Source organism: Coptis chinensis, chromosome 6 (assembly GCF_015680905.1).
Source record: "Coptis chinensis isolate HL-2020 chromosome 6, ASM1568090v1, whole genome shotgun sequence".
Lineage (NCBI taxonomy): Eukaryota > Viridiplantae > Streptophyta > Magnoliopsida > Ranunculales > Ranunculaceae > Coptis > Coptis chinensis.
The window spans coordinates 83266888-83411066 of NC_141461.1; the positions used below are offsets into that span (position 1 = coordinate 83266888).

A 144179-nucleotide genomic window follows, 5' to 3' on the forward strand; every position below is an offset into this window, starting at 1 on the left:
TCAATAGAGATCTACTAAAACTAACATATATGAGGTAACGTATATAAACCGAAACTCACTCTTTGCTTGGGTAATAAATAATCTCGCTTAGCAAGTTGTTTACTATTGGTAGGAGAAGAGGCCATTTCTGTTAAGGAAGAAAGAGATGATGAAAGGAGTGAAAGAGAGTGGTGGTTTAGGCTTTTAGCTGAAAGTGGAGAGTGCTAGCTGAAATCTGTAAAAGAGCTGGAAAAAAAAAGTGGTGTAGTGTATTTTGTTTAGAGTCATTTTACCTATTTTGCCACTGGAATGAGGAGTCTGATATCGCTTGGAGGATACGTTAGGTCAAAAAGCAAACCCATTAAACAAGCCCATTGCTTTTTCCTTGAGAGCACTCAGGTTTGCTGATTTAGGGAGTAGGGATTTTTTTTTTTTTTTTGAATGGCAATTTTGGAGTAGGGATTATTGGTTGTGCTAGTACAGTTACTTTAGCTTTTAGGAGAGGTTACACTACTAAAAAAAAAGTGGTTTTATATCGGCTAAAAAGTGATATAAAAGACTTATTATATCGGTTTTTCAATAAATTTCAAACCGATATAAGTACCCTCGATATAACAAATAACTGTAATCGATATAATAAGTGAACCTTTCTAGATCGGTTAAACATGAACTGATGTAATAATCTTATGCATTTATAAAATAAATTCATTAAAAATTGATATTACTAACAGAGAAACCGATATAAAAAAGAGTTGTTATATCAATTTTGATATGGTCTATTATATCGGTTTTGATATTGTCTGTTATATCGGTTTTTGTAAAATTGTTTAATATCGGTTGTTCTGTAACCGAAATATTATTATTATTATTATTATTTTAATATTAAAACCAATGGCAGCACCACAAAATAACCTGCAATCTCACAATATACCAACAACATCCTTGCAGTAACAAAAAAGACTTGCATAAGAAAGCTTGCTATAGACAATTTTCTACTGAAAAAGCATGTGTTACACTTTCATGTACAAAAAGTTAAAACTAAACAAAAAACCCAAAGTAACACAGGATGCCTCCATGTAAAGCTTCCTCGATTAGTTCTCTAACTTCCATTCCATGCATGTACAAAAAAAAAAATTAAAACTAAACAAAAAACCAAAAGTAGCACATGATGTCTCCATGTATAAAGCTTCCCCCATTAGTTCTCCAATGAAAGCTTGACCTATACACAACATAAATCGAGCACTTCATCAATACTTTGCAAGAGAAGCCTGACAAAATAATACCATACATGTACACCAAGCAAATTAAACATATAACTACTCAACTCCAAGAGAAGTCGCCAACCTAACATTGAATATTATTTTACACTATTTCACACATGGCAAATAAGTGTAGTAGAGTAAGTGTAAGTGTTTACTTAAACTTCCTATCAATTGCTTAACCAAATGAGGTATTGAAAGGCTTGAATGGGAAGGTAAGGGACAAACTGATTGTTCCTACCAGGCACTCACTCAAGCTCACCTATGAGTGCCTTCCTGGCTTATGTACTTGTAACGCCCCAAATCTCAAACAATTATATACCTATGATACGTGGCTTTTCTGAAAAAAAAATTAGGCAAAGTCTCCTCTGTATTTTTAATATTTCATAAATATAAAACCTGTCATAACTTGAAAATTTAATAAAAATACATCCAAACCAAATATAAAATCTCATACCTCAGTCGTAAATTCAACTACTAGAAGATATATTGATTCATAGAACCAGCTACTTAACCATCTCGACCAATGACAGTTAAATTAAGTAACCAATCCTCGAATAAAAAAAAACTATAAATATACAAACATCCCAGAAACCCTAATACACGACTTATACAATGCAACTAACATACAATGCAACTAAATGCGGAGGTCTGCTTGTTTTAGGTCATAAAGGGAATAGGTTTCAATCGAACTTGAAGACAAGGAATTGATATCTAACAAAAGATGGATGTCGAACTTGTTTAAGGTCATAAAGGGACATGCCTAACAAAAGATGGATGTCTCCCCGTTTTGGGAGCAGAAAAGAGAGTCAACACCCATCTCCATATACTCATCTTTTGTAATAAATAGTTCGGGACCGATGTTTTAATCGGAGAAATAAAGCATAGGAAATACCTATTCTCCTTGGTTGATAAAATCCAAAATGTATTCAACTAACTCCAAACGAATATCATTAAGCTCCTCGTCTTCAGATGTCATTTTGCTCCCCAAGTTCTTTCAACTTATATTTTGTCGACATGAGAGGATCTTCCATAAGGTGCTTCATAAATTTCATTCCATAAACACCGCATTCCTTATTCCCCGTTTGTTTAGGGCACTACATAGAGACGAAAAAAGTCACACACAGAGGATTAAACTATGTGGTATATCATCAGCACACCTATTCATTCCTCACCTTCACCAATTCCCAAGTCGGATTTCCTTTAGTTCTTTTTCCCATTTCCATAGCTGCCACTTTCATTGCACTTCACACAACGGTACCCATTACGACTTAGTATTCTAAAAATGAAGCCGTGAAAAAGAAAACAAGAAGAATGAACTACTCACTCATTCACTATGAACTTTACGTCCAAGTCAATAACCTTTCGTACCATGGAGTCCAACCAAAACACTTCCATTGATGTCATATCAATGATTAACAAAAGCCAATGACCCCTAAAGCCACAAAAGTGGACAGATTAAATGACAAGTAAGATTTAATTACATACAAGTGGTTAAAATTAAATAACTAGTAAGATACATTGAACACACATGAATATGCAATACGTACACACTTACATGGTAGAGTATGGCACAAAAATCAATTGATCCTTTCTCACAACTTTCATTCTCTTTATCAGGTTGCGTTTCATCTCTTCTCTATCTCCAAAATCATTGAAATGTGAAGGATGGAAGAATCCATATTTTGCTCGAGAACTTTCAAATCGGTCGTAGAGAAACTAAAAAAATAAGTATAGTAAATTAAATGGCAATAACACCCAATGTATAAAAAATTCCTCTTGAGACAAATAGTTTACCTTAGGTATGCAGTCATTGAGTTAACCTCAAGCTTCTTCATGTTACAAATATCTAACAAATCAGATTTTAAGAAATAATTGAATGCTATCTCTTTTTCAAACACCCCGTTCTCAAGTGGAATACTTATTTGACTTGATTTCATCATCTTTTCTATAATCTTGCCAAACTTTTGGAGCTGACTTGCCACTTCACCATTAGCTGCAAAAGAATCATCAACCACATCCTACAATCAAGTAAAAACGTTAAAGTTAGTTACGATAGTTCTAAAAGCATAACTAATAAAATTTGGAAAATATACTTTACCTTATCACCTACTATCACCCACTTTTCAGGCCAAGCCACAAATGAGTTGTGTGCATCTAAAATAGTGGTCAAAACACCACGTACAGGTATAGGGAGAGGGGAGTCAGGACACAATACACAATCAATCGACACTCTTCCTACTCAAGAAGAGAAAATAAGTGAAGAAAATCAATTCTACCATTTCCTTATGCTTCACCCACTAATAGTTGAAATACAAGAAGAGAACAAAAAGGATATATAGGAAATAAGTGAAGCATAAGGAAATGGTCAGCAGAGTAAGCCTAATTTCCTGATAACTAGCTGAACCTAGAACACCGTCAACTGAAAGGGTTTCTTTAACTCCTACTCAGCAGCCACATGCATCTACAAGTACACTTACATCAGTAAATGGAGATGTTCACACAACACCTACACATGCAAACCCAACACTAGGAACGAGCAAAAGAATACAAGACATATAAATCAACCAACACAAAGAAGTTTTGAAGGTTTAAATCCCCAATTCAACTGTGTTTTACAAGATAGAATCCTTAATATCACAAGGAACATTACTACCTCCTTACGCAATGTACATGCAACAAACCACCTGCAGGCACTACGAAAATAAATGCATACGAATATATGAACTCAAATGGAACAGGTCTGGCGGCCTAATTGGAAACCATGCATAATGGTGAGACTATCCTAATGTTTCGTGTAAGCTTAGATGCAAGATGTTGACTATTTTTATGAAATGTTACCCAAGGTTCTATCTTAATTCACTACAAGAAAAGTTACTCATTCGAGAACATTTGCAAACATGGAAATTATGCAAAAGACTAGTCAACAGCCTAAAGCTAACCAGTGATTGGTAGTTTGGTACTACAAGTCTACCAATCTGGTTTCATTGATAAACAAATAATCAATTCTCGTAGTGAATTCATAATACATAAGTGTATTTCCCTTAATTTGTATAAGGACTTCACTATGGACTTATAGAAAATTAAAGAGGATGAAAGTTGCAACCGAGTCCTCCATCTGATCTGCTATATGGAATGTTGTATTTCCCTTGGTATCTATTATGTTGATCAAAGAAGGTTCTGAATTGAGTGTAGGCTCACTAAAAATATTTGTCAAAACCACTTACATTGCTTCAGGTTCACCTATCATTTACAGACATGAAACAAATAAAAAGATAGAATAAGTTATGATCCATAACGAACAAGCAGTGTTAAAACAATGAATCCAAAGAGTCGATCTTTACCTGCCTATGGTTGTTCTCCAATCCCTAATCTTCCTTTGTACAGACACTGAATGTCTTAACCTTATCCTTACACCTTCAAGAACAAAATATGCTTGATAGAAAAACGATATGAAAACAACTAGATGAAGAACAATAACATGCGTACAAACTGTCTCGAGCAATGTTGAAGCCAATAATATTATTGGCAAATTGAAGCCAATAATATGATATTCACTCAAGACAATAAAATTTCCAGAAAACACTTTCACCGAAGGAATTTTAAAGGCGCGACAAGACCTAGGTCGTACGGTCAGAGTGGATGAGGTTTCGATTTCTGTTCAAAAGAGTAAACGGAATTGAAATAAATTTATAGAAAACTCGAAGAGAGAAGAGAGACGTGAATAACCTGCCGAAATTGGATTTGCGAGAAGAGGGTTTTTCTTTTCTTGTTGTTGAATGGGTTCAAAGAATTGAACTTGAGACTTCTTCTCGACTTTGAGCCTAAATTCGCAAATCGAGAGCTGAATTGAAACTCATTTTTGCTCAAAAGTATTCTGAGTTAGAGTTGGAGACTTTTGGTTAGACCGATATGAGATATCAGACGAAATATTATATCGTTTTGGTTTCAATTTTTGGTTATGAATGAAATTTTCTAATATCGCAAAAGCAGAACCGATATATATAAAATGAATTAGTTAGATCGCTGGGAACTTTGTGATATGAAATATTGAAATTTATATATCGGTTACAATAAAACCAATATAAGAATTTAGCAACCGATATAAGAAAACTTAAAGTGATATAAGAAATTTTGGCCGAGGATAAAATAACGGTTATATTAATAACCGATATAAAGCAATTTTGGAACCGATATAAAAAGTCTTTATTTTAGTAGTGTTAAAATAGGACAGATAGAGTGCACATAACGCAGATTAAGTTACACCGATTTGGTATGTTGACTAAAGTCCTGACGGGTTAGACTAGCTGCATAGGCGCCTTGGTGTACGTAGTGGCCTTATTGTCCTATCAATTTTACGTTAACATAATTTGTATGACACAAGAATCTTTCTAGGAATAATGTACTCTTGGTGTTATGCCTTCAGTGTTCTTGCTATGCTGGTCGGTCACACTTCTTATATATATATACACACACACACTAGGTATTGCCCATGTTTTAGATGTTCTTTACCTTCATTGATTTTCATTATTTTAGACATGACATGTAGCAACTGTAAAGATGCATGGTTTGGATTTGGATATGACTAAGATGGATTGTTATTGCATATGATTGACTACTCAGACATAGACATAGTGCCGAATCTTTAGTTGCTTAAAATTTTAATGTTGCAACTTATAATGGAACATGTTAAAGTGTCTAGAGTTTATTTCAAGAGGAAAAGGAGCGGCCACCGGCCTTAAAGATGGAGCAGATTAATTTCATTCCCATAAACCAAATAGTGAGAATTGAAAAAGGATTATGAAGATAGACAAATAGCTAGGTAGCAACTTGAGAACAATTTTTTTTTTTGGAAAAACGACAAATTAAACTACATATACTTGATCAAATGATCAGTATATTCAACTTCAACTACAAAACTATCAACAAAACTATCCTGAAAGCAATCACCATTCTCAGTATCTTATCCTGAGTCAAGAACGCATATGACATACATACTTGTTTTTTGGGTGAAGATACAACATACATACTTGATCAATTCCTTGCCATGATTTCAAATATAACAATTGATCAATTATATTATATAACAACCACACTTTAGTCCCTTTGAATAAATTAGAGTTCGTTTCCGTTGGAATCTTTTCCTCATCCCTAAAACACAGATGTGGAATTACAATTTTTGCCAAATGAGACAAAGATCCAAAAGTAAGAATCAATTGTATGTTGTACACAGATGTGGAATTACAATTTTTGCCAAATGAGACAAAGATCCAAAAGTAAGAATCAATTGTATGTTGTTGTTAGCTGCTGCTGCTGCAGCAGCAGCAGCAGTAGTAGTAGTAGTCTATATCTATTATATAACCCTTTCAATATAATACAATGTCTATGGGTTATATATTTAAAAAAATTTACAAACAAATTTTTGACGCATAACTCACAAATATATCACATATATCATGTTCCTGATCTTCCAAATGTATGTAGTATGCCGACAACTTTCCTGATCTTCCGAATGTATGTATGCCGGCAACTTACAAACTCCGCAAATGCTAAACCATAGGTCCCATGAAAAGCTTCAAGACTTAAAGCATCCCTTTAAAACCTTCCAGGGCTAACCCCTATCATCTAGTAGAGGATAATGACAACAAAAGTATGTTAAGTTGGAGTAAAACGTGGGTGTTGAATTGTATCTTAGGATACAAATAGGAGAGCAACACCCCCACATGGTTTTGGATGTTTCCAATTTCGAATTGGAAAGTTGAGTCGTGACCAAATACAGTTTTGGAATTAGGTTTCAATTAGAAAACTAATTTGGAAAGAGTTTCCTAATTATTTTAGGAAACCCATTGTGGACATTGGGTCTATAAATACTCCATTAGACTTGAAAATTTGTAAGCAAGAGAGGAGAGCCAAAGTTGTAGAAAATTGGTGAGAGCCAAAATTGTTGTGAGGAGAAATTGGTGAGAGAGAATTTGTGAGTTCCATTGGGGCACTTGGGTGTTGGTGAGTATTTGTAGTTTGTTCTCTCTATTGGTAATTGAATCTCCTTTTGTTGGTGGACGTAAGCATTGCCGAACCACATAAAATCTTTGGTCTCTTCTTCTTGTTGGTAAGTAGTTTAATCTTATTACTACTTTTAGTTAGGAGTTTAGTTGTTTGTCGATTCCATACACCGCTATTATTGATTGAACACTTCCACCACACTCGTTGTTTGATTTATCGTTTCCATTGCATTGGTATTGGCGTGCCTCACTCGTTTGCCTGCAGTGAAAGTTTTGTTGAAAATCTAATCTAGGGTTTTATATTGAAAGAAATCTATTTTAGGTTTCATTGGTTGTTTGAATATTGGTAGTGGTTGGAAAAATTCCCTAGAGGATTTCATATATTGTTGTTGTTGGCCTGGGTGTAATTATGATTATTGAGAATATGACTAATATGTCTGATTCCGTTGGTGAGACTCCTATTCTTGTTGTTGATATTGATAGTTTCGATGGAAATATTGATTTTGAATTGTGGAAAAGCAAGGGAATCAATTTGTTGGTCATAAACGATTTGGATGATACTTTTGATAATAAACCAATTAATCAAAAGATATGAAAGAAGAGGGGTGTGAGATATTGACTATGAAAGCTTGTGATGTTGTCCGGTACTATCTCTCAGATGATTGGAAGTATTTTGTCACTTTGGAAACCTTCACAAAAGATATGTTAAAGAAATTGGAAGACAAATACATCGAAAAGACAGTAGAGAGCTGGCTTTATTCGAACATTGGTAGATTGGTTGATTCTCGATCTAAGCCGAGAAGTAAAAGAACTTTTGTAAAGAATGAATGTGCCTATTGTTGTTGTTGGGGACATTAGAAATACAATTGTCCTAAATTGAATAAAAAATTGAACCATGAATATTGTTGTAAAGATGACAACTTAGTTGAAAATTTATCATTGTATGTTACTTCTTCAGTGGTTGAAAACTCCACAACTGAGTGGATCATGGATTCTAGTTGTTCTCAACATATGTGTCCCAATAGAGATTTGTTTACTAGCTTCAAGTAACTGGATAATGGAAACATTATGTTAGATAATGGCCATACTTGCATAACACGTGGAATGGGAATGCTATCAGGTTGAAGATGTTTGATGGAGCAGTTATAGAATTGGTTGATTTCGGTATGTATCAGATTTGTAGAAGAATCTTATCTCATTGAGTGTTTTAGAGCCTAATGGTTTGAAAATTGGTTTGTTTGGTGGAACTCTAGAGGTAGTTATAATTACTGGTGCATGTGTGGTAATGAAAGACACAAGGTGAAAGAATTTGTACTTCCTAATTGGTGGTGTGGTTGGTGCAGGTGGAGATTGCTATCCCTATATGCATGTTGAAAATTCTACTAGGATAAAAGATTGTGGCTCTGGAAAGGAATGAAATACCATTTCATTTAGGCATTTTGAATCGGATGTGGAAAAGATATATCAAAAGGTGGAAACTGATGCTGCTCTTTGTGACAAAAGTTTAGAAGGGTACGCAGCTAATAAAAGATTAGAAGCCACAATTGTTGTAGAAAATGTTCAATCCCATGAGTATATTGTAATTGCGAAGCCACTTGTTGTTGTTAGTTAGGAACATCTCAAAATCCACGAAGATTTCTCATATCCGAGGGTATTGGAACATCTCCAAATCCACGAGGAAGGATCCCAACCGCTGGAACATCTCATAATGGGAGAGCGACCGAGAACTGCCGTGAACCGCCGATAAAGAGGATATAAGGAACTTAGAGGTTGTAATCTCTATACAAGGATGAACTTCTCTAGAATCTTGGAAGTAGAGATGGTATTTGGTAGTTTGAACCCCCATATTGTTGAAATTGGTTGGTGATCCCTTAGGGACTCACACCTTTAGGGGCATTGATGGGCATTGTTGTTGATTGAAGTTAGAAGAACTACGATGGCTTGATTCCTTGGCAGGATACGTAGGTAGCCACTAGCTGGTGCATCCTTTGTTGGTCCTTCAGGACATTGTTGATTGTTGTTTGGCGTTCTCTCATTGGTTGGTTGGATTGTTGTCGGTTGATCGGCTCAAATTTGCTACGAAAATCTTCACTGAGGTGGAGAATTGTTAGAGTAAGACATGGGTGTTGAATTGTATCTTAGGATACAAATAGGAAAGCAACACCTCACACGGTTTTGGATGTTTCCAATTATGAATTGGAAAGTTGAGTCGTGACCAAATACGGTTTTGCAATTACGTTTCAATTAGGAAACCAATTTGGAAAGAGTAGAATTAGGACTTGGAAATTTGTAAAGCAAGAGATGAGAGCCAAAGTTGTAGAAAATTGGTGAGAGCCAAAATTGTTGTGGAAAATGCTCTCCTGAACAAGATTGAGTGTATCGCATTCCAAAGTAATCCTAAAGCTTTGATAAATAATCTATGTAGTAACTCAAAAGTATCATATTTACTATTACTAGAGAAATTTGTGTACACCTCGAAATAATGGTTTAGCAGTCACAACTCACAAGATATGGTCCAACCAAAACTTTGGGCATTGCGATCATTACTATCTAGAAACAACTTTATTACGCTTAGGTTAATGTGGTAAATAATGGATCTTATTTGGATCAAATCCTCAAAGAATTATCAGTTTGGTTTCGTTATGAGGCAAGTTCAGATGATCACAAGGAGATTTAAATTGGATAACCAAAAGAATTAGATTCAACCTTCTATAAATCCACGTACTCCAACCGAACATGAGCACTATTTTTTATAGATATAGAATAAAACGGTAACTAAGAATTGAAGCGCTTTCAACTTAAGAGCTCCACAAACTACACACCCAATTGAATTCTAACATAATTTGGTTTACCCAATAGGCTTGAGATCACAAAGCTCGTTTAATGGAAACGGAGGGTCAAAATAAGAGCCATTTAGAATTGCCAATGTTACAAGTTTGTTTGCAGCTTCAGTTGCATGTATACCATCCCAACTCACATAGTTGTATGGATCACGACATGCTTCTGCTGTGACATTGCTCCCTTTGATCAGCTTGGTGTTTCCACAAAATACTTGTGGATTGAAATTGTAGTCACCACCACCTTGACCACAACAAGCCTTAGGTCCGTATATGAGCCCTACAAAAACAAATATAGAAGTGATTGAGCCTGAAAGAAATAAACATTGGTACAGTTACTGATGGGTTTAAGACCTAAAGGGTCCATATATAACTGCCTGATTTTGTGTGGGGATAATAAGGGAGCTAATATATACCGATTGTACTGTCAACAATCAACATTGATTATATTCTCACTAACCTATCCTCCCAAAAGAAACTTACCATGATTTTTTGGGTGCCTGAAGAGCTCAAGATACACTGAATACGTATCAACATATATGACATATGCATCTGGGAGGGCTTTTCGTGTCTGACCAAGCATGTCTTTCAGCATATTATTGTAGTCCGTCACCGCATTGTTGTAGGATATCATGCAACCATACTCGTCTAAGTCAGAAGTATCGTGGGGAAGCTCCACCAGAAACGATGGGTAACATCCCACAGGTGCGAGGTTGAGTACTAAGAACCCGCGTCCCCCCAAATTATACAGCTCCTATATACGATATATGTAAAGAAAAAAAAAAGGTATTAGATAATTAAACCAAATAAACATTGCAAAATTGATGAGGTTAGCTCAACTGTATATTGTGTTATTGACTCATTGTTGCTATAGCCCCGTACAGTGATGAGGTTTCATCATAATTATACGTATGTTTCCAGCTCACAGAGGGCCGGAGTATTAAGGATACTAACCTGTATAGTCCCAAAAATTTGAGTAGCCACCTGGGGGAGATACTGCTGCACGCCTGATATTCCAATGGCTGCTAAATTGGATGTAAAATCGTTTTGGCCGATATACAGAGTATATAGCGATTTGCCAAAAATGTTCGATGAAGGAAGTTGCTCTAAGACATTTGTTATCAAAACAACTATCAGTCATTCAGAAGTGCAATATGATTTTGTAAAGAAAGAGAACCACTCAGTTATACCTGATGGGCCAAGCTCAAGAACTCTAGCTTTAAATGCCTTCATTTGATTAAGCTGAATGGCCAAAGAAAAAGGGCTAATACCAGTAACAAATAGGGAGGTGTTTGGAAGTAACACTGTCGATGCTGATGTTGCGTAATTTGCACCATTCTTGTAATTGGATCCAATTGATTGTAGATATGGACTTAGAAATGGCAATCCTAGAGCCTGAGCTGTTGCACAGTTAAAAATAGAATTTACTTTAAACAGTTAAAAATGAATTAAAGGACCCATTTAATCTAATTGAATTGACATAGCTTATTCTACTGTCACTGTAATTCCGCAAGTTCTACTGAATTAATGATTTTCAGCAGATCTATCCTACTTTGCAATTGGTTCCTTGTATTTTAGTTATGCTTGCACCATCCCTATCATCAATGATTTAAAGTGTGGACAAAGATCTTTGTCCTTTCGTGGCATGTAGGGTAGATGCTGTCCTCGGGCTGGGTCCTACTATGAATGTATGATATACAGTATGCTCCATCCTCTGAAGGAAAAAATGAAAAAAATAGTAAAAACAACTTCTATGTGATAATTTCTAGCTAATTAGTATTTGTTTGGTGTTATTTCATATATGGCTAATCCATTCGAATTTCAAACATGCATGTAACCCATTGTCACCAACTACGGTACGGGTTTAAAACGGTATACTTGAAAAAAACTTAGTTCGTGTTTTAAACGGAACGTCTCGGGAGAAAAACGGAAAAAAAAGCGTAAAAAAACGTGGGGCATAAAAAACGGGTTTAAAACGGTAAAACGGGTTTAAAACGTATAATACGTATAATACGTAAAAAAACGGTAAAAACCGATGATAAATAATATAATAGATAAGGAGTTTGATTTTCTATAAAAGTGGGAAAAAAAAATATACACATAAAATAAAAAATAATAATAATAAATGAAAAAAATTCAAATATACGAAAGTATCAAATTATCATTACTCATCCAAATACTAGAAGTTTTAGATTCAGTGCCAAAACACTATTCAAAATAAGATACTACTAATTACCAACCATAATGGCATAATTAAGTACTACAAATAAGTTAATAACTTTAAAATTTTTAATTAATTATTAATAGTCTAAAGCAAAATAGAACGGTCTCAATAAGTCAATCTAACGCCCACTCTTCAAAAAGGTAAACTCCAAAACCCTTTTCTTTTCTAGCATTTTCTTTTAAAAAAAAAAAAAAAAAAAAGTTTTAAACGGGAGATTTTCAAAATCTCGGGTTTTAAAACGTTTAAAACGGGTTTAAATCGTTTAAAACGGGTTTAAAACGTTTAAAACGCATTTTGTTGAAAAACCCGGGTTTTAAACTGGAACCAGACGCCTTGGCAATATCTCGGGTTTTAAACGCGTTTTAAACCCGTATTTGGTGACAATGCATGTAACGCGTAAACTAATTTCCGAATAATAATTGTTGCTTGAGAAAACGTACTACAAGCTAGCTAGGCGCCAAAAAGTGGTGGAAGCAGCAACGAAGTGCTTTGGTTAAGTTGAAGGATCTTACCTAAGAAATCGATAATGAGTCTCCCATCAGTAGCCCGACCAGACGGTTTCTTAAAGTAAGTCATTCCATAAGGAGTAGACTGTGCTGGAAATGCAGCCCAGAAACCACCAGTATCAGAATTAGAGTCGCCAAAGTTGAAGATAGCTTTGAACTCACATTTGGCCTCACATTTATAACCCATTGTCAGCACCGACGACAGGGCTAAAACTTGCCCGATGACAGAAAACCAACCACTCATTCTGAAAGAATAGATAAGTGAAGAAGCTGATGGGAAATGAACTTGAAGAGGCCGGTTGCATTAGTTGTTTGTCCATGCACGTGTATCACTTATCACCATCACCATACAAATGTGGATTCCGTATCAACAAGTGGATAGAAAGTTTTCGCTTTAAGGTGGGGCCGTTTTTTCGCATTTTTTCGAATTTCGTTCTGATATCCCGGCATACTGCCCTATGGTAATTTTGTTGAGTAAAATATAATGAATTACTTGAAGAAACCGTGTTTTGTAAAATTGAGAAAACAGAGAGAGAGAGAGAGAGAGATCAGGATGATTAAGATTCCATACACAACAGCGTTAACAACGCTATTCAGCTACGGATTATTATTTGCGTTTGGCCAAATCAGAGATCTTTTCAGAAAGTTTATTGACTTTCTACGCTCTAACAATCTTCATGTACGTACTAGAAAATCTATTCAACAGAACAATTATCAGACGTGTTTTATTAATTAATTGTGATTTTGGCAGGGCTATGCTCCTATTTGTTTAGGACTTGAGGATTTCTACGTTCGCCGTCTTTATCTTCGTATTCAGGTAATCAATTACAGTATTTATTTATTTATGGTTTAAGAACTGCAATATTAATACTAATTATTTATTTCATTAGGACTGTTTCGGACGCCCAATTGCAAGTGCACCTGATGCTTGGTTTGATGTTGTTGAGCGCTTCTCCAATGACAGTAACAAGACGCTCAAGTTAGTATAATTTTCTCTTTTGTTTTCTATATGGAACTAGAAATTGCCCAAACCATATGATTCATCTTTGGCAGCTTTGCCTAGTTCTCCCCTGCATGTCAATGTCAATAAAAAGAATCAATTATGGTTAACAAAGAAATATTTCCTAGAATGACGTTTCAAACGTAATATACTCAACTGACAGGCAGATGGCAAGAATAACAGCGGTTAATACAGTAACGACTCCAATATAATTGTTGTTGGTGATGGGGTGTCTCAAGCTTCTTCATTTGCATCTCCAGGTCTCTGATGTACCCCTCCAAAGCCTTATTCTTTTGCTGCAATCAAACTTAAATTTCAGCAAAGACAATATATTTGACTCCTAAAAAGAAAAATTACCTTCATATTTTCTTTACCCCGTGCCACAGGAACCACACGTTGATTTATTCTGTCCAACACTCTCATTAGCTTATCCACATTTTTTTTGGTCTCCCGATTCCTCCTTTTATCATTCTACCTCCAGTCATTTTAAGTTTCACGTCGTCTTCTATTTTCTCATGTCTGTTCAAAATACCCTTGAGTTGCTTGGGGGTCGCAATTATTATCAGATTTGTCCTCTGCGTCTTTGTACACAAGCTTCTCCAACTGTGCCTGTATAGAAATGCACCGAGAAAAAGTATTAAAATCATCATAATACTAAGAAATATGGTAAGCAACCACAACATAAAACCACTAGGTACCTCATACCTGAATATATGACTTCACCGACCCAAGATTGCCCTGTAATCATTAGCAGCAAAAGGGGTGATCTTCTTGAACAATTGACATATATCTGCGCCAGTCGGCATGATGCAGTCATATTTTATGAGCTACATAACAAGAGCACACGGCATCAGAACAAAATTGCATGCACCATTGCATTGAGTTTTGTCTTACAGATAAAGGACAAAATAACACATCTCAAATTCTGTACTTTTTCTCGCTCTCTCAATTGCTTCTAATATGCATATGTCATCTTGATCCAGATAAATCTGTGAAGTAATATCAATAACTTTTAAAGTGTTAAAATCACACATGCATGTTATGACACTAAAAATCCTGGTTTGCTCCTGAGTGACATCTCCTTGTTGGGCAAGAAGAGATGATATAACATCCAACTCAGACTTATTTTTCCCAGAATCATAATTTTTCTGTACGACGAGCTCTTTCAGCCGCTTCCAAAGGACTTCCTCAAGTCTTTGAGGGACGTATTCAGCACCGCACTTCCTTTTATTCACTTCTTCCAGACAGAGACCCCCAATAGCCTTCAAAGCTTCCTTGTAGCTCTGCTTCTCGTGTTTTGCTGCACATATTTTTTCTAAACTTTGATATGTCTTCTGAAGCATCTGAAGAAGTTTCTTTCCATAACATCTGTTATCTTCTTCGATCTGAACCCACGATTCCAGTTCTTCTTCAATGGATAGACCTGAAAAAATCCATGATAACAAAGCATCGCTACTGGGTCGTCCCCTATCTCTCTGATCACTATCAAGAAAATATGTTACAGAACTGCTTTCGCCTTGAAGTGACTGTTCATCCAAAAGGAGACATAGTGAGTCACCATCAAGGATCATCCTCTCTTTGATTTGATTTGATTTGATTTGATTCACGGGTCTAAGAGAACAACATGCACTTGAGAACTTAAGATATGCAATGCTACATACAGGAAATCTCAATTAACTTTTGTCCAAAGAGGCTAATTCGAACCCAAAAACAACTATTATTGATCAATACCGTCTTACACTCATTAAGTGTTTGTTTTCATCTTTAACACCTAATGAATATTATGTTCTAAATTTTCAGTGTAAATTCAGTAGTTTTTTGTTTCCATCTTAAACACCTAATATTTTTTTTTTTTTTTTATTTGGTGTCCTAAATTTTCAGTTAGAGCCCCTACACAAAACTCGAGAAATTAAATTAGATCTGAGCCTAAAATTAACTTTCTCATATTAAATATGGACCACCACTTAGCTCTTAAATTCCTCGAGATAAGTCTCTTCTATTATGTTAGATTGATAACTGATTTTATTTTATTTTGTTTTGTTTTGTTTTTTTTTTAATTAATTAATTTTTTTTTTTAATGTTTTTCCAGACGGACCACAAATTTGAGTAAATGCCTAAACTTGGGATCATACAATTACCTGGGGTTTGCTTCTTCTGATGAGTACTGCACCCCACGTGTAATTGAGTCATTGAAGAGATTCTCCCCAAGTACATGTAGTACCCGTGTTGATGGTGGTACGTATTTTTACAGAGACAGACACTTATTTGTGCGTACTTGATTCGAGCTATAATGCCTTTATGTAATCAGGAACTACTATATTGCATACCGAATTGGAGCAATGTGTTGCTAAATTTGTGGGGAAGCCAGCATCAATAGTCTTTGGCATGGGCTATGTAACGAACTCTGCAATTCTCCCTGTCCTCGTTGGAAAGGTTTGTCTAGTGCTTTAAGTAAATTTATAAGCACGTTAGATATGAAACCCGAGCCTTTGATTTTAGTGATCTTGCTGTCTCCACTGATTATTGTTTTCTTACTGTGTTGTTACACAGGGTGGGCTGATAGTTAGTGATTCTCTCAACCACAACTCGATTGTGAATGGTGCTAAAGGTTCAGGAGCCACAGTTCGGGTTTTCCAGCATAATAGTAAGTATCCAGCATGTATACTTTGATGGACATTTTAGAGTAAAATTTAGGTGATATGAGCTGGTCCTAAGTCTTTATTACTAATTTAGTGATTCTTTTCAGCACCATCACATTTGGAAGAGGTGCTGAGAGAACAAATTGCCGAGGGGCAACCTAGGACACGCAGACCTTGGAAGAAGATAATTGTTGTTGTGGAAGGAATCTACAGCATGGAAGGAGAGCTTTGCAAACTTCCAGAGATCGTAACAGTTTGCAAGAAATACAAGGTTGTTCCCCTGTAACATCTCTGTTTCACTGATAATCTCTATCCTGATAGTGGACAGTGTTATGTTAAAGATTCATGTCTGAACTTAACAATGTTATAACCTCGGTGAGAGTACAATGACGGATAAACATCATGAGTATGATTATTCCAGTATAAGTAGTAAGAGGTAAAAAGATGAAATATTTATCACGGAGTTTGCTTGTTATTAGGCTTCTTTCATTCAAATCTACTTGACACCTCTAAGTGCTTTGAAGTAAGATTTGTGAAATTCTCTAAACTACAGATCTTTATCTCTTTAAATGGTGCTTCTCATCATTATAAAGTTACCTTGTTAAATGTTGTTACAACATAACTTGTATAAGGTCAGAGATGACCTTAAAGGCATAGGGATATGGGACAATAGTGCTTGGGCACAATAAGACTAATCATAGAAACTTTGTGTCAGACAGCTGGACCTAACAAGAACTAAGGCTGTTAATGTGTTGAGTCCAAACTAAGATGTTAAGACCTCATAGTCAGGGATGTGTGCTAATGGGAGAAAGAACGAAGGAGTGGATGAGGAGACCCCTATACAAGGGAAGACTCCTGCGAGAAGGAAACTCCTTAGGCTATATTCCTCAATTTACTAAGGTGGAGGATGTCGAAGAGAGTATGAGGAGAAGTCTTAAATCTGTTGATTCATGGATCAAGGTCCATTCGTGGAAAGGTTATTAGGAGGAACCACCCTATTGCAATAGGGATGTGGACTGGCTAGATCTTTTTGCTATGAGTTTTTTGAAAGGTGTTGGCGTTCTTTGGGATGGGGAGAAGGCTGTGGTAGTCATTCATACTGGTCGTTCCTTTTTGGTCTCTACTTTTTTCAAATTTGAAGGGAGGATATACCAAAACTTTTTCTGTGTCCATGGTCCAACTAAAAAGAGGGAGTTCAAGGCCTTTTGGTCAGAGCTGGATGATGTCTTTCGTTTTATCAGCGGGCACATGATGTATGGGGGACTTTTCTTTTGAACGTAGAGGGATTTTTTTGTCTTGTTTCTTATCAGGAATTCTAATAACTGTCAGAAGTTACCGAGCAAAACAATAAATTAAAATGGCTGTCAGAATTCGTGAGCTGATTGATCTTCCCCTGAATGGGGAATTTTACTTGGTCCGATAGGCATGAGAAACCTACCCGTTCAGGGTGGACTAGTTTTTAATGAGTTTGGATTGGAAGGGTGGGCAACTCTTACTCAAACAGTGGATCTTAGTTAAACTCAGACCTTACTGCATGTCAAACGTTGTGAATCAGAAAACAAGATTAGTCGCACGATCAGGATTTCAATTTCCAGGTGAATTGTCAACTCTTATGAGATTAGGCGATTCTTTTAGTTTATTCCTTTCTTGCATCTCCTGCTTGAATCCCTTTTTCCGAAATCTGCATTCTGATTGTTGGTCAATCTTGTTCTTAGGCAGCTCTTCGTCAAGTTATGACTTATGATTAGTCTTTATTATCTTTGCTCCTATCTCCTCTTCTTCTTGGATCCTTAACATAAAATTACGTAACAATAAAAAAGCCTAGATCAGAACCATTAGTCTTCTTTAGGACAAGGTGTTAATTTAGTATTAGATCAGATCAAAACAGGTCAGTGACAGGACGTAAGAAACTAAATAAAGAATATGCTTAGCTCTGTGAAATAGAGCAATGAGCTTATCGAAATTAAACATTCGTGTATCTGATTCTTTACTGTGTTTATCCCATTTTGTTTGCACATAGTCCTGAACACCCGTAACAGTATTATATTAAATACAAGTGTACAACTGTCTTTCTTTTTGGCTTAACCAAGGTGCTGCTTTCTTATAACTCGTATGAACATCAGAGACTTTCATGCATGTCATTCATATCATCTTATATAGGTCTTGACACATATGAATTCACGTAGATATAGATAACTTAATAAATTAATGATTTTTTTATTGTAAATTGTTGACATTATAAATGATTATGTTTTAGGAAGATTCAGTGCTCACTCTGTCTGGTTAGAATTTTCACAATTTCATTACAGAATTAAGAGATTCAATGCCTTTCTCATTTGATTCTTTTTCCTTGAAATAGGCATATATATATTTAGATGAAGCACACAGCATCGGAGCAGTTGGTAAAACAGGAAGGGGTGTTTGTGAGCTCCTAGGTGTCGATACTGCTGATGTGGATATCATGATGGGAACTTTTACGAAATCATTTGGTTCGTGTGGTGGTTATATTGCAGGGTCCAAGGTTTTATTCATCTTCTTACTCATCTTTAATAGACAAATATGATAAATATACCTAAAACAGGACCTTCATAATTCACAAAGACACGAGCATGAGTTTTTTGTGTTTTGAATGTTTAAATTATATGGTGGATTTGAAGTCGTACTTCTTTTCTGAACTCTGCATGCATTCCGCTTTCTTATATGAGTGAGGTTTAAGTATTAGTCGTCTCTTGCAAATGGAATTTCTATCTTTTGGCAACAGACTTATGCATTGTTTACAGTTTTCAGACAATGGAAAATTTCATTACAGTTGGTTAACTTACATTACAAGTGTTCCTCGTGATTTATAGATACAGCTACTGTTCAGTAATAACTAAATAACAGAAAGTAGTTACAGAAGATTCTAGCATACTATTCTTAGCTGTCATAACAGAATTATTGTAATTAGTTAGGTGAGCTGGATTTTCTGAGCTGGCATGTTGATCTGGAATTCCCGAGGTGTAACCTTGAGATGGTATTCTTCTCATTACCCTCCTTCAAGCTGAAGGGAGGACATCTCATTGAAAGCTTGTTCTTCAGTAATTGGAACCTTGGTGATGCCAACCCCTTTGTAGAAACATCTGAAAGCTGATCTTGTGTTCATAGGTAATTAACATCAAGAAGTTTCTTAGTCACCAGTTCCCTTCTGAAGTGGTAGTTAACCTCCACATGCTTAGTCCTAGCATGGAACACGGGATTAGAAGACAATGCTATTGCGCTTATGTTGTCACAAATGACTAATGGTAGTGTCTGTGAGTTATAATGAAGATCTCTGAGTAAAATGCACATCCAAGGAATCTTTGCTGCATTGTGTGCTGAGGACCTGTATTCTGCTTCAGTAGAAGATCTTGCTACAGTTAATTGCGTCTTTGCACACCAAATAACTAGGTTAGCAGTCTCAGCACCTGTGTATATACAAAAGCCAGTTGTTGATCTCCTATCCAGCCCAATCAGCATCTGAAAATGCAGTTATCTGACTTGAACTCCTTTTGTATGTGATCCCTTCTCCTACTGAACCCTTTAAGTATCTCAATTTGTCCGTGTTAGATATTGTAGAGCCCCCACAATAGATCTATATTCACTAGGATCTGATAAAAGAGGGGTAGAGAAAGGATCTAGTTTTGTAGTAGAACAAGGTGAATTGCATGGTTCATTATCAAGCATGTTTGCTCTCTTTAACAAGTCATGTGTATTTTGTTTGAGAGAGACACTATATTAGCATTTATGTGCATCTCTAGTCCTATGGAATAACTGAGATTACCAAGGTCTTTCATGGAAAAGGATTTCTTGAATTGGTCATTACAGAATTACAACAAGAGATTGAATTACCTGTAGTGAGAATGTCATCAACATAGACCGAAAGATTAGTTGTAGTGGAATGAGTATGTCTAATGAAGATGGGAAAGTCAGTAGTGGAGAAGGTAAAACCAAGAGAGAACACGTTTGAGTTAGTTTACCAGGCCCGAGGAGCCTGTTTCAGTCAATACAGGGACTTATGAAGATTACACACAAAATGAGGTTTAGTGGTCAGCAACACCAGGAGGTTGGAGTGTTGGACCAAGAAGACTTCAATACTCACTTCTAATTGTTTGATAGGCCAATCATTTTGAAGAGCTATAGAGATGAGAATTTTGATTGTAGCAGGTTGGGCAACAGGACTAAAGGTCTAAGAGTAGTTCGATTCTTGTTTCTGCTGATAACACTTGGCAACTAGTCTGCCTTTCTATCTCTCTATTGCTCCATCTAACCTGTGTTTTATTTTCAACACCCACTTACATGCAACAAGGTTTTGCTTTGGACTATAAGATGCTAGTGACCAGGTTCCTGTCTGGATGAGAGCATTGTATTCTAAAGCCATGGCTTTCCGCCATTTGATTCTTTTGAGGGTTGAGCTTAACAAGCTGGAGTGGAAGGAATGTCTGTAAATTGAGAAACTAGAGCTTTAGCCTGTAGGTAATGGATGATTGGCAGTAATTGAAAATGTTTTTGGTTTGTATATACCATTGTGTGATCTTGTGGTCGTGGAATGAGTATGTGTGATTGGCACAACTGCGGTGGATTGGATTTGAGTACTCTGAGATCTTGTTATCATATTTGTGGCATGTGGATGTGGAAGTTGTTTGTTGAATGACTACTTGTTGAGTATGAGAAATGTTTGTGTTAGGAAAGCTGTCAGAAAATTTTGAAGGAATGCTGTCAGAGTTATGGGGACTAGTGTCAGAGTCTGTGTTGCATGGGTACGCCTATTATTCCGGCGTGTCCCGTGTCGTGTCACAGAAAGACACCGACGCGACACAGAAAGAAGGAAGAGAGCGAGAAATGGAGTAGACTGACCTGATGTTGTCGGCTGTGCACCATCTTCTTCCATGGCAGCTGCAACCCAGATCTAGGGTTTGTTTAACACAATTAAGAAGAAGTGGGCTTTAATAAGTGACGTGGGCTTGGGATATTTTCTTTCTTTCTTCCATAGATAGGATTAAATGGGGCTTTTAATAAGCAATGTGGGCTTGAGCTTTTTTGGAATGGTTATATTCAAGATCTAAACTTGTTTTAAATGGCAAATGGGTTTTATCAAAATCTATATATATATATATATATATATATTTTCTATTTAAAATAATTTATCTTTTAATAAAATATAATATTAAATTAAAATATTAGCCGTGTCCCCGTGTCTTGATTTTCAGACCTCGCCGTGTCCAAATCGCCATACCCGTGTCCAAACCGGACGCTCGTACCCATACCCATGCAACACAGGTCAGAGTGATAGAGGAGAATGAAGTAGTATTTTCTTCGTTATGAGATGATTCATTTGTTGTTTGGGCTGGTGCGTGAATTTCTGTTTGAGAACTAGTTGGTAATGGTATTTTTGATTGAGATGGAATAGGAGTATTTTTTGACGTTAGTATATAACAGGGGAAGTAGGGTAGATTGTCTGGTAGGAAATGGAACATGAGTAGAAGAATGAGTGATAAGGTTTTCAAGTTGAAGTATTTGTGACTTCAGTTTTAAGTAGTTTCTGAAGAATTGACCTCCGTTCTTTGTAACAGCGAGCTTTCATTCTGAACTTTAATGGCTGCTTGAATTCGATTTTAATGGCAATTTGAAGTTTTGATTATGGAGTTTGAAGATTAAAAATATTTGAATTTCAATGGTGAGGTTAAGTTTTGAGGATGAAGATGAAGGTTTGAATTTTAATGGTGGATCAATTTCTCTTTCGAGCAAAGCTCTGATGCCATGTTTACGGTTTTGAGACTATGGAAAATTTCATTACATTTGGTTAACTTGCATTACAAGTGATCCTCAGGATTTATAGATATAGCTACTGTTCAGCTATAAATAAATAACAGAAGTTGTTGCAAAAGATTCTAACAGACTACGTGATGTTAGCTCGTAACCAAATTTGCGTTACCTGTTCCTCTAGGGGTATTAGGTGATCTGCATTCATTTGCTTCATTGCACCATCTTTCGTCTTAAACTTTGGTTCAGTTCAATATTGGTTTTAGCCTGTTTCTTACCCTAATTTGTAAAAAATAAATATTTTATTGAAACCATTAAAAATTAGTTGGCTCTGATGGTATTATGCAACTTCGAACTTCTGGTATTTGTTGTGGCTTGATAAACTTTGCCTTCTGGTTACAGGAGCTTATTGAGTACCTGAAGCAGACTTGCCCCGCTCATCTTTATGCCACGGCAATCTCACCTCCTGCTGCACAACAAATTTTATCTGCCATTAAAGTTATTTTAGGAGAAGATGGTTCTAGTAGAGGTAGTTAGCGTCACTCTTCTCTAGAATTTTTCTCCAGTAGCTGTCTTTAGCTTCTGTGATGTGAAAGTGATTGATCACAGTTACTTCCTTCATGTTATAGCAAATCTGTTTTAGGTTGAACAAATTTTTGTTGTGTACAGGAGCTCAGAAGCTTGCACGAATTCGTGAGAACAGCAACTTTTTCAGGTCGGAACTACAGAAGATGGGATTCGAGGTTCTTGGGGATAATGACTCACCAGTAATGCCAATAATGCTTTATAATCCGGCAAAAATTCCTGCATTTTCTCGAGAGTGCCTCAGACAGAACGTAAGTACAGTCACTCTTTTAGCTGTTTATGCAACACATCTGCTCTCTCTCTCTCTCTCTCTCTCTCTCTCTTTTCTTTTGTTTTAATATTCCTTTAAAGTAAAAAACCCTGCCACAATACGCTGCCAATGTAAGCAGTACCAACGCATTATTGTCAGAGACAGATCCATAATACTGTATGTCTGTACCGCATGCCACCAATATGACAAAATTGATAGTCCTAGAATATCTGTGCAATTTTTTTTTTTTGGATGACGGGTGATGCTGCCTGGAACTTTGGAACTCTTATGTGATATGTTGAGAATGTCATTAGAAGGCAGCTATCATTAATAAATGCCTAGAAAAAAGTATTGAACCCTGGTGTAGTTACACTCGGTCTTATGGTAAGGTTTTCTGCTTGTGTTATGTAAGTGATAAAACTCGTTAACTATTAACAAAATGGTATAAAGAAGTTCAAATATCTTAAGGGGATGAAAGATGACTACTACAGTGAGAATCTTACAGAGTGACGTCAAAGCTGTACCGACGTTTTTTTTTTCTGATCGGTAAAATGTGATGTGTGTGTATATATATATATATAATCATAAAGTCAAACTTCGTTGTGATATCCCACTCAGATACAACAAAGGGAAATACAAATACAAGAACGATACTAGAAAAAGCTACAACTGTGAAGGTAAACTAAAACAAAGGGATGCGATCATGCATGGCCGAGCAAGGAACCCCACCTGAACATGAAGTCCCTAAACGATGTATCTGTCGACTCCTCCCAAAACTTCGACCATAGGAGACTTTACCAAAGCCTTCATGTGACGTCAGTACGGTGAGAAACTTACAAAGTGATGTCACTATATATAATGATCCAGGCATATCTGACTCAACTTTTAGTTAAAGATTTTTTCAACCCTTTTCTTCGAAATGCTCCAAGAAATGGTACGAGCCCTAAGCCGCATTATGTCGTTATTCTTTGTCCTTATTTCGTGCTAAAATACTTAGTTGACTATGGAAATAATTTGATATTGGACAAATTCGCATGAATGTATTAGTGTTTTGTGCTTCAGAGGTATTATGTAAAACCTCATAACTAGTCAAGTGTCAACATGCAGCATGCCTATCACTAATGTAAACAGATATAGTGAATTCATGTAACAAAAATAAGATTATACTGTTAGTGCCTTGAAAGTGTAGCTAAGAAAACCACTTCACTGGAGTTCCTCACTTTTAAGACCTCATACAATAGAAACCCAAGCAACATTAAATAAAAGCATTTGAGCATGAGGTGATTAACTTTCTCCTCTGGGTCTCCATTTAGTACTGCTTTTCTAGTAGTCTGCCCTCTCAGTAATAAATTGTCCAACAATTGGCGTCCACTTAACAACAGAAACTTGAAAGAGATGAGCTACTTCAAATTGTTTTAAATGTGAAGTTGTGTACTAAACAAGGATCTCTCTTTACCAGGTAGATGCAATGGCCTCCTGAACTGATATAAGTGTGGACTTGGATTTCTAATTAGGTTTCAACATTACTCATCTCTTCCTTATTTACTTCTTTGTGAAATTTCGTTCCTAAGGTACTCAGTACTCGAGCCAAGTCTGAACTTGGTTATATATTAGGTGTGTTTAATAGAGATTACGTATCGATAGAAGTATATTAGGTGTGTTTGGTTGATCGGGTTGTAGATATAACTATAAGTATCATGTATTAAAAAAGCGATTCGGTTCATTGGATAACGTTTTGTTTTGTTTCTGTCGGTAAAAATAGTGGTCTCAGATATGTTATATTTATTCAAAGAAAAAAAGATAAGTTGGATATGACGAATCCTGCATTACAGTGGAAGAAAGAAAATAATGAAAAGTCGAAAATAGTCCAGAAAGGTACAAAATATCCCCCAAGATCACAATGCATGATGCTCGTTAAGGAATGTGATCTGAAAACGAAACTCCAAAATGAGAGGCTCTCCTTCCGCTCGTCCCCTATAGAATCACCCCTGTATCCGTAAGGATCTATCCTCAAAATTTAGCAAAAGTTTATTTTCCTAATAAGGCTATCAGTGGTAAGAATTCATTTGTAATTGGAACTCTCTTGTGGAATATCTATAGCTATGCTAGTAATTTGGGTATGTCAATTAGTGTATATCTGAAGCCTATGAGGCTATGACCGAGGGATGCCTTGGTTTGCTACCGACTGGAATGAAAGTTTAACTTTCATTAACCGAAACAAAAAGGTAAGGATACCATTTTGAGTTGCACACCAGATGAGGTACTAGGAAAATAAGGAACTGGAATTAGATTAAAGCTATGTAACATGGACACACCATATTTTAAAAATAATCCGTGTCGGACACATATTGTATGTGATATACCTCAATTTTTTATATTTTGCAGTGTCAAACACTTTGTATCCGTGTCAATGTAACTTAGGATTAAAGTGTAACAGGGAGGCGAGCACAAAGGATAGTAAAAAGACCTGGAAGAGAATTTCCCATTATTGCCCAAAGGCTTCAATAGCTACTTAGTCTCTTAATAGGTACCATATCCAAGCTACCCAACAGGCCAAGAGGGAAGCAAAATGGGCAATATCTATCATGGGATTATGAATGCCTGAATCCCAACCAAGATGCCCAAATCATAAATATTAGTAACATTCTTTATATTATTTTGTTTTAAATTGTCTAACTTGTTTTGCTCAATCTTGCACTTTACGTGCATGATAATGATCAGTAATAGGAAAATACATACAGGGTGAGCTTAGGTTTCTCTGGTTGATTGTGGCCTTAGCTCGAGCTCAGCCAAGTTTTGATTGGGCTCAAGAAAGTTAACTTGAACCTTATCCAAGCTTGTTTAAGTTCACCTGACTCATAAACAGGTTGAGCTCAGACTGTAGCACCCTGACTGATAAATTTGTGAGTTGTAGGTATAATGCTTTACAAAGTCCGTTAAATGAACTTTACTTTTTTTCATTTTATGCTTGGAAGCTCCTAGATATCTTTAGCTGTTGAAATCTAAGGTCGGAGAGATCTATGTCCAATGGTAGGATATTAGACTCCATAACAGTTAATTTCAATTTTATCTAGTGGTTCCTTCTTAAACTATTGCACAAAGTCATCATATGTAGGAAGCGTAGAAATAATTTTAATTTTAGAATTATTTCTAATTGCTTCTGCGATCATAGCCAGTTTACATTTCCAAATGGGATGTTAGTGGGAAAAAAAATCATTTTATGCTTGGCAGTTCCTAGATATGGGAAAAAAAATCATTTTATGCATGGCAGTTCCTAGATATCTTTCCCCGGTGAAATCTAAGGTCGGAGAGATCTAGTGAGACTCCATAACATTGTTTTCTATTTTATCTGGTGGTTCCTTCTTAAACTATTACACGAATACTCGTATGTAGGAAGCCTAGATATAATTTTAAATTTTAGAACTATTTCTATTGTTCTCACGATCATAGCTGGTTTACATTTCCAGTTGGGATGTTAGTGGAAAAAAATAATAATTTCCAATTGGGATGAATTTTTTACTTGAGAAATGCTAGAATAGTTTGAATGTCACTCCATTTTTTCAGTTTATACTGCTTATTAATGGAGCAGATATTGTCATATTACTTGGTCCATGTTGACATTAGTTGGTCATTTTGTAGGTTGCTGTTGTGACAGTTGCCTTTCCTGCAACCCCATTACTGCTAGCCAGGGCACGTATCTGCTTATCTGCTTCTCATTCCAGGGAAGACCTGGTTAAAGGCTTGGAGGTATCTTTCCGACGCATCGAAATAGGATTTATCATCTCTTTTTTCACTGATTGTCAAATTCATGACTTACAATTGTGTTGGTTCCATAGTTTTTGTGTATGCTTCCAGAGTTATTACTTGTCATGATGCATAGATATGATTTTGGAAGTGATTTCATTAATCTAAGTTGATTTTAGGGTTCAACAAAACCTTATTCTCACACAAGAACACACATAGGGCAAACCTTTCTCTTGAACAGAAACTCAATTTTATTATCATCAACTCTAACTTTGACCACAAGACTAAACCAAAAACAATCATAGTCAAAATTGAAACATGAAATTCGTAATAAAAAGTTACCTGAAAAGGGAAATACCCCAGATAATCTAAAACTACTAATCACACCGAATTCTAAAAAGCTCTAAAAATGCTAATACCTATTGAATTAATTTTGGTTGGAAATTGAGGATTTGTCCCTCTACTTTGACTTTTCCACGACCATCAGTTGCAATTAGGGGTGCAAACAGATAGGTTTTGGATCGGATATGCGTGTATCCAAATACAAAAATTTATACTGCTATCCGAATGCGAATTCGACAGATTGTCATAGAATATTATCGGAATCCAATTTCGGATATCCAAATCGAAAAATAATATAATTAAAATTTTATTTGCTTTGATGAATCATTTTTTATTAATTATATAAGGGGGATAGAGTCACTCCCCATTAGAGCCACTCCCAAAACGTCAAAGCCATATCTCATCCTACCAGTTGAATTAAGGGTTGATATTTTGTAGATATTATCTCCCCACCATGAATAATATGCCCACCAAATTTCGACTCATTCAAATATGTGTAACCTAATAAAATGTTATTATGAAATCGGAAAATTCTGAACCGTTAGATAAACGTTCAAAATTGAACACTAATTTTCACAAGGTTAGACATATTCAAATAGGATGAAATTTTATGGACATGCTATCTATTGTGAGAAGATCATATCCACAAAAAATCAGGTCTTAATTCAATTTGTAAGTCGATGGAGTGGCTCTATCCCTCTCCATTATAGAAATAAATATATTTTGTCATATTATTATTTTTTGTTATTTTAAAGTTGTTTAGTTTATGACTTTATATACTATTTTCTACTATATATAGTAAATAATTAGTAAGCACTAAATATTAGCTTTTCAGCAGATTTGGCAGCATCTGAAACATTTTTAGTCGTAGAAAATTAACTGAATCCGATATTTGAAATTTTCGAGTAATATCCAGTTTTTTTATCACGAATTCGAGTGGGTCCCAAATTTTCAAACATTCACTTGCACCCCTAGTTGCAATATAGGATTAGGAGCATAAGATATTTTCAACTTAAAAGTGAAATTATGCATCCTACGGTTTACAACCCTTGATCATCCCCAAATTAGTTGCTACTATTATTATTATTATTTGTAGGGATTTTAGAAATAAGGTTTGATTAGTATTTTAGGCTGTTTTATGCTATATATTTCAGCGTTATTTTAGTTACGAATTTCATGTTTGTGTTTTTAGGTTAGGTTTCTATTTTCAAAGTGCTAGAGTATTATAAATTGAATTTTAGGCCTTTGGCCATAGTTAGAATTGATGATTAATCTAGTTTGTGAGTTTAGAGAAGGGTTTTCTTTTCTGTGTGTGAGTTTGTGTTCTTCACAAGGAACAAGGTTGTCGAACCTAACAATCTACATATGCTTTGGAATTTCCAAAGTTATATCTTTGTGCATACGTGTCCATTAGAAAAGATATACTAATTATATTGCTGCTTGCACTTTGTTAGGCCAATTTTTTCCTTTGCTTCCTCTAGAATATAAGGTCGACCACTAGACCATGAGTAGTAGTGATGATAATCCATCCCAGGATCTCTGTGTGCTATCCAACTTCCAAGTAGTTGTTGGTAAGATAATTCTATTATATCATTAGATGTGAGTTTCAATATCTCTAGCTTTGAAAGGCAAAGGACACATACAACACACACATAAAACATGCCAATTTGCTTAGAATGAGCATTTTGATGTCTTCGTGACAGCAGTAGTTTATAATGATGTCCACTGGTGTTTAAGTTAATATGGTTGAAATATGATGTATAAGTGCGCTGATTCACGTTTAGAACCTAATATTTGATTTTCTACCATTTTTTTGTTTGACCTATGTCAGGTTATCAGCCGAGTTGGTGATCTTGTAGGTATTAAGTATTTCCCTGCTGAGCCCAAGAAGCAGCATTGGGAAGAAGGCAGGGTGAAGCTGGAGTAACATAAGCTACTTGCATACGTTTTGTAAAAACTGTTGGTCTTCAACCTGTTGTTTTGACTTGATCTAACCACTGGCAATAGTCATTTCCCGGCATTGTGTGTATTGTTTTGTGCGTTGTACAACCAGACAAGTTTCAGGAAACCTTAATTCTTGGCTGGCTATTTTATTTATACACGATCTCTAAGAATTGTTAGTTTTATGTACAGTTCACTAATTTGTGGATTACGTGTATGTTTTGGAGCCGTTATTAAAATAAATATATGCTTCTCCCCATGTTTAACTTATCCCATTTCCTTGCTTACGGACTGTAACTTCCAAGTTAACAAAGAATAAGATAAACAGGACACCAAAATTTCCACAGATATCATAGAATAATATTTCTTTTTGGACCTTAAGAAGATAATAATTTCATCTGCATATTAGACATTTTTTTACCTTGCAGCATTGGACACATATTTCAGTTGTAGAACCTGGTGAACCTAATCTGCAATTTGCATCAGTTATTTGAGTGTTAAGCATGTATTTCTCTTCTGATTCTGTTGTCTCCCTTCTTAGGGTTAAAGTTACGCCTTAGGTAAATAAGAATTACAATTACTAAAGTCATTGGAGGGTCTACTGACCTGCTGGTCAAGCCTTCGGGGGTTTGGGCAGCAAGGTCCTTGGATCAGTCCCTACCTTGACATGGCGAGGAGGGGCTCACGAGTTTAGAGGTTTAAAATATGATCAACCTACCAATTTGTAGTATTATTGTTGCCAGTCCAATTTTCTGGTAATATTCAAGGTTTAGTTCATCACTGACTTCGGCAATGGCATTCGGGCTTAGTCCCTGGATTAGTTCACCCTACATTTTGTGCAGGTTTGGTAGGTTATATTGTGATTGAGCTTTCTCTACCCCGAAATATACTCTTAACAAGGTTAAATGCCAAAGACTGTAATAGAGCATCTCTTTCGAAGTTATGTACCATGCAACACGGATAGTCAAATACAATGAGTAACATGTTTTGTAAAAAAGAAGAAAAAGCTGCAGCAATGACAACCATGTGCTGTTTGAGTTGCAGCCTCGTTATCTTTTATTGAGAGCTCTCGTCGGAACAAAGGCCTTGAATATATGTAATGTAAACCTCCCGCAGAGTTAGAATTGTCGCAATCAATCTGGAAAATCACATCCAAGTCAGGAAATAACGAACTGTCTTCCTTTTAAGCATCTCCCATACTCCCACCAGACGTGAACTACATTTGCAGTAGTGAAAATGAAAGATCAATTTGCGAGAAGGCAGCGTGTGAGGTCATTTTGTACAGAGAACGGGAGTGGCTTATCACTGAGAACGTATGCAATTAAGTGCTTGCTTCAAACAGCGTTACAGACATTAGCCTGTGACCTTTGAAGATATCAAATTTTACATCTTATGCTAGTGACTGAGGGAAATACATAGACAATCAAGTATCGCTTAGATCATACAGTGGACATCTCAATTCAATGAGTTCACCTTTGATTTACGAGGGAAGGAAAAGAAAAAGAAAAACTTACAAGGTGATTACGCATCTCCAACATCATAGTATACTTCTGAGTTTTGAGCCACTAGGCGTGCACTACGTCTAGGTTTTTGTCTCATCAATCGTTTTCGACAAAACGTAACTAATATTGTTCTGTTGACGAACCATGGATAGCCGTTAGGGATAAGTGCATTCCGCAGGAGAAATGTTTTGGGAAACAGGTTAAACAGATTTGTGTAATGGATTTTTACATGTATGGAAAATACGTATTTTGTTTGTCAACTCACTAATATATTTATGGGTTACCGAGTATTATGGGTGGGGCCCTAACGACTCTAACCCGGCCCTGACCGATCCGACTCTAAGCCCTATAAAGCCCTCATAACTAAAGTCCTCACAGAGTTTAGCAGGCTGACCGACCCTAAGGCTTCTTAGAGGGCTAGAGCTAAAGGTTCTCAAACATAGGCCCGAATACCTAATTCAAAATTTCTAACCAAGTCCTGGGGTTATAGTTTCACATTTTCACTATAAATACACGCACTATAATTGTTCAACTCTTTTGTTAAATATTTTAAATTAAAATAACATTGTCCTTTGTAATTTATCACTTACACCCAAAGGTATTTCCAATAACTTGTCTTATATAACAAAAACTTGTCAACCTATCTAGCAGCCATGAAGAACAATGAGTACTAGCCTAATAAAAAAATAAGACTTTACTCCTTTGATCATCAAATCAAAGTCTAGAACTAAAGGTTTCCGTCCACACCATTAAAGCAAAATACAGAATAAACATTTGTAACACAGAAACCAAAAAAACAACATTTGTCTGAAAAATAGCATTTGTAAAATGAAGAAAATATATAGGCCTGGCCCTAAAACCCGGCCCTAAAGCCTTTAAAGAGGACTTAGAGTAGGGTCAGGGCTTGAGATTTAGACTTGTGACCCAGCTTGACCCGACCCTATGCTGATTTTAGGGCCGGGCCAACCCGACCTTAATATCTAAAGAGCTTTTAAATGTTTAGGGCCGGGCTAGCCCGACCCGGCCCATTGCCCACCCCTACCGAGTATTACTAGATGAGAAATTAGGATTTCTCCCCCTCCCCCCAAATACACACATTAAAAAACACAGTCAACCCAATTTGATTTTTTTTTTTTGTAATTGGCTCATCTAGTGGGGGTAATACTAGTTAACCCTATATTTAACAAAAAAAAAAGAATACCAATTTCAATTAGAAGATAATCCTAGAGAAATGACTAGAAATTGGGCTTTAAACACTTTCTTTAGTGTGCTTTTTGTCTAGAGAAAGACCAATATTATCTTTTGATTCTACTCCAATTTTAGCAACATGTCACTTTTTGGGTGTATTAACTGTTTTTAAAATTTCTTATTTATCTTTTTTACCCTTTCATTTGTAACTGCCAATTTCTTCCACAAATAAATAATATTAAAATCTAATGTGCCCAGGCTATAGGTATGTGTGTCAATCGAGGCCACTCATCAGGCAAGGGTGCATGTGTATTGCTCCAAGATATACTACAATCAAATAATACAATTGTCTTATAAAAAAAAAAATTTGTCCTTTCACAATTTCACAATTTAAATTACAACAAACAAAACTTAAACATGTAATTCAAAATTATCAGAGATGCATTTTAAATTGTTTAAACTGTATTGAAATTAATTGTAATCAACATAAAGTTGATGTTTTCACATTGTTTTGGTCTCTCCGCAAATTAAATTGGAATTTTGTAGATTTCAATGAATTTTAATTATTTTTTAACCCACTACTCTTTTGGTAACTTTAGTTTATAGTTTTTTTTTGTTGGTAGTTGGTAGGGGTGACTTCGATCGGATTTAACCTCCTTCGAATTTTTCCAAAAATTTGAAACCTTATGCTAGCCAAAATCCGATCCAATTTTTTTTCGATTCAAAATATATTTCCAATTTTTTTTTTGAATTTGGAATTTTTTAAATTTTCAAAGATCTTTTACTTTCAAATTTTTTGGAATATCATGCGCCAATGTTCATTGTAGGAGAAAACCATGTCCACAACACCAATTTTTTTTTCATTTTCATTCAAATAAGTAATCCAAGAAAAAAACGAAAAAAACATCATTACGACCACCAATATTTTTTCAATTATTTTTGGAAACCAATGTTCATTTTAATTATTTTGATTAACAATTTTTTGGTAAAAAATTTGTAGTTTTTTTTTTTTTTTCATATCATTGTGTTATGACAAACGGTGTAATGAAAATTCAAGTGGGGAAATGGCGGTTAAGTATATATATTTTGAATAAATTGGTAATAATATCGGAAATTTGAATTTTTCGGATTGGATCGGATTTTAGAATTATATCCAAATCCGATCCAATTTTTTCGAATTTTCGAAAATCGAAAAATCGGAAAATCGCCCATGAAAACTACACCCCGAGCCGCACCAATTTTTAAAAATCGTTGGGTTGGGTTCTTTAGTTGGGACTAATAAAAAAGGTCAAAATTGTAAAAGTCAATCTGAAATTTGAGACAAATATCAAATTTCAGTTTTTATAGAGGAAAAACAAAAAAAATATTTGCTATTCCTATAAACTTAAGAAATTTGGATATGTGTACCTATACCAAATTTTCTAAGAGAAATGAATCAAGTGAGTAAGAAGTACTCTCTTTAACTTCGTTCACTACTTTCGAAATTCTAATTGTTACTTTCTGTTCCACTACTAGTTTAGTAACCTCTATCAGTAAACTAAAACCGGATATAATATTACATAGTGTACATGCATGTTTGAATGAATGTGTACGCAGACACAAAATTTTCTTCTATCATATTCCATTGCTTTTCCTGTTTTCCGAATCAAGAAATAACTTTACCGGCCTTTTCCCATTCCATATATTGATTCCAAGAAACTGCTTTACTTTCTGGCAATACCAGTCTACTAGAAGCTTAAATTTAATGGATGCTACAAGTACAGAAGCCATAAAAGGTAATCTTTAAGTAGAAGTTCACTGGAAAAGTCTGAGCTATTAGAGGAAGAGATAAGATGGTAGTATATCAAAGTCTGGCAGAACTAACACCTTGGTCACACGTTGAACAACAGTTTTAATCCACGAAGGGTGCGGCAATCACGTGCGCTTTGAAATGAGGTACACCAACTATTAATACATGCTAACAACATTCTACGGCAAGATGTAGACTGCAATAAGAGTAGGTAATGCATTGACGCTGAATACCATCATATATGAAAACATATCAAATAAAGAAATTAAGAGTACAGAATCAAAGTACAGAACGAGGCTCCATTAAGGGTAAGTAAATCAGATAATTTATATGTTGCGAATAACGCGGAAGCTATTAACAACAAACTACCAACAAGACTACTCAACAACTCCCAAGCAACACCCAATCAACACAAGCATATAAACTAAATAGAGAAGATAAAAACATACTCACACAAGACCAAGTGTTACGTGGTTCGGCAATTTACCTACGTCCACACGGCGAGCCTTTGATAGATTAGATGTACAAGATACAAAATTACAAAGAGGAGCAACGCGGAATCGATTAACAACAAACTATTAACAAAACTATTCAACAACTCCCAAGCAACACACAATCAACACAAGCAAAACTAAATAGAGAAGATAAAAACATACTCACACAAGACCAAGTTTTACGGGTTCGTAATTTGCCTAAGTCCACACGACGAGCCTTTGATAGATTAGATGTACTAGATACAAGATTACAAAGAAGAACAACGCGGAAGTAATTAACAAACAAGACTATTCAACAACTCCCAAGTAACACCCAATCAACACAAACATATAAACTAAATAGAGAAGATAAAAGCATACTCACACAAGACCAAGTGTTACGTGGTTCGGTAATTTGCCTACGTCCCCAGGACGAGCCTTTGATAGATTAAATATACTAGATACAAGATTACAAAGAGGAGCAACGCGGAAGCGATTAACAACAAACTACCAACAAGACTATTCAACAAATCCCAAGCAACACACAATCAACACAAGCATATAAACTAAATAGAAAAGATAAAAGCATACTCACACAAGACCAAGTTTTACGTAGTTCGGCAATTTTTCTACGTCCACACGACGAGCCTTTGATAGATTAGATGTACTAGATACAAGATTACAAAGAAGAGCAATGCGGAAGCAATTAACAACAAACTACCAACAAGACTATTCAACAACTCCCAAGCAACACCCAATTAACACAAGCATATAAACTAAATAGAGAATATAAAAACATACTCACACAAGACCAAGTTTGACGTGGTTCGGCAATTTGCCTACGTCCACACTGCGAGCCTTTGATAGATTAGATGTACTAGATACAAGATTACAAAGAGGAACAATGCGGAAACAATTAACAACAAACTACCAACAAGACTATTCAACAACTCCCAAACAACACCCAATCAACACAAACATATAAACTAAATAGAGAAGATAAAAGCATACTCACACAAGACCAAGTTTTACGTGATTCGTAATTTGCCTACATCCACACGGCGAGCCTTTGATAGATTAGATGTACTAGATACAAAATTACAAAGAGGAGCAACACGGAAACAATTAACAACAAACTACCAACAAGACTATTCAACAACTCCCAAGTAACACCCAATCAACACAATATCAACACAAGCATATAAACTAAATAGAGAAGATAAAAGCATACTCACACAAGACCAAGTTTTATGTGGTTCGGCAATTTGCCTATGTCTACACGGCGAGCCTTTGATAGATTAGATGTACTAGATACAAGATTACAAAGAGGAGCACTCAACACTCACTTAGAATGTATCACTCACACTCACACTCACAAAGAATGTTCACTCTCTTTTCTTTTTAGTTTAGTTCTCTCACAATCTCTCTCACTTAGAAAAATATTTCTCTCACAAAGAAAGGTTGAAGATTCATTCTTCTCTCAAAGAAAAAAGGATGAAGATTATATTAGGTCGTGCTTGGGCCTTGGGCTTTTTCAGGCCCAAAACAACATTATAATATGTTTTACACTACACATAATTGAAACATTCCCAGGTTTAAAGTTATCATGATAACTCTATTTTCGCTTCCATGGTCTAAAATTATGTCTTACACAAAATACAACCTGTTTGGAAAGTAAAAAACACATGCCCATGTTTTGGTGATATACCGGAACCAATACCACATGAAATTTAGAATTTACCCATAGAAATACATACATCCTTCCAAAACCTTTCAACTCCTTCAAAGCTAAACCAGTTCTCCTTCATCTACAACAGACAAAAATCTCCAGTCATTCGAAAGACACGATAAAAAATATTTTACACAAAACAAAAATAGTTGCACAACTAAGATAGTTTTTTCTTAGGATGATCTAAATTGTGTGAGCACAAACAGTAAAGAGTTCCTATATGGGCTTAGATTAATCGCAAAGGATATCAGTGTCTATGCTGTGATTGCTGTCATAGGAGATATGTCTACCCATCCAGGCATCCCAAGTGGGCTCCTTGGCGGCCTGGCACCATTTGTGCCTTGAAGTCTTGGCATCTTGAGTACCACGTCTGCGTCTTTCACAACATAGCAAGCTATTCTAAACCTGCTTCCCTAGGGCCAAAAAGAAATAACAATAACATTGATTTTTTTTCGTTTCAAAGACACCAAAGGAAGCAGCCCATAGTCTAGTGTCTTTTCTAAAACATGGGCTATTAAATCGTTGAGTACTCCCCGAGTAATCAATGAGTACTCGCTATTCGCTGTTTAGCCGACCCGACTAACAATTTAATCCCCGATTACAATCAGGCTCAAAAACTCTCCGAGTACTCGGCCCGATTAGCCGATTAGCCAAGTAATTGTGTTCACTATTTCAATGTTAAACATTGAACTTGACATTTTGCCGATTCGACCAACCCTCGATTCTGTAAAGTTCTACATTAATCATATTTATTTTAGTTGATTGAGTGTTTTAATTGTTTATTGATTGATTGGGTTCTTAATTGGATTCATTATGTTGGTATTTCAAAGTTAAATATATTTAATAATTATTTATAAAGAAATATAGTGTTATGAAAAATCGTCCGATTAATCCCGATTAATCCCCGACCGATTACACCTACTCGCTACTCGCTCTTCAAGCGAGTAGCGACCGAGTAGTGATTTAACTGCACAACTAAAACCAATACAGATAATTCAAACCATCCGTCATGTGTTGTAAAACTCTTCGGACCTAGCGTCCATCTACAAAAAGAACCCTGACTGAACTGTGAAATTCAACTTCTTCCAACTTTGATATAGAGCCCATATCCAACCATTTGCACGCATAAATCAATGTCTTCATTTCGCAATTCACGTAATATCAGTTTCCATGTTTTTTCCTCAAAATTTTGAAAAATACCGCCTTTCAGGGTAGCAAAATTTATACTGAAAACAACATTTTGCACTATGGGGCAGATAGTGAATGAATATACTTAAAGATAAGAGTCTGGTTTCCAACCAGCCATCTTCCTCTGTGCTTTAATTATGAATTCCTCATATAAATCTGCCGATAACTCTTTTATCTTCATTAGCAGCAGAGGCCAGACAATAATCACTCAATATGGGTAAGCATTCTCCATTTCTCCACCACTTGTAGAGTTTGAGTTTTCGTACCACATCCTCTGATATTTAAAAGTCAGACCTGTTTCCTAACCATATCTTCGAGTATCTTCCATCCCATTACACAACAAAATTATAAGATTTAACACTGCATTACGACCATTAGAATTCGGCATGAATCATAGTTTAATTGCAAATGAAGAATACATTCCAGTATTCTACCATTTCTTCAAATAAATCTGTAACCACAATAAAATCACACATGAAACACCATTAAAATCTTCCACCCCTGCAAAATCATCCAAAACACGCTGAAGAGATTGTAGTTCAGCTGGTAGGTTTTTCCCATGAAATCATAACCTGCTTCAAAACACCTAGCTTAACCGGATATGTGGATACTGTTCAGATCGTCTAAAAGGTCAAACAAACTGATCTTTCCTACATTTCAAGCCGATTCCCTTTAAATTCACTACACTAAGAAACCACAACTACGAAGCAGAGGCACAGCTTGAGAGTGGTTTAATAATGGCTTCATAACAGCAAACTTATTAAGTACTTAATTATGCTTTCCATAATACCTAAAAGTATAATCAGTACCTACCCAAAAAATCTTGCCATGGAATTATAATCCATGAAGAAACTTGAGAAAAGGTGACCCTTACCGCTTCTAGTAAACATGCCCAGACAGGCTAGTTGCATCATTTCCTTTAGCCCTAACTGTATCACCCTGCTCTGGATCTGATAAAAACCCCTCAAGAGTGTCGTCCTTCAGAATAATGTTTAACCTCTCATCAACAAAAAAAACATTATCAGCTCCTTTATCCCCATTTTCTATTTCAAGAACAATCTCAAATGAACATTCTCCTTTTTCTGAAACTCGGCAAGAGCATTGTATCTGACTCGCACCTTCTGCAGACCTAGTCTCCTTTGATGATGAACTAGCAACAACTTCCATAATATCCTCTTCAAACCCCATCAAGGCTGCAAACAATTTTGAAACACGAAGCACATTAACTTTTGTGGTGTCCTGATCATTCTTATGAACCTCTTCTTTTCTTTTTCAATCATCTTCTCCTTCTTTCTCTTTCTCTCCCTCTTCTTACCATTTTTTTCTTTTTCACCCAGGACTTCAGTTACAAGAACCGCGCTCGTTTAAATGAGCTTGATTGCGTACAACTGAACTCACGTAAAGGAGTTCGCCTTGATGTGACTGAAGATTTTCTTAAGCGCAACACACAAAACAAAACTCATTTGCGAGTTTGGTGCCAACCAAACTCATTTAAAACAGCTCGGCTCAGAGCAACCGAACTCCTCAAAATACTTGTATATATAAAAAAATTAAAAAAGCCCCTAGGCCCTGGTTATCATTCTTCACTAAAACCCATATCAAAACAGTTAGTTGTCTTATATGGTTTGCAATATTAAATTTAAGCTACACAAAACCAGTGATACAGACAGACAGGCAAACACCCATGTTTAGGTCATACACTAAAACCAATACCAAATGAATTTCGAATTTTACCCGTTGATGTACAGAAATCCTTCCGAAAGCTTTCCAATCCTTCAATGTTAAACCAGTTTTCCTTCATCTATCACAGAAAAGATATCTCCCATTATTTGAATAAGATACATGGGAAAATGTTTGACACAAGAATAAAATATACAACCAAGATCTTTTTTTCCTTGAAATAATTAAAACAAAACATTTAATAATTCCTATATAGGCTTAGACGAAATGGAATTTACAGTATATAATTTTAATGCTATCCTAAGCCTAAATTCATATAATAAAAAGACTGATAGTCTGCTTCCTACCAGTGGGGCTGGTGTGGCATTGTCTACTAGGGCAATAAAAGTGATCACCCACTCTTGCAGGAAAAAATCTTTCTAATTTGGGAAGATTTGTCTCTGGCCATCCCAACTAACAATGACTTGAAGAGCCAAATAGGTAAACCCTGTCTCAATGTTAAAGCAAGTATGCTAAATGAAGGTTACTTGGCAAAAGTTATTAGATTTTGTTTTCTTTATGATTATCGACATGGAATTTGCAACTTACGAAGTAAGGGTAGCCCTCAGAAATGTTGAAATCTTCTGGTGCACTTTCCATAAATAGATATATGTAATAGAGAACATAAATGCCACAGTCCTCGTCATTCTTCTGTTGTGGTACCTGAAAAGGTTTTGTTTGAACTGTGTAAGCAAGTTTTGAAAAGGCTGAACCATTTAAACTGGCATGCTAAGACTACCTTAGGGACAACGAAAGGAATTTTGGCACCTGAGACCTCAGTTCTAGCCATGCCTTCTCCTATATAGATGTCCGTTATAAACCTGAACAATACAATGTTACATATAAATTTAGATACTTTGCTTGCTTAAAACTAATGAAGTTATGAGATACAAGAAGGCAATGACAACAGACTTTCTAATAGTGGGTTCAAGTTTTTTTGGATCTGCCTCCGCAAGAGAATCCAACAGTAGCATGCACTGCCTTTTGCAGTTTGGTAGCAAACATTCTCCAAAGTTACATAAAATAAGAAGCCTCCAGTGACCCCTATAAATCAAAGAAATAAAAGATTCATGTTAAGACCAAAACAATAAAAGGAAAAGAGGTATGCTTAATTTTTCATATTTCAAAACTTGTCGGATATCACAAAAACACAAAAGATAAAAAGTTAAAAAATACACAAAAAAATGAATATGTTTAACTACTCATATTTCACAACTGGTCGGATCTTAATCGAGAATCTGTTATGGCATAAAAAATGGACAAACTTACCAGACAAGCTTAATTATTTCAACCTTTTTTACATCATGAACAAGGTTATCTTGGTCAAACTCAACTAACATTACCCATTTTCTTTGAGAGAGACACTATCTAATCAAATTTTATATGAAGGCCTGCATCATCTATAATTGGACAAGCATCCACAGTGCAACTAAAATGCATAATTCAAAATGTGGATACATTTTCTCGACCAGTATGCCAACCATTTGTCTGGCTATCAAAAATGAAGTTACCAGTCATAACGACTAATTAGCTTTGTCCAACTAACCATATGACACTTTCCCTGGAAAATTAGCTACAATCATATTCCTCTTAGCCAACAGCTACCACAATATTTACCATCACCACCTGACATTAGGGTGGAAAGAGAGGCTAATTTCTGATATACAAAATGTGACATCCCCAACACATTTTGATCAAACTATTTCTTTAGTGGATGACAGTAAATACTAACTCAACTTACCAGCAAACAATGGGTACAAAGACGTATTTGGTTGAGCGGATATTTTTCTTCTTTATCCAGTTTAACACTTTCTCCTTGAGTCCTTGTTTCTGATACAAATCAAACCATAAGCAGCCAAAATAAGTGAAGTTATTCCTCCTTTCAGTTGGGAAAGTCTTCCACATTTTCCTACAAAAACAAGACCTCTTTTACAACAACACACACACCAGGCAAACAATACATTTTACACACCAAAGTAAGAAAAACATACTCAAAATAATCATCAAACTGGTTTGAGCCCAGTTTCCCCCGCTGTACATAAACTGGATTGTCAACTTCACCATTCGCCTTCACCTCATTGTCGTCATTGTCATCGTCTTCGTTCAATATGTGAATACTCGATGATGATCTCGTCCTTGTTCTTCTGTCACCTATTCTATTACTAGTTCTCCTTCGAACATTCTGCATCACTGCATCCACCTTGTTCCGATGATTTTTTCCGATTTTTCGAGACGCAATATCCATATGTGTCTATGCAATAAACATATAACAAAATCACTTACATGTCATTTGAAAACTAAAATAAATAACAGATGAAACGTTACCTTTGAGGATAGTAATGAATGTGGCTCGCATAGTTCAGTTTTAAATGAGTATGAGTATGAGTATGGTTGACAGAATTCAATGGAAGTGGTACAATAGTACGACTACATGTTACCTTAAAAACCAACAGATACTCTCCAACAATGGTCGAAGCCCATCTGTATTGTTTACTCAAAGGCCCAATCTCTAATACTCAAGCCCACTCCTTCTCAAGTGCTGAATCATAATATAAGTCTTTCTGTCTTTGATTGCATAGGAGAATTTTTAAAGCGTAAATATCACGTTGTACTAGTTTTTCTCTTTTGATTTTTTATTTGTCTTGGAGACTTCTCGTATGCCTTTACAACTCGATCAAATATTAGTACCAGTCTCCCAGATCATATCCCAAAAATACATGTTGAAAATTTGTAACTCTCCACTCCAGTGCAACCAACGTACATACCTAATATTAGTATATATTGCCTGACCAACATGGCATATCAGTTCACACTTCACAGTGTATCGTGTATGTATGTCATCCCTTGTCCTGAGTTCAATACAAATTTGTATAGTATGGTAATATCGTATACAACATTGTCTTTGCCCACTACCACACCAGTTTCATGCAAATCGTGCTTCTGTACGTATGTGGTGCTAAGCAGGTGTTTGATGAGGTTTCTTGCATTTGAATTCACTCAAGAGAAAGTGACAACTTATCTACCCCCACTCTTCATATAAGAATAATTTTGCTCCAACTGCCAAAGGAAAAAAGAACAGGTCATAACAAAAGGAAGAAATGGACGATGATGATAATATATATTGAAGCAAATTCGATTTCTTCCTGAAACATCACAAAATTCGATCTCAATGTGATAAGGATTAAGGACCCACTTAATTAATAGATAATTCCAATCTGTTATTAGATCAGCACATGGATACTGTCATGCCAAACTAGAAATTCAAATGGCATAAAAAGCTAAATGCCAGACTATCCTAACGCAATTGGTCCCCAAACTTGTGGTGCTTTAATTGGAAGAAAAATCACTATTCGCTTTTTATATACTCTTGTAGTAAACAACCTACCTCCGTCGAGTATACCTGCTGTCCTAACTCCTACGTCTTTTCCTTTGAAGCCTTTTCTAGGAGGATCCTGCTTCACGACTAGACAATGTGCATATTCTTTTATAATTAAACCAAATTTAAGTAATGAGGCACTGAGCTATTTGATTGTTTTTATGAAAAGAAATAGATGTATGACACAAAATTTTGTCAAAATCCTTAAATCCGGATTACTTATTATTATGATAATATATAGTATGATCAACTTGTGGTTCATCTCAATCATTTAATACGTTAGACATCTTATGACTTGCGACCAGTCTGTGACTATTCATAGGCGAAACACAACCTTAAATTGGCGAAAACAACTGCGTTGAACTGGAGCACTGAGACATTAAGTTAGAGACAACGATTTTTCAATAGGATATATTGATTATTTTCCATGTTTATATTTAACCTATGTGTATGCTCATTATAAGATTTCTGTTTTAATAGGAATATGCTCACTGTGAGCTCGCTCAAATGAATTGAATCAGGTGCTTCCATATATAGCATGTCTTTCGTACGTTCTTCTCTTGGTGTTAGTGACATTAGATTGATATAGTTCTGCTTGTCATGTTCTATTAGATATTATATTTACTCAACTTTATTTTGGGAAGTAAGTGCCTTCTAGTTTAGTTGGTAAAAATTTTAGGTGATAATATTAAAAATCTGGATTCGAACCCTGCTACATATTATTGATTTTTTGAAGTTAGAACTTTTCACTCCTAGGCAAAAAGTGGGTCTTTAATAATGTACTACTTGCTAAGTTAAAAAAAAAAAAAAAAATGGGTCTCTAATAAATGTGGCTTATATAAGTGCGGGTGTCAATCAGGGGTGTTGCTAGCTTAGCTAGCATTCCCCAAACAACTTATCCTTCGTTCTCGATTCTAAAGTCTTCGTAGTTTTTTGGAATCATAGATCGAGTGAGGTACCGCCAGGTCTTCTATTGTTAACATGCACACACACAAAAGAATAAATAAAATAAATAAAACATGAAAAAAGGACAAAAAGCAAGTAACTAAAATAACAACAAATATATAAAAGATGGCGTGAGGTCAGTTTTTGATCCTTGATGAGTTTAATGTCACTGCTACTTCCATTTAACAACGTGTATGTTCTCTTTGTGTATGTTTTCTTTTCCGTAGTTTTCAAAGAAATAATAATAATAATAATAATTAAAAAAAATGATAGTCGATATATAGTTTTCAATTAATACCAAAGAATTGGTACAATATGCATATATGTATTTTACGTAGCTTTACAATGGCACATAAAATAAGAGTTGAAAATTGAGTTCTTTAGCAAAATTAATGTTATAGATATAACATTAAAAATATAGTGTATTGACAATAATACGTGATGCTCTTTAATAAAAGTATAGCGTATCTAACTTTAACTGACGAGCAATTTACTAAATTTTTGAGATAGTATACCACTACATACATATTTTTCATAATTTCTTTTAGAGATTATTATTATTTAATCCAAAGTGAAAGAACACATAGTGTGTGCATATTGAATGCAATAATTTATGAAATGCAATAATCTCATTAAATCATTCATCACGGTGTGTTTGGTCACAGTCGAGTAGTGAGCCCTTCTCAGGGTCTAACTTATTTTGCAGCACCACTAAACATGTGGGGCATTATGTTCAACAACATGCAATTGCCGGCAATAATAACAATTAATGGACCGTGCTCAAATGACGATATGTCACCTTATAAAGGACCTCAAATCATTCATTTCTATTCTTAAACATGAGTAGCGAATTTTTATTAGAGACATATATTTGGCTTGTATAAAAGGTAGCAGTTTGATTACATTGTATTTAAGAGGTTATTGGGTATATACATAAATGTTTCAGGAGAATAAGGGCCATCTTATTGAGAAGGCTTAATTTTGCAGTTTGCTCTTTTGGTTGAGGGTCGCTCCCGTATTGATTTTATCTATTTTTGGTCTTTTAGATTTGTAACGTAATTCTGTGGGAACCATTTTGTATAGCTTTTTTTAATAAGATTTCTTACCATGTAACTTTTCACACACATACTATACGTTTAGTACATACACGTTTAAGAATTAAGATCATTGTAAGACATTTGTTATTTTTCCAGTCTTCATCATATCATATATGTATAGTGTTTTGTCTTTTGACCTATCTGTATGTGAAAATCTCTTTTACAACACTTTTATGTTTCTACTTCACTTTGTAGTTATGTTCTTTTTATCCTATTCAAGAGGAGAGTTCTCCATACTCTAGCATAATGTGGTAGGACAACTTTGAACTCATCTTCCAATTATGCATACTGATTTGAAATATGTAACCATTTTCAGGTACGTACTAGAGAAGAAGCAAAGTTGGCAAGTGCCCCGCAACATAATTTTGCCATTTTGTATAGTTGTTAACACAAATTGTTTTGTATTCTCTTAATTGTAGCACTCTATAAATCCAAAATTAATTTTCTTAAGTTATTGGAGGATGGACTCTAAGCTGAAAATAACGCAATATACGCTGGTTTTGACTTTCAGGATGACGATATTACAAAGTTAATGGAATAAGTTGATATTTTAGATGTCGGATTAGGAAAATATCTACTATCTATTATCTATATACTAAAAGCGAGACCTAGATAATTTTCTCTCCCATGTGCACTCTAATACGTTAGTTTTTTCTTCCCATGTAAGACTATAATAATAGGAAAGATAATCTTTTAATAGTGTACAATTCCACATACATAACCCCTCTTTGGAGTTTGGAGAGTTTGAAGATATTTCTAATTCTTATATTTGGAGAGTTTAAGTGTATTTCCAATTTTTATATAATTGATAAAATAATAAAAATTGCTAAAAAATAGGTGATTTGTAAAAAATAATTTCCTATTACGAATCAAACACTTTTTGTGCTCCAATTCTTATATATTTAATCAAATAAAAAAATTGCCAAAAAATATGTGATTTGTAGAAACTAATTCCCTATTACAAATCATACAATTTTAGTGTTTATGATAAAGCAACGACTTATTTCGAATATATCCTTAATACAGCCTCAAAACATAGTTAAAAACAATTATACAAAAAATAACATCACAAAATATATAATAGAAAATGAAAAAAAAAAAAAAAAAAAAAAAAAAAAAAAAAAAAAAAAAAAAACAACGACAAAGCAATAATGACAAATATTTTAAAAAATATATAATACTGAATGAAACTAACGTCAAAAAACAATTAATGGGGAACCGAAAACTGGATGTAAATGCATCGAACTAACCTCAAATAATATTTAACGGGAAATTGGAAATTGGATGCAAATGCAAATATTAAACTAATCTTAAAAAGTAATTAATAGAAAATTGGAATATGGATACAACTGCATTAAACTAACCTCAAATAATAATTAAAGGAAAATAAAAAATTGGATGCAAATATATCAAACTAACATAAAAAAAAAAAATTGTCGAAAAATCGGAAATTGGATGCAAATACATTGAACTAACCCTCAAAGATTAAATTAACGGAAAAATCAGAAACTGGATGCAACTGCATTGAACTAACCTCAGAGAAAAATTAATTATAAATTGGAAACATGATACAAATGCGTGGAACTAACCTCATAGAATAATTGGTGGGAAATCGGAAACTAAATGCAAATGCATTGAAATAATCTCAAAGAATAATTAGCGGAAAATCGAAACCCCAATATAATTGCATCAAACTAACCTCAAAGCATAAATAATCGAAACTAGATCTTAGATGTATTAAACTAACCTTAAAGAGTTATTAATGGAAAATCGGAAAATGGACCCAAATGCAATGAACTAGTTAATCTCAAAGACTAATTAACGAAAAATGGATGAAACCGCATTGAACTAACCTAAATAAATAATTAACGGAAATTATAAATTTGATGTAATTGCATTGAACTAACCTCAAAAAATAATTAACGGGAAATCGAAAACTTGATGCAAATGCATTGAACTAACCTCAAATAACAATTAACATAAAATCGGAAATTTGATGAAATTGCATTGAACTAACCTCAAAAAATAATTAATGGTGGGTGCAACTACATTAAATTAAAATCAGAGATTAACTAATGGAAAATCAAAAATTGGATGCAAATGCATTGAAATAACCTCAAAAAAATAGTTAACTGAAAATCAGAAGTCGGATGTAACTGCATCGCACTTACCTTAAAGCATAAATTTTAGGAACCCAAAATGAAAGTGAGTTTATAAAAACAGACTCTTACATGTATGCAAACTGTATAGAAATTGTAAACTATCGAACTAACCTAGAAAAATAATTGACGGGAAATCAGAATCTGGATGCAGATGTATTGAACTAACCTTAAAAAGAGTAATTAACGGAGATTGGAACTTGGATGCAAATGCAATGAACTAATCTCAAATACTAATTAACTAAACATTGAAAACTGGATGCAATCAGATCAATTAACTTTAATGAATAACTAACGAAAATCATAAAGTAGATGCAATTGCAATCAACTAATCTCAAATAATAATTAACGGAAATCGAAACTTGATGCAACCGCATTGAATTAACCTCAAAGAATAATTAATGAGAAATTGAAAACCGGATGCAACGTATTACATTAAACTAACCTCAAAAATAAAAACTTGATGCAAATGCATTGAACTAATAACCCTAAAACATATTTATATTATATGTAGGGAAATAAATATCTCGACAAATATAGTTTTGCATTTAAGTAGTGTTTATCTTAATTCTTTTATTGTGATTGGAAATGTCTTGCTATTCAAGTAGCTTCAATATTATCTTCGCGACAATGGATATTCTCACAAAACTTCAATCAAACTTCTATTGTTAAACCTAACAATAAAAAGAAGTCGATGAATTTTATCAAGGTTTGATGCTTTCTTTTTATAGAAAGTGGTGCAAGAAATTTAAATGAGTAATTAATATAATTTTCATATCTCATAGCTATACATAGCTGCTAATATTTTTTAGAATAATTTAATATAACGACACCCGTTTGTAGGACACGTTCATGTGATAAATCTTTTCAAGTGGGAGTAGTGTATTCTTTGAGGATATGGAAACAATCCATCTGTTTTAGAGATTTGTACACATTAGTACGTAAGCCGAGCGGTAATGATTTACCGCTAAATCACCATAAATCTAATAAAACTATTATACAAGCTAGATCGATTTTAAGATAATTCCATCTGAAAATTACGGATTATTATCCTAAACCACAAAGTGAAGAGGCTATCTCAATTTGATCCCTTAGTTTCCAAGTACTTATACACCATAATCGCTGCTCATTTACGTATTTCGGCTTATTTTCAATAAAAATATAGCCTGATTCGAAAATTTGCCACTAACTCACCATAAATATAATAAAACTATTATACAAGTTAGATCGAGTTTAAGATAATTCTATTTGAAAATTACGGATTAATATCCTAAACCACAAAGTGAAGAGGTTATCTCAATTCAATCCCTTAGTTTCCAAGTACTTATGCACCATAATCACTGCTCATTAACGTATTTCAATTTATTTTTAATAAAAATCTATTCTGATTCGAAAATTTGCCACTAAATTATCATAAATCTAATAAAACTATTATACAAGCTAGATCAAGTTTGAGATAATTATATTTAAAAATTATGGATTAATATCCTAAACCACAAAGTGAAGAGGCTATTTCAATTTGATCCCTTAGTTCCCAAGTACTTATACATTATAATCGCTGCTCATTAACGTATTTTGGTTTATTTTCAATAAAAATATATTCTGATTCGAAAATTTGTATGTGACATTTTGTAAAGCCTTTTAAGCACACAAAATATTTAATAGATCCCGGGCGTATGCCCGGGTCCAAAATCTAGTCTATATACTAAAGCAAAGACCTCCAATGAAGGATTTTCTCTCTCCTATGTGGCACTCTAATATGAGAGTTAGTATTTTCTCTCTCCTATGTGCCACTCTAATATAAGAGTTAGTTTTTTCTCTCTCCTATGTGGCACTCTAATATGAAATATAGTCCTTTCTAATAGCCTACAATCCCACATACATAGAACCTCTTTGGAGAGTCTGAGTGTATTTCTAATTCTTATATTTAGAGAGTTTGAGTGATTCCAATTATTATATATTTAATCAAATAAAAATAATTGCTAAAAAATAGGTTATTTGTAGAAAGTAATTTCCTATTACGAATCAAACACTTTTAGTGTTCAAATTCTTATATATTTTATCAAATAAAAAAAAATTGCTAAAAAATAGATTATTTGTATAAGCTAATTTCCTATTACAAATCATACACTTTTAGTGTCTATGATAAAGCACTGACTTATTTCCAATATATCCTTAACGTGGCTTCAAAAACACTACATATTCTTCAGTTAATAACTTATTATAGGGTGTAAAATCAGCTTCCGACGGTTCCCCATATTTTCTAAGAATTATGTGAGATATACCGAATTAGAACACTCCAAATGTTATCCGCATAACCCTTTCATATACCTAGAATTTGCATTTGTTGTTGGTTATTAACTTCTTAAGAAGTAAACCAATATACTTCTCGAAAGTGCCCCAATACCCATCACGACTCTCATATTTTTAACATATACACTTTTATTCCTTTTCGCTTTTCTTTCTTGGATCTCATTTTGATTTTCAAACACATGCAGGGCTACAATATGATAATACATATTGAAAGTCTAAACCTTTGAACACCAACTTATTATGAAGGGGTGTTTTTTCTTTGTATGACATTGTTTCTTTAGACAATCTAATGATATATTTAATAATCATCCAAATACAACCTCTCACATACATACACTCAACACTTTCGATTCTTAACACGAGATCAAATGCTAAGGTGCAAACTCTCCCAAGTTCTTTCTCATTAATGTAGATAAATGTGCTTTTATCGGTTTAAGAATACTATGAATTGAAAGGATCGGACAATCACCGATAGTCATATTTGGAAGACATGTAGATGTAATGAATGGTGGTTATGCATGTGATGTTGTTTTTCTATTCAATATATATAGAGCAATATAGTACATTTACATGTGAATTCATAGAGCTTTTTCCATCACAATAAGAGCTGACTATAACAATCTAGATTTTGTATTCGGATATCATTGGGAAACACAAATGAACTCAAAAGCAAAATTTTATTTGGCACTGGGGACGATTTCTTTTAGGGCCCAAATGGTAAGCAAAACCTTAAGTATATGTACTTAACTAATTTCATTTATAAACAACATTGGCTTTCTTTGAACTGAATACATACAACCTTCTTACATTTCATTTCAAATCTCGAACATAAATTGGAACTGACTCTTATAACAAATACAAGATACTGTAAGTGAATCACTTCATTCAGGAGCGATGATTAAATTAACTAATCGAGGCGGCTATCTTTGGTTTCCTAAGTTTTGTTCCTTTTTTTCCCAAGTAGAGGAAAATGGGATAGTGCTAAAAATAAGTTTTCAAAATTTGTACTCATTCTGAGTGTAGGAAGATGTGATAATGCTAAAAGATATGGGTCAGGATACTTATAGAATGTCCATATCATGGAGTAGGATCCTGCCAAGTATGTTTCACCTCTCTAACTTCATAAATGGGTGTGGATGCTTATAGAATGTTCATATCATCATGGAGTAGGATCTTGCCAAGTTGTATAATAATATGATGTCCTATACGAGCTACTCTTGGTATTGCATAAGAAACCTATTATTGAATTTGCATTGTGATTAGCATTTCAAAGCGATGGAACTATAGTTGAACTTACAATAGCTCAACAACCTTTATTCGATACACAACAAACTTTGGTTGCAAAGAGAGCCACCTAAACATTTTTTGGTTGTAGGAATTTTAATAATTATATTTTAAAGTAAATTATATTGAAACTTAAAAATTCTTACGAGTATTCTACTGATAATTGATGGATGATAATTATTTGGTCCAAAAGAGTGAAGAGTGTTTGTGTTAATTATTATTATACTTATTTTTGTGACACTTTATTGATACTATCAAACTTAACCCTTTCAACATTAGTGCAATATTGGAAGAACTTTGTGGTACTATTTCTTCATCTGAACTTTGTTTTGCAATGTGCTTGCAGAAACATTGAGAATATATAAATATACTATAAGAAATAAAGAAAAATGTGAAATAAGATGGAATATTTGAGCATTTTATTGTAAGTTCAAGGTGTGTGTTAGAAGCTTCAAGTTTGGAAAGGGAATGTTATTTGAAAGTCACACTCTTCTTCCATCCATTTGATTATTAGATTGTTCAAATATGAAAATTAATGATCATTACTCATTTTACCCACCCAATCTTACGTTAAGACTTTGACATGTTCACATTGACGATAGACATTGAACGACATGATCTTCTATGTTATTCATGTTGGAATTGAATAAGTATATTTTGCATGTATATAAACAATCACTTAGAAAAAGAGAAAATAATTGGGATAATATTCTAAGTAGGTGAATGCATTTTCTTGAAAGAGAATTTTTTTTGTATTCATTAATTCATCGTTAGAACACGCTCATGTGATAAATATTTTCAAGTGGGAGTAAGACGCTGTATTCTTTGAAGATATGGAAACAATCAATCTGCTTTTAGTGATTTGATAGATATTTTAGTGATTTGTACACATTACTACGTAAGTTTAAGCGATGATTTACTAATAAATCACTATAAATCTAAGAAAACTATTATACAAGCTAGATCGAGTTTAAGATAATTCCATTTGAAAAATTACGGATTAATATCCTAAACCACAAAGTGAAGATACTATCTCAATTTGATCCTTAGTTTCCGAAAGACTTATGCACCATAATCAAACGATTTCGGTTTATTTTCAATAAAAATATATTCTCGATTTGAAAATTTGTGTGAGACATTTTGTAAAGCCTTTTCATCACACAAAATATTTAATAGATCTCGGGCGTATGCCCGGGTAAAAAATCTAGTCATTACTAAAATTAGACAAACCAGTGACCACTCCTCCAGTCGCATAGTACCAATTACCAAAGACCAGATGACTTGATTTGGATACCATGCGAGAAAAACATTAAGAGCCAAACAAGAATCAGGTGGTCCGTGTTCAACGTGTGGGGCAAAATTCTGAAACAAGATTGATGAAAATTTATACCCACACCAATCACTCTGATCGGTTTTATGAATGCGTCCGGCATCTGTTCAAAGAAGGGACCAAGAAGAATCAAGTTGGGGTGACGATATATTCACCCCTAACAATCATATTCTTCCCCCACCCAAATAATATAGAATACCCATAATACACCCTTTTTCTAATCCCCATTGTCAATTACCATTTTATCCTTTTTTCTGGATTTGTATAACAACAGTCAATGGAAACAGGCTTTTTACAGGTTGCTTTTGAACTTTTTATTTTAAGGCAATCTAAAATTTTCATTAAATTACATTAACTTGAAAAGATCTCAAATAATGGAATGGTTCTAAGAAATCTGAAATTGTTTCAAGGTGTTAAAGAACAAAAAACATGTTTGGGCTAGTGTAACTGTACAACAATGGTAAGCAATGAAACTCATACCCCAATTGCACAATTCGTTTTTCTCTAGACCAAAAATCAATGGATTTGGTTTATCAAACAAAAGAGACACTTTATTTGGCCTTTGTGGATATCTTCATAATTCAAATTAGATTGGTTTTTGAGTTGGTCGTGCTATGTGAACCGTTTAGTAGGATACATATGGCAGGAAATTTACGTGCTTTTTCTTTGGGGAAGTTATGATCCACTTAAGTTATAGCAAGGACCACGGAAATATATATTCATTCTGTAACAGAAATTTTACCAAACATCTTATCGACAGCTGTCCATCTTATCATTAAATTAATGTTACTTTATTCCGATATTTTGACGAGAAACTAAAAATCGTACCATCTTTGAATCTTGTGCACTACATGATAGGTTGGTTGCTAAAGCACTAACGTGCGCTAAAGATGCGCCATGCGCCACAAGATCAGGGGCACAAGCACACAAACTCCACTTCCAGGTCCTACCATCCCATACCTAATTATCCAAGTTTGTTGTTGTTTTTTGGGGACCTTTTTTTGTGTGTGTGTGTGGTAACTTATTTTTAGGTTGAAATTAGTCTATAGTCTATACTATAAGACCATAACAATAACAGAACACAAAACATTAAGATTTCATGAGTATGGTGAGCATGTCAAAGGCATGTCTGTGTGAGTTTGGAAGTAGATGTGAAGAATTAGTGTACTTGAAAATGATAAAATTGTGCACTCTAGTAGGAGACCTCATCTCATATTGATTGTTTATGAAGTTTTGAATTCCCATTTTAAGGATTTTAAGTAAGAAAGAAGTCTACTATAACTTAATCAATGACTTTCCCTTGTAATGTGAAGTTTTGAATTTCAAATTTTTTTTTAGCACACTCCTAGAATGGATTAATAAATCATTTTGTTAAAAGTTGGTAGACATTTGTGTGATTATAAAAGATGAATACATCAAACTTTAAAAAATCCAACCAAACTTTTAATCTCTTTTTATTTTTTATATATTATCATAAATAAATCTCAAAAGTCAAAATAATTATAAAAAAAAAAACACACACACACACACTAATACTGAACTCATTAGCTACTGAGAAACTTCTTAAGATGGCAAATTCTTTCCTGTAAAGGCAATCATAACTCCACCCAAAAAACACTCAAAAACAAGTTGGCCCTCATTTCTCCCTAGGCAAAAGAAGAAAAAAAAAAAAAAAAAAAATCTTTATATGTCAAAATGCTGTTTCAACTCAAATATTTAAAGACTTTACTCTTATGCCAACCTGACCAAACTCTCTAGTCTTGTCAGATCTTTCATTCACTCATTTAGACTCATATAAACAAATGCCTTAAACCTTGCTTTCAGTTTTTAGCATTTATTGTTGTTGGGCATCCCCTTTCATTATCTTGCAGGCAGAAAAGTTCAGTTACACATTGTGCACAGACACATTGTGCACAGAGTTTTGATAGTAGACAGTAGAGAGTTTTTTTTAAGGTTTTGAGCTTGGGGAAACCAAGGCCCAAAATATCGATATCGATGAATATATCGGTGTACCCAAAAACCGATATATATCGGATATATCGGATATTTCGGATATATCTATTTTTTTTGGTAACCAGTCCAAACTATTTAAAATATCGAAAATATCGGAAATATTGGAAATATAATATCGGAAATATCGGATATATATCGGAAATATATTGGAAATATCGGATTTATATTTTAAAATGGTCAAAAAGTCAACCGATATATATCGATTATATCGGAAATATCGATTATATCGGCGATATAAAGTTTCATATCGGAAATCCCGATATATATCGGAAAAAAAATAGTTCTATATTCGGTGGATATATATCGGAAATATCGATGTCGGTGTACCAAAATACCGATATATATCGGCGATATATCGGATATATCGGCGATATTTTGGTCCATGGGGGAAACTTGGTTGATAGAGATGGGGAGATTTTTGGGTACATTTGAACTAGTATGGGTAATTTTAGGTGTTGTTTTTGTTACCTGTGATTCATTTACTTCAAGTGAAGGTATGTGTTGATTACATTACATTACATGGATGGTGTTATTTGTTTTCTAACTGGCTCTTGTTTTGAAACAGTTTGGGCTCTTACTGCTTTTAAAGAAGCTATATATGAAGACCCTCATTTCGTTTTGTCGAATTGGAATTCACTTGATTCAGATCCTTGTAACTGGAGTGGAATTTACTGTTCTGTCACTGATAATCATACTCTTACCTTGTAAGTATCATTTTGTTATGACTGCATTTACTTTGTATATGTTGATGAATGGAAGATATATATGTTGAAACTTTTGAAATATATAGACTAATTCATTTTGCAGGAATCTTTCTGGTTCATCTTTGAAAGGATTCCTTGCACCAGAATTGGGCTTATTGACTTCCTTGCAAGAGCTGTATGTATTATTTTACACTACGAGAATTGACTTGGCTCATTTTACTCTTTTTAATTAGTGTTATTTTGCAGAATTCTACCCCAAAACAATCTTATTGGGACAATACCCAAAGAAATTGGCATGTTGAGGAACCTTCAGGTTTTGGATTTGGGAGCGAATCAGCTTTCTGGTCCGATTCCTCCAGAGATTGGAAATCTGGCCAGCACGGCAAAAATGTAGGCCTCCCCTATCGATTGGGTCATCTAACGTTGTCTGTGTGTTTTAAAATCTTTTTGTGCATGATCAACTAATTTGTTGTATTAAACCAGCTATCTTCAATCGAATGCATTAACTGGGCGTGTGCCTCCCGAGTTTGGGAATTTGAGGAACCTCGTTGAGCTTCGGCTGGATAAGAATAAACTTCAAGGAGCTGTTCCTGCTAATAGCTCAAGCTATTCTTCTAACATGCGAGGAATGTAAGTCATGCAATCCAGCTACCTTTCTACTAATTTTGCAATATATTTAGTACATTACACTTATGTATGATTATGATTTTTTTAACAAACCCTGCTTTCTTTCATTTGTTTTTTGAAATTATTATTATTATTATTATTTTTTAATATTTCTTCTTTCACCCATTGGCTACTCTAGATAAAGGATAACATTTATTCTTTTTCTTCTATTTTCAAGGATCGCTATAAGTATGGTTAATTTATGTGTCTATGCAAGCATAACAACCGTGTTTAAGTTTTAATTATTAAATGGAGTGATACTGACTTGCACTTGTCAGTCTACATGGTTGTACCTTCCAGTAAAGTGAGTTGAGAATTTCTTTCATGTTTGCTCTGTTGTTATGTTCTGAATGTTTATTGAGATACTGACTTGTTCTAGTACACAACATTCTTTTGCTAAATGTTATTTGATTCTGATAAATTCCTCTTCAGGTTTGTCTCTGGTGGATCTGGGACAGGTTTTTGTCGATCTTCGCAATTAAAAGTTGCTGATTTTTCGAATAACTTCTTTATTGGGAAAATACCAGAGTGCCTGAATTATCTCCCGAGGTACCTCTCTTGAGACTTTGCTATATGGCATCTTCCAGTTCCAGCGACTTTAAACTTTTGATTATTTTCAGATCAAGCTTTCAGGGGAACTGCTTCCAAGACAAGAATCCAGAACAGCGTTCAGCTCACCAATGTGGTATGTATATCATGGCCTTTCTCATATTCACTTGACCCCCAAGTGGAAAGGAGACAACATGTATGCAGCTGATATGTGAGAGAATGTCCATGAAGATGTACCCATATAGGGTGAAATCCTGAAACAACCTTAGCTAGTGAAAACTATCCTACCATCCAGAATAAAGATCCAACAATCCATGGACAGCTAAAACCATCCTGAAAAAGGATCCAACATTCCCATTGATGAGTAGTTCATTCAAGTGCCTGATTAAGTACTCTCAAGTTATAAAATTGATTATTAATATGACATTTATTTCATCTTCATCTCAATCATGTTCTTTTTTCTCAATGAATGCACTCTTTCAAATAAGTTGAAACCAGAATGATTATCTTATCAGCAGTTCAAAATGATTCCTGATTTCTTAACTAGGTGAAGTCCCACTGAGTTTTTACCCTGGTTTATTTCTTTTGGACCATAGTCCTAAGTTAAACCCCGCGGTGTTCTTTCAGTAGATTGTGCATCAAAGCCCTGCTTTTGTAAATCATCTTTGATTAAACTTTTCTGTACCCTTTAAACAGTGTGGGAGTAGAATATGATTGGTCTCAGCTATTTCCTTATTATAGGTGTTACTCCACCTGAAAAAAGGCATCCATCGGCATCAAACTCAGACCACCGACATGCGGAACATGTTAAGCATCAGAATGCATCAAGACCTACCTGGCTTTTAGCTCTGGAAATTGCAACAGGAACTACCGTGGGTTTTGTTTTGCTTTTTGCTATTATTACAGCTTTGACAAAATGTAAAGGGAAGTCTCCAGTGACAATCCCTCGGAAGAAAGCATCCAGTGGGAAAGACCAGATGATAATATACATAGGTTAGTTTGTCACTCGCATTGCAACCACATGTTGCTAGTCCGTTTCATGTTTTTTTAAGCATAACCTGCTTATACAATTCTTATACCATTTTCCTTTGTGATTTTCAAATAGATCCTGCGTTGGTGAAGGATGTCAAGAGGTGGAGCAGGCAGGAGCTTGAAGTAGCTTGTGAAGATTTTAGCAACATCATTGGCTCCTCTCCAGACAGTCTGGTCTACAAAGGCGTTGTAAAAGATGGGCAAGAAATCGCAGTGATATCCCTGTGCATCAAGGAAGAGTACTGGACTGGCTATCTTGAACTTTATTATCAAAAAGAGGTCTGCGATTGTTGATTGTAGCTTCGTATAGCAACAACTCCTACTTGGTTTTTATTTAGTTTTCTTAACACAATCACATTTCAGGTTGCAGATTTGGCAAGATTAAATCATGAAAACACAGGGAAGTTACTTGGTTATTGCAGTGAGAGTACCCCCTTTTCAAGGATGCTTGTTTTTGAATACACATCAAATGGGACATTATATGAGCACCTCCAATGTAAGTTTCTACTATTCTTTTGTTTTTTTTTCCATCTTTGATTATTTTATAGCAGGTTAGTTACTTGACCAGTCCATCATGTTTTGAAGAAACACAAATCCATCTTTTACTGCAGATGGTGAAGGTTGTCAATTATCGTGGGCTCGGCGGATGAGAATCATTATTGGCATTGCCCGTGGTTTAAAGTATCTGCACACAGAACTTAATCCACCATTTGTGATATCCGAGCTTAATTCTAGTGCCGTCTATCTTACAGAGGATTTTTCTCCAAAGGTATTCTCAAACTTGTCTATCTGCACACGCAACTTAATCCAGCATTCGCGATATGTTAAACTTGTCTATCTACATATGCTCGAACGAGTCAAGAGAACTTGTCTATCTGCACAAGCAGTTTTCTTCGTTTTACTTGAACAATGAATATTGAGAAAAGGACCTAAAAGCCTAAAATTACTTTGCAACAAAATGCTCTTTGTAATCCTTGAAAAGTAATGGCTCGTATGTAACTGAATTGAGTACTTGACGGAGCTTTGTGGTGGCTCCAGACTTCAGTTCTAATCAGAATATTTCCAGAGTTTTAAGTTCATTTCCTTTTCATATTCTTCTGTGGAGGTACTGAAATTTGGATTGATGAACTATGTCCAAAATAATGCACAATGGGATTGAATAAGTAATTTGATGTTCTACTATTCAAAAAGTAATTCAATATGATATGCAGTTGACACGTCTTAAGATGTTTATCTGGTATTAGTAGTAAGCCACAATGTCTCTTTAATGTACAGAAGATAAGGTTAACAATAAACCACACATGTGCCAAATATTGCTTGTCTCTTAGCTGCTGTTACTTGTGCAGCTGGTTGATTTTGAAAGTTGGAAGGCTGTTTTCGCAAGATCAGGAAAGAGCACAGATTCTATCAGAAGTGGTGTTATTTGCGAGTCTCCAGATTCTCTTGAGCCAAGCCATCTGGATATCGAAGCCAATATTTTCTCGTTTGGGGTACTTTTACTGGAAATAATTAGTGGGAGACCTTCTTACTGCAAAGACAGAGGATGCTTAGTTGATTGGGTATGAAATCACTGAAGCAATATGAATCTATGAGTATTCCAATAATTCTATTTTGGTTTACAAGTATCATATTAACTAATTCTTGGTTATACACTTAAAACCCAACTCCAACAACATCTGTTGGATAGAGCATTTACTCTGTGAAACTGAGATTCCTCCTTATCTCTCTCTTTGCTGCAGGCTAGGCAATATCTGGAGTTGCCAGAAGTAATGTCTTCTCTGGTGGACCCTGAGCTAAAACACTTCAAATATGATGACGTCAAAGTGATATGTGAAGTGGTGAACATTTGTCTGCAGCCTGAACCTGCTAAGAGGTCGTCCATGCAAGTACTATTCCCCATGTTGGAGAGCAGAATTGAAACTTCAATATCCGCAGAACTTAGAGAGTCTCCTCTGGCGTGGGCTGAGCTTGCACTATCTTCATGACCAGTTCGCGCTAACTATGTAGAGCTGACATATAACACTTGTAATACCCCTTTTCTTTCATTTTCTTTTAGTTCAAAATTTTCGTTTGGTTCGTGGAGATGCTCACAATGCTAAAAAAAATGTAGAGCTTCAGGCATGACATTCCATCTGTCTATACCTTTCGCTAATATGAGATGTTTTACAATTTGTAAAGCATTGAACGAAGGATGTTACAATTTACATTATTGGTTTCCCATTACATCCTTCTCACTTGATCTTGTTTCATATATGAATGAGCAGAATTTTCTATAAGTAGGTCATATAGATGAGTTGGTAAATCTTCTTATTCTTGTAGAATCAGCTGACGAATTTTAATTGGATTTGGCAGCGTGGAGCAGCCAATTGCACGAGTTGTTGGCTCAAAAACTTGCTTTTAAACATTCATTACTCGATTTTGTATGTACCAGTAGGTCGTTAAGATGGTGGTGTAAACGTGTTCAAACAAATGTACTTCTTTAACTGCCCATCAGTTGTATAACGGTCAGTATCATGTGGCATCCATTCTTGCGTCAGATGCACAATCCCGGAAACAGTTTTAGGTCTCATAGAATGACTTGAGCAGAGAGTCACAGACTACCACTTGTGCTGTATTGCTAAGTGAATATTTCGATGTAGTGCTATCATGCATTCTACACTTCATTTTGAAAATAACCCAAAAAATGGCGTGAAAATAAAAATGAAAACTTATAGTGAGGCCTTATATCAGCAAAGTGAATAAGGATGGGTTGAAGAAAGTCTAGTTTCTTTTAGCAATAATAAATCAAAATGGAAATGTGGGGGTCTGTTTACATAACTTGCCTAGTGCAAGAGCCGGCCCTGAAATCATCCTTAGTCAAATTTGATCTCCATACCAGAGCCAGAGGTCTCTTTTCTCAATGTCTATTGTACAAAAGTCTGGCGAATTTAGATATCAAAAGGGACCTGAGCTAGCCAACTGCTAGTGCTGAGTTATAGCCAAAGAGCTAACTGCTAGTACTGATTTTACATAGCATTGTGAAGACTGCTATTACCTTAAATCTACGACTCAACATTTACAAACCTTTGATAAATAAAGAGAATAAGAGTTGATGGCGAGATTAGAGACTAATTATTATTGACAAACCTCAAGTTTTTAACCCAAGCGTGCAGCGATATCAAATGGAGTTGAAGCCTTGAAGGTTTGATTGGGAATGTGGGTTACACTTCAACACCTAAGCATGGAAGCATGGATAAAGATTAAAGGCTCGCGTATCTCGGATTTCTCGATCTAAGCAAGTGGGCGGATTCCTAGAAAAATTATAACACGGTCATTTTTGGTGTCTGAAAGTGCTTCTGATGACTAATTTTGATGAGGGCACAACAAAACAAAGAACAATAATCTTTGGTAAAATTCATAACTGAATATAGTATTAGTGTTACACATAAATGGGGTGATTGGGAAATTCCATACAGCTTAATGGATCACGGATCAACTCAGATACCACCCTTGCTCAGCAACTTGCCAACTTCTAACACATTTTCCCGGGTCAAGTACCTTTATCAGATGGATCATTTAACATCCACTAGCGAATATAACTTACCAAAAACTTCCATTACTCACTAACTAACTTGGTACTCAGACGATCAAAATTCTTCACTCTGCTCGAACAAAGAAAATATATAGAACAATGCTGTTATCTTCATAAATCAGCCAAGAAAGTTCACAACTTTGGGCCCCTGTTTCTTCTTTGGTTTCACTTGAATGGTCTTCGTAGCATCAACTATCATATCCTTGTCAGTACTAGTATTTGCTTCTGCTGCCGTGAAATCGTCATCAAGATCATCTCCGCCAAATACAATCCTTGTTGGTTTCTGTGTGATTTGACTACCTAAGAAATTCAGTGTTCAATCAGTATTATCAACAATAACGGATATCATTTGAGAGCAATAATGCAACTATCCCCTTATCCTTAGAGACATGAATATCTTATACGTCTACGGTTTCTTTTCACTACAAGCACACACACTAGCTAGGCCAATATTGTTATTGATGGGAACGAAATAAATGTGAGTCTACATAATTAATAATGGGTGGGTTAGTTACACATCCCCCCCATGGGTATACCTAACTAACCCATTAATAATTCCGACATGGAACTTATACTAGGCATTAGCCCTAAGAGTATCACCTAACAACCATCTTTGTTAGTTTGCTTTTGTCTTTATTTTGTTACCTTAGTTTAACACTAAGTCCTCTATTCCTCCTAGAGCCATACAGCTTGATATTTGATTCTTAGCGGTTTGTTTAACTCGTAGTTGTATCAATCATAACTAGTTAAATAAATAAATAAATGACATCAGAATGCAGGAAACATACTGGAACTAATTAAACCTTACCTATTCGAACATTTGCAGCTCCATAAGCCGTAATAGAATTTCTGTTGACCTTGTTAGGGCAGTCTCTAGCCAAGTGTGTGACCCCACCACATATTTTACAAGAACCACCCTGTACTCAAACATATTACTGGCAATAGTAAGGCATACAAACATATCACAGTCAACTTGTACAAAAGGATTGAATGAAGCATCTACATCTGAGCAGTCTATATATTTAATTGATGAACAATTAATCTTTTAAAACGTTATTAGGAAAGTCTGAACTTGGAAGTACATTGAAATACTAAATATAGTGTAACTAGAAAAACTAGTGGTGCTTTAACCGCCTGAAGAAGCTACGTGAACTAGTGTCCATAAAATACTAAAATAAATAGATAACTATATTACCGATGCAATTGTCGAACCAATTAGTATAGTATAAAGTATTTGAAATCAAAATATTGACTTGAGATACCTTTGGATAGATCCCATGGGTATTTTTAGGGCAGTTCTTACTCAGATGCCCACGCTCATTACAAATGAAGCAACTGGCAAACTTTGTACCCCCTGCGCATCAACAAATAAAATGATCACTATTGAGATTCAAGCAAACACATATCCAGGCTATGTGCACCATTTCCTAGCATAACAAACGTAACTCTAATTACACGCCAGAACAAGACCAGTAAAATAGAGACCTTTATGATCTATCTACGTTACATGGACACACCATATTTTGAAAATAATCCGTGTCGGATACGTATCCATGTGTCCATGTCGGACACATTGCATGTGATATACCTGATTTTTTTATATTTCACCGTGTCAGAGACTTTGTATCCGTGTCGGAAACGGACACACCTGTCCGTTTCAATGTAACTTAGCCTTTATGTGAATCTCCACAAAAAGAGAACGATTAATATACCAAGGAAATTTGTGCTAGTGCAGAGGCATCCTGGTTTGTTGCAGTAAGTTGCAAATGAACAATAGATGCCAGATGCAAAATACTCCATTCTATGTAGTTGAGGCATAAACTTACATGTTTTCGGTTTACTCATCCAAAAGAGAGCAGGGTCCTGCTGACATGGCATCATTTATCTTTTATTAATTGATTAAAAGGACATTTTTTAGGTTCTTCACAAAAAACTTTAGTGGTAAAATGAGATTGATAATCTCTATGAGTCTATGTCAATATAAGTAAGTAAATTGTAAAACAGAGTTGATCATCTCCTTTGTCATAAGCTAAACAAATTGCTTTAAACCATATGTGAAGCAGCACATTTAGCTTCTGAACTACCTGCTCCTCAACATCAGTTTTAAAAGCTTGAAAAATCCAAAATAAACCTTTAGAATTGTTAACAAAACCATCTATTCTCTGTACTTCCTTCCTTTTAGTCATTTGACTATAGGGTTATAGACTTAAAAACCGACCTAAAAGAACCAAAATATACAATATTTTATAAATAAGGCCAAAAACGTCAGATTGTTCTTGGGATGCATGTTTATTTATTTATTTCTTAATATTTATTTACATATATAAATTTGAAAATTATGTAATTCTAGTGACAATATATTTCGAGAATTCCAAACTTCACAATGATACCACACAATGTGGAAGACACATTCTGATGCTTGGCATTTTCTGGAGTCTCACTAAGCATCAGCAAATAGACAAACAATATATTTTTTTAGCTCCTATTTACACAATTTGGAGATTTTACAGGGATATAGACCCTAGCAAAATGCATATTGTATATCACTCCTACAACTACAGAAACCTAATTTCTATGTTGCGTTTACATTTGCTCCCCTCCAATGGTTCATTACTTTTCAATATAGATGACTCTACCTCTACCTAAACCTGGAACTTTTCTCCTTTTAGCTCCCACTGATTCAACCACTCGCAAACTTTTGCAGTAGCCACCACCCCTGCAAACACACTTATCAATTGACCTTACTACCCCCTACAGCTAATTTAAACAGTAGGAACCACTTTTTTCACTTTTCCAAGAGCTCCAATGGCTACAAATGAAAATTAAACACTTTCACCTCTTCCATACTTTCTCTACATTGAGCTTTTTTCTTCCCATGCCTACGGACACTGAACAATTTTTTTTAAAAAAAAGGCCAACTACAGCACATATACACAACACATAGTAGGTTGAATAAAGTACAAGCAAAGCGAAGATTTCTCTTCAAATCCTCTTGAAAAAAATCTATCAAAAGCAAGAAACAATAATTTCAAAATTTACCCAATTCAACATAAATAATCCATAATCTCATTGTGCATTTATCAGAGAAGTCCATACCATCTTGGAGAGGTTGAGAACAATTGGAAAGTGAATGTCCAGCCTCACCACAGTTATAACAGAACTTGTTCTCATTAGTCTCCTCATTCTTATTAGGACAATTCTTCAAACTATGCCCACGACGACGACAAAGCAAACAAATCTACACCACATTTACCAACAATATCAATTCACAACTACAACAAGTTAAATAAAAAACAATTAAAAAGTATATACCTTGTTCTTTTCCCACTCAGCTTTCTCAGGACAAAGTTTAGCAATGTGGTCTTTGGCTTTACAAATGTAACAACTCTCACCAGGTCTCATACCAGGTACTCTAAGTGGGTGCTTGCTTCCTTTTTTGAACTTGTTGGGCCTGTTTTTCTTCTTCTTGGTTTTCAAAGATGGAGGTGTTGCTTCTGGTTTTGGAAACAGTTCTGGCTTTTCTTCTTTCAGTTTTTGTTTAGCTAGTTTTTGCCTTTTGCTCACCATTTTTCTCTCACTGCCCCCAAAATTGTTAACGGGTTTCAGACACTGCCTCAAATTTGAACAACTGACCCTAGGGTTTTGATATAGGAGTGTTAAAAAAAACCGTTGCCCATCATCCGATCCGATAGGTTACCCGGTTTTCACCCGCCACCCAAATCCGTACCGACCCGAAAACAGACCCGTCCCGTCCGGTCGGGCTATGGGTGTAGATTCTATGCTCAAATCCGACCCATCAAACCGCCCGACCCGCACCGTGTCAAAAGCTGTTGACCTAATCCCGTTGACCCGCACAATTTCAAGACTCTAACTCTAATATTTTTGTATTTTGTTTATATTTTGTTTTAACTTTTGTAGGAATTTGAGATATATGAACACAAACTTATGAGTTCAACATCAATTTCAAATATTCAAGTTTGAACATTTGACAAATATCAAAAGTTCAAATTCAACTTTCGAATTTTGGAGAAGATGAATCATTCATCATTGTATTAATTTCGAATTATTTTAGTTTATATTTTATTGTTTTGTACCATGGATCTTCGCTCCCATCTTCATTTTATCATGTTATGGAAAATAATCAATTTACAAATAGTAAATCACGAGAAAGAAGTTTCAAATTTGTAGATATGGTTTTGGGTTCAAGTTCAAGCTTTTTTATATTTGTTTATTTTTTATTGATTGATTCCATTTTTTTCTCTATGTTGTGAATTGGAAATATATTACTTACAGAATTAAAAAAAAAAAAAAATTTGGGTGAAATTGGGTTCAAATGATAATTTCCACCTAACTCGGATGACTCGTCCAAAACCCGCCCCATAAGTTAACTTCAATCGGTAGGGTGATGAATGCTTTCAAGACATGACACTTCACCTGTCCGTTGGGGACCAAATGGATTTGTATCCCTGCAACCATCACCCCATCACTATTTGACCGCGGTTGACCCAGCCCGCCCGTATTACACCCCTATTTTGATAGAAGAGAATATCGAAATATATTATTATAATATATCGTCAACTTCGAAATTTCCATCATGTGCGTTGATATTTAAAGTTAAATGGTTATACAACACACGGTAGTACCGAACTAAAACCATTGGATAACAAACATTAGTAATGTTACCAGTGGGCAAATTAATAGCATAAACATACATGCCAAGTGGTTAAAATTTCAATATCATTAAATTAAACATGGAAAACCGAATGTAAGTTGCATCAGCAATACTACTTCCCCACCACACCGAGATAGAACATTATAAATAAATATCCCTATAGAAAATTCCCTAGAGAAAATGCAGTTTTGGGGCAAGACAAGAAAGTGAGAAACCTTATGCTAAGAGAAGTCGCTTATTGTTTACAGTTTACACTTAAAACCATGAAAATTGCCTTTATAATAGTATTTATAATCAGTGACATTTATCTTTGTTGAAGTAATCAGTTGCACAGCAAGTAAACATGACAATTGTGTTCATCTATTTTAATTGAAATTAGGTTATGAAACCCAAATATTGCTACATCCTATCCTCTTGTATTTATTTTCTTCCAAAACAGATTTATCGCTATTTTTCATTCTTTTTCCAAAAGTTTGTTTTCAAGTTTGACTGAATTTGCACTAAAACACTATTCCATTTGATTTGTGAATTGCAATACAAAATTGGTCTAGGGTGTAAAAGGACTAAAACCGGAATCTTAGGAATTAACACAATACTTTTGACATTCTAGTGTTGGCATACCAGTATATTCAGAGAACTCAGGGTGCAATTTAAGTGTCCATCAAGATTTTGAAATAATTGTGTGTAGTACTGTAGTGTGAAATCTACAAATGCCACGGAGTTGATTTCACAAAAGAAAAAGAAATTGCCAATGTTGATACAAGTCTTTGACTATTAACAAATAATAAAACAGTCAATCTAAAATCACTAAGCATTTGATGACAGCCCAGTCACACGATCGACAAGATTGTTAATCGATATAGAGAATGCGTCTTGAAACTTGTCAAACTGTGAACTTGAATCCCCATATATCAATCCAGGCAACAGTTCATATACTATATATCTCCTCATTTCATCTCTCTCCCTTTTGGACACTTTCATGAGAGTTTCCACCACATTGACATTCCCCTGTCTCACTTCTTCTTGATCTATGAACACCGAATATCGACTGTGGTCTTGTGGTAAATGCCATGGATATTGGTAGTAAGCAGTGAAGGGGCTGAAGAGAACTGGAATGCAACCTGATACCAATGAGTCGAAAAATGATTTCCTTGTTGGACTATCACCTGGAGGCTGAAGACAGAATTCTGATTGCATGAACAACTTGATTACCGTCTCTGGTTGACTACAGCCAGCAGAACTGCAGTTAAGAAACCGACAAATAGTATCGTTTCTAGAAGTGCACTGTTTGATCAAAATGGACCTTATGTTCTCGGGGGCATCAGGCCGCGCAGCTCCTGCAAAACTTATGAAATTATCATGTTTCGAACGTATGATTTTCATTTGCCATTTGATAATATCATTGTCTGATTGTGGATGAAAATTTGTTGGATGTGGTACGCCAATGTCATTAATATGCCATGGTTGTCTCTCAATCAAGAGTTTCAACGGATTTTGCATTTGATGGTGCTCTAAGAAAGTTGTACCCCATGAAACAGGATCATTCTGTTGCCGCCTAAAGTCCCATGAAATCTTACCCAAGACGAAAACATGATCTTTCCCATTGTTTCTATCCCATGGTTGTTGCATTTTCAGCCATTGCATTAGTTCCAAACCCAATGAATCCTTAACAATCTTTGACGCATTCTTGAAATGCCATCTCAAGATATCCATTCCACCATAATAAGGAACATAAAACAGCTTTGCTTCTTTCTCATTGTATACCCTACAAGGATGCTTTAGCACCCTTGAGTGAAAGATCAGTTCGAGTGAGTACTGATGAGTACTATGCCATCCCTTCCCAAGTTTTGGAATTGGTTCACCCATTGCATCATTTTTCAAATAGTTGCAAAAGTTTATCCACAGGACCATGTCCCCGCATTGTTCCACCAGGTCTTTATTGAACTTTGGTGGCAAATCATACACAAAAATTTCCCGTCCATCACAAGCCATATTGTTGCTTGAGCTTGATATCCAAGAACGATGAACTTGTAGCTGTTCTTCAACTACTTTTATCGCATTCAAGTACTCCTCATCTTTGCTGTAGCTACTTGCATTGTTTTCTCTGACATTGCTTGGATTTAGATTTGAAACTCGATGGATAACATCGAAAGGCTCCACACTGTCCTTCCTTTCAACATCATTTTTGACAATGTTGGCAGTGGAAATTATTTTTTTGCTAATGAGAGGAATTGGGACTTCAAAATTGGGTTCGGTACCCGCGGACAGGCAATAAAGATTATTGAGCTTCCGAGATGTTACACAAACATGAACAAAAGAGCCAGATATTATCACCGTGGAAAATGACCAAATAAGGATGAGCACTGAAAAGACCAATGTCGCCCTCAGAAGTGAGTTGAGAAGAGCTGCAGATACAGCTTTAGATTCTTTGGCTCTTTTCGGTGAGACAAAAAGAGCCATATCTTAAGATGATTGATTTAGGAGTAGTCATTTCTGGTTATTATAGAAGGGAAGGTCTTAGTCCACCAATTAACGAATCTTCTATTAACGTGAAAGCATGGTCCGATGTACCTTTACGTACTTACCAATTGACCAATTTCTTATAGATCAAGACTGGCAAGTGTGATTAATTTAGGTTTTTTAGCTCATCTTAGAGAAGGATTTAGTACCACATTTCGAAGTCGATTCCTTTTATTGTAGTCCAAAACGTGGTCATAAATGTGTGTACTAATGAAGTACAAGCACTCACATGTAAAAGTGACGGGGTAACAACTTGGATCACTGGTTCTTAGCACAACGGCCACTCGTATGCAAATTAATACTCATCCAAAATGAATGAATCTCTACTAGGCGTAAAAACTCAGAACTCAGCTCCCGCCCCTAGATCTCTTTCTAATTTTAATTTAACACAACTTGATAAAATGGCCGGCCGGGCAAGGATAAGTTTGGAATCGAGTTGAACTAAGATCCCTGTACGTACTTGTACAACTGCAGTCGTTCTCATAATTATTATCTTTCTTGTTCCTATTGATTTTTGTGCCTCAGTTGAAGCCATTCGTTTGGTTTTGGTATTTGGGTATGTTGATTCTACACGATATTACCAAAATCGACATTTAGAATTAACATAAAACGGACAACTGCATGTCAACTCGAGTTGACCAATAAACTGTTAGAGCTCGAAAAGACAATGCGGGATATAACAGAGAAAATGCGTTGGAATATTAGTGAAGGAATTAAAGCTTGTACTGATGAAGGACGAAGATATATACAAATCTTATAAAAGACGCGTACAGCAGAAACTAAAGCTTTATTGATATTGAATGAGAATACACGTTATGCACTTAGTGATGTATTTAAAGCCTCCTGTTTTCTATTTTAGAACTTAATAGATTAGGAAACTACTTCACCATCAAGATATCAATGACCCCCTAGAACTTAGAAACTTAGACCACAGACTATGACGCTCTAGAACTAGTATACCGGCCGGTAACCGGTGGGCGAATGAAGTAGAAAGGAAGAAGTGGGTGAGGTCTTGAGGAAGAAGAAGGATGGAGCCTCATGGAGGGGGTGTTGAGGGAAAGTTTTTTTTTTTTTTTGGAGGGGCAGTAAAAGACAAGGACAGACGGACAAGTGCTTTTTGGCGTGCCTATCGCAAAAACTCACTTCGTTCAGGATGATCTAGCTAACTAGTATCTTGCTAAGCAGTGGGGGTGAGCGGAGTGGGAGAGGAAGATGGAGAAGGAGGAGTGGAGATTTAGAGTGTCTGGAGAGGGAGAGGAAAAAGAGAGTGAGAGAGACGAAGAAAAAAACGAAGGAAAAGAGATGAGGATTCGATGCGGACGAGAAACCAACCAAGTTGGTTTTTGTCCGCATAACCCCCCCTTCTCCCAAAATGTTCGCTCCGCTCACGGATTACAAATCAGTTTTTTTCCCTTTTCTCAAGTATAAAATACTCATTGAAGCCATGAACTTAAATTCTGGTTTATGGTCATTAAACATCAAATTGTGGAAATTTAATTTCGTGATGTCACGTTGATAGCATCCTTACCAAGAATGTTAGTAGACTCTGCATTCTAATACTTGAAATTCCTGCAATGCAAAGAAGATTATGGCATTAGAGAGTTGCAGCATAGTAGACGTATGTAAAGCAACATTTTAGTCACGATCTTACAATCTTGGATAATAGGATTTGTATAAGATGTTTGACTGAACTCAGGTCGGTGTTCTGAGTTGCCTACGTATCCAGTTCTCTGATGAACTAGAATCAAGTCAGACGTAGTTCATCTTGAGTGATTGAGTTGGAGATAGAGAAAATGTGAGCCTCTCCCTGAGAATGGAGAAGTCGCCTCCTTTTATAGGCGTAGATCCCTATTTTGCGCTGTCTTGATGATTGTTTTATTCATTCCGTTAATGATCTATCATTAATGATGTTGTTGACTAGCTTGCAGCGGTTACGCTTTTTAGGTCATTTGGACAACCTGACCTTAGATCGTATGCACAACCTGTTTGTAATCTGGACTCGTAGTCTGGCACGAGTGGTTGAGAGTGAAGGGTACTGACAATGTACTATACAATATACATATTCTAGGGATTGAGGGAGGGCTGCATCATCATTGTTATTTGTGAAGATGTAAAAAGCCACTGGCAAGTAAAGAATCTATATTTTGTTAGAACCATAGATAAGTGAATTTCTCGTAAAACATATATTGTTTTTGGGGTTGTTTAATTGTTTTTGCACTTTTTGGATTGTTGTGGTCTTGTGGAGATATGATATCTGCGGACGCATTGCTCAAAATGATGCAAAACAATATCTGCCAAAGTGCCAAATTATGTAGATTTGTTTTGAAGAAGCTAGGGGTTTTAGGCACACCCCAACTTGTATTTCTTAAATTCTCAAATACATAGTATCAACTGTTGGGGTTTAACACCGATATCAATCGATTTCCCACTACACAGATAACTTATATTTGAACAATAACAACTCCGATCAACAATCTAAATATTTACCACAATCAAACTAACATGCCCAACTCGCTAAACAACTATTAACAACAGATAATAATGTAAAGTAGTAAAAGCATACCACAACACAAAGATATACCGTGGTTCGGCCAATGGTGCCTACTTCCACAAGAGCTAATCCTTTTATAAAGTGGGAAGGAAGATTACAATCACTCCTTTCAGAGTCTCACCTTACTAGATCACTCCTCTCTCTTTACAAGGTTGTTTCTCTGTAAATGTTATCTCTCAATCTTGATTGCTTTCAAGATTGAGTTTCCTCTCTGTGTGCTGTGTATTTTTCATGTCTCAGCATGTGCTAGGTTTGGCCAAAAACCCAAACCTTATATTGCAAACTCGCGATTTTGCAAAAATAGAAATCCTGATGAAAATAAGCATAGGCGCGGGCGCGCCTTGGGCAAGGCCAAAGTTGAGCGTGTGCGCCCTAAATACACTAGAGGTTGTCCAAGGTATGGGCGCTGCGCTTTTTGAGCAAGACTAATAGGAGGGCGTGCGCCCTCAGGCTTATCCAAGCAAGCCGAACTCCTTTTCTCCTCATGTGAGGGATAACTCCAACAATCTCCCCCTCCCGAACAATGAGGGGGGATACCTCCATGCAATTTCCAAATCAACAGGAGGAGTCTGCTACCATTCCGACGGTAGCACATCAAACATCAAACTTATCTTTTGGTAAGACTTTGGTCATCATGTCCGACCCGTTCTTGTCGGTATGGATCTTCTCGATGCACAAATGCTTGTCTTTGAGTATTTATCTAATCCAATGATAACGCACGTGTATGTGCTTGAATCTAGAATGAAAACTCGGATTCTTGCTTAAATGGATGGCGCTCTAACTGTCATATAGAACTACAAACTGTTTCTGCTTTAGCCCTAGTTCGTCGAAGAACCTCTTCATCAATAACATCTCTTTGCAACACTCAGTGGCTGCAATATACTCGGCTTTTGTAGTGGAGAGGGCAATACACTTTTGCAACTTAGATTGCCAAGAAACTGCTCCCCCTGCAAAAGTAACCAGATAATCGGAGGTGGACTTCATCGAGTCAACATCACCTGCCATGTCTGCATCAGTGTAGCTTTCAAGTAAGGGCTTACTTCCACCAAAACACAAACACGATTTGGAAGTGCCCTTGAGATATCTTAATATCCACTTAACACCTTCCCAATGCTCTTTCCCCGGATTTGACAGAAATCGGCTTACAACACCAACGGCGAAAGCAATATCCGGTCTTGTACACACCATTTCATACATCAAGCTGCCCACTACGGATGTATAAGGAATCTTTTCTATCTAACTCTACTCATACTCACCCTTTGGACACATCTCTTTGGTCAAGCGGAACTGGGCACCAAGCGGACAACTGACTGGCTTCGCTTCATCCATGTTGAATGTCTTCAACACCTTCTCAATGTAGCTTTCTTGAGAAAGCCATAACTTCTCATTCTTTCTGTCACGAGTGATCTGCATCCCAAATATCTGCTTTGCTTGACCTAAATCCTTCATCTTAAAGGACTAACTTAAGTCTTTTTTCAGCTTGGGTATCTTGTTGATGTTTGGGACAACTATCAATATATCATCCACATACAACAATAACACTATGAAATCCTTGTCTAGAAATTTTATGAACAAATACACAATGATCGGAAGCAGACTTCTTATATCTATGCTTCACCATAAATGAATCAAACTTTATGTACCACTGTCTCGGTGCTTGCTTCAACCTATACAAGCTCTTTATCAGCTTGCATACTAGGTGCTCCTTGCATTTTACCTCAAACCCCTCTGGCTGGTCCATATAGACATCTTCTTCAAGGTCTCCATGAAGAAAAGTTGTCTTAACATCTAGCTGCTCAATCTCTAGGTTCATACTTGCGGTCATACCCAATACCACCCGGATAGAAGTTATCTTTACTACAGGAGAGAAAATTTCATCAAAGTCAATACCTTTCCTTTGACCAAATCCCTTTACAACAAGGTGAGCTTTGTGCCTTGGGTGTGGATTATTCTCCTCATGCTTGACTTTGTAGATCCACTTATTCTTGAGAATTTTTCTTCCTTCTGGTTTCTCAACTAGCTCATAAGTGTGATTCTTATGCAAAGAATCTATCTCATCATGCATGACCTTCAACCACTTCTCTTTGTCTATACCTTCAAGTGCCTCTTGATAGTACATAGGTTCTCCACCATCATATAGTAAAACATACGTATGTGGTGGATTCCTGGTTGAAGCTTGTCTCTCTCTGTTATACCTCCTTGCCCCATCTGTTGGTGCCTTAGGAGGATGCACTTCTGCTTGCTCAGGTGGTAGTTCATGCACTTCATCTGTATCTTCTATACCAATAGGTTCTATCCCATCATGAGTAATAAGATTCTCATCATGAGCTTCAAATTCATGGTTCTCTGCATTCTCAATGCCTTCTGCACGTTCCACAGTAGGAACTTCTGGTTCTGAATCAACAAGATCATTAGTGAAAGCTTGTAGCTTCTCACCCTCCTCAAAGTCTGCTATGGTTTGGTCTTCCAAGAACACAACATCTCGACTTTGGATTACCTTCTTGTTAATCGGATCATAGAGTTTGTAACCAAACTTTTTATTTCCATAACCCAGAAAAATGCACTGCTTGGCTTTGTCATCAAGCTTGGATCTCTCATCCTTCGAAATATACACAAATGCTCTGCACCCAAATACCCTAAAGTATCTATAATCAACATCTCTGCCTGACCATACTCTCTCTGGATAATCACTATTCAGAGGCTTTGATGACGATAGGTTGATCACATGTACGGCTCTACGCATTGCTTCTACCCAGTAAGTTCTAGGTAGCTTAGAGTGAGACATCATGCATCTCATCCTCTCTACAATGGTACTGTTAATTCTCTCGGCTATTCCATTCTGTTGCAATGTCTTGGGAACGGTCTGTTCATGACGAATCCCATGACTCTGGCAATACTCTTCAAATGGTTCAATGTACTCACCCCCATTATCTGAGCAAATACACTTCAACAACTTCCCTATCTCTCCTTCCACCATGCTATGGAATTTCTCAAACACGCAAAGTACTTCATCTTTGGTCTTCAAACTATATGACCATACCTTTCTTGACGCATCATCAATGAAGGTCACGAAGTATAAAGCTCCCCCATGGGACTTCACTTTTATAGGACCACATAAGTATGTGTTCACTAGTTCAAGGACATTGTCCTTTCTTTGAGACGGGAATCTTTGGAAAGACACCCTGTGTTGCTTTCCAACCAAACAGTGAGTACATATATTTAAATGTGTACCTTTGATGTCTGACAAGACCTTTTGCTTAGCAAGAACTTCCATCTATTTTTTGCCCATATGACACAATCTCTTGTGCCATAGTTTGGAGGAAGCTTCTTCTTCTACCGCATTCACTTCTGCTTTACACAAACTAGCCTGTGTTTTGTAAAGAGAGCAAATTTTTTTCCCTCTGGCTGCTACAATGGAACTTTTGCTCAGTTTCCATACCCCGTTACCAAACGAATTTATAAAGCCATCGTCATCTAACTTCCCAGCCAAATGTCAGGGACATGTCGTACATCCTTGACTATCAAGGTGTAGCTGACATTGGTTTCTACATGAACATCACCAATGCCTATAATCTTTGAGACTCCACTGTTATCCATCTTCACTTCACCATATTCACCACAGCTGTAGGTAGTGAAAAATCCCCTATACGGTGTGACGTGATAGGATGCTCTTGTATCTATCACCCACTTTGTATCCTGGCCTGAGGTACTAAGACAGCACATACCATAATCTGACACAATTCCCACTAGATCATCGACTAGTGCAGTAGTATCTCTGCCTGTGTTTTCGTTCCTCTGCACCATGTCTTCATGTACACAATTATTCTTCTCATTCCTCTTCAGTGCTCTGCACTCATACCTGAAGTGACCCTTGGTGGCACAATAGTAATGAACATTACCTCTCTGCCTTAGGAGTTCTAGCTTCACCCCTAGATTTACTTTTGTCATCACCTCTAGAATGAGATGGTTTTCTGCTTTTACTTCTCCCCCTTTTCTCTGTGACAAAGATCTTTGTGTGAGAGGAGCTACTTTTTGAACTCCTTCTAGTCTCCTCATTCAACAAAGATGTGATAGCTATCTCCATGGAAACGATTCTATCCTTGGTTGCTCCGTGTAGAGAGACTGCTAATGTCTCCCAACTTTCGGGTAGAAAGCCTAATAGAAACAAAGCCTCAACTTCGTCTCCCAAATTAATCTTCATCAAATGCATCTGATTGATGGTAGTCTGTACTTCGTTAAGATGCTCAGACATTAAAGAACCTTCTTGGTACTTCGTGTTGGCAAACTTAACGAGCAACACTTTGTTTCTGCCCGACTTCCTCTCATAGAGGTCTTTGAGTTTCTTCCACAAGCCAAAAGATGTAGTGTCTTGGGATACATGGTGAAAGACACTGTCGTCAATCCATTGTCGAATGTACCCAATTAATTTTCAATCAAGCTTGCTCCACTCAGCCGCAGTAACCGATTCCGGTCTTTCTCCTCCATTCTCAATGGGTTGTGCCAAGTCTTTGCAATAAAGCAAGTCTTCCATCTTGGCTTTCCAAATGGTGTAGTTTTTCCTATTCAGACTCGTCATGCGAGTGTTCACGGAATTGTCCATCTCTACAAGTTATTTAAACTCAAAACTTTTCTCAGGAGTTTTGTCAAACACCTTCCGACCAAGATTTGGATAACACTCTAGGCTAATCTAACCTGGTTCTAATACCACTTGTTGGGGTTTAACATCGATACCAATCGATTTCCCACTACACAGATAACTTGTATTTGAACAATAATAACTCCAATCAACAATCTAAATATTCTCTATGACTAAACTAACATGCCCAACTCGTTAAATAACTATTAACAACAAATAATAATGTAAAAGCAGTAAAAGTATACCACAACACAAAGATATACCGTGGTTCGGCCAATGGTGCCTACTTCCACAAGAGCTAATCCTTTTATAAAGTGGGAAGGAAGATTACAATCACTTCTTTCAGTCTCTCATCCTACTAGATCACTCCTCTCTCTTTACAGGGTTATTTTTCTATAAAGGTTATCCCTCAATCTTGATTGCTTTCAAGATTGGGTTTCCTCTCTGTGTGTTGTGTATTTTCGTGTCTAAGCATGTGTTAGGTTTTGCCAAAAACCCAAACCTTATATTGAAAACTCGCGGTTTCACAAAAATAGAAATCCTGACGAAAATAGGCATGGGCGCGGGCGCGCCTTGGGCAAAGGCCAAAGTCAAGCACGTGCCCTAAAAACACTAGAGGTCGTCCAAGGCATGGGCGCAGGGCGCGCCTTGAGCAAGACTAATAGGAGCGCATGCGCGCTCAGGCTTCTCCAATCAAGCTGAACTCCTTTTCTCCTCATGTGAGGGATAACTCCAACATCAACTGCATCCTCATTTACAATCATATGGAGTTCTAGTTCAAGAGGTGCAAAATAATACATATTGAAAGGAGAATTACAAGAAGTCAGTCTGCTGCCCTATTGGTTTCCCCATAGGTATGCTTGAAATCAATCTTATCAAACCACAGATTGAGAAGCTTAATTGCTTGAACAATGTTCCAGCAATACCAAGGGGCATTCTCTAATCCATTGATAATCTGAATTGTTCTAAAAGAATCAGAAGTAACTAATACTATTTTCAGGTTCAACAACTTGCAACCACTTCAATTGCCTTGAGCTATTGTAGCAGAACTTAGTTAGAGTTGTAGTTGCCCTTGTACATTACTAGAACAATACCTAAATGATCCTTTATCACTCCTCCATATCCAGTGGTGGAGTTGCTAACTGTACCATCCGGGTTTAGAGTAACATCTCCGTATGCACGCTAGTCCCAGTCACACACTGTTGGCACGCACCTTGATTGTGTACTGAACCTGAAGGTTGAGCTTTTGCAGAATTCTTCTAGCAGCAGGAGAGTCCTTTATGTCTTTGAGTTGGCTTTGAAGGGATGCCTTCTGTTGACTAACTATCTTGGCTCTTAAGGCATTGTGGTCTTCTTATTTGCCTCTAAACCTTCTATAATTTCTCTCTGTCTATATAGCATTGATAGTGGAGCAGACAAAAGCTTCAAGCATCTCTGTTTTTAGATTGTTGAACCTGCATTGCATAAGTATATCGAGCCACTTAGAGTTTGAGTCCTTAACATACTCGTTCAATCCCATTTCCTTTTTAATAGCTCCCCACACCTTCTTAGTGAAGTTGCGCGCAGTCGAAAAAGAGATGCTTAGAGTTCTCCCTCCCAGCATTACATAGGCAACATGATGAATGATTAAGGCATTTTCTATTGACTAGTCTATCCTGGGTAAGAAGATCGAGAGCCAAAAAATAGTTGCCAAGTGGTGAAGGAATGCCTAGGAGTAACAAGCTTACCATACTAGCCTATACCAAGCTACTTTAGGCTTGAACCCTTTAAGAGCTTGATAGGAAAACTTGGTTGTGAATTTCCCGGAGCTCGTCACAGTCCAGATGACCCGATATTTAGGAAGGAGTGAGTGGATGATGGTGGAAAGAGTCATATATATTCTGACTGGTCCATCCAGTTTGCATAGATAGAACTATATTATTCCAACTTCCATGGCGAATGAGCTCTTTGACTACAGCTGCATTTTCAGGTAGCTGAATGATAGCTCTTGCCTTCAATATTGAGCCTGAGTGGCTCACTACAGCACCATAGGTCATGCCATAATGAAGTGGCCTCGTGCCATCGCCATTAATGATCATGCACCTTATATACTTGGTTGCTATTGGTCTTTGTTTAAGAATATTTCGCCACACCCATGAGTTGTCTCTAGGGATCTTCATAGACCAAAAATGTTTAGTCTTTATGAGCTAGAACCATATCCGGCCCATTTCGACCAAAGGGAATCTTCTTATTTTGTATACTAGGCCACAATAAGTAGCTGAGTTTCATACCTTTGAGTCAAGTATGTCCAGACCCCCTTCCGATTTCCTCTTCCTTAAAGTGTCACTACTAGCTGGGTGAATTTTGCTTTGCATACTAGGGCCCGACCAAAGAAACTTGTTACAAGTTTGCATGACTTTGTCTAGTAAGTGTCAAATGAAGAGAGAACTGATTGGACCAATTCAAGTCTGCCTGCATATAACATAAACCTATTTTTCCAGTTGGAAATTCTCTTTGTAGTCCTTCCATTCAACGGGAGGCAGTCTTTAGAGCCCAATCTTGAAGTAATAAGAGCCAATCCCAAATAATTGATTTGTGGTGTGGCAGTGCTCACTCCCATACAGTCAGCAAGTAGCTTTCCTTTTTCTTCAGTCATGCTCCCGACTAAAAGTGTAGTTTGTTGGGAGATTTCACTAGGAAGTCACTCCTCAACCTAGTTACTTTCTATCCCAAATGATTTCTCTTGGAGCTCACACCAAGGAAATCACCCACCAAAGACTTTGGTAGTTATCACAACAAACTCAACAAAGCAAAACCACTAATTTATCATCACAATTCATAGCAAATAATAAATATGAAAGTAAATGCAAAAAGACAAAAAAATTTAAGGTGGTTTGGTAAATATTACCTACGTCCACACAAGAGCCGAGTTTCCTTTATAGTAAAGATTGGAGAGTTTACAAGAGGTAACTAGAATCAAGAACAAGAGGCCCCACTTAAACCCTAGCTCAATAGAGCTCCCACAATTCCCATAAAATAAATCTCTCAAAAGTTGTCTCAAAACCCTAATATATTTCATTTATATAGGTACACACAGAAAAAGGTGAGAAAATGGGCTTTGGGCTGAAATATCAACAAAGTGTCAAAATTTTGGAAAGGTGGAGCGCGGGCACGCCTTTGACAAGGCAAAGGAAAGCACGTGCGCGCCTTCTTCGTTTCCAACTTCCAGTAACTTTAGTGCGTGCGCCCCTTGGTCCTAGCTGTAGAGAAGCGCGGGCGACCCCTCTTCTCAGAATGAAAACATGCTGAAGATCGACATGGTCGAACACCGGAGCAAAGCTCGACGGTTCCATAACCTAACAATCTCCCACTTGGAACCTTCGAGATTCTATAGACCCATCACATCTTAATTGTAACAACTCAATCCAAATCCAATTTACTAATGAAACACTCGGCTCATCCATCATGGTCTTCAAGCAAGAAGACCGACCGAAGTTGAACACAACTTCAACTTCTCAGTAGGCACGGTCTTGGTCAACATATCCGCCGGATTCTCACTCCCTTGGATCTTTTCAAGTGCCAAAACCTTATCCTCCAACAGAGATCGGATAAAATAATACCGAAGACCAATGTGCTTGGTATTAGAATGAAAAGAGGAATTCTTAGCAAGATGTACAACACTCTGACTGTCACTGTGTAACACACTCCTCTCTTGCTTCATCCCAAGCTCTTCCATCAATCCCTGTAACCAAATCATCTCCTTGCTTGCCTCTCAGAACCACATACATACTGCGTGGGTAGACAAAGCAACAATCTTCTCAGAATCGAAAATCTAACTCATTGCGTAGCACATCTTTGTAAAGACATAACCAGTAGTGCTTCTTCTGCGATCTGCCTTAACTACAAAATCGGCATTCACATACCCTTGCAAGTTCACAACACCCCTTCCATAACATAGGCATTTCTCAGTAGTACCTCTCTGATATCTCAATATCCACTTCATGGCTTCCCAACATTGTTTGCCAGGATTAGACATAAATCTACTAACAGCTCCCACTACTTGGGCTATATCCGAACGAATGCAAACCATGACATACATAAGACTTCCAATGGCAGAGGTGTATGGTACCTTAGCCATGAAGTTTCTTTCCTCAACAGTCTTGGGAGAGTGTTCCTTGAACAACTTGAAGTGGACTACCAAAGGTGTGCAAACTGGTTTCGCACCACCCATGTTGAACCTCTTCAATACCTTCTCAAGATACTCAGCCTCAGACAACTCCATAATACCTTTCTATCTATCTCTTCTGATCCTCATCCCTAAAATCTATTTTGCTACACCCAAGTCCTTTATAGAGAACTCACTTGCCAACTTCTCTTTCAATCTCCCAATTTCTGACATATCAGAACTCACTACTAATTAACATATCATCAATATATAGTAATAGGATGATGTAGCTGGAGTCGAACCTCTTAAAGTAGAAACAATGGTCAGCGTTGCACTTATAGTAGCCATTTCCTTGCATGAAGTTATCAAACTTCCTGTATCACTGCCTAGGGGCTTATTTCAAACCATACAAGCTCTTTCTGAGCCTGCATACCATATTCTTTTTACCCTTCTTGATGAAACCCTCAGATTGCTGCATGTAAATTTCCTCAACCAGGTCACCATGGAAGAAGGCAGTTTTAACATCCAACTGCTCAAGATATAAATCTTCCGCTGCAACAATACTCAACACTGACCGGATAGTATTCAGTTTCACCACTAGGGAGAATATCTCTGTGAAGTCAATACCTGTTTTTTGCTGAAAACCCTTGACTACTAGCCTTGTTTTGTATCTCTTGGAACCATCATGTTCCTTTTTGACTTTAAACACCCATTTGTTCTATAAAGTCTTCTTGCCCATGGGTAATTTGGCTAACTCCCAAGTGCCATTAGAAATGAGGGACTTCATCTCATCTTGCATAGCAAGCTCCCACTTGCTTGCATCACTCGCCTCCAATGCTTCATCATAGCATTGAGGGTCGCCACCATCAGTAAGTAGCAAGTTATTCACATAAGTGGAGGGTGAATATCTCGTACTCGGTACATGTGGCCTGGATGTCTTCCTTGGGACACGAGGTGGAGATGGACTCGGTGGTGTAGTATCCTCATTGTTATCTGAGTCACTACTACTGTCATCCTTTGACTGTGGGGCTCCCACTATACCACGACTTACATCAAAGTTTTCCAACTCAACATACTCTATGCCACTCTTTGTAACCGATTTCTTGGTTTGTGCTTCATCTATGTCCTTGTACATCACTTTCTCATTAAACACAACATCTCTATTACGAATGATTTTCCGATTTTGATCATCCCAAAAATAATACCCAAAATCATCACCGCCATAGCCGATAAAGGTACACTTTAGTGACTTAGCATCAAACTTGCTTCTAGCTTGGTCACTAATGTGGACGTAGGACACACAACCAAACACCTTCAAATGGGAAAAGTTCACATCTTTCCCGCTCCACACTTCCTCTGGAATCTTAAAATCCAAAGGTACTGACGGTCCCTTATTGATTAAGTAAGCTGTTGTGCTAACACTTTTTGCCCAGAACTACTTGGGCAAGCTTGCTAGTGTACGTATACACCTATCTCTCTCTGTCAGTGTTCTATTCATCTGCTCCATTCTGTTGAGGTGTCCCTGGCAAAGTCTTTTCCATCTTGATGCCATTGTCAACACAATACTTCTTAAAACTTGAATCCTTATACTCTCCACCGTTGTCAGATCTCAGCTTCTTTACTTTCAAGCTTGTCTCATTCTCAACCATAGCCTTCCAAGTCTTGAACACTTCAAATACTCTGACTTGTGTCTCAAGAAATAGACTCACACCTTCCTAGTATGGTCATAAATGAAAGTCACAAAATATAACTTTCCGCCAAGTGAAGAGACATTAGCTGGCCCCCAGACATCTGTATGAATCAACTGAAGCTTGTTAGCTTTCGGAGTCTGACCCATATTCTGAAAACTCACCCGCTTCTGCTTTCAAAATACACAGTTCTCACAGAAGTAGTCAATTTCAGTCGACTGTAACTTTGGGAGTTTACCAGAAGAGTGAAGGATTTGCATTCCTTTATCACTCATGTGACCAAGTCTGTGGTGCCAAATATTCGGATCCTCTTTGCCATGTGCCACGGCAATCGACTCACAACCATGTGTAGTCATGTAAAGAGTACCATCTTTCTTACCATTTGCAACAACCATTAAACCCTTCGAGACCTTTCAAGTATCATCGGTGAAGACTGTAACAAATCCTTCACTTGCCAATTGCCCCACAGAAATCAAATTCTTCCTCAAATCCGGAACGTGTCTGATGTCCCTCAACAACCATGACGAGCCATTCATCTTGACATGCACGTCACCTTTGCCGAGAAAGACCATTCCAAAGTCACCTTCGGTGTAGTTCTCAAAGAACTCAATGTGAGGTAACATGGAAAGATGCACTAGAATCAAGTACCTAAGATTCATTCTTATGCTCTATCGAACATATTAAAGCATCATCTACCATCTCAACAATATTAGCTTCTTGATTCTTTTTCTTGTTCCTATTAATATTGTTGTTGTTTCTTGGTGTGCAATTGCTACTATAGTGGCCAGGCTTACCACAATTGTAGCATATGACTTCACTTATATCTCGAGGATTGTGTTCAACGCTTTGCAATCAGGGGGCTTGAGATTTTGATCTCCCCCTCCCTTTTTTCTTACCACGACTCCTGTATGAATTTCTTCCTCTACTTTTAGTACTCAATGCCGACCCTGAAGTTGAAAGACTATCCTGTCTCCGGATTTCCTCGGTTAGTACCATACTAACAATGTGTTCAAACTTCAACTTGGTCATTCCCGCAGAGCCACTAATAGCCGCCTTCCAACTTGGAGGCAATTATCCAAGTATCGCCAAGGCTAGCACCTCATCACTAAATGTAATCTCAACCGACTCTAATTGGTCCTTAGTTTGGTTGAATTCATTTAGGTGATCCTTGAAAGAGGTCCCCTCCGACATTTTTATACTAAACAGATTGGTGATCAAATAGACTTTGTTCGCGGCCGAGGGTTGTTCGTACATGGTAGTAAGTGCGTCCATGAGAGACTTTGCTGTCTTCTTAGTTTTAATATTGAAGGCTACCGACTTTGAGAGAGTCAATCGGATTGTGGCCAATGCCTTTCTATCTTGCAAATCCCATATGCCTTGCGGAATCTCATCAGGCTTCTCACTTATCAAAGTTTCCATCAAATCATTTTGATAGAGTACGTTCTCAATTTGCATCTTCCAATAGCCGAAGTTTGTACCATCAAACTTCTCTATCTTGTAGCTTTCTTTATCGGTCGTCATGACTTCCAATGAACCAAAACAACGGTGGAGAAACTCTCAGAGGAATTTCTACAAACACCTAGCTTTCAATGCTAAAGGTGTAGTCTTTTTTCAAACATCTTGTATCTATGATTCAAGAACCAAGCTCTGATACCACTTGTTGGGAGATTTCACTAGGAAGTCACACCTCAACCTAGTTACTTTCTATCCCAAATTATTTCTCTTAATTGAGCTCACACCAAAGAAATCACCCACCCAAGACTTTAGTAGTTATCACAACAAACTCAATAAAGCAAAACCACTAATTTATCATCACAATTCATAGCAAACAATAAATATATAAGTAAATGCAAAGAGACACAAAGATTTAAGGTGGTTCGGTAAATGTTATCTACGTCCACACAAGAGCCGAGTTTCTTTTATAGTAAAGATTGGAGAGTTTACAAGAGGTAACTAGAATCAATAACAAGAGGCCTCACTCAAACCCTAGCTCAATCGAGCTCCCACAATTCCCATGAAATGAATCTCTCAAAAGTTGTCTCAAAACCCTAATCTATTTCCTTTATATATGGTACACATAGAAAAATGTGAGAAAATGGGCTTTGGGCTAAAATATCGACAAACTGTCAAAATTCCGGAAAGGTGGAGCGCGGGCGTCGCCTTCTTCGTTTCCAACTTCCAGTAACTTTAGCGCGTGCGCCCCTTGGTCCTGGCTTTAGAGAAGCGTGAGCGCGCCCTCTTCTCAGAATGAAAACATGCTGAAGATCGACATGGTCGGACACCGAGGCAAAGCTAGACGGTTCCATACCCTAACATAGTTTTGGTAGGGTTGAGAGTGAGACCAGTGAGCTTAGAAAACTTGTCTAAGTCTGACTTAACTGCATTAATTGACTGCTCATCGCCTTTGCAAAAGAGAAGGATGTAATCTGCAAAGCATAAATGTGTCAATGAAAGCTTATTACACTTCGAATGAGATTTAATTCTTTTGTCCGTGAAGCTTTTAGAGTGTAGACCACTAAGAATCTCCATCACAACTCACAAGGACAAAAAGGTAAGGAGATAGTGGATCCCCATCCCCTTTCCTAAGTCCTCTTTTGCCTGCAAAGTAACCTTGAGGAGTGCCATTGACTAATATTGAGAAGTCGGGGTAGTATAACACAACTTGATCCAAAAAATGAATATCCGTGTGCTGATATTTATGATGTAGTGTTGGCATTCAAGTTTGCACTGAGATTTTTAAATAATGGACTAAAGGGTGAAATCTACAAATGCCAACTTCAAAATGATCCTTGTGATCTCACACACCCCTGTCAAGAGATTTTCCTTGGACAATTAGGACGCATTTATAATCAGTTAAATCTTTTATACATGTACTTCAAGTCTTTCTATAAACAAATAAAACAATCAATCAAAAGAAGAAGAAGAAAATATCAAACGATCGACTGAGCATTTGATGATAATCCAGTAACACGGTCGACAAGATTGTTCATGGATATAGAGAAGGCATCCTGAAACTTGTCGAATTCGGAACTTGAATCCCCATATATAAGTCCAGGCAACAGTTCATATACTATATATCTCCTCATATCATCTCTCTCCGTTTTGGACAATTTCATGAGCCTTTCCACCACATTGACATTCCCCTGTCTCACTTCTTCTTGATCTATAAACACAGAATATCGACTGTGGTCTTGTGGTAAATGCCATGGATATTGGTAGTAAGCAGTGAAGGGGCTGAAGAGAACTGGAATGCAACCTGATACCAATGAGTCGAAAAATGATTTTCTTGTTGGACTATCACCTGGAGGCTGAAGACAGAATTCTGATTGCATGAACAACTCGATTATCGTTTCTGGTTGATCACAACTACCAGACCTGCAGTCAAGAAACCGACAAGTAGTATCGTTTCTTGAAGTGCACTGTTTGATCAAAACAGACCTTATGTTCTTGGGGGCATCAGGCCGCGCAGCTCCTGCAAAACTTATGAGATTATCACGATTCGAGCTTATTATTTTCGTTTGCCATTCAATAATATCATCGTCTGTATGAGGGTGGAAATTTGTTGGATGAGGTACGCCAATGTCATTAATATGCCATGGTTGTCTCTCAATCAAGAGTTTCAACGGATTTTGCATTTGATGGTGCTTTAAGAAAGTAGTACCCCATGAAGCAGGATCATTCTCTCGCCGCCTGAAGTCCCATGAAATCTTACCCAAGACGAAAACGTGATCTTTCCCATTGTTCCGGTCCCATGGTTTTTGCATTCCGAGCCATTGCATTAGTTCCAAGCCCAGAGAGTCCTTAACATTGTCGGACACATTCTTAAAATGCCATCTCAAGATGTCCAATCCACCGTAATAAGGAACATAAAAAAGCTTAGCTTCTTTCTCATTATGAACTCTACAAGGATGCTTTAACACCCTCGAGTGGAAGATTGGTTCGAGTGCATACTGATGAGTACTATGCCATCCCTTCCCAAGTTTTGGAATTGGCTCTCCCATTGCGTCATTTTTGAAATAGTCACAAAAGTTAGCCCATGGGACCATGTCGTCGCATTGTTCCACAAGGTCTTTATTGAACTTAGGAGGCAGATCATAGACAAATATTCCCCGTCCAGCACAAACCATATTGTTGCTTGAGCTAGATATCCAAGAACGATGAACTTGTAGTTGTGCTTCAACATCTTTTACGGCATTCAAATACTCCTCATCTTTGCTGATGCTACTTGCATTGTTTTCGTTAACGCTATTATTGCTTGTAGTTGTATTTGAAATTTCACGAATAACATCAAAAGCATCCCCATTCGACTTCTCTTCAACATTGTTACTGACAGTAGTACTGGACTTGACAATGTCACTAGACGCAATAGTTGCGTTACTAATGAGCGGAATTGGGACTTCAAAATTGGGCTGAGCACCTGCAGACAGACAATAAAGGTTATTGAGCTTTCGCGATGATACACAAACATGGACGAAAGACCCAGATATTATCGCAGTGGAAGAAGACCAAATAAGGATGATCACCAAAAAGAGTAATGCCGCTGGGATATGGTATAGACATCCACATAAAAGTGAACTGAGCAGAGATGCTTTGCCTTTCGATTTTTTTGGTTCTTTGCTGCCTTTTTTCCTTAAGACAGTAAGAGCCATATCTTGTAATGAGAATTGATTAGTATTGTGTTTGAGATTTTAATCGATTCATCTGGTTTTGTAGTAATGAAAAGTCTTAGTGTTAGTGCTGCACCACATTTCCAAGTAGTGCCACCTACCTTCTCACAAGTCACAAACGTGGTAGCACGGAATCTGTGAGGCTAGCTCATACAAGAGTACTGCACGTTTGAAACAAATTATATAAACAAGCTTGTTAAAATTACCGACTATATTCTATGTTCATTCTTTATGTACTCTATACTTTTATAGTGATATCATAAATCAAGTTGCATGACCTGCATCCAAAATAACATCAGGTGCTAATTTCGACAATTGTTTTGTTTCATTATTATGTAGTACTAGTATTAGAAAAATAGGAACTAGAAGTACTTAAAACATTGATAAAAAAATTGATATGAAAAATGACAATTATGAAAGATGACCGAGGTTTTGTGCAAGGAGTGGAACCGGAAGTGAGTACGTTTGCCCAATTTTTTATTTTTTTTTGGTAACTGGTTGCCCAATTTTCTAAGGTGATTTAATCGGGCACTCATCAAATTGCATTAGGCAACCTCCGGCCCAAGCCTGACAACTAAGTCCAACAACAATATCCCAATACCCCCCCTCAACGCACACCAGCTACTATTTTTTTCAAACCTTTTGTAGCCGGCATCATCTCTCTCGTGAGACTGAACCCAAAAAAAAAAAAAAAAAAACTTCGAGTTTTCTATCGTGTTCATACTTCGAGTGTTGAGTTGTGAATCAACAATGAGAATTGAAGTTGGCGATTTCACCCAATTTGAGTATATACTCAAACTTGGTTGGGTTGATTAAACTTGATTAGGTTGATTAAATTTAATTGGGTGGAAGATTGGGTTGATTAAACTTGATGATTTTAAACTTGATATTTTTTTGGAGTTTGGGTGGAAGATTGGGTTGATTAAACTTGAGTTCGAGTTTGCCCAAGCTTGATGAAGTCATTTTCGAGTTTGAGTTTGAGTTTGGGTTGATTAAGTGGAAGTTGATTTTTAAAATGAACATCGTGACAAACAAACCGAATTTTTTAAGTCTAAACGACCCAGCCCCCCGCCATGTCGTTCAAGAGAGTCCCCAAACGACCCCGCCATGTCGCCCAAGAGAGTCCCCAAACGACCCCGCCATGTCGTCTAACAAAAAACCAAGAGTTTTGTCTCAAACGATACATGCAGACCACTTGAGTGTACACTCAAACGACCCAAGGGGTTCGTTATGGCGAGACCGGTTGGATTGGTTGTTGGGCCTGACCTTTGATAGCAAACTTGTAATATGGCAAACTTGTAATATTTTTGTTTTTTTGGGGGGTTGCCTAATCCAATTTAATGAGTGCCTAATACAGGACATGTAACGCCCGTATTTGTAATCCGCATTTATTTATTAATTTATTTTTTTTATTTAAAATTTGTTGGATTAGATTTGGAATATGTGGATATAATTTCTGGGCCTGAGTCTGATTGGGCTTAGGTTTCAAACCCAGGTATATATTCATATTTTTTCAGAGAATAGGGTTTTTAGATAAAAATAAAATAAAATAGAGGCGGAGATAAGGAAACTCGCTTGCTAGAGGGTTGGAGCGCGACGATTCGGACTAGGAGAGATTCGTGGAGCTTTTACTTAATGTGAGTAGTTATATTTTAAATTTATTTTACCGAATCTGCAGAAAAAGCTTTACTGTCAGAGTTTTGTTTCCGCTCAGTATACATTTTTATTGTTCTGCTTTACTGTCGATATTTTTCATCCTGCCGAATTGCAGTAAATGTTGTTAGCATATTGTTTTGTAACTGTGAATTGGGGAACTCTGAAAAATAGAGTGCTGAAGCATAATGGGCTTTTTAATGATGGCGCGAGCCCAAGAATCGTCCTGCCTTTATTTGTTTGAACTCTTTGCTGTGGTTTGAACTTGTAGTGTTGTGGTATGATTAAAGAGTGTTGGGTTGTTATTGTAAAGGGTTGGGTATGTGAATGGAGGTTTGGTTGGGTTCTGTCAAAGCTTCAAGATCGAAGCTATTAATGGGGGCGCGAGTGTGATACTATGGTACTGTTGTGGTGGTGGTGGTGGTATATTAATTGAATTGTTATTTTTGTGTTGTGTTGGTTAATTTAGGTTTAGTGGTAGTGGGGTGATGGCGCGCTGGAGATTGGGTGTTGTTCGGAGCTTTGAAGGGTTGGTAATGGCGGTTAAGGGCGGTTGAGATCTGTTAGGGAGTGTTTTCGGAAGTTAACAAAATCGATTGTTGTGTGTATTAAAGTGTTGGGGTTTTAATCTAGGACCAAAACCGCTGGGTTGAAAAGGGATGAAGAGGAGAGATGGTGGTGGCCGGAATTCGCAGAGGAGAAGCTGCTGGAGGTGAGGGAGACAACTGTTTGGTTGGTTGGGCCTTGGGCCGAAATCTATTTGGTTTGGGCCGGTTTCAGTTTTTGGGCTTTGGGCCAAAGTCTTTAGTTTTGAGTTGGGCCGGTTCTATTTTAGTTGGGGCCAGTTCTATTTTTTGTGTACATGGGCCGGTTTTCTTTTATTTTTGTGGGCTGGGCCATTATTGTTTTAAGTGGATCTGTTTCTTTTAGATATTTCTAGTTGGGCTAAATCCATTGTTGGGCCGGTTTCTGGTTTGGCTTTTATGTTGGATCTGGCTAACATTATTTGAATTTTGGTTGAGTCATAGGCTTGGCTAGTTGGGTCCGAACCATGACCTTAGCCATGAGCCCATGATCTATGCACCTTTACATTAGCCATGACATGAACTATGACCTTAGCCATGAACCATGGCTATGACCCTGAACCTTTTGAACATGGAAATGACATGTTGACTTTGACATTGACCATTCACTGTTGACCATTGACCGTTGACTGTGGAATGTTGATTTTTTTTCAGATTTTTACATATTTAATTTTATGGACAAATGTAATAATAAAATGTTGTCAAAAATTTGCATAACCTTGTTTGTCATCATCTAATTAAGATTATCGTGAGTAGTGTGTAAAACATATAAATATTGGCATGTAACAAGAGGGGAATTCGTATAAGACTTAGATATATACGTTTTTATGAGAATTAAGCTACATACGAACTTAGATTCATGGACTTTAGTTTTGGGCTTTTGACGGTTGATCAGATTGATTTGACTTGTGATTTGGACTCGAATAATTATGCATGCTATTTGGACTTGAGTTGTTCTTTCTTTTTAAAGTCATTTTATTTTGACATTGGTAGAATGGACATATAATTTGATTATTTATTTACTATTTATATTGTGCACAAATGAAAATAATGTGTGTCTTTGATGGGGAATTGAGTTCACATAAATATATTGAATGAATACGTTCCATGATTGATTACTATTATGAGTTGCTACTTTAATGAATTGTAGTATTTATGAAGGCTTGAAATATTCCATATGGTGTAGTGCAATATATGATTGGCACGTAAAATAATAAGTTTTGAGATTTGATATAGAGATGCTTAGATACCGTGCAATGAATAGTATTGGCACGTGATAATGTGGATTGTATTATAACGGAAAACGTTGAGCTTCAATATAATTAAGTATACTGGCATGAGATAGAACAAGAATTATTATGAGATATAAATGTGTGAAACCTGAATAAATTACGTAACGAAAATCCTAAAACCTAGCTACCACAGCTCAGAGGATTTGCCCTTGTGATGGGCGTATGTGATATGATTGGCCCTTGTATAGGGTGTATATATAAGATGTTGATTGACCCATGTATTGGGCAATCGTAGCCGAATAGTGGCTTGATTATTCCATTCGCAAAATTAGAAAGAGATGCGCGCGATATTTTATGCTGAATAGTGGTAGTACTCACATAATGGCTTTTGTATGAGGGTTACCTGGTATGCGATATCCCGCTTAGCGTAACTATGCACGGAGTGGTTCATTATGTGAAGGGAGGCATGTAGATGTACATGTTCGGCGTTGGGTAGCGATTGTGGTAGCTAGGGAAACTAGGTAAAACATAGAGACGACGTGATTCTAGAGACACTTGAATAAACTCTAAACAATAATTGTGACGATATATCGAAGTGTACATTAAATCGATAATAAATGATTTATGGTGGTTGTGAAATTGGTCTTTGAGATGGTTCTTGTTGGTTCAAATGAGATGTTTGGAATTAGGTATATGATATGTTTGTTCTATTGTAACTTAGGTTGCATCCTCACAAGGTTTTGCAGAAGGGTGGGTTGAATTGATTAGTTATACAGGTGTAACCCACTTTGTGATTTGGCCTATACCAGTGTAAGTAAAGAGTAAGTTTATGTTTGTTATTTGATTATTAGATATAGTTGATATAGTACGGTTTGAAGCTAAGGCGCTTCGGTGGAGAAACTAAATGCCTTACTATTAATGAATTGGAAGCTAAAGCGTCTCAGTGGAGGAATTACCTACCTTAATTAGTGTATATAAGAATGTTGTATTAGTCGTTGGAAGTTAAGGCGCCTCGGGAGAGGAACTAACTGCCTTATGGATTGTGTATATATATGTATAAGTATAATTTGTATTTTTGAGCTACTCACACCAGCATTGTTTATAATGCTGACCCAATTTGTATGTTTGCTTATCGGGTGTGTTCATTAATTGAACATAGTTGATAATCCTTGACAAGTTTAGTGTTAAAGAAGGTCGGTTGATGTTTGTGGTTTGCGCTAGCGTCGCATTTCAGGATATGTTTTGTTTTCCCTTAAGGTGTAATAAATTTTAGTTGAGATAGATGTTGTTTTGTATTTTCAGTTGTAATTATAATTAAAGAGGGTTGAAATGAGATTTGTAATTTAATAATATTTGTGAGTTTTTGGTAATGAAGATGACTTTTGTTTATTTTAAAAATTTTATTGGTTTTTAATTATCCGCGTAATTAAATAGATGATATGTTTTTGGAAGTGGAAAGTGCATCACACCTCAAAAATCGAAGAGTTGGGAACAAATATTGTTTTTCCGAATTCTGTCGAAATTCGGGGTGTGAAAGGACCCTTTTCTAAAGGGAATGGTTATATTAACTCCACCTTATAATGACTCCAAAGTTACTCCACTCCTAAAAGTTGACCTACGAGATGAATTGAGGGCTAATTTTTTGTAGAGATATACATCACATGATGAAGAACACCTCTACAAAAAAAAAATCAGCTCAATTGACTTGTCAAAAGTTGTTATAAATTTAAAAAAAAATGGGCACGATTTTTGATAATGTTGTAGATCTTCAAATGAACTGATTTTTTTATGAGGATGATTTATATTGTGTGGAGAACATCTCTACCAAAAATCAGTTTCTAATTCATTGTATTTAGTAGTGGAGTAACTTTGGAGTCACTTTAAGTGGAGTTCATATAACCATCCTCTTTTCTAAAATAGGTTTTTGTCATTGAAAAGAGATAAAAAAAGAAGTGGATATTATGTAGCACATTTTTTCTAACTACTTTTATTACTTATCTTTCTTCATGTATCATAAAATATTTATACCTATTTTGTTCATTAAGCTTCTTTTGTTCAGTTAACCATTCCCAAATATAAATTGGTATATAAATTTTCAATCAAACCCTTTTCAACTTTTCCATTAGATCAATTTAAAATTTTGCTGTGTTATACGCATACATTAATTATTAGTTCAAGAATACGTACTACTACTGCTAAGGTAATAATGATCAATTCTCTCATTAGTCAACTAATGAATCTTGCTTCCTAAATCTCGTTTCTAAAAAAATATTTGTCACAATGCTCTCTATAAAATCAAGAGAGAGAGAGAGACCAAATTATATTGATGCTGCCGTATTAACCAAAATTTCCATTTTCCATATTAATGTAGGGAAACATTGCGTATTTACAATGATATCGCAATGTCATGATTTATATTTTGACCTTGTTTTTTTTCCCCATAAAACTGGGATAAAACCCAAAATTCCGGACTTTATTAGCCTAAACTCCATTGACTTTGGCAATTACAGCTAAGGCCCACCCGGTTTTTTAAAGTGTGAATAAAGGTGGTTCCGGTTTCGCTTAGTTGCGAGCAAAAACCAAACGTGCCTTTTTTTTTTTTTTTTTTAAATACATACCCTTTTATATCAAATTTGTTACTCCTCAAATTAGTTATTCATATACCTTCGTGTTTCTTCTTCTCCTCTCTCTCTGTTTCCCTCGTTTGCAGGCCAGGTAGGATCATCAGGTTGCCTAGCTTATTTATTTATTTTGTAAAGAAGTACAAAGGTATTCAAGCTAAACCTTAATTTTTAACATTTCGAATATGTCAAGATTCATATATTTATTTGCATTAGATTTAATTTCGATTTTGCAGTTGGGTTTAAGAATGGGGGAATTAAATTTTGGTGAGTTACGTACCGCTACCAGCGTTGCACGAACAAGCATTAAAAATACATACCATGACATCTAATTCCATTGTCAACAAGGTAATAACTTTTTTGATTTTTTAATTATAATTAATTGTAGTTTTTATATTAATTAAGAATTCATTGTTGTTTGGACTAATTTTGGGTTCTATAGGACATGTTGAAAAAGGGTGTGGAAGCTATGCACAAGTGTGAGGATATAGTAAATAAACTTGAGTTGTTTTATGCTAATGAGACTAAAGAAGATGTTGCTACCACTAATCTCAAGTATATCATGACAATCATTTATTTATTTATTTATTTACTTTTAGTTTTAGTGTAGTGCGGTTGTTTGTATCTAGTGTAGTTAGGATTGATCATAACATCCATGTTGCAATGGCAAGTGCAGACAAGATCGAACTATGCATGAGACTTACCTTGTTCTCAACCATAATTACACTAGATACAAAATCAGTTAGACTCACCCAAGTGTTGTACAAATGTTATGATGCAAATGGATTCGAACTATCACCCTCACACTTAATGAATGCTCTTCCATTTTGAGCGTATGGATTATTTTATTATACTCACACACTAATGATCGAGCATATATAATGAATAGACAAATTAATTAGTTGTAGAGATATTAATTGATTAAAACAACAATAGAATCAGTTGCACTATTAAGGGATCCGACACATATTCTACAAATGAGAATTTGTACACGAGAAAGGTATTTGTAACAACGCAGGGAATAAACTAAGAAAAGAAAAATCCTACTATTTTTCCTATTATAAAACCAAAAAGATCAAGTAGATCGAGATGTTAGCATAAATGTACCTGAGATAGCAGATCGAAGTGATGATGACTCCAAAGTTCGAAAATAATATTTCTTGCAAGTGCAATCATAATAAGTACTTCACATAAAAATGAGAAGACCACTTTTCATATGTTAAGTAGAGTTCTCATTACTAAATATGCAAACTACACTCTTAATGGAAACTTCAAAGAAGTTGATTACTTGGTTTATGCAAAGTAGAGTTCTCATTGTTCAGTATGTAAACAATACTCATTCAATTGTTTTCTTTGCCTTCTCTCTGATAATTACTTTTTTGAAGGTTAGTTGCCCATCCACTTTCAATTCTTGTTCTTGTTATTTCATTCTTCCAAGACATACATACCCACATGTAGTTTCAATAGCTTGAGTTGAATCCAGTTGGGGGGCATTGTAGCATCCATTCCACCGGCTATATAATTAAATCTAACTATTTGGAACCAATGTAATCATGGAGTTTCGCTACTAAAGAAGACACACTCTACAAAACTAAACTCATCCAACAACATTTCATAAGTTGTGGATGCGAAGACAATACAAACCAACTCCATATAGGAAGCGGCTCCACCAAAGCTCGTACATAAAATTTCTTTCAACTCACCAAAAATCCAACTTTTAGTAGAAACTTCATGAAGCAGGTACCATCATAATATTTGAACTTCCTCCAAATCAATAATCCGAATTGAAATCTCAGGTATTCAAAGTGAGCTAACGGAGCTAGTAACAGTAAAGGGCCAAATAGAAAACTTGAGTAACATTAAAATTGTTATATAAATCTATAACCCAAGCCTTTAGCCTCATATTTTCTAATTCAGGTCGTTTGGTGAAAAAAACTACTAGGATTTTCTCTATAATTCCTGAAACAATTCGAACGCGCGTATTTCATTTAACTCTATATATAAATGAAAATAACAAACAACCACACACTTGTAAAACTAAAAATAAAAATAAATAAATAAATAAATGATTATCAGGATATACTTGAGATTAGTGATAGCAACATCTTCTTTAGTCTCATTAGCATAAAACAACTCAAATTTATTTACCATATCCTCACACTTGTGCATAACTCCCACACTCTTTTTCAACATGTCCTACAGAACCCAAAATTAACCCAAACAACAACGAATTCTTAATTAATATAAAAACTATAACTAATTATAATTAAAAAATCAAAAAAGTTATTACCTTGTTGAAAGTGGAATTAGATACCATGGTATGTATTTTGAACGCTTGTTCGAGCAACGCTGGTAGCGGTAACTCACCAAAATTTAATTCCCCTATTCTTAAACCCAATTGCAAAACCAAAATTAGATCTAAAGCAAATAAACATATGAATCTTGACATATTCGAAATATTAAAAGTTAAAGTTTAGCTTGAATACTTTTGTACTTTTTTACAAAATAAATAACTAAGGCGACCTGATGATCCTACCTGGCTTGCAAACGAGGTAGAGAGAGAGAGAGAGAGAGCAAAAAAAAAAATAATTAGTTTTTTCTCGCAACTAAGCAAAACCGGAACTTTTATTTCATGGTGAGCTTTAGCTGTAATTAAAATCAATAGGGTTTAGGCTAATAAAGACCGGAATTTGGGGTTTTACCCCAGTTTTATGTTAATAAAGAGGCCCCCTCGGTTGGTTTACAGTTTACTTGAGGGAAAAGATGGCTATTACTTAAGTAACTCGGATTTGGACTAATTTAGGCCCATATAAGATATAGACTCAAACTTAGTTTACCACTTTACCCTGACGTTGGAAATTCATAGTTCTAGCCTACGATGGCTACAACCAGTTCGGCCCATACTTGTTTTGGGACCTTCATAGTTCATATACTGGTTAAATTTCTCCGGGTTGTTCTTTGCTAAACAGTTAATATCGGATTAAATCGCTGATTAATCGCGTATCGGGGTTAGAGCGATAAGTTTTTTCCCGATTTTTGAGTTCATATCGACCGAGAACACCGATTTTCTCGGGTAAACGAGAAGAAAACATGGCCGATATTATCAGAACCAACAAGTTATGGAAGAAAGCATAAAACTTTGAGGATATGACCGAATCAAGAGGCTGATTTGGGTGAAAGACTAGTTGATGAAAGGTAAACCTGATGAGATATACGCTTTGCTGATGAAGAGTTGTGTGCGAGGTAAAAAGACGAGTAATTGATGAAGAGTCGCTGCATTGATCCTAGAAGAGTGGGCGCTCCAAAGACAAACAAGGAGACGAGGTAAAATTTTATCAAAAAACAAAGTCCTAGAAATAACTAATCTTTCTCTTTTAGACATGGACGATGGAAACACGGAGTTAGCTCTTTTTTTTCACAAACAATCCAGAGACCAAAATCAGTAAAAGGTGGTTTATTTTATCAAAAAACAAAGTGGAAATGGGTTCACACGTGCCTTTTAGATAAAATTTCCCCAGCTTTTACTTTCAACGACTTATTTCTTTCTTCCATTTTAGATATTTGTTTTCACACCCTTTATTTTTTGTTTTCACCGTTTGTTGTTTCTTAATTACATATTTGCCATAATTTGTGCTATATCTATATCTATATCTTAATATTAAATCTTCTACAAGGAGTATTTTTCGAGCTATATTAAAATTCCACATCATCTCCTATTAAAACGGAAATATCTCTTCTATTTGAAAAACAAAAATCTTTTTTTACAACTGGAATTCCTCTCCTATTATAACGGGAATTCTTTTTTCTATTAAAACAAATTCTAGCACTTCTAATTAAAGCGGGAATCATTATCCTATTAAAATGGGAATTCTTCCTCTATTGAAAAGGAAAAATCTAGTATATCTAATTAAAATGGAAATTATTCTCCTATTAAACATGATCTATCTCCCAATTGAAAAAACGGGTTTTTAAAACTTAATTAAAACTTAATTTAAAACAATTTGTTAGAAAATTAAAACGAGTTAGCGACTAAAACGGTGGTCCCAATTTTCTAAAAAAAATCTAAATATTTTCAAAAGAGTCGGTGTGTATGCATGTGCATACAAGCTAGTCTTAATATTAAAGCTCTCACAATGGGTATTTTTCGAGCTCTATTAAAATTCCACGTTATCTCCTATTTGAAAAACGAGAATCATTTTTTACAACGAGAATTCCTCTCCTATTAAAACAAATTCTAGCACTTCTAATTAAAGCGGAAATCATTTTCCTATTAAAATGGGAATTTCTCCCCTATTGAAAAATGAAAATCTAGCATATCTAATTAAAACAGGAATTATTCTCCTATTAAAACATGATCTCTCTTCCAATTGAAAAAAAACGGGTTTTTAAAACTTAATTACACAATTTGTTATAAAATTAAAATGGGTTAGCGACTAAAACAGTAGTCCCAATTTTCTAAAAAAAATCTAAATATTTTCAAAAGAGTCACTGCATATGCACGGGCCTACAAGCTAGTATGCTTATATTGTGGTCTTGTTTTTTTTTTTTTTTTTTTTCAAAGATATAATTATATATTATATATATTAATATATAACCAATTAAACCGATGATTAATCACCAATTCACTGATTAATTGCATATCGCTCTTCGACCGGTTACTTTTAAAAACCGATTTTAACTGCTTAGGTTCTTTGACAGTTTGACACACTTCCTCAATAAAATGATTCAAACTATAGAACAAATATACACAATCAGATACTTGTTAGAATGTCTTGTTTCACTTGGAATAACTATTTTTGTATACAGACTGGCGTGTCAAACAAAACTAGGATTCCTGGAAAGGGGCAAACTTAATCTTTTTCACTTTCATCATCATCACTGTAACTGTCATAGAGAGGAGCAGAAGTATGTGGACCATATGAATTCTCGTCTCTTGATTCTTGCTCACCACTGTCATTCACTGAGATAGAAACTGGTTGATGTGAAATAGAGCCATCTTCAAATCTCCATGAACTGATTGGTGAACAATCCAAAGAAGTAACTGAAGTTGCGTTATCAAGGTAATAATAGGAACGACCATGTCTTGTCTTCCCCGCTCTCTTACCCATCCATGAAGCGATTCTCTCACACTTTCTGCAACCACAGATTTCTTGAACTTTGATCCCATCTGCACCAATAAAGCTGTTGATTTTATAAAAGGAACCTACTACTTATATATCTTAACTCCAATGATTTCATGGATACCTGTGTAACGATAACATAGAGCAGAAATGTGATGAAGCACCAGAACTAGAAAACAACGCTGCAAAACAATTAAGTGAAACCAAATTAACCAAACATACATGCATCCTGTTGGAAATATTTCAAATACAAAGTCCCACATTGAAACCACCAACATGAGGTATTTGAGGTGAACCTCTATAAGGGAATGCATCAAAGGCTTTTGTTAGGAGGGAGGATCAACCCAAAGCCACACACGGTTCTCCATGAAACAGGAAGGTCCGTGGGCTTGGGCTGTTTGACTAGTGGGTAGTGGATTATCAATTTTGGTTTTGTGAAACCTAGTTAGAGAGGTGTCTTCTCCATCTATGATTCGATCATACCTCTATATAAAACACCGGGCCGTGTTCATTTAGAGAAATCACGTAAAAAGTAGTTTGAGAAAATTGAAATCTGTCAAGAGGGAGAATAACTATATTGAAACCTTTCATTCTTTCTTTATTCTCTCTAAAAGACTAAAAAAATTCAAGGAAAACAAAGAGTTATATATTAATGCAGAGATGGTGGTGTGCTGATCAAATCCTTCTGTACACCACATGCCCCAGAAATCTTTCTTTACAGATTCAAATATTATTCTATTCCCATGATAAAGTTTTTTTATCTGCATACAACACATCCTACATGTAGCACTTATGCTTAACCCAGAAAAGTACTTGAAAGTGGTGGTGTGCTGATGTACACACTACAGAGAATAGACATACCCAGACGCTAAGCGGATCACAATAAATGCTCCATGAAACAGGAAGGTCCTCTTATTTCCCACTGGATGAAGAAATGTGGTTAGTGTATTGTAGATTGTTTCAAAGCAACATAATGAACAACCTAGTTAGAGATTGTGACGGCCTACTTGGCTGATCAATTTCTTATTCTTCACTGCGACAGGTTGTTCTAACTTAAGAAAATGATGTAAAAGTAGTTTGTGGAAATTGAATTTTCCATCAGGAAAATCTGTCAAGAGAGAATAACCACATGGTAGAGAAATTCTATCACACTAAGAAAAAACTAAAAGACTAAAAAAAATTCAAGGAAAACAAAAGAAATTAATGCTAGATGATCAATCTCAGAGAACGATTTCACCTTGCAAGGCTCAGTCATCTATAGTAATTACCCAAATATGTTTCTGGGGCCGCTCCACTCACTGTCAATTGGCTTTGAGTTGGATGCCCCAGAGTTCACGATGGTATTAGAACAGACTATTCAAATATTTGGACCAAAGGTCCCATGTGTCCTCCATATCACCCACTAAAGTCAAAGTTCATGAGTTACGCTCGAGTCACGCCACACATGGGGGAGTATGTTGAGATTAATACTCCAATATCGGGAGTTTAAAGCGTTGCCAATTGATAAATATATTTCTGCCGGCCGCTCCACTCCCAGCAGTAGTGTTTGTTAAATTTACTTGTCGTCAACTGCATTGGTACCAGAGCATTCCCTTATTATTTGTTTACTACATATTTATCCAAAATTCTAGGCGTTGTCCTATTGTGTAGCACAGTAGAGTTGGAGAAAAATTCTTACATATGACCAGATGAAGGTTGCCATCTCAAAAGCATTCTGCAAATGAAAAATCTATGAAAAGTTAATCATGTACATAGCCGATATAATTATCACATGTTAAATAATTTTTCTTTTTCAACTGACTTGGAATGAAATTAGTTGTATCAAATACAACAGAAATTTGGGTTTTCCAAACCAGAAGAGATCATCTCTAAGGTTAAACTGATTTTCCGCATGTGGATTTGCATCCATGACTTGAAGAGCCAATTTTATCACTATGCGATGTAGTTTTGTGCCTACTATTAGCAGGATCAACTTATATATAAAAAAATGGGAAAATAAAGGAAACTAGTTAGTGGAATATAACATGGAAATATAGAAAAAGGAAAATCCAACACAATGTTAGATACTTACAATGTACAATGGCTGGAGTGAAAGAAAGCCAAAAGCACATATTGGTTCCTGAGGAAATTTTCACACTATGCTGCTTTAGTTATCAATTCTAGTTCAAAGAAAGAATAGAATAGGATAATGAAAGGATTTCATATTTCTATATCTGAGAAAAAATCGCAGTAGAAGAAGCAATAGGAAAAGTACAGAATATAACATGTTTAAAGTGGTCTCCGGCACCCCATAAAAAAACCACAATGCTGAAGTACGCAACCAAAAGGAGAATACATCAACAAAGTTCAACCACCATACAGTTTAAACCTTTGACGATGGAAAATGAGACCCTATTATGTGGTGCCGTAGTGGTTTATGAGCTACCAATAGCTCTTTCCTAAATTCTTGTGAAGAATGACAGGCTTTAAATATTACCTTGGAAGTCCAGAAAAATACACAATATGGCATAAACCCAGAGAGGCACACTGCAGTAGAAAAAATAGTTATCACCTCATTTGTTTGAGTTAGCCGACTAATTATGTGTACAAATTTTATCAATTAGAAACTAAGGAGTATAAAAGTCATCTGAAACATCAGCATGCAAATTTATAAGCTGAAACCTTGTCATTATGAAGAGTACCTGATGCCTACAATATCACGAAACTCGTCCTCCAAGCTACGGAGGAGCATATAACCATGGAAATCATATGACAGATGAAGTTCATGATTCTACATGTTTATAGTGAACATAAGAACATTTGTGAAATGAATTAATCTAGAACATAAAATGAAGTAATTGACAGGATTTGTGAGTCTATGTATATATAATTATACTACTATACTAAGTTACAGTCTTTATGAGGAAGTAATTGTTTGAGTCACAGTAAGTGCCAACTAGCAAAGTCGGTAAAACTTTTGGGTGATGATACTAGAGGTCTGGGGCTCGAACCCGCAAGCATCAAAGAGTTACTGATCTCACATGTTAATCTTTCTCAGTTTAAAAGATATAGCCGCCGAAATGGCCGAATACTAATAGAGTAGATGGAAGAAGGGAATAGACAGTTACAGTAAGGAACCCAAACGAAGTGCCATGTAATCAGCTCTATTTATGGAGCTCCAAAACAAAGCTGCACATTGGACTGGTTTGAATTCTAATCTGGGATTAGCTACCAAGTCATATAAATAGATGTCAAAAACATTAAAAAAAGACATTGTTAAGAGTTTTCTTTTCCCCTTTCTGATAAAGTTATTTCCTATATACATATGAGAAAGAGAAGGCCAAACCCAATTAAATCTGTCTTCTCTTTTGTCTTTCCCTCCATCCTCTTCATCTTATTTCTCTCTTTTTACTCAACAACAAACAACAATTTAACTTTATGTATAAGATTAAAATACATCACGTAAAGTTACCAGGAAACTAAACACCGTTACTCTAAGAAGATAATAGGCGAATCCATGCATGTGTTAATACAGTCTTCGACTTGCACACTTTGATTATCTTTTTCATTGATGTGCAATAAGCCATACAGTATTTTCACTTATTAATGGAATCCAGAGATGAGCAACAGCTTAACAGTTACATTTGGACTCCATAACAAGCTAATACAACTACCTACTCATGATAATGTATACAGTTCAAATTTTTAAGGTAATGAAACAAATCATCACCTAAAACACAAACCAGTCAAGGATTAGGTATTTGAATATGCGGTCTTACCATCCAAACAAGTACTTTGCTCCGGCTCCATGGATGTGATGTATGATCAAATACGAAAGTAAGATTCTTCATACCAACTCCAGAGGAGCCTAAAAAGGTGATTTAAAAATAATGTCACAAGTGTTTCAGAGTAGCAAGCAATAGCCAAACCAGTTTACAAGTAAAATAAGAGAAAATATATCACAGGACAGGAGAAGAAAAACATTGAAATTTATCTAAGGCACAGTTACTGTAGCCACATTCTGGGCACAGTGACTCCAATCCACCGATCTGTTTCAATCCTATTTCTCTTTTCTCTCTTAAACCTTCTTCTCCAAAATTAAACCTCACAGAGCACATGCTTCCACAGAGGGTGTTACCAAATATTTGAAGGTAAACTTTTTGTTTGTTTTTTTAGCTGTTTGTTTTCCATTTAGTGGTTGAGCTAGATTTAGTGTATGCCACAAAACTCTGTTTTTACTCTGGATAAACGGAGACTAGTTTTGAAGACAGAGAATCTTGAAGGGGATTTGGGGGAAGAAGGATTTAAGTTTTGAAACAATCTGGAGGTTTTGGTGTAGCATGGAAGTTTGGGACTGTTTTGAACTTGTGCTGGAGTTGGTACCTGTGGGGCTGTTGTTCGACATTGTAAATTTGGGCTGGAAATATCTTGAGAAGATTGAAATCTTGGGGTTGATGGATTGCTACCACCAGAAAGAAACCCAAACTTGAGTCTACTACTACTTCTAGGAGTACTAGGTGTACTTGAATTTGGGCTTTGTTTATCTGAAAATGAAGTTTGATGATCTGAAGATGAATCTCTTGGAATAGATGTGCAGAAAGCTCTTCTCCACCCAGTTCCACCCATATCACTCTGTATAGAAGATGATAGACACAAGAATTAAAATGAAAGAAAAGGGAGTTTGTTATTTGTTGTATTCCTAGCTAGCTAGCTAAACAAGACAATATGATCAAAAGACTGAACAAGTAGTGAAGGTTCCTGAGTCTCTTCCATTGAAGGCAGTGGCATCTGTAGACCAGGTATCTAAAGTTGCAGAATTATCTTCCTCTCCAGTTCAGTCTAGTCCCACTATGTCGTCAAAGGGGGCTCCATTTGACATGAACCAAATTCCTCAGGCTTTGCGGCAAGCAGTGAGTAGAATTGTACGCTCTCCTCACATACACCCTGGAGAACAGGCAAATGAGGTCAGTCAGGTGATTCAACTTCCTTCTCAGTCATTAGATGCATTGCCAAAAGACAAGACGCATACACCCCTCAAAGGAGGACATGATAACCTCAACCAAGCTGAATTGTTGCAGGGTAGCGGAATATCATGTTTAAAAGGAGCAGCCAATGGAGATGAAACTAAAGATTTGAAGCTAGAACTCACGCCTGGGACATCCATTGAGATTTTTCCGGACAATGGGACCATTGCTACAGTCTCTGAGGCTCCACCCCAGGTTGCAGGGCTAGAACAGAGAACAGATGGGACATTGAATGGCCAACCTGTTGACCTCAACGGCAGCCATGTAGATGCTGAATACATTCTGTGGCAGCTGAAATTAAGGACAAAGGTGTTGAAGATAAGCAGAGCTCTGTTGCCACTGGATCCCAACACGTGACCACTCAACTGATTGCTGAACTTAGCAAGATGTGGGAAGAAAATCATGTCCGGTCAGACTCGGAGATTCCAAGGAAAGATGAGACTTCTCCTTCAAATGAAGGGCCATCAAATGAGGCCATGAATGCCACTGATATTCATGCACCGTCCAAGCAAAAGAACGATCACTCAACAAATTCTGAAGGCTGACTGTACATCCACAAGACCACAAGTGAACTTCTTCCTTAGTTTGATCTATTAGTGTCAGGTAGGAATCAACAGCAAAGTTTGTGTACTAAAGTCCGTGTAAAATCTACATGGTCGGATCTATTTAGAAAACTCTTTGAGGGTTGGACATACTTGATGAATCTTGTGTATGTGCAACCAATTGTAGTTTCATGATTTACTTTTTATTTTTATTTTTTTATTCACATTTGATGCTTCTCTCTCTCTCTCTCTGACCTGCACAAGCCACACATCACAACATGCATAAACATTTGCTTGTCACTCTGTACAGGATAATCGCAGCTGTTTTTGTGTTGATAATTTATACACTTCTGGTGCTTATTTCCTGTAGCAATATTGATTGGCCGGTATTCTGTGTTCTGTGTGGGAAACTTGTGTAGGCAAAAAGAAATATTTAAAATTTGTGCCTGTCACCACTATGCCATGAAATTTTGCATTTCTAATTGACTAGTATTCCAGTTGGTGCTATCTTGTCTGGAGCATAATGCTAATGTCATCGACAGGCTTTCCCTTTGTTTTGGACTATCAATACTTCTGAAGTTCTGATCCCCTCGTTGGTTGTATCGGTCCATTAGTCAGTTAGATCTCTGTCCTTACAAACTTTAATATCGAAACCTCCCACCTGTTTCCTACGCGAATTCTTCTCTCATCTCTTTTTACAGAGTCCGAGCTTCATTTTTTATGTATTTCTCCACATTCAATAAGTTGGGTATAAATTGGTACGTAGCATAAAAAAAATGGTATGTAGCTGATATGTTCAGTATAGCGATTGACCAGGGCTTAAAACACTTAAAAGATATCTAGTTAGAGGGTTTTCTAAACAACATGGAAGTAATGTTTGGCGAGGTTGATCTTGAGACCATAAAAACTAACATACCAATAGAAACTGAAAACTTTAGAAATGAACAGGTTTTTCTGGTAAGGTTAACAAATAACAATTCTGAATAGAAGTAATCTTTTGTATGATGATTTCCATTATGTTTAAAACTCAAGATCACCCTCACAAACAATCATGATCGAAATCCAATTTTCCTGACACCACATGCAATCCAAATGAAACATCCAATTTTCCTGACAACAATGAGATCAACAACTATAGAGCTGACGCAGATACAGCGGTGTTAAATACGATAGCTCAAAGTGCCAAGAACACAATAATTGTATCGTAAAAGTGAAACTTGATACTGCTCAACTGAACAGAGATGCAGATAATGCTCTGATTAAATGTGGACGCTACTGATTCACAATAACCAACATACAACAAGCGGGTATTTAGCGAATCTATTGCAAATATTTATTCTCGCGGTATATGATGACAAAACTTCATTTTTCGCTCAGCAGAAAACTTAAAAAGAACGAACTCACTGTATAAATACCGACACAAACTCTTCACATGACTAGTCGTATAGAACAGAAAGGAAGTAACCCTGGTTGTTCCAACTCTCAGTTTTTCCTTTTTTCTTTTGTCTTTTTTCCTTCTTCCAAAGTACAACATAAACTTGAATGTTGAGTTATGAGGACGGATTAGCAGCCAGCTTCAACTTTTTTGGTGGTGGGTTTCCTCCAGATGCCACAACATAGGTATAGAAACATAATATTGCAGCACTGCCATTCATTGGAAAGTGAGTTCATATAGATGAGCAGATGTTTTAACTCGAGCAATTTTGGTGAACAAAAAACATTACAAAAGAATATAGGCGTACCTTATTACAGCATAAAACCCTGACGGAAAGACTTTCTTTGTCTGCAACCACGATCGATATCAGGCAACATTCAAAGCAAAGAAAATCGCTTATTGACAAGTAAAAAATAATTTATAACAGTGATCACTTACCAAAGAGTAATTTTGAAGATGTTTCCAGAAAAATGCTGCAGAGAGTACTGCAAAGTCAAGAAAAAGAGATGAGTTCTATTGCTGTATATAGAATAACATCATCCCATCTTATCATTTTGTCTTGTTTAGCTAGCTAGGAATACACAAATAACAAACTCCCTTTTCTTTCATTTTAATTCTTGTGTCTATCATCTTCTATACAGAGTGATATGGGTGGAACTGGGTGGAGAAGAGCTTTCTGCACATCTATTCCAAGAGATTCATCTTCAGATCATCAAACTTCATTTTCAGATAAACAAAGCCCAAATCCAAGTACACCTAGTACTCCTAGAAGTAGTAGTAGACTCAAGTTTGGGTTTCTTTCTGGTGGTAGCAATCCATCAACCCCAAGATTTCAATCTTCTCGAGATATTTCCAGCCCAAATTTACGATGCCAAACAACAGCCCCACAAGTACCAACTCCAGCACAAGTTCAAAACAGTCCCAAACTTCCATGCTACACCAAAACCTCCAGATTGTTTCAAAACTTAAATCCTTCTTCCCCCAAATCCCCTTCAAGATTCTCTCTCTTCAAAACTAGTCTCCGTTTATCCAGAGTAAAAACAGATTTTTGTGGCATACACTAAATCTAGCTCAACCACTAAATGGAAATGAATAACAGCTAAAAAAACAAACAAAAAGCTTACCTTCTGCATCAGAAAGCCAGCGACATCAGGCTTCAAATATTTGGTAACACCCTCTGTGGAAGCATGTGCTCCGTGAGGTTTAATTTTGGAGAAGAAGGTTTAAGAGAGAAAAGAGAAATAGATCGATCTTTTGTTTTTTTGGCTAATTGAGACTACCCCCATATACCGTAGGATTGAAACAGATCGGTGGATTGGAGTCACTGTGCCTAGAATGTGGCTACAGTGACTGTGCCTCTATCCCACCCCTTTATCTAATACCCTCCGTAAGCATTATTTACCAAATGCAACAAGAAAAATCTAAGAAGAAACATCAGAGTAAGCTATGATAAAGTGTTTCCTCCCAAATAAGTGAAAAAGCAGTACAGGTCAAACAGTACATATAACTAAAAAACTGAAAAACGTCACCTTGTAATCCCTGAATAACCATTGTTCTGGCTTGGCTTTCCCAGGATCTCCAGCCATACAGCTGCATGATAGTTAATTGTCGCGACAAAGCGGAAGGTCCAAAATTACAGGACAGCTAGCACTAAGCTTAGGTAGAGAAACATACCTTAAGCATTGCTAGAGCAATGGTGCCAAAGCTGTAGGAGACATGGACAACACCCAGAACAAACAACAACCGATGAAGTTGCTCAATACTTTCCTATGACGCAAACGGTTCTTGACCCTGTACAACAAGCAACAACCAGTGAATGTCCCTTGCAGATATAATGCCACTGATCAATCAGAATTCTCTTCAGGCTCCCTCGGAAAGTTTTCTATCTCGTTGATGTAGATTATCTGTTAGAAATATTGTCTAAGATACTAAGGTTTTCAGGTTTTTGAGCTCTAATTTTCCCATGACTTTCACAGGGAAAAAGAAAAAGAAATCTCACCGATACTTAGGACATGGACAACACTGTTATTCTGATAGCTAATAATGAGATTTATTTCATTTACTTGATGAATACACACTATTTATAACTGCATATCAGTCATTATATATATCACTAGAATCATCTCTTTAGCTAGTTGCTGAGTTTCAATCTTTGATTATTCAAAACATATGTTCTTCTACATGGTTTAGAAGAGGAAAAGCAACAGAAAAGTATAATAACATATATTAACTTCTATCATTCTAAACGTTGTTCCCATTTACTTGCAAAGGTTGAATCAGGATAAAAGTTCTATGTAAACCCAAATCAGTCAGATTAAACAGATAAAAATTACTAAACCTTAAAGTCCAAACATACTAGTAGGTTAGAATGTACGCAATAATAAATCAAATCTGTTATAACAAAATAACTTGTTTCAAACTGATGGTAAGTGTAAGTATCTTTTCAGACCATATTGATAAAAGTATACAACAATAATATTTGTGGTAATTCCATCTTTCACTTGAGAGCTTGAGCATACCTTGATTGGGATGAACAGATGGTGTGCCGGTGAACCCACTCAAGTGTCGTGTATCAGCAGTCATTTTACAGTACTACCAGTTCAAGATGGTAAAAACATTAGACGGCTACAAAAATATATACAATTTACTGACAAACACAATTGATCGTAAACTTGGTAGAATAAAAAACAAATATTGGGGTGAGGTAAACCTAGGGAATCAAAGGTGAATTAGGAGATCGAAAAGTTTATCATCCTCAGGTAAGCAACAATCAAAATATTACTGATTTGGCATATGTTCTGCAGTAGCTGTGCTCATGTCATGCTTGCACACTGGGCAGAAAGTTCCCCACTTGGTCAGCCATGAATCCACACAGCTCGTATGAAACTCTGCAAGCAATATCTGGGGTCAGTGATCGAGACAAATGTCAGTTACAAGTCAGGATGACAATACTGAAGCTGTCCTTCACTCCTAATCCCCTCCAGAATGCATGAAGAAATTAGCCCAAAACAATATGATGTGGATCTCAGATGAAAGACAGGCGATAACCAACCATTCACCTAAGAGATCTCCTTGGAAGGAAAACTATAAGGTGGTATAGCACAGTTTCACAGTTGAACCTGTGCCACTACTAATATCAACTTCTCTTTTTTTGGTGAATCTGGGTGTTTATGTTCACACTAAGAAAGCTCGAGAAACATTTATATCTAGCAATATGATCACTATATTAAAAGACTAGGCAGTGTGGGCGAGGCTAACATGATGGCAAGGAAGAATCCTTTGAGTTTCTCCATCCTTGTAGTCTTCAAGACAAATGGCACATGTCTCTCCAATGACACGCCCTCCTCGGCAAGTAGCATTGAATGTAAAGCAAGGAAAGATTTTCACTATCTGCCTGTCTATGCTTGGACAATGATGGTATGTTCCTTGCCAGTGCAATCTACGATCCCTCGTGAAGAAGAATGTTGCCAGGACAGTACAATCACTAGAAGAGAGATGAAAGAAATTACCAACACAGTCCAGGCTGCTTCCTCTAATGAGGGGGTGATACAGCATTCACCTTCTTCACCTTGACCAAGCTTCTTAAGGGCTTCTCCTGCTGCTTTCAAACAAAGATTGCATGTACCCATATTCTTTGAGAGCTCCCAATCACTACATCCATATATGGAAAGAACCAGCTTATTAATTCTCAGTCAAACACAGAACCATATGAAAAGCACAAGTTTTACAGATTATTGACAAGGAATAAAAGATCATTTGTCCTTCAACAAAGCAACATAATCAAGAAATTTTCTTTTGTCCTTCCTAGTAAGTATTATACAAGAACTAATGGATATTTGCACTCTACATCTCCTACCTCATAAAAGTTGCCTGATGAAACGACTAAATACTTAATAGTCAACTCAAACCACCTCCTTTATTATGAAATTAAGGTTCCAACATCTTCCACCACCAGTTCAAACGGTTAAATTCCAACTACCATGTTGCGCAATAATAGAATCCCCAATAAAAATGGGCTATAACCTGTTTACATTCTTGAAATCAGCTTCAAGTTAAAAGCAATCCTTTGTATATAGAAGTGACCGAGTGGAAGTTCCCTTCTTCCATTGCAGTTGTAGCAGTACTCTCAACATGTCAATGTACATAAAACTCAATATTTTGACACTTGTGTGAACATTTTTATGGTGATAGACTTCTGTACAACAGAAGATCAAGTAAAACATTACTGCTACGAAAGGAAACAATCTCTCTTCATATATGGGACAGGCTACTATACCAATTAACTAATCAACAAATAAAAGAAATGATGTGATAATTGCATTATAAGCACAATGGTCAAACCAAAATAAATAAATGAAAAATAAATAGAACTCACTAGAAACCAAATTCCTTGTCTCGATTATCGTAAACAATGGCAGCACGAAATCCACTCTCTTGAGCATTCTGAACTTTATCTTCAAAAGCACAATTGCCTCTCTCAATCAAAACAAACCATACTTTCTCCGGAACCTCGTATCTCAAACTGTTTCGAAGCGAAGAACAGGCGTCATGAGGATCAGATACATAGAGAGCACCACAGACACCAGAACTATTCACTCGAACGGCTGCAACAAAATAAATATGTGTGGCGGGAAAACTGGGGAATAAAAGAGAGGGGGAAAGAAGGTTATTACAGAATCTGGCGGGAGCGTCGATGAAGGAAAAAGAGAATGAAGAATTGGTTTTGAAATGAACAATGGAAGAAGAGAGATGGGGAAGGAAAGAGAGGAATACTAAAAGCCCAAAAAGTAATATTGTACTAGTGAAGTTGATGGAAATGAGTTGTTGCTTCTTCATCTCCACATTTCTGTGAATGCACGATTTCTGTTTCTAGAGGCAATGTTGGTAACAATGTTCTGAAATTTTTGTTTTGGCCAGTCTCAGAACACGATTATATAGCCCACTCAGTTGATAACAGTTATTCCCATCAGTTGATCAACTGAGTGAGAAGAAGCTACCTGACCCAATAATCACAGTATGGTCGTATTCTCGTATGGAAGAGATACTGAGCATAATGACTCTGCAGAATTTCTCAGCATAAATCGGTTACTATGTTTGCGAACTCGGTTGCCATGGATTCAATTTACATCAAATTCTTTCTGTGCAATCTTGACTATGAACTCGAGGAAACTACTGGTCACATCAACTTGTCCCTCATAAAGATAAAAAACAGGTTATTCCTCCAAACAATGCTACTTCTCAACACGTGCACATAAACCATTCCTCCCACATTAATGCAGCATCAACAGCTTAATTCAACCGACAACTTTCATAGAATAACTGCCTACACTTCAGATGAGACACTGATAAGTCTGGTTCCCATCCACAAAACCATGCAGCAGTGGCCTAGATCATTTTTCTGTTCAGTCATAGTTTCTTTTGTCCATCAAATGATTGAGTTTCAGCTAAACATATCTTTGTAAACTGGAACAACTTCTTAATCTCCCATTTGTGGAGCGCAACATTGGCTTCTAGTCCATTCTTCCAAATGACACGGTTGAACCTTGACATAGACGGGTTATGTCAAGCTATTTCAGCAATTCAGACCCAGGGGTTCAGAATATGCAGCTAAAAGCCCAGAAAAAAGACCAAAACCTTTTATCTGTCTTACCCCAAATGCCAAAAAATACTCTTACAAACATTACCTTAATGAACATCAATGTGAACTAAAATAAAGGACACCATTTCTTTCATTGCATATTAAAAACAAATGATAATACATTAAGTGGCCTGCTGCCTGGAAAAACAGGTTGAAACTGTAATATTTATGACAAGATAAACTATCAAACCTATATGTGGATTGTAATTACCTTGTTCACATCACAACCACAAAACCTACTCTTATCATGGAAGCAGAAACTGGCCTATTAAGCCTTGTGCCTGCTCCATGTTGTACAGCCGGAGATTGCTATGCTCAGAGAATTGAACAGATACAGAAGGAAGACTCATACAAAGTTGTATGCCCTCTTAGCAGAGCTGAGAGTATTGGATAGAAGCATGGCTATGGTCATTGGACCCACTCCACCAGGAACTGGAGTAATAGCAGAAGCTACCTTACAGGCCTCTTCATAGCAGACGTCTCCAACCAACCTATACCCTCGAGGACTTTCTGGATCCTGTGACATAAAGAACCACTTGTCAACCAAATGCATCAACCTCTTCATGTTGTAGGACAAAAAGAGTGTGGCTAATTGTAACTAAAGGGTACTCCATTTGGTACCCACTCCAAGTTCTGCCTAAGCTCAGCTAACAATAACTTGAATTTATATCAAAATTTAGATATCTAAAGCATCTAAATTATTCCCTAATAATGTACTTTGAAGCAAAGAAATATTATAATTCAAATGGAAATCATGCATTCCCATGGGGGATAAGCTCTTTTAATTTCTCTTTTCCTATTTGCCCTTTAATATCAATAAATAAACCCAACAGGAAATCCTAGCAGCAACAAAATCGAAAAATTCGAAAGTGGCACATATTAGCATAGACGGACAAAGACTGAACCAACTTACATCAACTGGATTAATTCCAACATCAATAATAACTGCACCAGGCTTTATCCAGCTCCCTTTCACCATGTTTGGTTGCCCAACAGCAGCTATTATAATATCTGCATTTCTTGTGATTTCCTCAGGCTTTTCAGTTCTCGAATGTATGATACTCACCGTAGCATCTTCTCTCTGCAAACAACATCACAATGTCAAGTTCATATGAAAAGGTAAAAAACAAGCAACAAGAATCGCCATAATAATAAAATGCTACATATATAACAGAAATTTTACTTGCAAAAGCAGGGCAGCAGGCATTCCAACAATGTTGCTACGACCAATTACAACTGCTCTCTTTCCCTTGATAGTGATCCCATACCGATGCAGCAACTCTATGCATCCTTTTGGGGTGCATGGAACAAACAACGGATCCCGACCTCGCATGGCAAGACGACCAATGTTTAAAGGATGAAAGCCATCCACATCTTTCTCAATCTTAACAGCATTCAAGATGTTCTCCTCATTCATATGCTGGCATGAAATCCATTAAAACAATAAGAAGCTTAAATTTCAAATGAAACATTGTTAAACAGAAAGTAATTTGGCAAAGACAGAACATATTATTATAAGGTTGAGATAATTACGCGAGGTAGAGGTAACTGAACAAGGATGCCATGAACAGAAGGGTCATTATTATACTCAGCAATATACTGAAGCACTTGTTCTTCGGCACAATCTTCAGGCAAATTAGCTTCATAAGAATTAATACCAACAGCTTCACAAGCCTTCTTTTTATTCCTTACATAAGTTGCAGAATCCTTCCTATCACCAACTAAAATGACAGCTAACCCAGGAACAACACCAGTTGCATCCTTCATTCTTGATATCTCACTTTTAATTTCCTCTCTTATTTGCTTTGAAATTAACTTCCCATCAATTGCCTTCGCTGTAGCTTCAGTACTCATTGAAACTGTATAAAAATACACAACTAATTTAACACGGGTATGATAAAATGCCTGAAACAAGTAAAAAATATGTACCTTTAATAGGTGTAGATGACACGTGACGTTGAGTATGAATGACGCTTTTGTGGAGCTTATTAGGGTTGAAATGAAGAACGCGGAGCGGAAGGAGACGAGCAGCTGTTGTTGAAGAACAGTCTGAAAATATCGTTGATGCCATTGCAGCGACAAAAGATGGGCTCAAACCTAACCGCGTTTCCTTTTGCTTTCGAATTAGCCTAATGTCCCAGGTGCCCAACTTTATCATTATCATTATTATTATGGGTTATTTAGCTTTTGGCCCATATTGTTGGCTCAGGAGACTAAGATTGCTTGCACTTGGATAGTCTACTACTCCAATAAAAAAATCTAATTTTTCACTACAACCTAAACTATGGATATAACTATCATAAGCAAGTAAAACATACCACAACACAAAGATATACCGTGGTTCGTCCAATGATGCCTACTTCCACAAGAGCTAATCATTTTATAAGTATAGGAAAGAAGATTACAATCACCCCTCTCAAGTCTCTCCCTCTTACTAAATCACTCATATCTCTTTACAAGCTTTTCTCTTTGTAAGAGTTTTCTCTCAATTTTGATTGCTCTCAAAATTGGGTTTTTATTCAAGACTTGGTTTTCCAAAACCTAACTTTTATTTTTAAAGTAATCTGAAATTTCAGCGCGTCTGCGAAATTTCACGTTTACTGTAGAAAAATCAGAACCTGAGATGTCAAGGCATGAGCTAGCGCAGGTGCGCTCTTGGCAAAGCCAATCTGAACGCGTGCACGCCCTCTTATTTTTCCATCCCAAAACTTCCAGTAGACATGTTTCGTGAGAGGGCTGAAAAAAATTATATTCTTTTTCACAGCAAGAGCGCGGGCGCGCCTTAGTCACGACTAATCTGAGCATGTGTGCGCTCAGACATCTTCACACGAACAGTTCCTGTTTTTCTCTTCTTCCTCATGTGAGGGATAACTCCAACACATATTTTGGTAATGGCTCAAATGCCCCTCACATGTAGTACACGTAATCAATTTTATTTTGAACATGATAACAAACACACGTGTCAACATATTAAACGTTTTATCCAACGTCCACTGTGAACTTGTCATTAGAACTGTGATGTTGCTCCCAACGACTCTATTGCTCCATCAATATGGACTCATTGAATTAGTTGTTGCTGATTTAACTAGGAAAGTGTATTATACATATTGAATTGTCCCATACTCGCATTTATTGCTCCAATATTGAATAAGGAACTATATTTTATATCTACAATACTATTTAGTGTTGACTACAGGTGCACTCATATTAAGATGGGTAATTTCCCAATTAGTAACCCATAATGTCAATCTGTTCCCAAGTAGTAACCACTCTTCAATTTTGACTTTTCAACCTCACTTTTGACACTTTTGCCCTTCTCCTTATTTTCAAACAATGCCCACGTGGACCTGCAACACTCTCTCTCCCCTCTTTACCTCACGATAACTCGCTATATCATATTGTACGATGAGTTTGACTTTGCGATGATGGACAACCGTTGGATCTTGATCAAGAAAACACGTTAATCAAAACATGTTGTAGTATCGTGGTTGCTATAATGAAGAAACAACCGACTAATAAACTATCAGCAACTCTCGGTGATTTTGGTTGTCGGTACCTTTTTACAACTTTTACCTCAGTATTTTGAGCCAACCTAAAAAATAAGGACAAAAGCTCAAAGTTTCTATTTTTTTCTTGGTTGTTTCTTCTTCTTCCTCGTCATTGTCCTTCTACTTTTTGTATTTTTTAAGGTTTGACATGGAAAACATGACACATTCACATGATAAAGGTATAGTTTGTTGTTTTTTAAGCTATCTAGGGCCTTGGGTCTACGGTTTTGTTACACGTAGTTTAGTGTTTTGTTTGTTTGATGTTTCATCTTTCAAGGAAGAGGGTTTTGAAGACAGCTATGACGTCTCCATGCATAAATGCATGTTGATTATATAGTTGTGGTAGAATGTTGGTGGTTTCCATGTTGATTCTATATTTAATGTTGGGTTTAATATTAAGGCATTTAAGATAGATTTTGTCATAAATGTCCTAAAAGTGTTAGTTTAACTAGTTTAACTAGTTTGTGCTTAAATGTTTGAATTTACTTTTCAGTTTTTATGGTTTATGGTTAGGTACTTCTTTGTAACCATCGCTTTTTGGTTGTTTTTTTTATACTTACTGGTTAGGTACTTCTTTGGATGTTCTTATTCACTACAATGGAGAGATGAAAGCAGACAAGTATGACCGGATGAAGTATATTGGTGGCGAGGTGAAATTGAGAGTTTGTGATGGAGGTATTTCATTTGAAGAATTCATGAGTACCGTGGAAGGTGTGTTGTCGAGAAAGAGATCTACTTTTTCTATAATATACTTGACGAAGAAGTCCCCATGTCGAATTGATGAAGAAACAGATTATTTGAACATGATTATGAAACAAAGAAAGTCTCCAAGAAAAACAATGATGGTTTGGGTTATCAACGAAGTAGAAGTGGTAAGCAATGGACAACCTAATGTTAAGAAGAAAGAAGTTGCTACTGAGTTGTTTAAGAAAGACGCGACTCCAAGCATTGTTTCTCCTGTGAAACACTCTTTTCTGAAACAGAAGGAGCTAGCTCGTCAAAAGCGTCCTATTAACCAATTTAAACTTGTCGATGAAGCAATTGGTAAGTAATGCAGTTCCATTTGGTTAGGTCATTATTAGTGAGGGTGGGTACATGCTTTATTTCCTGATAGTTATAAATCTTTGGTTTTCTAGAAAGTCCCCTTGACCAACCCTGGAGTGGGAGAGTGGGGACTCATCAATGGGAAGATGTGGAGATTCACGACGTCGAAGAACACATTCAACCTCACAGCTTGTCAACGTTCGAAAAGGTGATGGCAGGTAAGTCTTCGATATCAATGGGATATGTTGATAGATGATAGCTTACTTGTCGCTGATAGTGGTGTGGAACTTACTGAGTGTTCATTGAAATATAGATATTTGGCGAGAGGGTGTTTCCTCCTGAAGTTACACTGAACCTTCAAGATCTAAAAGAGAAAGCGGTCACATCGCTTCTCTGTTTGTGGAAGGTACACACTATATAGCCTTGCAAGGTAACATATAGTTCCAAATTCTTGATAGTGGGGAGCTAATTCTTGATATAATACAGGGGCGGTCAATGATGGTGATGAGCAAGATGGTGTACGGATCTTGATCAACCCGATTATGATGACTTTGATTCCCAAAATCCATATGGTGATACATAGGGGCGTCCCCGAGGAATATATAGAATTTCCATGAATCAAAATATTGACAATAATGAGGGTGATGATGATGAAGTTGAAATACTACATGAAGTTAATTTTGAAGAAGAAGAAGTAGTACAAGTAAATGATGGAGCTGATGATGATGAAGTTAGAGTAGTAAATGGTGGTAATCAAGATGATGATGATGAAGTTCAATTATTGGATGATGATTGTGATGTATGGTCTACTCCTAACCGTAGTCAAGAGTTTTTTTGGGGAGGCACGCCTATGACTGTTAATGATGAGGAAGGCCAAAGTGAACCTGATATGACTGTTAATGATGAGGAAGGCCAAAGTGAACCTGATATTGAAACAAATGGAATGGTTGATGCTACGCTTATTCGTCGCGAAGATCTCAATTCGAAGACTTACATCAAGGATATGATCCTCTTCGCTCTCCCCATAGTCCGAAACACCGGCTAAAGTGGATGTAACTCCTCCTCATGTGAACTGAAGTTTGTTCCTCCTAAAGTAGGACAACACTATCCTACTCGGGATGATCTTATAAAAGACATGAAGTCATCTGTGATAGCAAACATGTTTGATTTCGTCGTGCGAGCACTTCTCCCCGAGAGGATTTATATGAAGTGTAAGTCTCACAGTTTGCACATTTCATTTGTTTGCAAAGCCGACCACCGGTTACGATATATGGGTTATTATAACCTTCAGAGAAGCACATACATGTTCACAAGATAAAGCAATTGCAACTAATAAACAAGCTGATGCAAAATGGGTTTCAGAAGTTGTGAAATCGAAACTTAGGGACAATATTAATATGGCTCCGAAACAATTGCAGTTGGAGGTTAAGGGCGCACACCAGACAAATGTGTCGTATAAAGTTGCTTGGAAAGCAAAAGAAATTGCAATGCAAAAGGTAACTACCTTGGTTATATCAGCAACTAATGAACGCAATAGTAACAACAACTAACTTATGTTTGTTTGGCTTTTTTGCTTGCAGATAAGGGGAAGCTTTAGTCAGTCGTACCAAATGTTGCCAAATTATTGTAAAGAACTTAAAAGAGTGGATTCAGATTGTTTCACCGAGCTGCAAACGTCATCGGCCCCTGAAACAAAGTTTGAGCGTTTGTTTGTGAGCTTCTGGCGTCCACTGTCCGAGCTTACAAAAGATGTCTTAGTCCATTGATTATGATTGATGGCACTTTCATGACGGTAGGTACAAGTCAATCATACTAATCGCTATCGCTTGCTGATAGCGATAGCCACGATGTTTCCAATTGCATTTGCCATAGTCCCAAAAGGAAAATAATGACCACCGGATTGGTTTATGGAAAAGTTAAGAGACCTTGTTGTTGGGGCCGAGCAAAACTTTGTTCTTCTCTCGATAGGCATGTAAGCATTCTTCAAGCCGTGCCTAAAATACTTCCTAATCGCGATCCATTGCTTTTGTGCACAACACATTTCAAATTGTATGACTAAGCAAGAGACAAAAGGGAAGGTGAAGAGAGTCTGCTGAAAGTTATGAACAAGCAGAATTTGTAAGACTTATGAGCCAAATTTATTGTGCCGACAGCAAAGGTTATGCAAAGATTGTAAAGATTCCGAAAGAGTCGTGGTGTTGTGCTTTTGCTCCAATGAGAAGGTATGACATTTGCTACACAAATCACATAGAGAGCTGGAACAAGATGATACTTCCAGAGAGAGCTATGCCAGTGACATCTCTTGTCAATGGTATCAGGTTAAACATAATGAAACATTTTTATGACTATCGGGTGATGGCATCAAAGCTGAAGATAAAACTGACCAAATCAGCTGAGGAAGTGCTCATCTCGTCGAGATATTCGAGTAGACGTTTCACGACAACAAAGGCAAGCGAGCACGCGTTTACTCGTGCAATCACTAGACCCGTCTTGACACCGTAGACCTTTTGGAGAGGACTTGCACACGGTTTCTTTCAACGAGGTTGGTCTTCCTTGTAGCCATGCTATGAAGGCAATCAATCACTGTAAGCTATGTGCATATGACTTTTGCTTGCATTGGTACACAAAAGAAATGATGATGGATACATATAGAGAAGAACTGGACACCATTAAGAGGAAAAAGAACGGTGGGTTTGGGTTTATGATGGCATCATCATCCGTCCACCGTTGATGAGGTGATGCCCTAAGACCACGAAAAAGAGAAAACGCTAAAAGAGAGGGAGTCCCAGTGCAAAAGAAGAAGGTGTGGCGTTGTGGTGGTCTTGGACCAATAAGGCAACTTGCACGGTTACCCGATGATGATCTTTGAGTGGATTGATTTTTCAGCCGATTCCACCAGATTTTGAATATGAAGAGTACATATGATCTTTCTTTTAACCAATCACCAATAGTGGCAGCTTTGGTTTGTTTGTTTGAAATTGGCACTTGCAGTTGCATATATGTTAGTGGTAAATTGTTACCCCTCGCCGGGCTTTACTTCCGGGTTGATATTTTGGATAGTTTTGGTTGGCAATTTTGGTTTCATAATTAATTTGGTTTGAACGGACATCTTCTTGTACTATTAATATCAGTAACTATAACAATGACATGGTCAGTCTCTAATGGATAGTTTCTTTACAAGTAGGCTAACATCACCAACACTGCCTTCTATTTTCATTTTAATAGGACCATCAATGGTGATTTGCAACTGGTTTTCCTTTGTCACCTTTGCTTCACTAGCAGATGCTTTAGCCTTATGTGTCCCTTCACCTTCTAGATCTATCCATTTAAAACCTTTGCATGGATCGGCCCTACATGAGAGAAACCTTCTTCCCAGACTATGTGGCTTTGTACTTACACCATACCTCATATTCGTACTTGAGCATAGCGGACGATCGCGTGGTGCCCATGGGCCAGTTGATCTTCCGATTGCCCAGTTTCCCCACACTCAAAACATTTGCTATAGTTGGTTGATGATGAACCAACATTTGTATTATTCTTGGTAGAATCCTCACCCCCCACCCATTTTGAGCGAGAAAAAAAGAAAGAGAAATGGGATGGACCAAGAAAGGCAACCCAGTTTGTACTTATAAAGGAAATACACTATTTTCCGCCCAAGTGGTGTTGGCCAAACTATTCCATGAAAACATTTCCTGCCTAAACTATATACAAATGTTTGATGAAACAAAATATTCCAATAACCATATTGCATTCGCGGACCTATCAACAACTAATTCCATAAAAATGCTTCACTAAAAACTTAACTCATCACTCCATGAAAGCATGAAGCAATGAATGACAAATTCCATCATCACAAATTAAAGAGCTGATTATATTAACGGCACCACAAAATGATATTACCATACTAAAATTAGACAACTAAACACAAAATAGAAGAAGTTATTTGTTTCACTAAACACAAAATAGAAGAAGTAGCATCCACCAAAGTTGTTTCATAGTGATTCCCCTCCGCCACGTGCCGACTTCTTTAGCATCCTCCAAACTCTTCTCCAATTGTTCTTGTGCGCTTTTTGAAACAAAGATATCTGGATTCAACCCACAATTAATTATATCCATCCCAATCCTCTTCCTCATTCGATGGGGTTGCATATCTATTTTGTTTACTTCCTCGGTACACACCTCGGAAGGCGCCTAGATAGGCTAGGCAAAATAGGCCACAACTATTTGTATCCTGGTTGTTGAGTAACAGGCACAAACTCACGAGCCAAGGGGCTCCCAAATCATGAGGTGACGATGGATCAAAGACACCTCATGACATAAGTAAGACAAGTCTCTATAGCAAGTTGCTCATCGAAACTTTCTTCGCACTCAAGAGAATCATAGTTGTAGATTTTTCTCTTTCCAAAATTGTAGACTTCAAGAACCCAGTGGCTACCTTCAACTTGAAGAGGAATGATAAGACCCATTGCCCTGGATGGGTGTGCTTGATCTCTAATTCTTCCTTCATAAGGGTCTAAGTACTCTTTAACAACTTCATGTGGATGATGATACACCACTATCTACTCTGTCATCAGGAGTTGCACCACTAAAGGTTTGGTCTTCCATCTTCTTCTTAAAGTTTGTATACTCTCTGTTCATGAATTTCTACATCAACAAAATCATAAAGTACTTCATCGATGGTAGGTGAACTATACAAAACAAATTCCATCAACCAATGAGATACAACTTCTGAGAAAAAGTATACATCCTCAATGATAATATATGTTTCTTCTTCTAGAATGTCATTTTCCTTACAATGTTGGATGTACCACCTGATCAACAGCTTCACATATATGGTGATCACCTGAGTCATAGAATTTTAAACATTATTATGCAGAAGTTGCTGATAGTTAATATGTTAGTTGCTGCTGGTTAATATGTAAGATAATATGTTAGTTGTGTACTGACCTCCCCATCTACCCACTCTCTTCCATGCAATGAATGAAAACTGTGCACTGAAATAGACTAGTTGTATCCAAACACTCTAGCATCTAAACAGTTTTGTGGACTGTACAACCTTGTGAACATCTTCTAATAGTATCTGTAGTGCGAGGAGGTCACCTTTGGTGGTGGTTTTCTTGATAAATGTTTTGGCGGAGCGGACTTGATCACCATCACATTCTGTCAATGTTTTCTTCCATGACTTGACTTTGCATCCCTTCCCTTCTCTTCTTTCTTCTTTTTGGTGTGTTTCTTCAGTTTTTCTTTTCCATTTCACTTGCCATTTGACTCTGTATGCGCACCACATCAGGGACCACCATTTCCCCCTCCACAACATCATCATCATCTATATCATTATCACGTTCTCCCAACATCATATTATCATTTTTAGATTTCATAACAACAATAGATTTGAGCTGACTATCTACCTCAAAGGTTTGAGCGGTTGTGGGTGACAATACAGGCAAGTCAGTTATGTCAGTACTGCAAGAAAGTAAAGCAGAAAATGTGACCTTCTCCATTTATGAGTTCAGGACTTCTTCCCCATCAATATCAACATCATCATTGGAGGGAACATCAACATTAGGTGTAGGCAAGGGACCATCACCAGGAGCAATGTCCAAGGGAATAATAAATGGCACATGCTCAACAACATCCATACTATAGACTTCCACTGGGGGACTTTGGCCAACCACATTCTCATCAATGTGCTCTTTCACACCCTCTTCCCCGCACTTCATTGCTCAAAGACTCCTGAACCACATTCTCTTGACATTTGTAGGTATTTACAACCCTCTTTCAACCTCCTCAAAAAACTCTGGAGCACCCTCATCATTATCATATAGGGGCCTTCATGTTCATGTTCGGTTCTTGGAAAAAACCATGTACATGGTCTTCCCCATCACCGTCATCATAAGGAGTCTTGGGTAACTCTTCATTAATATCTCTCAAAACATCACCGCTGCTTTAACAAAGATCGGTTTCACTACCCTCTCCCTCTCCATCTTCTTCTTCCTCACCTAAACCAATCAAATTTCTTCTTCTTTTTGGTTTGTTAGCTTCCTTTGCTCTTAGCCTCCATGTCTTTTCTTTTCTCAATGACTTGACTTCTTTTCAAAATTGTTTGCCTTTTGCTAGCCTTTACAGCCTCTACTTTACTTAACCTTGGTGGCTGGACTCTCACTTGCTGCATACTATGTTTCTCTTCACCCCTCCTCCTTACCATTTTAAACCCCGCATTCACTCCTCTTTTTCTATTTTCTTCAACCTCATGTGAAAGATCAAATGTAACTTTCTTAGAGGATGATGACTTCCTCTTAGAAGGTGGGGATGATGACTTCCTCTTAGGAGACTTTCTCTTAGAAGGTGGGGATGACGACTTCCTCTTAGGAGGTGGGGATGATGACTTCCTCTTAGAAGGTGGGGTAGACACAGCTTCTTCCACAACAGCTTTAACCTTATTCTTAACAAACCGTGTAGTAGGTTTTTTGACAATAGCATCAGCATTGGTGTAGACACATCTTCTTCCCCTTGTTTTCTTTGCTCTTGGTCCCTTCACAACCCCCTGGGATGATGATGGTTCACCCAATCCACTTTTCTTCCCACCCTGTAAAACCCCTTGTAGTATTGTCTCCATACCTGTCCTAATTTCAGACTTGATGTCATTTCGAGCCACCCTAACCTGTATTCAAAAGTTAGTTGAAGTAAGCATTGCCGGTGTATCATAAAGTCCTATCTTATGAGTCCTATCTACCTTATGAGCACTAACATAAAGTTCCTGATATATCCAGTTTACGAACTTATCTTATTAGTTAACATAAACTACCATAGAGTTTCTGATATATCAAGTTTAAGAACATATCCTGTGAGTCAACACAAATGTAATATATACTTCCTGATATTTTCAGTTTAAGAACCTTTCTTATAAATGCAAATGGATGTCAAATAATTAAAAATGCAATCTTGATGTATCCAATTCAGAATATAATTAACAATGCAGAGTTTATAATCAATAATGCAATGCGAGTTTATAATCAACAATGTAGAGTTTATAATCAACAATGCAGAGTTTCAATAATATGCTTACAAGGCCTTTCAAGAGGTGTGCGCCTCTCGAAGCATCTCCTCAAACCGGCGCGCTTTGTGGGCCTCGTTGGTTGAAAAGCCACCTTCATTACATCTTCATTCATTTCTTCTTCTTCAATATCCAAAGTGTCAAAGGCAACAACCTTACCCCTAAGAGGCTCAAGCTTCTTCTTCCGTGTCCGGAGATGTAAGTTCTTGGGAGGCAACCCGACCCAATCTAGTATTCTTGGGAATTTACCATTCAATGCCCTACGAGCCCCAAGAGAGGGGATGTGAAGGTATGCCCAAATATCAAAACAAATAACACAACCATAAACTGCAAAGGAGTCCTTCTCAGCTAACACATTTTTATAAATATCATCCAAACAGTATTCCAACATCTCAAAGCAAGGTGTGCCTCATGGAAACTGATCAAAAGCAGCTAAGTCCTCTGCAAGATCAACATACCTTTCATCTATAGTCCTAGAAGATCCAGGAATCACAACTTGGAGCAGCACATACAACCTATTGAGCCTAAATATATCACTTTTATCTTCACTACCACTGGATTTTGCCACCACTAAAGCATCTAATATTTCTGTCTCACTAACAGTGCTTCCTTTAAAAACCTAGCGAAAATTCGATGTGTTGTTCTTCACGATGGTGTAGAATGAGTTAGCAACAGAGTTTACACTAAGACCTATAATCAATGCAACATCACTCTTCTTGAATACCAAATATTTGTTACCAATCCGATAACAAAGTCTACCAACTTTATGGCTAACTATGGCACAAACTAGTGTAGTTGTTGCGTGCATATTTTTTTGGATTTGCAAAAAGCTTCGAAAATAGGAATTCTCAAAATCCTCCCTTTCTTCCTTACTAAATCTACCAAATAATTTTTGCATTTTATCTAATGACATTCTACATGTCAGGTTAAGCTTTCTCATTTCTCCACCAATAATTCGAACCGTAAAGATAAAATGAGGGTTATAATATGGAGATTGAAGTGAAACTAAAAATTAGGGTTTCCAAATTTAATTGAGGTTCACTAGGACAATTTTTCCCCCTAATTCCCAATTGATTTCTTTAAGTTTGATTCTTGTGACACGTCACGTTCCAAGCTCATTTCCCTCCACGTCGGACTTCATTGGGTACCCAACTTCATTTCCCGCCAAAATACTGATGTCCATGTTGATTCCTCTATCAAATGAATAAACATATTCCTACCCTAGAACTATCAGCAACTTTACTATACATTGTCTAAATAATTAATTCTAATAAGGTTAAAAAAAAAATTCAGTAAATTCAGTATAAAGATTAACATTCTACATGAAGCTTTTTAACATGCCGAAGCATGCTTGCCACTAGATATCATGAAATAAACATGGGTATTTGAAAAAAGAAAAAAAGGGTTTGATTGCCTTTAAATAAATAAAAGGTTTTCTACAAATTGGGGACACATGTCAATCCTCAAATTTCCCGCCAAAATAATGATATTCATATTCGTCTATCCAATTAATAACTATATTGTGGCCTTAAGACTATCAGTAACTTTCTTGTACATTGATAATTATTTATGGGCAGCCAAATTATTCATTCAATCCATTTAGGGTCCATTTATGGGTTAATTTCGGGGTAATTTAGTCGAGTTGCATACTTGCATGTCCTCTAATATGGCAACAAACGAATTACATTGGGTTTGACAAAGGGTCAAAATTCACTTCATTTTCTAAATTAATTTGGTCTTGCCTGTCCCTTCATTGTTTGTGTGTCATGATGACCATTTACGGTACATTAAGAAGGGTGAAAAGAAAACTAACCACCCCACATAATTACAACGCCTCGTTTCCCACAAACATTTATCTTTGAAATCACTTGAAATAAAGGAAATAGTCATCTAAAATTTGATCTCTCTCACATTCTAATATTCTTTTCACATTAGCAACAATCTACCAAAGTTAAAACTTTTCTCTCCATCGTTTTTATCAACATGCCTCTTCCTGGATGTTCAAAGCGGTGAAACCACCGATTACTCACGAGTAGCCCGATCACGAGAAAATGTGGGATAGTTATTCTCTTGATGACTACTAATCGATGAAGAAGAAGACGATGAAGAGATGTATGATCCTTATTTTGTTGAAGACCTACTGATTACATGTGGGAAGACCAACATGATGATGATAGTTCGATTATGGGGATGATGGCGATGATGATGAAGACGAGGAGGAAGATGAAAGCGATGAAGATTAAGGGTTGTTATGTTACGTATTTATGTTGGGGTTTATGTTTTGTCTTAGTTTACGGTGCTTTTGCAATTTTGTTGATGATAGTTGTAGAACCCGAACATGTCCTATGAATCTTTGTGTAGATTTTGCTTAGTTTTAATCCTTTGTTGATGGTTTAAGGGTTTAATATTAAGGGTTTAATACATGGGTTGGTTTAATTCATGATTTTTATCTTGTTATTTTTACAAGAATCTTATTATTTTTTACCATTATTCATGTTTTTGTTGGTTCTTGTAATATCTCTACATTTTTCTTATTAAAAATAATTTTTTTATAATAAAAATAGTATATGAACAGTGTTAATGTAAATAACCGTCCATCTTAATGTTTACGAATCTTGAGGCTTTTAAACCACAGATGCGTTTGTGACCGTTCATTTGCATCTCTTCATCTCTAAGATAATCTGTGGTATCTATCCACACACCCATCAAATCACTTCAAATAAGGAGAGAGAGTGTTGCAGTAGAGAGAGAGAGTGTTGTAGGTCCACGCGGGCATTGTTTGAAAATATGGAGAAGGGCAAAAGTGTCAAAAGTGAGGTTGAAAAGTCAAAATTGGAGAGTGGTTACTACTTGGGAACACATTGACATTATGGGTTACTAATTGGGAAATTACCCTATTAAGATTCAAGATCGATAGAATTACTGATATTATTACCATACTTCTTGCACTCAGCACAATGTATATTTTGAAGGAGCTCATTATGCATCACATAACTAGTTTTTACGCGTAAGAAAATGCACAGGGATGCACATAGTGGTTTTACAACCTATAGAGATAAAAAGATGACATGCGAATTGAACCAAATACCAATCACAGCTTATATAACTACATCCCACTTCCTAACCTATTGTTCCAACTTCGAAAAAAGAATTTCCTGGATGTCAAATACGGGTTCAATACAAATGAAGCTTTTTGATGTAGACAAGTGACAAACTATTAGCATGCCATCATTCACAAGATCTACATCCAAAACAAAAGAGAAATAGTTTCTAGGGCCAATTAACTATCATCGAAATTGAGGATGATTATGATATCATTAAATTTTGCTATAAATTCCTCAATATTGTTATATCACAAACAGGAAAAAAAAAAAAAAAAAAACAACACTCACAATAAGAGATAGCTAGTACGTTTAAGAGGGCCAAAATCAGCCAACACTCTCAAATCTGGATGCAAGTAAGCCCCGTTCACACTAATGCAAAACCTCTGCTTCATTAGCTGAAGCTTGAAGTTACGGTTGAGGCACAAGTAAATATTAATTCCTAACGATGATTTGATTTTTAATGTGGTTCCTATGCTCCAATCTAGGACAATTGCATTGCATTAAGCTACAAGAATACAATGCCAATACTATTTAAACGAAGTAAAAAGAAAAAAACTCACTGATTATAGAACCTGACAAGAAACATAACATGAGAACACCACATATGAAGCTATAAAGATACAATCTTTCAGATCTGAATTTAAAGTAATTTTAACCAAACCCATAAGCTAATAATGTGAAAAACTGTTACACTGAAAACACTAAATTAGTTGTTACCTTCAGCAGATCGAACACATAGTAAGAAGTTAGCAACTACAGCAACGGCAGCAGGCATCTTCAAAAACTTGAAATCATGATTCCAACAAAGAATGATCAAAAGTTAGCAAAATTGGTTCAAACCCAAAGCATTAGAAATTCAAAGAATAACAGAAATTGGAACATTACTGTAAAGGCGTGATTTAGCTTTCCTTTACATACACAGTTGAATGGGAACTGAAATGGATTATTTGATGGGACCGAGTTCGGCTTAGGAGCGGACTGCCTACGTATCTTGCTCTCGATTCTGAAGGGAGAGAAGAATCAGGTTTGGCGTAGTTCATAGGAGGGGTATTTATAGATGTTGAGAGTGAATCCTCGCCCACCACTTGTAAAGTGTACCACAGACGTGGGGTCTAGATTAAGGAGGCGTCGAACCGTCTTTATAGGTCCATTTGTGATGATGGGGATTAGTAGTGCGGGCAAGTAGCTTGCGGCGGTGGTCGAGCTATTGGTAGTGATTTGTGCAAGTACAACTTTGGTAATGATTGCATATGGATAAGAGATGGTGTCATAAGTCGTGAGTTACGAGTGGGATCGTCTGCGATTGGACCTGCGTTATCTGGAAGCGGTGAAGTAGACCACCTACATGAGGGCGAGCTTCTTATGAAGCAAGCTTTTCGGGGCGTTGACATGAGGTCGGTGTGGTATTTCTGTTTATGCTGGACACGTGTCTAATATTAATTAGATGTGAATATTACTCCCTCACACAGCGCCCCTTCTCAGTAGGTCGCTTTATACGGAGAAGTGATCTGCTGAGAAAGAATGGTGCCACGTGTTTAGCATATGTGAGGAGGCCAACGGATGTGAACAGAAATATTCACCGTGCTGGAGAGATCGTTCCGTATTATATAGCAAACTAGTGGTGGATTGAAGCAGGCACGTGATTGGCACGTGTTTAGCATAACTTTTGAGAGTGCGCATGAGAGTTAAGTAGCCTTGGAGCTACAGAAAGCGTATGGTGCTGGAGAACGTTGGAACTCCTGAGAGTTTTTTAGTTTGAATAAATGGTTGGCTCGTAGAGAGCGTTCTACACTGAGTTGAGCGTAGGTCGAGGGACCCTTAGAGAGCTTGAGTGTGCGTTCTAGCATATGTAAGTGTGTTGCTCCAGTAGGTCAAGGGACCTTGGAAGCTTTATGGAAGCTTACGCTTTCGAGAGGCGTAGGTCAAGGGACCTTGTAGCTTTATGGAAGCGTTACGCTTTCGAGAAGTGCTAAAAAAATTGTATTGCTTATGGAGAACGTTATCACTGAGTTGATCTTAGAGATGTAAGTCCGCAACTAGTGAGAATTGGAGATGCTATGGAGCCTGTAAGCTCAAGAGAGCGTGCTGCTCACGGAGAGCGTGTTAGCTTATGAAAGCGTATTGCTCACGGAGAGTGTTCTCACTGAGTTGATCCTAGAGATGTAGGTCCTCAACTAGCGAGAATTGGAGAGGCTATGGAGCCTGTAAGCTCAAGAGAGCATAAGTCAAGGCACCTGTTAGCTAAAGAAAACGTATTGCTCACGGAGAGCGTGTTACCTTAAGAAAGCGTATGGCTCACGGAGAGCGTTCTCACTGAGTTGATCCTACCGTTGTAGGTCCTCAACTAGTGGGAATTGGAGAGGATATGGAGCATATAAGCTCAAGAGAGCGTGCTGCTCGCGGAGAGCGTGTTAGCTTATGAAAGCGTATTGCTCACGGATAGCGTTCTCAATGAGTTGATCCTAGAGATGTAGGTCCTCAACTAGCAAGAATTGGAGAGGCTATAGAGCCTGTAAGCTCAAGAGAGCGTGCTACTCATGGAGAGCGTGTTAGCTTATGAAAGTGTATTGCTCACGGAGAGTGTTCTCACTGAGTTGATCCTAGAGATGTAGGTCCTCAACTAGCGAGAATTGGAGAGGCTATGGAGCCTGTAAGCTCAAGAGAGCGTCAGTCAAGGGACCTGTTAGCTGAAGAAAATGTATTGCTCACGGAGAGCGTGTTAGCTTAAGAAAATGTATGGCTCACGGAGAGCGTTCTCACTGAGTTGATCCTACCATTGTAGGTCCTCAACTAGTGGGAATTGGATAGGCTATGGAGCTTGTAAGCTCAAGAGAGTGTGCTGCTCACGGAGAGCGTGTTAGCTTATGAAAGCGTATTGCTCACGGAGAGCGTTCTCACTGAGTTGATCCTAGAGATGTAGGTCCTCAACTAGCGAGAATTGGAGAGGCTATGGAGCTTGTAAGCTCAAGAGAGCGTGTTAGCTTATGAAAGCGTATTGCTCACGGAGAGTGTTCTCACTGAATTGATCCTAGAGATGTAGGTCCTCGATTAGCGAGACTTGGAGAGGCTCTAGAGCCTATGAGCTCAAGAGAGCGTGCTGCTCACGGAGAGCGTGTTAGCTTATGAAAGCGTATTGCTCACGGAGAGCGTTCTCACTGAGTTGATCCTAAAGATGTAGGTCCTGAACTAGCGAGAATTGGAGAGGCTATGAAGCCTGTAAGCTCAAGAGAGCGTGCTGCTCGCGGAGAGCGTGTTAACTTATGAAAGCGTACTGCTCACTGAGAGCGTTCTCACTGAGTTGATCCTAGAAGTATAGGTCCTCAACTAGCGAGACTTGGAAAGGCTCTGGAGCCTATGAGCTCAAGAGAGCGTTTTGTGCTTGAGCACGTTTGAACTCCTAAGAGTGTTTTGTTCTGTAGAAAACGAGCTGTGAGTGATTTCCTCATGTTGAACTGCTGTAGAAGATGAAGTGACCTCAGCGGAGCTGGTCTCGGGTGATTGTTTCTCGACCGGAGGAATGGAGATCTTGGCAACAGGAGTTGGTGCGACCTCTGGGCTCTTGACAACAACAGCGGAGGCGACCTCTGGGGTCTTGCCAACAGGAGCTGGGGCGACCTTTGGGGTCTTGATAATAGGAGCTGGGGCAACCTCTAGGGTCTTGATAACAGGAGTTGGGGTGACCTCTGGGGTCTTGCCAACAGGAGCTGGGGTGACCTCTGGGGTCTTGATAACAGGAGCTGGGGTGACCTCTGGGTCTTGCCAACAGGAGCTGGGGCGGCCTCTGGGGTCTTGCCAACAGGAGCTGGGGCGACCTTTGGGGTGTTGATAATAGGAGCGGAGGCGACCTCTGGAGTCTTGACAATAGGAGCGGAGACGACCTCTGCGCTCGAGTGAGCGTTATATTCAGCTGGGTGTTGTGACCCGAGTGAGTCTATGGGCATCCTGGTTTGGAGACCCGTCAATAGCTAGTCTTGAATTTGCATGACTATAGTTAGCCCCAGTTTTGGAGCTTCATTGTCCTATAAAAATACGAGCTAGCACCAAAGAGTTAGTACGAACTAACAGTAGTAATTTTGGAGATGCATGGATCATAATAACATAATTGAACTTGTTTAGATGGCAACAATGAGCCCCAGTCCGGAGATGGTTGTGGCTAGCTCCCAGTGTGCATTGGAGCTTGATTGACCTGCACTAGATCGAACTAATATCCAAAAGAAATTAGAACAAAATACTGTTAATTTGTAGACTTTTCCCGCCGGAGCAGGGTAATGTGTCCGTTCATTGTGCCTAGTTGACCGACTAAACTATGGATTTAAGCTTCGAGGCTTTCCATGCTTCGTGGGCTTGAGAATTTTGGTTTATGGTGTTAGAATTTGTTAGGTGGTTTCTTAAAAAATCGAGACCACAGACGGCGCCAATGTAAAGGCGTGATTTAGCTTTCCTTTACATACACAGTTGAATGGGAACTGAAATGGATTATTTGATGGGACCAAGTTCGGCTTAGGAGCGAACTACCTACGTATTTTGCTCTCGATTCTGAGGGGAGAGAAGAATTAGGTCTGGCGTAGTTCATAGGAGGGGTATTTATAGATGTTGAGAGTGAATCCTCGCCTACCACGTGTAAAGTGTACCACAAATGTGGGGTCTAGATTAAGGAGGCGTGCGAGAACTGTCTTTAGAGGTCTGCTGTGATGATGGGGATTAGTAGTCTGGGTAAGTAGCTTGCGACAGTGGTCAGTAGCTGGTGGTAGTGATTTGTGCAAGTACAGCTTTGGTAATGATTGCATATGGATAAGAGATGGTGTCATAAGTCGAGGCGTTCTGTGTGGGATCGTCTGTTCGACCTACATTATCTTGGAGCGAGCTGAAGTAGACCACCTACATGAGGCGAGCTGCTTATGAAGCGAGCTTTGAGGACGTTGACATGAGGTTGGTGTGGTATTTCTGTTTATGCTGGACACGTGTCTAATATTCATTAGATGTGAATATTACTCCCTCACACTTACGAACAGAGAAACGAATTGATTGATATTTGAATTAGAACCTGAAGAAATAGAAATCAACTTTAACGAAATTCCCATCAAAATATTTTTTTTTGTTTAAAAATCAACCAAAATAACTTACCTCGGTTAAAGAGAATCCTTTGTTCAGTAGATTGAACAATTACGCCTACAATGAAGATCTCGAAACCCTAGCCATACAAAATTAAAAACCATAGGCACACGTAAGAAGAAAAGAAGAGAAGAGAAAAGGATTAATCGGGTATTTCAATAAATTTGTTTCCACTTTTTGATCAGCACAAACTCCCGCCCTTTTATTCCAATCTCACTTTTATTTTTTCCTTTTTTAATTTTTTAATTTCTAACACATACTGAAACACTAAATAACTAAATAAATGTTACAAAATAATTCCAGTATTTAAGCAACGGTTAATAGCATTTCTAACGAATCATAAGCGTGCGTGGATAACTTTCTAACGGATGTATAAGTGTTACTAATAAAAAATCTCAATTGTTAAACATGTCATTTAAGAAAATTGTAAGAGCATTCCCAATGCAAGTGGATTCCCCTCTTATCACCTCCACGTAGGCAATTTTTCCCCCTCTTTTCACCGTTTTGGTGAAAAGCAAGGTGAAGCTACGCAATGCAAAGGTGAAAAAAAAATCTCGAACGCGATGTTGGATTCCCTCTGGAGGCTTTTTGATCGAGACGGAATGTAACATCCCGTCTGGTATTTTATAACGAGACAGAATGTAACATCCTGTCTGGGCTAACGAGACGGAATATAACATCCCGTCTGGTGAGTCAAATATCACAGACGCGAAACAAGCCCATTTTCACTTTCTTTCAGCACCTCCATTGCAATTTTCTTGCGGCCATTACCAATTTTTTTTTTTTCAATTTCTTCAATTCCTAATGACTTCTCCACCCCCCAATGATTCCCCACCAACCTCACCACATGAAGAGCGTAGTAGATGGTTTGGAAGTTATAAAATATCCAAAAAAAGGGGCAGAAAGGATCATCACCAAGAACGCAAAATGTTGGTGAGGAAGACGAAATTGAACTTAGGTTTAATTTTCCACCGCGTTGTGAAATCGAGGAACACCCACCATTAGTGTCAACATCGGTCCAACACGTAGAAAATCGAGTGGCGGAGTCTCAAGTAAGTTTTAGATTTTTTTTTATGTTAATTATTATTATTTATGTTAGTTTATATAAAGTTTGTTGTTGTGTAATTAGTTTGAATTTTTTGTATTGTGTTAAAAAAATTTGAGTTGAAATTATATCATATTGAATAGTTTGTTGTATTGCGTGTAATATGAATGTAGGAAGTACACCTATGGAAAGTGCGTTGTGCACTTTCAAATGTTGTGTCATAGTGGCGTTGTTCGAAATAAAAAATGGATCCTAATTTTGTCACGATTACCAACATTATAGCGGCCACACCATTTGGGAACTTTTTGAATTCAAATTTGGGAAAAAATAATCAAGCATTGTTGTTTGGGATAGTTGAGCGGTGGTGGAAATCTACCCACACATTCCATTTCCCATGGGGTGAGCTTGGGATTACCCCTCTTGATTTCACAATGCTCACGGGTATCTCAATTGGTTATGGAGATGACATTCCTTTTGATGAAAATTTGGAGGTTTTTACTACAGCAATGAGTTTCTTTGAAGGTTTTGATTTGGTAGAAGATGATGAGGAAGTCGAGTTTTTGAGATTATCGGCTGAGCAGTTTAAGGGAGGAGCTATAAATATGAGTTGGTTTACTTCGAGATACTTGAATAGGCTAAAGGAGAAGCCTAAAGACTATCATATTGGTGAGGAGTCGATCCAAGAATATGTACATGACTTCCTCTTCTACTTTGTTGCTGCGGTATTATTTGGATACGCTGATAGTTTTTTACGTATCGGGTGGATGGCCGCTGTCTCAAACGTAGAGAGGATGTGGGACTATGACTGTGGTCAATCCATCTTGGCATACCTTTACCGCTGGCTAGACCTCACAGTTGAGACAAAAGCCGCTAAAGGCAATTTGTGCGGCTTTGTTTGGATTATACCGGTAAGTCTTATTTATTAAGTTATTGTTTCATTTCATTTATTTATCTAATTATTAATGTTGACATGTTTATATATATATATATATTGATATTGTATTTTATTTGTTGATTTAGTATTGTCGGTATGAACATTTTCATGTGATGCATCCTGTGTTGAAGAGGTTAGAAGAGAATGAGAATCATGACCTGATTCCACATATTCAAGCATGGGGGCTTCATCGTAGGCAGAGGGGGTATGGGGATCAATCGCATAATATTCATAACACTCGTCAACAGATTGAGCTTTTAGAAGCTACCCGAATTGAGTGGCAACCTTGGGCCGAGTCCTTCATATTTCAGACCCCTTAAGTGATATTCTAGATGTTCCAGAGAACACTGAGTACCGTAGACTATCATATATATGTCATAGAGCAAGGTTTCTTTCTCAGCGGCGAGTAATACTTGTAGGGTCAGTAACTGCATGGTACCTTGGGGACAGATGTTGGCGTCAAGTATCTGGAGAGATTGTTATACCTTACCCACCACCCATAGATATGACAGCCTCTGATATTCTTCCTGCAACTCTTGCACACTATAGAGCAAATCCAAATGATTGGCCAGACGCAGTAGCTTTTATTTTTACGGGAGACTATGACTTGTATTAGAAGAGGGTTGGTCGAGGTCTATTGCTAGGTGCATTATACCGGGGCACCAATTTTGAAGGGGTTACTTTCGAAGCATTGAGGTCTGACATTCATTTCCCAGAAGGAGTGGAGTTGCCCGCGATCCACGGCCCCAGGTGTTTCATGATATTGAGATGCCGCAAAGAACTTCACATATATTTGATGAGTCTAACCTTTGGCACGGGAGCATGATTAATTCTCAGGGGCAAGAGATGAGCATACTTATTCCACCAGCAAATGCCGCATTGGTCACAGATTTGTCAGAACAGTTTGAGCAGTTAGCCGTGGTTAATATGATTTAAATTTATTCATGATTTGTTGTTATTATTCACTATAACATGTAACATGCATTTGTTTTGTTAAACAGGATGAAGTAAGGTCGGAGCTCCTTAACTACAGCTCTCTCAGTTATGCCATGCATGCGTCGTTCATGGAGTCATCTCGTCAAAGTTTTGAGTACTTACAACAAGAGCGAAATCGAACTTTGCAGTTTCAGAGACGTGTGCAAGAGTTGGAGAATGCTGGAAGTGCCACATCTCAAGCTCAACCTCAACCAGAGTGGCGACAACGACGTAGGGGGGGAAAGCTCTTCGATTGAGCCTTCTCGTAGGGGGAGGAGGTCTTAGTAGATATTTTTTTTCTAGTTTATAATAACTGTGTGCCATTACTTGTAATATGGTGTTTGGGATTGTTGTTTGTAACGACTTCTTTATTAGCAGGTTTATTGATGACTTTTGGATATGAATATGTCATTAAACAAAGGAGGTTATGGCAAAAATATTTCAAGAATTATAAGTTAGTTTTTTTACCAAGTTTTTGTGTTAGACTTGGGTGTTTTTCAGGATTGTTGTTTGTCTTATGTATTATTTCCAAAGTATATTAGCAGGTTTTGGATATGAATATGTTAATAAAACAAATGAGGTTATGGAAAAAAAAAATTCAGGAATTATAAGTTAGTATGTTTCCAAAGTATACTGTATAATTTTTTCAGGAAGGAATTATAAGTTGCATTTCACTCATTTTTTAGGCTTGGTTCTGACAGAAATTATTTCAAGAAATATAAATTGCATTTCACTCATTTCCTAATCATTTCCTATGTCTTGGTTATGACAGGAAATTTTTCAGGAATATCACTCATTTTTTCAGGTTTGGTTCTGACAGGTTCTAACATGAATAGTGTATGGTGTAGACCGAGACGGAATGTAACATCCCGTCTGGTTAATAGGTCCATGCCACTGCGCCTTTTCTTCATTCAATACATAGGAATTATTGATGGTGACCCATAGATTGGAATTATTGAGGGTACATTTGGATAGACATTTGGATAGATTGTGTTGTCACTTGGAGAGTGAACAAAGATTTGATAAAATGTGTTGTCAATTGGAGAGTGGACCAAAATCTAACTATCACATGTGACCTTACCTTTCATATTTCGTTTTACTCTTCTTTCTTTTAGATCAAACAAACAAACAACCATCTTCTTCCCCACAACCAAGCTAAAAATTGAAAAAATGTCTAGAGAAGATAGAATTGCATTCAACCAACGTTTATGGGGAGGATCTAGTAGTAATAATTCATCTTCTGGTTTTATCGGGTCGTCTTCTGGTACTTCCGCTGAAGATGACTATATGGAAAAAGTAAGAGATGAGCATAATGATATGATGAGGCGAAAGAGGAGAAGGAGGTTGCAGTTATTATCCACTGCTGGGGTATTAATAACTCAAGCAACCATTGAAGATGTGGATATAGACAAATGCGGTGGATCAGTGATGGGCAGGGAACATATGTTTAGAGATGGTGGTGATTTCAGTAAACAAAAGATACTAAAGGATTACTTCACAACACCTTCTAGGTGGCCTCCTCATAAGTTTAGGTGAATGTACAAGATGAGTCGAGAGCTTTTTAAGTATATGTTGAAAACTGTTGCTGGATTCGACGACTACTTCAAAGACAAGGTGGATGGATTGGGTCGGCAAGCAACTTCTGGGTTGCAGAAGGGATTAACTGCAGTTGAACAATTAGCAACTGGTTGTTCATCTGATTCAACTTAACGGATCAGTATTTTCAAATTGGAGATTCCACATCAACTGTATCTATGAAGCGTTGGTGCAAGGCAATAATCACGGTGTTTGAGGATCGGAAGAGTACTTGAGACGACCAACTGAGGCAGACACTGCTAGGATATTAGCTGAAAATGCGGCAAAGGGTTTTCCAAGAATTCTTGGATCAATCGAATGTATGCACTTGGTATGGAAGAATTGCCTAACTGGCCTGGATGGGCTGGAACACATGTAGGGTACAAGAAGGAACCAACTTTGGTACTTGAAGTCATTGCAAACAAACACTGTTGGATCTGGTATTGCTTCTTCGGCTTACTAGGTTTGCATAATGACATTAACGTGCTTCATCGTTCTCATGTTTTTGAATCATTAGAGCAAGGTGAGGCTCCTGCTGTTGCATTTAATGTGAATGGTAATGACTACGATATAAGATATTATCTTGCTGATGGTATTTATCCAAAATGGGGCACATTTGTTCAAGCAATTCGTTATCCAAGAAATAAGCATGAAAAGATCTTTACTTAACGTCAAGAAACTGCAAGAAAAGATATTGAAAGGACGTTTGGAGTTTTGCAGGCACGATGACATATTATTAAGGCTTCTGCGCGTTGTCATAGTGTTGTTGTTCTTAGAGACATAATGAAGGCATGCATTATAATGCATAATATGATTGTTGAGAATGAACGTGCAAGTGGAGTGTGGAATTGGGAAGGTCAGAGGAAAGAAACAATACCTGCGCTCTTTCAGGAAGATGATGGTTATCATTTTGTATATCAGATGATTCAAGCAAGAAATAAAATCAGAAATGAAGTTACATACTAATCTTCAAAAGGACTTAGTTGAGCATGTTTTTAATTGGACTGGTATTGAAGAAACAGCAGTACCAATACCAATTTATGATCCAAATTGGTCGGATCCAGAGGAGGTAGAAGGAGGGGAAAATTAAAATGGAAATGAAAGTGTATTTCCTATGTATTTCCTAATATGAACTATGAAGTTCCAAAGTATTTCTTATGTATTTTCTAATGTGAACTATGAAGTTCCAAAGTATTTCCTATGTATTTCCTAATGTGAACTATGAAGCTCCAAAGTATTTCCTATGTATTTCCTAATGTATTTCTTATGTAATTCCAAGAAGTTCTTATGTGTTTTATGAGTTGTGTTTTAATGAACTATATTACAATGTATTTTAATTTTATTGGTAATTGTATTTCTATGAAAATAATTATATTGGAAAGAACATACATAGTACATTAATTAAAAAAAAAACAGTGAAATTAAAATACATAGTTCATTAATTAAAAATACAGTGAAATTAAAATACATAGTGCATTAATTAAAAAGACATTGAAATTAAAATACATAGTGCATTAATTAATATAAAATACTAGATATTACATAAGCTTAGTTAGAGCTAGAACCACCTCTAGCCCTTGCCCATTCAGCACGTATTTCAACTTGTTGTTGCTCGATTATAAAAGCGGTATCGGGATGGAGGACACTTGTATCGGTCGATAAAATCTTAGCTTCATATTGCATCTTTTGAAGCCGATTTTTTTTCCAATTGATCTTGATTTTTTTGCATTTGAATCCGATTTTTTTCTTCTCTTGCCATTATAGTTCTTTGACCATATGCAAACTCTCTTTCCCTAAGTTCTAAGGACTTTTGTGTTTCATTTGCATCCTTTACAAATGTATCCTCCAAATGTGTAAAGTAACCCTCCAACATACCAACTGATTTTTCTTGGTTCCTCTTGGACTTGGCTTTCTTCGATCCAAGAGGATGCTCAATTTCTTGAGAACCCTCCAATTCAACTCCACCAACACTTGGTGAATTAGAAGTTGAATCTTCACCGTCACTGTTGCGACATTTTCCCTTTGTGGGGCGGCTTGACCTTGTCTCAAAAATGCTACTTCACTTTGGATTATCCTTGAATATAACATAACAATGATCAAGTGAAAAAGACGATTTTTCTTGTTGTTGGTAGGTCATCCTTGCCTCGGACAACTAAAAAATAAAATGGTGGTAATTAGACTAAAATAATCACTAAGACTAAGATAATTAAACTAAAATAATAATTAGACTAAGATAATAATTAGACTGAGACTAAGATAATTCGACTAAGACTAAAATGGAAATAATAATTAGACTAAGATGGAAATAATTATACTAAGACTAAGATAATCAATAATTGACAAATTGACGAAGTTGTAATTACCCGGCTTTATATTATTGTACCACTTGCATGTCGAGCCTCCACCGCATTCACAATTGCAACAAACTTGTTCATTATCTTCGAAATACATTTCCATCTACCGCTAATTGAATCGGAAGACCTATCCGACCCACATGTTTGATTGAACTCATTTGTTATACGATTCCAAAATCCTTTTGCATTTTGGAAAGCACCAACAATAGAGTCTTCACTAATTTTTATCCAAGCAAGACATAGAGCTTGATCTTCGGACATGCTAAAGTGAGTCTTTGTTTTTTCTTGGGTGCTACCACTTGCTTGAGTTGTTTGAGATGCTTGAGATGCCATTTGATTTTTTTTTGAAGAACTGATTTTGAAGAAGAAGAAATATGATTGTTGGAAGTGAGTGTGAGTTGTAATAGAACAAATGTTGTATATATACCAAAGTTTTTATTTTTGACCGTTTTTTATCGTTCTGACTTTCTGACCGTTGGTGAACTAGCCGTTAGGACTCCGGACAGGATGTTAGATTCTGTCTGGAAAAAAAATATATAGTGAGACGGGATGTTGTATTCCGTCTGCTGAGTTTTGTAATCCAGATGGAATCCAACATCCCGTCCGAAGATATCAAGTCAGCCACTATCTCGGTTGAAGGTTTCATCTTGGCAAAATAGTCACCAATTATTCACCTTTGCATTGGGCACTGGTTTTCCACAAAATAGAGGTGACTATTTTCACAAACCCCCCATTTTCACCTGCGGGCATTGGGAATGCTCTAACGCTGCAAGTAAAATTAACTTGGTGAACTAACATAATCGGGGTCAATGCTAGTCCTTGTATGTATTAGTTGAGATGAGCGAGTGATCTCTTCACTTCTATGGTTTTAAGATACGAATCTCATTTCCGTTTGGTGTATACTCAATTCCTTACTCACGTGTTCGTGCGTTTTGCTCGAGTAGGGATTCGAACCAACCTAAATACTAGGACAACCTACAACTTGATCATGCTCTTTTAAGGAACTAGTGAGTAAGTTTTTAAACTATGATTGAATTGATACTAACTACCTAGTTTTCTTTTAGCTTTTAAGTTTACTTAACATGCAAACTAAAATAAAATGAAAATCGATTTCTAGGAAAGGTGTGGAGAGTTAGTTCTCCTTATGTGAAGACGATCTCTATTGTTAACTCTAGATTATTGCTACTTAATCTTCCTAGAACTCAAAGACAAATCCTAACAAGATTATTTTGATCCCTAAAAATATGACTCATCTCTAACATCATATTTTTAGCATGTGGAACCCAAATAATGATTTATCTCTAAGATCATCACCTTGATTCCTAACTAGACTCTACACTAACTACCATTTTGGGATAGGATGTAAGTCTAGTTGTTTTTCCAAAACAACTATCTAGAAAAACAATAAAAAAGGATTCCTCACATAAGCATCACTAACCCTCCACAAAGGAAGGGTTTTAGCTCATGATCCTTGGAATTAAAATAAAAGTTATAAGAAGATATCTAAAAGAGAGAGAGAAAGAAGAAAGGAATACAAAATGTACCAACTATTTTACCTAAGGATCAAAGAAATTTTATTCAAGAACTAGAAGGTGTAGTCCTCCATTAACAAGTTACAAGCTTTTTTTTTTTCTTCACACTAAAAACTAAAAACCAAAAGTAAAGACATGGAAGTAAATGAAAAGTAAAAGTCAAGGAACTAAAAGCTAGCCAACTCCCCAAAAACAACTCCCCTTTACATAAGAGAACCTTTTTCTCTTCTCCCACGTGAAACACTCCCATCTCATTTATTTTTCTCTTATCCACAACTAACCCCCATTTGACACCTTTCATTTTTTTAGACAATCATCACCTAAATCCAACCAACTCATTAACTTCATGCAAGGTGTCAAATTTGCACCTTTGTCTTGACTTGCATGATGACTCATCAAATCTTGTGGGCTCGCCTAGTGGGTCCATGTGCAGTGTCCAGTGGCAGTTCGGTCTTTTGGTATTTTTACAACTTCCCGCCTATGCGTAGAATTTGTCGCACTAATCGTCGGGGCAGCTCACTCGTCGCATTCGGAGTCTTGGTTCAAGAGATATGAGCTTCGGAAGTTTGACGCTTTTGTGCACATAATCCCGTTTCTGACTGGATTTTTTACTGTTTGAGTCTTTGGGCTTTAGTCCGGATTTTGTTGGGCTTCATGTGGGCTTAATCTGAAAGCTTTTGTATACTCCCTATTTCGTGCTTAAATGCTGGCTTTATCATCATTTTTACGTTAGTTGCTCCAACCTGCAAAAGCACGAAAATGCGATTATTTCCTGATTATTAAACACATAATTAACCAAATTGCTATGTCTCTATGGGGTATAATATCACAGTTTTGGGTGCTTATCAGCGAGCAACCAAACACGACTATGCCAGCCCACCCACATATCATTTGAGTAAGATACCACTTGTGATCAGAACATAGTAAATTAATGTTTAGAACTACATAAAACTGGGGTAAAACTCCTAATTCTGGTATTTATTAGCCTAAAACCCATTGACTTTGTTAATTAAAGCGTAGAGTGTGAAATTATCACTGGGTTGAATGTTAATTAAATGCAATGATTTTAAACATATATATGAAGATTAAAATTTAGTTTCTCACTTTTTTAGTAGTTGGTTGTCGTTTGTTTTGAGTAGATCCCAGGTTTTGTTGTACAAAATCGGTCGAATTGCTGCCAATTTTTTTCATTTTGGGTTTCCATGTTGCACTTTCGGTTTAATTTGTGGAATTAGGATTTGTTTTTTAGTTTGCGATCTATTCAGATTTTTGTTTGGGGAAGATGGAATAAGGGACAAATTTGTAATATTACCAAAAAATTGATCGGGTGGACTTTTGATATAATTACAAAAGTCTATGTCTTTTATCCAAAATTCAATTGGAATTGTGGGCTTCATGCCCAATCTATGTTTTTTTTTATAAAGAACTTTTAAATTGGCAAATCTAAGTTGCAAGTTGATATTAAGATCATAATATGATACGGTCTTGATTATCTCACATTATGGCCTTGTTGACGGGCCGAATTTGAGCCAACGCTATGAAGGTTCCGCCAGGCAGGATCAGACGCTCAGTTGCTATAGCAACAAACAAAGTCATTTTAATTTTTAAACATGCTTCATCATTTTCAAGCCACACGCAAAGTCACCTGGCTTCTGTTGTCTATTGATTTTCATCGTGTCGGGTAAGATTGGACTTGGCCTGGATCTGACTGGCATCGTGGACTTGGCCTGGATCTGATTGGAATCTAAGAAATCAAGCCACTAAAGTATGATCACTACTCCAGCACAATCAAGACGTAAACAACTACAACATCTTTTCTCCATCCGATGACAGCGGAATCAGTTCTTCAGTTCAAGCACGACAGGATCCTACTGGAACCAGGGAAGTACTAGAAACTCTCATCATGGCATGTATTTATTCTAGTTACCCGTACTCTTATGCAGCTTCAATAGTCCAATCATATTTTTTTCTCAAGTTTGAATCTTTCATCTCCACTTTCATCCTACCCATGTGTTTTTTATCTGGTTTTATCCATCAATATTTATTATTTTTTCATCATCCATATTGGCTTCCTCAACTAACTTCTCTCCAAGTTTTCATATGTCTGACTCTTCCACATCTGCAGATCCACTCTAAAGTAAGCACCATAGGCTTTAAAGGCAAATTTTGGTTCTACATATATTGCAAATCTGCATCCACAGCAGCAAATCTTATTTTCAACCTGACACAATCCACTGAATCCACCACAACACCCAGGAGTATCTACCCACCTACACACCTGAATATCCCACGGACCCCAGCGGCACATTCCATCCCCAGGGTAGCTAACAACACCACACTTGAATCTCCCCGTACCACTGCAAACATATCCACTAGCCGCAACATCATTACATCTACCATAACATCTGTCAAGCCTATATCCACCACTACTCTCTATAACTACAACCCACACATCAATACAGAAACAATGGAGAATTTCACCCAAAACCTTGCTCAATCCCATATCATTTACTCTAGAGAAGAGGATAAAATTATGGAAATCCCACGAGATCTACTGCTCAAATCTCGCTCAAAATGGGCAGCAACTCTGATTGGCAAACTTATTACTGAAAATGAGTACGAACCAAAAGAAATTATGGGTGCTATTAGAGCCAAATGGGATCTAAAAAAGAAATTGGATATCATAGCCACTCAAGATCATAGCTTTATTTTCAGCTTTGAAAAACTCATCGACAAAGATTGAATCAATAAGAAAGAACCATGGCAACTTATGAGGCATCTTTTTGTGCTCAAACCTTTCTTACTAGGACTCATACCACAACAAGTAGAGTTCAACAACACCAAGATCTGGATCACTTTTACTGGTCTCCATCTCGAACACCAAAATGCATATGTCATATAGCTAATTGCAGTCACTGCATGCAAAGTTGAGGAAGTAAACCCACTGGATGATTCACCAATCGGTTTTCGAGCTAGAGTGGAGGCAAATATAACAGAACTACTACCACAAGGGCATGATAAGCACCCAAAAGTGTAGTTTAAACCCCTTAATAGTATTACATTTAGGCCAATTATGTTTATAATAAATAAAAGTTAGTAATATTTACGTGTTTTTATATATTTCATGTCTTGAAGCTGTTTATGTGCTTAAAGATGCCATTTTCTATGAAAAATGAGTCAAGATGATAGCTAGAAGAGTTCTGTGTTTAAAGCACAAGAATCAAGAAGAAAAAGTCTTTTCAAGCCCAGTCAAAGTTGGGAAGTCAAAGTCAATTCGGGTAGAAAAAGAATAGAAAAATCAACAGAACTTCAAATGGGCGTATCTTTCGACTCGGGCCTTGGAATTAGGCCTACTTTATGTCAAAACGACCGGCTCAAAATAAGATTTCCAATGGACTTGGTCTTGTCCCAATTAGAGCTGTAAAAGTAGACAAAAAGGGTACTAAAGTAATTTCCAACAGTTGTGGCCTCTTTAAACTTAACCTAATGGACTTTGGACTCACATTTCTCCCTTTTTGGCCCATGCACGAAAATATAACCCTAACCCTCTCCTATATAAAGAGCTAAACAAAACGTGGCTACTCCCTCATTAGTATAGTTTAGTTTTAATTAGGTCTTTCTCTCTCTCCCCTTTCTTTAGTTTAGTTTAGGTTTAGTTAATTAGTTTAGTTTATAGCCTCTATTAAACCTTATTCAATAAAAACCTTTAGTTAATTTCAATTATTGTATTTAATTTATGATGTCTTCTTATTATTATTTAGTTAGTATGATTCTGATGATACAAGGCTAAACTTCTATTATAGGGGGCTTATGAAGCCATATATGTGAGGATGATTGGTATTTACTTTTGTTAGGCTAAGTCCAATGGTACGACAAAACACCAAATATCACGTAAATATACACGCATTTGTGGGTAGCGGCTAGAATTCCAAATAAATCTACACGCCTATCACTGTGGCAGTTAGAATTTCCACTCATATTTCCACCCGCCACTCACAATAGTGGTTAGAATTGAATTCTACTATTTTAAGTTATTTTAATAAATTAGTTCGTGCAATTGCCTTTTTATCCTACCCTTTTATATTTTTCTATTTTAGTTGTATTTCTATAATATTTGTTATAATTTCAATTTTAAGATTAAATTCATTCGGATTTGCAACAACTTAATTAATTATTGAAATAAACTTTTATTGAAAATGAAAAAAAAAACAACAAATTAAAAGGAAATACATTAAAAATGCATCAAATACGTACGAAGCATTCAAAATACTCAAATTAATCAATCGCTTTCTTAACCGTATTCTTCAAAGTGCAAATTTCTTGAAGCAATTCGTGCATTGCGAAGAGTTTGATCTTTCAAGATTTGTTTCTTTGTGTTTTTGTACCTTTCTTTTCTTTGAAGTGTCATAGTCGATGTATTTGTGCTCATGATCTCATTTTCTCACACCAATGTCTCACGCAATATTTTTTTTTTCTACAAGTTTAACCCTTGAAGGATTAGACGCTTTACCTTTTTTTTTTCTGCAAGTTTAACAACGAGAGTTTTGGTTAATTTTCTTACTTTTACTGTTTTTCTTATGTTTGTTGAATTTCGATGATTATTTATTGAATTTCAATGATAAAGAGAGCAACAGATGGGAGAATGAGCAAAAGAGTAAAGAGAAACTTCCATATGCCAAAGGAATGGCGGCTAGAATCGAAAAAAAGGTGTTTTGCACCCCCCCTCGCCAATGGCGGCTAGAATTGAAAAAAATATATTTGTTTGCTGTTAACGCTACAACCCATTGGAAACCTAAATGCCATCGATATCCCACTAACCCTATCTACGATATTATTATGATTTGATGTTTTCACGCACCAAACCATTGGACTTAGCCTTATTGTTTTCGCAATAGAGTTTCAAGTTCAATTTTTATGATTGTTTAGAGATAAAAGTCACAAGAGTTAAACTAGAGTTTAGAGCCACCATCAAAGAGATTTGTGGTGGAGCTAAACTCTCATGCTAGTGAAACCATGATCAGAGATGACTTGATTTCACTAGGGATCAACAAGCAATTCGACAACCAACCTAATGGTCAATCAAAACGCGTGGTGGATTAACTTTCTCTATATCCTTCTCTCATCACTTTAAATAACTGTTTTAGTATTATAATTTACTATTTTCATATCATATTATTCTCTCATTAGTGCAATAGTTAGTTTAGTTTAAATTTGTATCAAGTACGTGTAAGCAAAGAGTGGATCGAAAACGATTACTCCCATATAACAATTGCGTTTAGAGAGTATTAATATAACTTGATATGTATGATTTAGTACTGTAGAAACACTGTTTTTACACTATCAAATCTTAAGTTATCAAATGGCGACGTTGTCATCTTGCTTTGTTACGTATTGCATGTTTAGAATAATCAAAACTGTTTTTACTATTCAAAAACAAAACACTGTTTGTAATTTCTTGAAAATTTTCTACTACTGAGTGCATACAAGTTGAGACACCAACACCTTGCACTCCCGTGACCTGACCCTAAAATATTCAACCCTTGTTATTTACTTGAGAGCACGCACGCGCCTTTATTTTGCCCTTACACAGCGCGCCCTGCGCATTACACCCTAGGCGCGATCCGTGCCCAATTTAGCCTATTTTTAAGCACGCCCTGCGCTCCTTTAAATTTATGGAAAAAAAAAACAAAGCGTGACCCGCGCCCTATTTGAAGTAGAATAGATTTATTTTTTTATACTAACTGCAATATTACGTCATGAGTATAATACATTACTCGTATGCCCAATAACCACTCCAGTAATTGCATAAATTTTTTTTCATACTTTACAATGTCTAGAAAACTCAAAGAATTGAGGTTATCTAATTAAGGAATGTGCATGCACGGACAACCTCCCTCAATTCTTAAGTGGTTTGGCTGTTGGTTTGAAAAGTTTTTAGTAGACGTACTTCAAGGCTATTGAAAGCACTATTTATATGCGTAGCAAGGACGCTCCAGGTAACACCTCTTTACATTCTCGAATCTACTGTAAGAGGATTCTATTTCTATTAATAATCAGGCTATTTTTGCATGCTCGTTACGAATTGCATATATAAAAAACTTTCAACTCCAACCTTTATCAAAAGGGTTTTCCTTATTCCTTGGGTAAATTCCAAATTACTCATATATGAAATTTTAAAAATAACAATTTCTTTTTTAACCAATACTTACTTAAAATCGAAAACTCCGTTATGAAAACAACACTATAACATGCTGAACAATTTCAATTATAAATCATAAGAAACTAACCGTTAAAACAACCAGCATTTTATTTTCATAATCATACGATAAATTCTTACATGCTAAGAACCAATAAAGGAACTAGTAAACAATAAATCCAAACATACCTAACATTAACCAGTGCAGTTCTTAACATAGTGTCCCAACTGTCCACATTTATAACACTTGCCTACTAGTTCATTTGGTTTAGGACATCTTCGGATAGTATGCCCAACTTCCCCGCAGTTCAAACAATTACCATCAAATCTCTTTAGCGAAGCACTCACGTCCTTATTCACATGTTTATTGGTTTGCCTATTATATGGGTGATGCTGACTTTTTCTCTGCCCTTGACGTGGCTGACTAGAAATAAGGTGTAAGCTGGCTTGTTTTGGGGCATTCTCTTTAATCTTCTCCTCTTTGGGTTTATTATCCAATTGTTCATATCTTAATGCCAAATCTAACACGCGATCGAAAGTTTATGAATCAAAGGGTATCAAATAACTCGATAGATATGGCTCTAGTCCACGGATGAACTTCTGGTTCTTCTTTACATGGGTATCCACTAAATAAGGAGCATACCTCGATAGTTCATTGAACTTAGTCACGTACTCCGTAACAGTTTTCCCTCCTTGGATCAAGTTAAAGAATTTCTCAGTTAACTGCTCCTTAACAACATTAGGAACAAACCTTCCCTCAAATCTTACCTGGAAATCCTCCCAAGTCATAGTTCCCACATCCACATTATCCTTGATAGACCTCCACCAAAATAAAGTCGACCCTCCAACCGGTGAGAAGCCACTCTCCTGCAAGCACCTCAAAGTTGCATCTTAGCAAACACGGACTCACACATAGTAACCCATTTCTCAGCATCAATGTCCCCTTTCTCTCCCTTGAACTTCTGACCTCCTAAAGTTGCAAAATCCTTGTTTCTCCTAGCAAAAGGATCCCCTAGATTAGCATGTTAACCCCTCCGAATAGTTTGCACCAACCGAAGTTAATATTGCTCCCAAATCAGCAGATATAGTATTACTTCCAGTACCAGTAACGTCATTGTCATCTCCAGCCATCACCTTAAACAAAACAGACTTCTATTAGTACTTCAAACATCTTAAACTCAAACACACCCAATCACCACATTCCGAGGATCACCTAGACCTTCCAAATCCAGGTTAACCTAAACTCTGATACCAAAATGTCACAGCCCGAATTTCTAAACAATTAAA

General features: G+C 36.7%; 8 protein-coding genes, 2 long non-coding RNA genes and 2 pseudogenes across 16 annotated transcripts; 3 read left to right on the forward strand and 9 right to left on the reverse strand.

Annotated features, from left to right (window-relative positions):
* Nucleotides 1-9918: 9918 nt before the first annotated feature.
* LOC147494907 (GDSL-like Lipase/Acylhydrolase superfamily protein) lies at nt 9919-13153 on the reverse strand. The gene is made up of 5 exons (XM_086569403.1): nt 12814-13153; nt 11268-11477; nt 11032-11183; nt 10561-10831; nt 9919-10357 (listed from the first exon to the last, which is right to left on the reverse strand). Exons 1-5 carry the CDS (start codon nt 13049-13051, stop codon nt 10089-10091), a joined length of 1140 nt encoding a protein of 379 aa, XP_086425529.1. The 5' UTR covers nt 13052-13153; the 3' UTR covers nt 9919-10088.
* Nucleotides 13154-13203: 50 nt separating this feature from the next.
* LOC147494908 (long chain base biosynthesis protein 2a) lies at nt 13204-29345 on the forward strand. 2 transcript variants are annotated; one of them, XM_086569401.1, is made up of 12 exons: nt 13204-13486; nt 13559-13624; nt 13698-13786; nt 15897-16042; nt 16116-16240; nt 16358-16451; nt 16554-16717; nt 18806-18967; nt 22627-22753; nt 22894-23060; nt 26699-26806; nt 28977-29345. In XM_086569401.1, the coding sequence occupies exons 1-12, from the start codon at nt 13292-13294 to the stop codon at nt 29070-29072; spliced, it is 1539 nt and encodes a 512-aa protein (XP_086425527.1). In that variant the 5' UTR covers nt 13204-13291; the 3' UTR covers nt 29073-29345. The 2 variants fall into 2 exon arrangements, with proteins under 2 accessions (XP_086425527.1, XP_086425528.1); XM_086569402.1 differs by lacking the exons at nt 26699-26806; nt 28977-29345 and adding an exon at nt 24519-24568 and having other exon boundaries at nt 13261-13486.
* Nucleotides 29346-33308: 3963 nt separating this feature from the next.
* On the reverse strand, nt 33309-33760 carry LOC147494909 (uncharacterized). Its single transcript, XR_015200300.1, has 2 exons — nt 33643-33760; nt 33309-33527 (listed from the first exon to the last, which is right to left on the reverse strand). It is a non-coding gene; the product is annotated as an uncharacterized LOC147494909 (long non-coding RNA).
* Nucleotides 33761-35630: 1870 nt separating this feature from the next.
* Nucleotides 35631-41131, reverse strand: LOC147494910 (Cysteine proteinases superfamily protein). 3 transcript variants are annotated; one of them, XM_086569404.1, is made up of 9 exons: nt 41000-41131; nt 40666-40925; nt 40416-40583; nt 39587-39718; nt 39414-39495; nt 39224-39337; nt 38690-38756; nt 37830-38148; nt 35631-35846 (listed from the first exon to the last, which is right to left on the reverse strand). In XM_086569404.1, exons 2-8 carry the CDS (start codon nt 40917-40919, stop codon nt 37835-37837), a joined length of 1131 nt encoding a protein of 376 aa, XP_086425530.1. In that variant the 5' UTR covers nt 40920-40925; nt 41000-41131; the 3' UTR covers nt 35631-35846; nt 37830-37834. The 3 variants fall into 3 exon arrangements, with proteins under 3 accessions (XP_086425530.1, XP_086425532.1, XP_086425531.1); XM_086569405.1 differs by lacking the exon at nt 35631-35846 and having other exon boundaries at nt 37933-37952; nt 38074-38148; XM_086569406.1 differs by lacking the exon at nt 37830-38148.
* A 10871-nt stretch (nt 41132-52002) lies between these two features.
* LOC147494911 (Leucine-rich repeat protein kinase family protein) lies at nt 52003-58365 on the forward strand. Of its 2 annotated transcripts, XM_086569407.1 has the most exons (14): nt 53010-53142; nt 53577-53685; nt 53757-53895; nt 53999-54070; nt 54142-54285; nt 54379-54525; nt 54994-55110; nt 55182-55246; nt 55852-56103; nt 56216-56421; nt 56506-56638; nt 56754-56911; nt 57489-57701; nt 57882-58365. In XM_086569407.1, the coding sequence occupies exons 2-14, from the start codon at nt 53598-53600 to the stop codon at nt 58125-58127; spliced, it is 1980 nt and encodes a 659-aa protein (XP_086425533.1). In that variant the 5' UTR covers nt 53010-53142; nt 53577-53597; the 3' UTR covers nt 58128-58365. The 2 variants fall into 2 exon arrangements, with proteins under 2 accessions (XP_086425534.1, XP_086425533.1); XM_086569408.1 differs by lacking the exons at nt 53010-53142; nt 53577-53685 and adding an exon at nt 52003-52121.
* A 1147-nt stretch (nt 58366-59512) lies between these two features.
* On the reverse strand, nt 59513-63463 carry LOC147494912 (VASCULAR-RELATED NAC-DOMAIN 6). The gene is made up of 5 exons (XM_086569410.1): nt 63026-63463; nt 62810-62951; nt 60976-61067; nt 60522-60630; nt 59513-60013 (listed from the first exon to the last, which is right to left on the reverse strand). The coding sequence occupies exons 1-5, from the start codon at nt 63278-63280 to the stop codon at nt 59832-59834; spliced, it is 780 nt and encodes a 259-aa protein (XP_086425536.1). The 5' UTR covers nt 63281-63463; the 3' UTR covers nt 59513-59831.
* A 1710-nt stretch (nt 63464-65173) lies between these two features.
* Nucleotides 65174-66845, reverse strand: LOC147494913 (xyloglucan-specific galacturonosyltransferase 1 pseudogene; annotated as a pseudogene).
* A 15899-nt stretch (nt 66846-82744) lies between these two features.
* LOC147494914 (xyloglucan-specific galacturonosyltransferase 1-like) lies at nt 82745-84573 on the reverse strand. Its single transcript, XM_086566572.1, has one exon. The coding sequence runs from the start codon at nt 84571-84573 to the stop codon at nt 82855-82857; it is 1719 nt and encodes a 572-aa protein (XP_086422698.1). The 3' UTR covers nt 82745-82854.
* An 11065-nt stretch (nt 84574-95638) lies between these two features.
* On the reverse strand, nt 95639-108191 carry LOC147494915 (MLO-like protein 14; annotated as a pseudogene).
* Nucleotides 100612-101521, forward strand: LOC147494916 (uncharacterized). Of its 2 annotated transcripts, none has more exons than XM_086569414.1 (2): nt 100612-100744; nt 100859-101521. In XM_086569414.1, exons 1-2 carry the CDS (start codon nt 100631-100633, stop codon nt 101159-101161), a joined length of 417 nt encoding a protein of 138 aa, XP_086425540.1. In that variant the 5' UTR covers nt 100612-100630; the 3' UTR covers nt 101162-101521. The 2 variants fall into 2 exon arrangements, with proteins under 2 accessions (XP_086425540.1, XP_086425539.1); XM_086569413.1 differs by having other exon boundaries at nt 100619-100753.
* A 291-nt stretch (nt 108192-108482) lies between the features above and the next one.
* Nucleotides 108483-110560, reverse strand: LOC147494917 (bifunctional protein FolD 4, chloroplastic-like). 2 transcript variants are annotated; one of them, XM_086569412.1, is made up of 5 exons: nt 110349-110560; nt 109953-110278; nt 109603-109839; nt 109333-109500; nt 108483-108936 (listed from the first exon to the last, which is right to left on the reverse strand). In XM_086569412.1, the coding sequence occupies exons 1-5, from the start codon at nt 110488-110490 to the stop codon at nt 108766-108768; spliced, it is 1044 nt and encodes a 347-aa protein (XP_086425538.1). In that variant the 5' UTR covers nt 110491-110560; the 3' UTR covers nt 108483-108765. The 2 variants fall into 2 exon arrangements, with proteins under 2 accessions (XP_086425538.1, XP_086425537.1); XM_086569411.1 differs by having other exon boundaries at nt 109953-110296; nt 110349-110558.
* Nucleotides 110561-123516: 12956 nt separating this feature from the next.
* Nucleotides 123517-128482, reverse strand: LOC147494918 (uncharacterized). Its single transcript, XR_015197521.1, has 3 exons — nt 128294-128482; nt 128176-128213; nt 123517-123953 (listed from the first exon to the last, which is right to left on the reverse strand). It is a non-coding gene; the product is annotated as an uncharacterized LOC147494918 (long non-coding RNA).
* Between the last annotated feature and the right edge of the window lie 15697 nt (nt 128483-144179).

Coding starts and splice junctions, on each gene's coding strand:
- LOC147494907 (XM_086569403.1), bottom strand. CDS start 13,051: ATGAGTGGTTGGTTTTCTGTCATCGGGCAAGTTTTAGCCCTGTCGTCG. Junction 11,184..11,267: donor TCTTGAGCTTGGCCCATCAG/GTATAACTGAGT, acceptor CAAATGTCTTAG/AGCAACTTCCTTCATCGAAC. Junction 10,358..10,560: donor CAGGCACCCAAAAAATCATG/GTAAGTTTCTTT, acceptor TTGTTTTTGTAG/GGCTCATATACGGACCTAAG.
- LOC147494908 (XM_086569401.1), top strand. CDS start 13,292: ATGAATTACTTGAAGAAACCGTGTTTTGTAAAATTGAGAAAACAGAGA. Junction 13,787..15,896: donor GACAGTAACAAGACGCTCAA/GTTAGTATAATT, acceptor ATGTTTTTCCAG/ACGGACCACAAATTTGAGTA. Junction 23,061..26,698: donor GAGAGTGCCTCAGACAGAAC/GTAAGTACAGTC, acceptor GTCATTTTGTAG/GTTGCTGTTGTGACAGTTGC.
- LOC147494910 (XM_086569404.1), bottom strand. CDS start 40,919: ATGGATATTGCGTCTCGAAAAATCGGAAAAAATCATCGGAACAAGGTG. Junction 39,719..40,415: donor TTTGTACCCATTGTTTGCTG/GTAAGTTGAGTT, acceptor TTTGATTTATAG/GGGTCACTGGAGGCTTCTTA. Junction 38,149..38,689: donor GGATTTCTGTACATCAACGG/GTAAAATTCGAA, acceptor AATTGTTTGCAG/CCTTGATGGGGTTTGAAGAG.
- LOC147494911 (XM_086569407.1), top strand. CDS start 53,598: ATGGGGAGATTTTTGGGTACATTTGAACTAGTATGGGTAATTTTAGGT. Junction 54,286..54,378: donor CTGGCCAGCACGGCAAAAAT/GTAGGCCTCCCC, acceptor GTATTAAACCAG/CTATCTTCAATCGAATGCAT. Junction 54,526..54,993: donor TCTTCTAACATGCGAGGAAT/GTAAGTCATGCA, acceptor ATTCCTCTTCAG/GTTTGTCTCTGGTGGATCTG.
- LOC147494912 (XM_086569410.1), bottom strand. CDS start 63,280: ATGGTGAGCAAAAGGCAAAAACTAGCTAAACAAAAACTGAAAGAAGAA. Junction 61,068..62,809: donor TTCTCAACCTCTCCAAGATG/GTATGGACTTCT, acceptor GTTGATGCGCAG/GGGGTACAAAGTTTGCCAGT. Junction 60,631..60,975: donor CCCATGGGATCTATCCAAAG/GTATCTCAAGTC, acceptor GTTTGAGTACAG/GGTGGTTCTTGTAAAATATG.
- LOC147494914 (XM_086566572.1), bottom strand. CDS start 84,573: ATGGCTCTTACTGTCTTAAGGAAAAAAGGCAGCAAAGAACCAAAAAAA.
- LOC147494916 (XM_086569413.1), top strand. CDS start 100,631: ATGTCGTCAAAGGGGGCTCCATTTGACATGAACCAAATTCCTCAGGCT. Junction 100,754..100,858: donor AGGCAAATGAGGTCAGTCAG/GTGATTCAACTT, acceptor GAATTGTTGCAG/GGTAGCGGAATATCATGTTT.
- LOC147494917 (XM_086569411.1), bottom strand. CDS start 110,490: ATGGCATCAACGATATTTTCAGACTGTTCTTCAACAACAGCTGCTCGT. Junction 109,840..109,952: donor TTCAGTTACCTCTACCTCGC/GTAATTATCTCA, acceptor ATTTCATGCCAG/CATATGAATGAGGAGAACAT. Junction 109,501..109,602: donor CTGCTGCCCTGCTTTTGCAA/GTAAAATTTCTG, acceptor TGTTGTTTGCAG/AGAGAAGATGCTACGGTGAG.